The sequence below is a fragment of the Nilaparvata lugens genome, chromosome 7 (genome assembly GCF_014356525.2).
Source record: "Nilaparvata lugens isolate BPH chromosome 7, ASM1435652v1, whole genome shotgun sequence".
NCBI lineage: Eukaryota > Metazoa > Arthropoda > Insecta > Hemiptera > Delphacidae > Nilaparvata > Nilaparvata lugens.
The window spans coordinates 8655511-8799689 of record NC_052510.1 but is presented as its reverse complement, the minus strand read 5'-3'; the positions used below and the strand labels follow the sequence as shown (position 1 = coordinate 8799689).

General features: G+C 34.2%; 4 protein-coding genes across 6 annotated transcripts in view; 2 read left to right on the top strand and 2 right to left on the bottom strand.

Annotated features, from left to right (window-relative positions):
* The window catches only part of LOC111057644 (spectrin alpha chain, non-erythrocytic 1-like), a 404931-nt gene extending 382508 nt beyond the window's left edge, over nucleotides 1–22423 (top strand). Inside the window, 13 exon segments of the mRNA XM_039433618.1 lie at nucleotides 2684–3529; nucleotides 4522–4644; nucleotides 5183–5253; nucleotides 6557–6679; nucleotides 7439–7515; nucleotides 9201–9425; nucleotides 11946–12084; nucleotides 15446–15584; nucleotides 16387–16630; nucleotides 18003–18131; nucleotides 20225–20341; nucleotides 20930–20964; nucleotides 22110–22423. Of these exon segments, the coding sequence (XP_039289552.1) occupies nucleotides 2684–3529; nucleotides 4522–4644; nucleotides 5183–5253; nucleotides 6557–6679; nucleotides 7439–7515; nucleotides 9201–9425; nucleotides 11946–12084; nucleotides 15446–15584; nucleotides 16387–16630; nucleotides 18003–18131; nucleotides 20225–20341; nucleotides 20930–20964; nucleotides 22110–22373 (2532 nt within the window). The 3' untranslated portion in view covers nucleotides 22374–22423.
* Nucleotides 22424–72718: 50295 nt separating this feature from the next.
* Nucleotides 72719–116371, top strand: LOC111055014 (loricrin-like). 3 transcript variants are annotated; one of them, XM_039433615.1, is made up of 4 exons: nucleotides 72720–72923; nucleotides 87731–87803; nucleotides 112463–113887; nucleotides 116006–116371. In XM_039433615.1, exons 1-4 carry the CDS (start codon nucleotides 72888–72890, stop codon nucleotides 116014–116016), a joined length of 1545 nt encoding a protein of 514 aa, XP_039289549.1. In that variant the 5' UTR covers nucleotides 72720–72887; the 3' UTR covers nucleotides 116017–116371. The 3 variants fall into 3 exon arrangements, with proteins under 3 accessions (XP_022197848.2, XP_039289549.1, XP_039289550.1); XM_039433616.1 differs by lacking the exon at nucleotides 116006–116371 and having other exon boundaries at nucleotides 112463–112693; nucleotides 112724–114535; XM_022342156.2 differs by lacking the exon at nucleotides 116006–116371 and having other exon boundaries at nucleotides 72719–72923; nucleotides 112463–114535.
* LOC111055013 lies at nucleotides 116367–136455 on the bottom strand. Its single transcript, XM_039433617.1, has 6 exons — nucleotides 136125–136455; nucleotides 135302–135392; nucleotides 125065–125221; nucleotides 123214–123299; nucleotides 119201–119327; nucleotides 116367–117727 (listed from the first exon to the last, which is right to left on the bottom strand). The coding sequence occupies exons 2-6, from the start codon at nucleotides 135386–135388 to the stop codon at nucleotides 117630–117632; spliced, it is 555 nt and encodes a 184-aa protein (XP_039289551.1). The 5' UTR covers nucleotides 135389–135392; nucleotides 136125–136455; the 3' UTR covers nucleotides 116367–117629.
* Nucleotides 136456–142485: 6030 nt separating this feature from the next.
* Nucleotides 142486–144179, bottom strand: part of LOC111043275 (lisH domain-containing protein ARMC9-like) — a 20458-nt gene continuing 18764 nt past the window's right edge. The window contains exon 10 of the mRNA XM_039433614.1: nucleotides 142486–142989. Coding sequence (XP_039289548.1) covers nucleotides 142861–142989 — 129 coding nt within the window. The 3' untranslated portion in view covers nucleotides 142486–142860. The remainder of the gene's footprint in view (nucleotides 142990–144179) is intronic.

The following is a 144179-nucleotide window of genomic DNA, read 5'->3' as shown; positions in this document are numbered from 1 at the left end:
AGTGACTGCCAGTTTATCGACTACAGTCGTATCTTACACTTGAAACTCTACGTTAGTGGCCAGGGTTAATGAAGTTGAATACCATTCACATTATGTTTATTGAATAAAAGCTAGCAATTGCTACAGTAACTATATAAACCAGGTTATATAGCGAAGTTACTGTAGCAATTGCTAGTTCTTGGTGATTTCCAAGCTAATGCTAGAATTCGATTCAGCTATATCATCTTATTTCTATGGCTAGAACCAATGACAAGTTGTTAGTCACTAGATTCTAGTTTTCATTCAATCTACCCATAGAATCACACCAGATTCTATATTCACATCATGATATGATAACTAAAATATATAAACAAACATATAAATGATGCAAATTGTTATTTTAATTAGTGATAGTAGTTTAAACTACATTTTGATTTTGACTGTAGTGTAAATTTGAGTAGGTACAGTTTTGGGCAGAAGCCTGTTGTGCCTCCTCATATAACTGTAAAAATAATTGTTCATGACGGAATGAATAAATAAATAAATACTAGCCCTATTAGACCGAATAATGAAACCTTGTTTGCTGGAAAGCAAACTGAGCCCAGCAGTGCGAAAAAGCTTAACATCAATTTATTTTTATTTATTCATTCCATATTGTACAGTTGAAACTTTTGAAATGGTACAACAGGCTTATGTGACAAAACTGTTCCCTTTTCTATTTATACAACATGACAAATCTATGTTATGTACCATGTGTCACATTTTCAAAGAGTTGCAATAAATTAAGAATCAAAATTGATTTTGAATTATATTGTGAGATTGACGTTAAAATGTCGGCTTTCCTGATAAGTTATAAAAGATGCTTCACTTACATCCAACATTTTGAAGTAGATCTCACTAAAGCAGCTTTTCTTTTAGAAAACATGCTAGTTTGGAATTCTAATATATATACATTGATTATAGATTACTGAATGAAGAGTTTCGCAACAGAATCAATCATAACGATTGAGTATTTCAGAAAATAAATTTCACAGGAAAATCAACCATCTAGACACCCATCTGGTACCTGTATTGAGCAAATGGATGTAACAAAAGTTGGAAGTAAAAAATATAGGAATTTAATTTGTTGATTTCCTATGTTGAAATTCATTAAATGAAACTAGATGAATGATGAAATAATTTCAATGTTGGAATGACAAAATTGAACTCTGGATAAATATTGAAATAAACTGTTACAAGTGATGAACAAACTATGCCGGTTGAAAACATCACAGGTGGCAATCATATGATTCGCCACAAAAATAAACTGTTTCTACTTCCGTCTTCTCCTCCTTCTTCTTTTTCTTCTGCTTCTAGTTCTTTTTTTCCTTCTATTCTTATCTTCTCTCTTTTTTTCTACTCTCTTTCTTTTTCTTGTGCCTCTCTTCCTGTCTTCTCTCATTTTAGTCCTTTACTGAATCCTTCTCCTTAAAGTCAATGAAACATACTTATCTAATTTCACGTTTCTGTCTTTGATTGATTCAGCTTCCTAAGTGGCCTGAGCGGCAGCGAAGGTCGGGTGGCGTCGTGCCTGGAGAGTGGTCGCGCACTGGTGGCAGAGGGCAACCCGGACTCGCAACGCATCCAGGCCAAGCTCGACGAAACGCAGCAGCTCTGGGACGACCTTAAGGAGTTGGCGCATGCCAGGCAGGAGGTAACAACCCGAAACAATGCTCAATACTGTCCTAATTAAATTCATTACATAACACATTAATCAACTTATTACTTTCATTAGTTAAGAAACAACCAAGCGAGGTTTCGTCAAAAAATTATACTTATTCTCGAAAACTGATAATCAAGTTTCGATCACGGATAGTTCCGCTAAGTGATCTTAAACTAAGTGATTAAATTCGAGATCTGAATACACATTTTTCTTCCGATTTTCATTTTTTTACTAGCACAATTCCAAGATATGAGACAGTTTTGAATAATGTGTCAATATTATTGTTTATTTTGTTTTTTTAACATCTTGTTTGATTTGATTGTAAATAAATAATCACTTGAGGTTCCAATAGAGTTATTAGAACCGTATTAGGAACAATGCATTGCTTGGGTCAGTATTAGCTGAGATATAAACAGAGGCAACTATGAACTTGTAGATAAAATTGTTCTTATTCATTAAATTTAAAATTTGAATCACACTTCTTAAGGTGCGTACAGATTTACGCGCCGCGAACATGAGCAATTCACTTTTAATCAGCTGATGCCAAGCTTTTTATATCTGTATCTTTCCGTTTCTGTAAAAATACAGATATAGTCAGCTGATTAAAAGTGAATTGCTCATGTTCGCGGCGCGTATATCTGTACGCACCTTTATGAATTCTTGATTTTATTGTGATTCATTTATTGTCGTTGATATTCAATTTAAAAGTTGATAAACACTGACTGTATTGAATCGTCAAGACAAGAGTTCTTTTTTTAAATCATATAAAATGTATTTTCTTTCTAGAAAATAAAAATACAGAGTGATAAATGACTATTGAACCTGAAACAACTGTCGACATTACCAGTCAAACATTTGACGTTACCAGTCAAACCTTACTTGGAGTGTCAGTAAAAAAAAGTTATAATATTACATCTAATTGAAAATTATGTAGATTGTGAATGAATTTTGTACCTCCAATATTTTTTACATTATTCTCAAACAACATTTGACGTTTCCTAGGCTCTGACCGGTGCCAAACAAGTGCACGTATTCGACCGCACCGCCGACGAAACAATCAGCTGGATCCAGGAGAAAGACGCGACCATCTGCGCGGAGGGCTACGGTCAAGACCTGGAGACCATTCAGGCGTTGGTCAGGAAGCACCAGGGCTTCGAGACCGACCTGGCCGCCGTCAAGGAACAGGTGGAGTCGGTAGTCGAGGAAGCGGGGAGGTTGGCAGGACTGTTCCCCGATGCGCGGGAACACATCGAGGTCAAACACGAGGAGTGTCTCGACGCTTGGAGTCAGCTTCTCGAAAAATCGGAGCAAAGAAAGGATAAGCTGAAACAAGCGGAACAGTTGCAGACTTATTTCGACCAGTACCGGGATTTGATGGCTTGGGTAAACGAGATGATCGCGAAGGTTACCGCGCCGGAACTAGCCCACGACGTACCGGGTGCCGAGATGCTTCTCTCCCGCCACACCGAACACCGCGCGGAGATTAACAGTCGCGCAGACGCGTTTACCGCGTTCTACAAGACTGGCAACACCTTAATCTCTCAAGGTCACTTCCTAGCCAACGAGATCCAAGAGAAAATAGCCGTCCTAGAACAACGAGAACAACTCCTCAACGACACCTGGCAGATTCGTAAAACGATCTACGAACAAAACCTGGATACCCAGCTGTTTAAACGGGAGGCGGATATGTTGGAGCAGTGGATACAGTCTAGGGAGCCCATGCTACATGATGGGAAGCTGGGTGACTCGATACCACAAGTCGAGGATCTCATCAGGAAGCATGAGGACTTCGAGAAGACCATTCAGGCTCAAGAGGAGAAGTTCTCGGCGTTGAGAAGGATTACTCTTGTGAGTATTATTCATTCATACATTTCATACAATTAACTTTTACATTTTGTCGATTATTTGTGACATTTCACACAATATCATATCAGTTCGACCGGAAGAGAACAACAGGCTTTGCCCAAAACTGTTATTCTCTTGAGTATCTCTTAATTATACACCACTATCTTGACTTTCTGCATGTATTATGAGTGAAATGAGAATGATTTTCAATTCATTAATGGTACAAATAATCGTCGTTGATTTTGAAGATGTTCCAATATTGCAATTCAATGTTTCAATTATTGAAAGAATAAGACGTTGATGTTGTCAATACCACTATATAGTGAGAAATTCCACATTTCATACCATACAATCAAATTATTATTGTTTCAATTATTGTTCCAAAGGTTTATCTGTATATTAAATTCTATTACTCATATTTTCTACAACCATAATCCTTGTTGACCTGTGATTTTGTCCGACAGGCACAAGTCAGATTACATGTTCATATAAATATTATTAATAGGACTTAAGATTATGCTGTTAATTCTATTGCATATGATTCCATTAGAACTAGAGTAAAAATGATCGAGATTGGTGTTTTTAATGTGTATTAATGTATCTGTTCTTTCCTTTTTCATGTAGACCTAGCTTTATTTGTTTCATTAATAACAATTTATAAAATGTATAACTTGAAAACCTTTCCTTTGCAAATCATATGCAATAGAAAAAGAGTAAAAATATCAAGAAATACAGCTAGAGAATTGATGTTTTTAATGTATATGCTCTTTCCTTTTACATGTAGGCCTAGCTTTATTTGTTTTATCAATAACAATTTATAAAATGTATAACTTGGAAATCGTCAATTTTATCTTTGATAAAACATATTGATTTTCATTAGACACTTTCAACTCGCGTAGAATGTTGCCTGCATAATATACAAATTTCACAATACTGATCTCTATTTGAATATCATTATTTATATGTCAATTGATTGTTTCTTTAATAAATTTCAGTTGGAACAAGCATTCCAAGCACAGCAGCAAGCGGAAATGGCCGCTCGACAAGCAGAGAAAGAGAGAGTCGAGAGAGAAAGAATCGAAGCCAGGAAACGAAGAGAAGTGCAACGAATCACTGATGTAAGAATCTTTCATTTTTCCCGCTACATGTCCAAATTACATTTTTGTGCTACTCTATGTCAAATAAATTACATCTATTGCCAAATTACTTTTTTGCAATTTTCTATTACAAATAAATTACATCCTTGTGCAACTCCTCTCCTTTAGAGGTGTTTATGTAGATCTCTAGTTACACTGTAACATAACTGTTTTATTTTCTAAGTTACATAATAAGAGTTTTGTCAATTAAAGGTGATGGTTTATTGATCCATTCCGAGCTGCGATGTATTAACACACTTTTTCCTATGTATTTCACACGACATGCAGTCAAATATTTGAGTAAATAATCAAAATCTTTTACTCACTGTCTGTAGAACTTTCGATTGTCTCGCGATCATTTCCAACAGTCAATTTTTATCCATTCATTAATTTAATAAACTGGTTCAATTGATAAACTTCACAATATTATCAAGTATTGCGCATGTCTGTTGAAATAAGGCACCTTTACTTTTAAAACTTCTGATTGGTTCTGTATTTATGTATTTCATTTTTTTAATAGGAGAGGCGCAAAGAAGGTAGACCATCCAGAGGAGATGAGGTCAATGGAACTGTTGTTGAAGCAAATAATAGGTAAGACATTTTTCTTGTTTATTTGGCTTATTTCAATTGCACAATCACTTCCAGCAGGACGGAATAATTTGGATTCCTATTTCCCAAACTCGCATGTTTGCATATATCACTTGGAATGTTTTCTTTACATTCAAATTCAATTCTACTCATTTCTTACAGAATGTATACTGTATTTTCCTCTTATCTGAATATTTCCAGCTGTAGAATATAACTATTCTTCTTTCATCTGAAAATTTAACCAATTTATTCTTCTTTTATCTGAAAATTCAACTTCCAGACTTATGAATCCACTTTCAGATCAGAAGAAAACTACTTGAAGCATGACTTTCTTACTAAATCTTATCAATCTTCAATCCGCATTCATAATTAATTGATAGAGAGAGGCTGCATGGAAACAGAATTCTTTAAATGAATATCTTACTTTTAATATTTTTCCTCTGCTGCTTCAATAATCAAAACCAATTGCTCTTGACAATCTTTTTAAAAGATAATCTTGTCTAGGAAAAGAACATTCCATATTTCGACAACATTCTTTCTCCTTTTATTGTATTAAAAAGATATTTTATTGTATTATAAACATTTATTTTTATAACCTAGCTATCAATTCTTTGATAATGACTTATTGTTTATTGATTTTGCTTTGAATTACTTGCTTATCCATTATTTTTCGCATGAACATACTGAGTGAAATGTTCAGATTTAACTTTATTTGAAAACTGCATGACAATTCTATTGATTCTCGCTTATCAACATCTCCTTAATTTAAATAATTTTTTCAATCTAATAAATTTGTATAGCATGATTCTCTGACCTTGGCATAATTTGAAGAAAAAACAGGTAATGTTTTACTTTGACCTGATCTCTGCCAAGTTCTTTTGTTGTCAAAAATGAAGCTCATAACTTGTGAATATGCTTTCAATCAATCTTTTGAATTTATTCTTGTAAATTTCTTATGATACCGCATGATGCTGATTCATTGCTTGCAAACATCAATCATTAATATTGATGCAATCAATCTCTCAATTCATTTTGTAATAATGATTCAAAGAGGCCAATGAATACTAAAATTTTGTAAATATATAAACTAAATCTTAGGCCCAGTTGCACAAAATCTGGATAGATTTTAACCGTGATTAATTCCATGATTGATTTGGCGTGTTTGAAAAGACAGCTTCTCTGATTGGTTCTAGTGGAATTAATCACGGTTAAAATTTAACTGGATTTTGTACAACCGGCACTTAGAGTTTATTCTGTTAATTATTTGTTACGATATTGCATGATGATGATGTATTGCATGTTAAAGCATGATGGATGATGAACAGTTAATGCCTGTGGTTGAAGTGAATGAGTTGACCCCTCCGCCAACTCCTGACTATGCTTTGAGTCGTTCAAGGTCTGATGTTGTTGATTTCAGAAGTCCTTACAGGTAAACGATTCATTATTCACCAACATTTCTTTTTATAGTATGTCTGAATATTTCGTATGTAAATATTTTAAAAAAAGTACAACATACTCTTTATCTATAAATAAATTGTAAATTGAAAAGTTTTGTTGTACCTAAAACTATTAATAAAATAGTTTTTTCAATTGTCTTACTCATCGACGATATTAGATAGGGTATTATGATCAAATGTTAATGAAAAACCTTGCCGCATTATATTTTTATGGTCTGAGTCAGACCATAATATATGTTACTGCAAAATTAACGAAGAAATGGGAAGTATACTGTAATAAAATTCAGTTGATAATAGTTTGATAAAAAATAAATTTACTAGACAAGATTACTAACTTCTTATCAAAAATTTCTCTCTTTGATTCTTATATTGAGGTTAAAATGTATTAGTCGTTATTTCTTCGATTGTTTCAATTTTCAAATTGATGTTTTAAGAGTATTATGTCTCTTACATTCAACTCTTGTTCCAACTGCAGAATACACTAAATCGACGGGAATCAAGATATGTAGTACTTGGTACACGATAGCTGTGTAAGTTATTTATACTTTGAAATCTACCACTTACTAAATGAACGAGATTGTAATATTGTGTATCACATGCATAGTGAAATATTCGGGAATAATTCTTAGTAATGTTACAAATTGGTTATTGTATCCCAGCTTAGAATAATTTTTATTCCATTTTTGTGAACCAAAATCATGGCGAATAACTTGAATTAAATCGATTTACAGGCTTGAACCACCAGATTCCCCTGCTCTACAAAAGTCAAGCAGTATTTCATCTTTGTTTGGAGATCGTCTCAGAAAGGGTAAGTTCAATAGTCTATTTATATCGAAGTGGCAAAGAATGAATACATTTTAAAACGTTATTGTAATTCAAATGCTAAGACTTTACCAACCAATTTCAACTTCAGAATGTTCTTGAAATTCGTGGAAAAATTTAATTTGAATACAGTGGAATGATTGGAGCTTCATTCAACAACAGCGTTAGAGGGTAAACAGTGTGAATTTATAATTTTTATTCATGTTGTTTTTGTGCTGAGTGAATACTTCAAACACCCATTTATTAATAATTTAATTACTGGTTACGACCCTCTTGGATGACTTAATGTAAATTTTCTAGGATTATGTTGTTGGATTATTAGGATTATGTGCCTGTTGGTCCTTCCCCAACCATTTCAATGATTTGTGTTTTGTAATCATTGAATAAATAAATACATCATGATTATTCTATTTGATTCATTCTATAACCAACTTATATTCTATACTGTTATAGCTTATTTGACTTCAATCGATTTTAAAGTATCTCTATTCCCTGTTTGAAAAACATATTCCAGACCACTTCCTGGCTCTATTCTTACAACTACTAAATAAAGTCAATACTTCAATGAGATTGAATTGTAGCATTTTTCATCCTCATCTATACATTTTAGATTGTAGCTTATATTTTATATTTCTTCTTCATCTGTATATTATAGCCGGGCTGTAAAAAATCCTGTAAAATTAGAATCATGATTCAATGCCACGAGAACCAATCAGAGAAGCTTTTTGAATATAACAAGTATATATTGCTTGTGCCTGGATGATTATGGATAGTCCGTTGGCGATATATAATAATAGTATCGAATGACCTAATTAAGCGTTGGTGAATAAATGAGATGATCAAAGACTTATATTCAAAGACCTTATATATTCAAAGACTTCTTTGAATATAAGGCTCCTCTGATTGGTTCTCGTAGCATTTAATCACTGTTAAAATTAAACATGTTTTGTACGATCGAGCCTTAAGCGGGCCATTCACTATCCGATATGTTGTCTAACTTGAGGTCCATCAATTCGATGTCCGAACGTAAATGGGGTTGTTGTGGGCGGGGCAAATGCGGTCGGAAGTCTGATGAACTGTTCAACTGATTTGTCCGACCTCGCAAGGTCAGTCGCCTAGTCAGGTTTGATTTGGAACATGAGTAGGGATGTCCAACTAATCAGTCAGGCTTGAGTGTAATGTATGCAACGTTAGTAGACAGTCTACTAACTTTGTAATGTATGTATGATGTATGTATATGTTTACCTGATGACTTTGTCAATAACATGTATTTGTTCAGAGCAATAAAAACATTTTTAATTTGAGTGGTGAAAGATCCAAAGTGGCGGCCCAACGTAGTTGGACCAAATTGTCGGATAGTGATTAGCTCTAGTCTTACAATTACCATCATCTTATCATGTAATAAGTTGTATGGGTAGATAGAATTGGCTGGCCCACTCTAGTCTTACAATTACCATAATCTTATCATGTAATAAGTTGTATGGGTAGATAGAATTGGCTAACTCGGAATTCGACTGCCATATGAATCAAAACTGCTCTGATCATATGTTATTGATTCATATGGTGAGTCAGCTAATTCCGGGTTAGCCAATTCTATCAACCCAGTTATTGTATACTCTTGTAATTGATTCTTGTTTAGAAGACGTTTATAATACTGCTCTCCTTGTTCAGGTGATATCAAACGCGCTGAAAGCATGAAGGCCGACCTGAAGAAACCGCGACGAACGCCGAGCTTCACGACTCGCCGACGAACGCAGAGCTTCCGCAAACTGCAGAAACTGGAGCAGTTGGACCATCTGCCTCCTGTCGAGATCCAGGGCATGCTAGATCGCAAACATGAGCTGCAGAGTGGGGGCAAGAAGGCACCTGTCAGGTCGTGGAAAACACTCTACACAGGTTAGCTATTTATTTTATTCATCTGGTTATAGGATTCATCAATCATGACAATAATTGGGAGAGAAACAGAAGGCCTAATCAGAAACTGTCCCTCTCCTTACTAGAATAAAATTGGAAGACACTACACAGGTTGGTTATTCATTTTATGATGATGATGATCATCATCATCATTCATTCATTCATTTATTCGTGGATACAATTACAAATCATAAAAATATGATTAGGAAGGAACAACAGGCTTGGCCCAAAACTATTCCATTCCCAAATTTTGATAATTAATAGCATGTCCAAAAAATAGGTTATGTTTCTACTGTAAAACGTTCAAGTTCAATTTTCATCCAAAAATATGTAAGCTGAAAATTTTGAATTTGGAAAAATTAAAACACCAAACTAATTTTAAATATAACACTCAATTATCACTTCATATTGAATTAATCAAGTTATTTTATAAAATTTTGAACCAAAAAATACACACAACTTATCTCACCAAGCACAGCTGTTTTTAGCTGTGATGATCATCATCATCATCATCTTACGTTCATGGATTAGGCTATTGCCTGTTCCGACTTGCAAATAGCTTACAGTTATTTGAGTTCAAGTAAGTTTCATTACATTTTATTTATGTTGTTTTATTTATACGATTCATCAATCATGAGAATAATTGGGAGAGAAACAACAGGCTCAATCAGAAACTATTCTTCACCTGAAAATAATAAAACTGATTTATGTATTCTTTATTGTTGAGGATGATACCCACTTGAGCTCTAGGTTTGTGCGTGGGTAATGAGATGGATGATGATGAGAGATGAGTGGAACTACAGCCTTATACTATACTATTGCTACATTTATATTTTATAACGAAGTTATCTTACACTCAACCCTCATATTCGTATATGGATCAGATCGATGGCTATGGTGTGTGTAGACTGTAGAGCAATAGCATAGCCACCTCTAATACAAGGCCGCGGCCTACGATATTGCAACGTCGCAGTGTAGGCCTACAATCTAATACATGATTGGTGAAAAAGATTCAAAAAAATACCAGCTGATCTTTTATACCAATCATGTATTAGATTCTAGGCCTACACTGCGACGTTGCAATATCGTAGGCCGCGGCCTTGTATTAGAGGTGGCTATGGCAATAGTCTTGTACTTGAATTAACGGAACTTGCTTATTATAGTTCCTAGCAGCTTGAAGAGGATAAATTTGTGAAAGATAAATCATGAATTTGTGAAGAAATAATTGATTTGAATTTATTTCTCCATCAGATAAAAAGTATTTTAATTGCCGGTACACGATTCTCCATCCTAGAGGTGTTTCAATATTCTCTAACTCTTTTGGGATGGACGAAAATTCAATTCGAAATGAATGTAGATAATATACTGAGCTTGTAAATGAATGTAGATATATTGCGAATTGAAATTAATCTACTTGTAGTGCGTTTGGAAGGAAAATTATTAATGTTTTAAAATGATAGTATTAATGACATAATTCATTCCTCAACCATTTAATTACTAAATAACTTATTTTGTGCTCACATTCTCTGTGATTGCTGATAATATTTATCTGAATTCATTGTTTGTGCTATTCTATCTCCAGAGGAAATGGGAAGGTGATGATCATTCATTGATAAATAAGCATGCGCCAATTTTATTGACATTTACTTTTTCAATTAATCTCTTAATATTGCATGCTTAGAAAAACTTTCTATATTTTTCAATCATCACCACTTTGTGTTGAAACATTCATTTTATATGTTCAATTATGCTCATATTGCATTCATGTATGCAATTATGCTCAAAGTTTGATTCGTAAATTATCTTGAATCCAACAATTATTTATCTTTCATGTTTTTTTAAATTGACTTTTTCTAATATTCATTCCCGCTACTATGATGTCTTAGGTTGGGCTTACACCGGTTAGTCAAGTCAAGACTAGTCACGGTTAGTCACAATACTTCACATAGTTGCTTATGAAGACATGTCTAATTGCAATGACTTATCAGTGTGAGTTGTGTCACAAGCAGCTATGTGAAGTATTGTGACTAAACGTGTGCGCCTTAATTGATGTTGTATTATAGTCAAATCTTAGTGGATACATTGATTGTTATAAATTAATTTGATATTTTTTTCTGCTGAGGGTGATGCCCACATGAGCTCTTGGCTTGTGCGTGGGTGAAGAGGCAGAAGATAATGAGAGATGAGTGGACCTACAGTTTTTAGGTGGGTTCTGAACCACCGGGGAACGATTTTTCAACTCATGAATCATATTCAGAGAAGTTGGCTCAAAGTGGTCACCCCTCCAACGGGAGTAGGAATATATCTTCCTTGAATAGGCACTTTTATGTAAATACATCTTAACTGCATGACATTTATCGATTGCACAAGTATTCATTCTATTCTCCAATTACCGAACAGATTCGAATGAAATTACAAAGATATTATTTTTGTTCTAAAACGAAGTATTGTCTATGGATTTAATTTTTTACCTTAATTCTCAATTATATTTTTCATTTGCAGTACTTTGTGGACAGTTGCTGTGCTTCTTCAAGGATCAGGATGACTTTGCCGCCAGCCGAGCTGCCACTTCACCAATCATCATATTCAAAGCAAAGTGCGAGAAAGCTGCTGACTACACCAAGAGAAAATACGTTTTCAGGTAAAATTTCCATTCATACCAGATCACTTACAATTAATTAATTGGATTTGGAACTCCGTTTAATAATCTTTTCCTACAGATACCTTGAAAAGTGGCCATTCCTGCACTGATTACAGAACGCAAAGAATCACTTTTCCGCTCTAGTGTGGGAATAGTTATTTGTGCAACTAGTGCGCAAAGTGACAGTTTGCTGCATCGAAAGAAACGTTTACGCCCGAGCCGTAGGCGAGGGCGGAATGGTTTCTTGAGTGCAGCAAACGAACTTTGCGCACGTATTTCACATTAAATTTTTCCTACAGTTACCATTGAATATGAAAAGTGGGTAATTATGGGTAAAATTGCCTGAATAATGTAGTAGTGTTTGAATGGCGGGGGGCAGCTGTGTGGTGTGTGCTGTGGTGGCACTGTGCTGTCGTTGTCCTTGGTTATAATATCTACTTAATAATTAGCGCGTTGTGCTTCGTTGCACCTCTGCTCACTATAGCAGCCACAGCAGTCACTGTTACCAACTTAATTTCGATTTTGCTGCACTGGTGCTCCATATAACCTACTAACTATTTTGCGTTGTCATGCTGCAAATCTGGAGTACGCAAAGTACTCACTTTGCGCACTAGTGCGGAAAAGTGATTCTTTGCAGCCTGCAATCAGTGCACAAATGGCCACTTTTCAGGGTATCTGTAGGAAAAAAATTTTTCTGCACTCCAGATTTGCAACATGGCAACACAAAATAGTTGGTGGGTTATATGGAGGATTAGTGCATGAAAACAAAAATTAAGCTGGTAACAATGACTGTGGTTAGATTTAGATGAGAATCATTTCAATGGCTACCCTACATTTATGATAAAATCCCAATCTAGAAATCCAAAACAAGAATAATGTTTATCTAAATCATAATTAAATAATAACTTCTCATCATTTAATAATAAATAATGTTTATTTTCTATTGACAGTAATAATTATTTCAACTCCAAGCAATGAGAAATGTAGCAAACACACATTTTGAAATTCGTTTTTTCAGGTTAAATAATTACCGTTCGAAATCCATGTCGATAAAATCAATAAAATAACATTAGAATATACTACAATAAAATATTTTCTGTTGTCTATGTTATTTTATAAATATTTTTTAGTTTACTTATAGTATTTTTCGGTAATTCTAGTTGGTCATAATTATTCTGAATATCTGAATACTGTTTTTAGCTGGATGGAAGAACGGAGTTAGTTACGATTCTTCCCGCTAGGTCGCGCGCTTGTCGGTTCAGCCATTTTGCAGTCATTCAAACCAGCTTTTGTGTGAAACCAGCGTGAATTTTGAATGCGAATTTTTTGTTTTATCTGTATTTTCTCTGATTCTTGAATGAATAAAAATGAGAACTTTGGCTGAAAATTTTCAACTTCAATTGGATTATTAATTTTTAAATGAATTATGATTGTTATTAATTACAGCACAAACATTTGATGGATTTCAGCCATCATTTCATCCATAATTACTCACTTTTCATATTCAATGGTAACTGTAGGAAAAACTTAATGTGAAATACGTGCACAAAGTTCCTCTGCTGTACTCAAGAAGCCATTCCGCCCTCGCCTACGGCTCGGGCGTAAACGTTTCTTTCGGTGCAGCAAACTATCACTTTGCGCACTAGTTGCACAAATAACTATTTTCATAATTAATAAAAGTTGCAGACATGAGTGTTCCAGAAAACTTGACTTTTATACAACCGGAAAGTCATCAATAGCATCCACCTTTAATTATTATTTGGCAGTTACGATACAACAGGCATCATTACCCAAGTCTCAAATTTATCTGAATAGTCAAGAGAGTTACTTGTTGATAGTGGGGTTTCCTAATTAGGATTAAAATTATTTACAGCAATATCTTGAATTTGATATCTATATTATAAGTATCTTTATTTGTAAATAAATCTCCCTGGATGCATATCATCGGCATTCAGAATAGTTATTTGTGCAACTAGTGCGCAAAGTGACAGTTTGCTGCACCGAAAGAAACGTTTACGCCCGAGCCGTAGGCCGTATGGCTTCTTGAGTGCAGCAGAGGAACTTTGCTCACGTATTTCACATTAAACTTTTCCTACAGTTACCATTGAATATGAGAAGTGGTTGATTAAATGATTATGGGTAAAATGATGGCTGAAATCCATCAAATGTTTGTGTGTGTGATGATGTTATTAATAACAACCTTAATTCATTTAAAAATTAATAATCCAATTAAAGTTGAAAATTCTCAGCCAAAGTTCTCATTTTTATCTATTCAAGAATCAGAAAAAATACAGATAGAACAAAAAATTCGCATTCAAAATACACACCAACAAGATGGCTGAACCGACAAGCAACTGAAAAAGGATTCAGAAATTTAGACTTTTGCTCAAATTACCGAGAAAAATGCTCAAAGTAAACTGAAAAATATTTATAAGAATAACATAGACAACAGAGAATATTATTGTAGTAGCCTATTGTTATTTTTTATTAGGAATATCGAACGGTAATCATTTAACCTCAAAATTCGAATTTTATAATGTATATTTGCTACTTTTCTCATTTCTTGCAGTTGAAATAATAATTATCAATAGAAAATAACTATTATTTATTATTAAATGATGATTATTTAATTATGATTTAGATGAAGCCAATGTAGGGTAGCCATTGAAATGATTCTTATCTAAATCTAACCACAGTCATTGTTACCAACTTAATTTTATTTTCGTGCACTAATCCTCCATATAACCCACCAACTGTTTTGCGTTGCCATGTTGCAAATCTGGAGTGCAGAAAAAAATTTTCCCGCACTAGAGCGGAAAAGTGATTCTTTGCGTTCTGTAATCAGTGCAGGAATGGCCACTTTTCAACGTAACTGTAGGAAAAATTATTTTAGTTGATTCTTTAGTTAATCTGGTGCTCCTGCTATCAATGAGTTTGGAAGCTCTTATTTTGAGTATACTTTACTTACGTATACCTACTTCCAGTACTTTTTGGCTAATCCAGTAGATATTATCATAGCAAAATAATAGCAAGTAGATATCCCATGGTATAGGGCGTTTATGTCGCAACTTGTACTGTTATCCCAAGCCGATTACTGTCGATTATTGTTGATTTTTACTGTTTCGACCGGGTAAGAGTGTATGAACGGCACAATATGAGAGACTACCAGCGTCATAAAGCTTCACGGGAAAGAACTACGTGGGCTATCGGCTTGAGATAACAGTAAAAGTTGCGACATAAATGCCCTATGCCATGGGATATCTACTTATGCTATTGTTTCTCTATGATATTATTACATAACAAGTGCCTGATCAGAATCAATTACTGTACTCTAAACTAATGAATGGCTATTCTTGTTCAGGTTATGTTGCACTGATGGTTCGGAATTCCTTTTCCTCGCCAACAAGGAATCTGAAATGGAGGACTGGATCAACAAGATATCGTTCCACGCCCAGCTTCCTCCCAGCTTACAGTTGCTCAGCTATGATGACAACCATAAGGTATGTGAAAATTGGAAAGATCGCTCATCCATTATTGTGTACTCTGTATCATTTATTCTTCAGGTTTTGATAATTTTAATTTAAATTTTGGACAAGCAATTTACCAGTTGTCGGTGAGAGAGCGAACATTGTTTGTTCAAACATAATAAATTCGACCAAACTGGCTACAACAAGACGTTTGTCAATCGGTTTGCCAAGTGTTGACCTGTTGACCCACCTTGAAGTGAGAATTACCCTGATTTTGTTTTAAAATTAAAAAAGCGGCTTTGACTACACGTCACTTTGATTATGTACTTTCCTTGTCCAACCTACTACACTATAGGTAAGGAAAGTATCGCTTTCCAAAAAAATTAAGTTACACCAATTCCAAGTTTTCTATACATTTCAAGGTCTCCTGGTCATGATTTTTATACTCTTAAATGTCACTTCCCATTACGAATTGCTTGTCAATGATCACTTTCAATACTTTAGTTACGACATATCAGTCATTATTTTTAGTAGTTTTGATCTCTATGTCCTATTGTGTTTCAATATTCCCATCCAGAGCTCAAGCTTCAAGCTGTTCTGGAGGGGCCTGTATCATTATTTATTTATTCATTTATTTATTTATCTCATTCATTGACAATTATAATATATAATATGATTGGGAGAAGACAACAGGCATAGCCCAAAACTGTCTTCTCCAAATTTTTACAAATAAAAGTTTTAAAAAAGAATGAGGTTTGATCATTTTATTCATATATATTTATATTTGATTTCGATTATATTGATTTCTGACTAATTTTCCCGATTATTTTTGCAGAACTCGCCAGGCAACGATCGTTTGCCGCCTTTGAGCGGCGGCGACATCAGCTCGAGTTCAAGTCGCGGCTCGACGCCCGAACTGTCGAGGCGACGCAGCCTGAACACGGGGGGTGGCGGGGGTGCCGCCTACCGGCATGCCCCTACCGACAAGCCCCCTGTGCCCCCGAGGGGCGCGCCGCCCCCTGTCCCTGTCCGGACGCCGTCCAACGAAACCATTCCTGTGCAGATGAGGGCGCGTCAAGGTTTGTAGTCGACAAGATGAACTTTTATTTTCGACTGAGGTTATTCTAGTAAGCTTCAATAGTTTGTAACTTGCATTCTCAAACTGAGTAAGTATTCACATACCTACAGTGATAGTGAACCTGATTAACATGGGTTCGCTATCCTTGACAGACGTTAGACAAAGCAGATAGCTGTATGGCCTCTACCTTTTTCAGTAGCTAGCTTTAATAGCTTGTACCTTTCATTCTCTTAAACTTGGAGCCGTTAAACTTAAACTTAAAGTTAAACTTAGGGCCGTTTGCACAGTCAAAGCTTAAACTGAATTTAATCAGCTGTTGGCTTAAACTCAAAATGTAACAAATTATAACAAACGAGACTTGATACGGATTTAATCCAGTTTAAAATGAAATTTAGTTTAAATTGTCACTGTGCAAACGGTCCTTAGATTCACATACCTTTAGTGAGACTTACGTCCTAAAGTCAGCTCTTGATTGACATGGATTCGCTATCCTTATCAGTCATTAGATAAAGCAGATGGCTGTATCCTTTTCTAGCTCCGCAATGTTGATAAATCGTTTATAGCTATAAAGAAATATTGTAATGAACTGCCAGAATAGTTTATTTTAATTATGAAATTCCATTCTCAAATCATGAAAATATACATTTTTTGTCGAATAAAATATATTTGAGATAGAATTGTTATAATGTTAACAAGAATAAACAATTAATATTATATCAGATATATCTGGATGACTTGAATCACAAATATCTACTAAAGAAGACGGTGACAAAATTGGCAACCATGTAGCCCTATCATTTCCGCTGGCTTAATAACGTGAGTCCCAGTATAAGACCGTTTACATATTATACAAAGAGCAACCGGGTGATAACAAAGTGAGTAAAAATGGAGAAACTCCATAGTTTCAAAGTATTCAGCTATAGTGAGGTCCACGTTATAATGGCAGTGTTTATCTCTGTCATTCAACAAAGCGGATAGCGCTATCTCTTTCTCGCTTTGCTCTGTTGCCAGATCGGCTTTTAACAATGTAGAATTGATAATTAATTAACAAAATATTCCATCTTCATTATGAAATTATTGAAAAATATGATTCCTTGCTTAATAAAATATAATTGATTATTTTAAACGAGAATGAACAATTGATATTACATTAATAAACCTGTATCAGCTACCGTCAAGAAGGCATTGACAAGACAGTGAGGATCTGCAACGTTTTTCTTCTATCTTTCTCCACTGCTGTTATAACTTGGACCTCACTATAGTTGCTATCATCTCACTATGAACAATACTTTGTAGGTTGTAAAAGAGCTACTCCAGTTTCCAGTTATTTTTGTAATTTGTTATTTAGTAATTTGTTTCAATTTATGATGCAGGTGAAGAGATGATGAGGCCTCAGTCCTACCAACCTGGCGCTCGGCCCAACTCCCTGCATCAGAATGGAGACAGTGAATGGAGGCATCCGCCTCAGAGTCAGTCTGCTATGGATTTGGCTTCTCATCATGGTCAGCATTCATTTTATGAATATAATTTTGCATTTTTTCATTGCTGATGATGCCAACATTATATTTTTGCTTGTGCGTGGGTAATGGAAAGTGGTGAACTGATAAGGTCCATTATATAAAATAAAGTTATCATCGTTCAGATTCAGATTATTCTATAATCTCAATCAAATCTATATTATCTTTTCCAATTTTCTCAAAAATTATGCATTGTTGCCATGTTGCATCCATATCAATTTTAAAATCAAATGAGAGATGAAATAGTAGATGTCTAATAGATATATTGAGCGGAAAATGTCGATTTTATGTGGGTTTGTGTAAGATTTAAAATTCCAATGTTTCAATGAACTTAAGCCTATGCCATAGAGAAACAATAGCATAAGTAGATATCTCATGGTATAGGGCGTTTATGTCGCAACTTTTACTTTTATCTCAAGCCTATAGCTCATGTAATTCCTTCCCGTGAAGCTGTGTGACACTGGTAGTCTCTCATATTGTGCCGTTCATACACTCTCACCCTAACTAAACAGTAAAAGTTGCGACATAAACGCCCTATATCATGGGATATCTACTTACGCTATTGTTTCTCTATGCCTATGCTCACACCAGAGAACAAGATTTCACCTTCTGTTAGACCGATGATACCTACCTTCTGTGCCAGTATATATTTCCTACGTGTTTTGTTTCAAATGGTAAGATAGAATGTTGATATAGACCGTGATGTACAATAAATTTCATCCCATTTGATATAATTCATATCCTGCCATACCTTTCTAATCACACTAAACATAACAGAAAATCAAACTATTAGAGATTACATGTGTTTACTGTGAATGAAATTGATCATATCGTTATTGCCCGTTTTTAGGTTATTTCTAGCTACGGGCAAAAACGATATATCATTATATATATGCCGATAATATCATTAGGAACAACAATGATTAGTTCAAAGCTTGGGTTGACTCAAATTCCTTAGCTATCAAGAAAATTTATCATTATATTAACGTTTCAACCGATCAACTTGAAATATTAAGCAATACATTCTAGAAATTTCTGTCTATTGCTTTCTAGTATGGGAGCTATTACTTTGTACAGAATTACTTCTTGCTTGGGATGGGCATGCGCAGCAGAGCAGCCATGTTGCCGTTTTGAAGCGGCCAGTGTTCTCCAACTTCTAGTGACTGTTCATGCTACACATGCAAAGTTTCCTGTCTGAAAGCAGTCAGACGACTGGCAAATTGGCAACTGCGCTTCTACCTATGACTATTAAAAACTGTAATTGGCTGATCTCCCTCCATTTCTTTGCGTCGCATATTCCTCCAAGTTAGAAGTAATTTTGAACGGACTATAATATATTTTATTTTATAAGTATATTTTGATCGCTTTTAACAGTGAAAAATGTTGTAAATTACCTTAGACCAGTTATAGAATAGACACGCTGGGAAGTCTAGCCTCTGAAGCCAACATCTACTGCCAAATCCACCCATCTTGACGTCACAACAGTATGGAAAACTTTCAGATTGTGTCTATTTCAGATTCATGGTGTTTTTAGGTTATTTCTAGCTACGGGCAAAAACGATATCGGTTAAGTTATAATGTGTTATGTGATATCGGCTTCAAAGTTATAATGTGTTTTGAAAATAATAAGGTACGGTAGCCTACAAAACTAATTTATTGTCATGCTGCATAACCAAGGATAATATTACAGTTACAACTTACAATATTTATGTGTATAAATTTCAACTCACACATGAAAAGATATTCCAATTTTTTCCTAAAAAATTCAGTGCAATTATATGCTGCGCAGGAGATTATCATTTTCATAAATAATAATTACATAAATAAATAACAATCTGCTATGGAAAACAAGCTATGTTTAACAAAAATGTAAATTAAACACACTACAAACTCAAAAAAGTTTTCTATAATTTATATACGATGCGTGACATCACTGTTGTGACGTCAAGATGGGTGGATTTGGCAGTAGATGTTGGCTTCATCGACTTTCAGTATGAATATACAATGGGCCGTGTCTATTCTATAACTGGTCTAAGTAAATTACAGAGGATGTAAAAATGTTGTGATTTTTTTCGCAGAAATGCCTCCACCTTTACCAGCGACTGCTCCACCTAACCGACCTATTGTAAATAATAATAACACACCTCAGAGGGATCCCTGGCCTACTGATGCATTGTCTTACCGACATGGAACAGGTAACTGAACCTTCAACTCATTCAATTATTACTAAAAATAATCCCCTACCTACCAAGCAAAGAATACATTCACAAGATATTATTGCCTATTCATGAATCTCCATGTGCGGGTTAAGATATCAAGATGGGTAGTTATTTATCAAGATATATATTCAATTATATTATTTGACATTATAATTTTTTCAAGATTTTTTATTAATCAATAATTGATGATCAAGATTTTTCAAAGCCTTCCCATTTATTAACACATTAATTATTGTGAAAGTAATGAAGATTAAGCATGCTTTGTTTTATTCAAAACTCTCCCCAACTTATTGGATCGAATTATAATCTCGTATGAAAATTGCTTGTATGCGATTGCATTGCTTTGGATGAAATCTAAATCAATATCATTGAATGAAGTAAAAAATTTACTTCTTCTACTGATAGGACTCACTACATTATTGACACTAATTATGAATGAACACTAAAATTATTCCAACGGAATATGGTACCGTATTTTGCAATTTAATTTCATGGTAATATCAATTATGTTTTTCATCTTCCAATGAATGTATTTAACGAGATATGTTCATTTTCTTGTTTCAGTTTATGGAAACATCAATCCACTTCAGCGACAACCGGTAAGTTAGAAAATATTTCCATTAACTTATATTAGAAATTTATCTACTTCCTTCTATATTGCAGTTAATGAATAGGCTTCTGAATGTTCTGATTATAACTTTATTCACATTAAGTATAGAGAAAAAATGTTCAAGGAGAGTAATTTCTCAATCTATTATCAAAAGCGAACTAGCAGTGATTCATTTACCACACGATCTAAAAATCTACCCAAAACAAACATTGCAAATTTGGCAGCTCCCTACCAAACAATGTCAATATCCTGTTTTTAGGAATTTAAATCTTATTCAAAATGTTTTCCTTGGGTGATTGTTTTACTCTGTCATAACAAGACTAACTTATTCAATACAAGTCAAGTCTTACAGGATTTAATCCCAGATTCAAACAAATTAATAAATTCCTCATGAATGAAAATTTTTAGCACCGAAATTCGGGATTGGGACAGTTTTGGGCTTAGCATGTTGTCCTCTAATCATTGTATTGAAAGTATATGCTCCTATTTAAATTGAATAAATGAATCACAGACTAAAATCTAGCACATTCTATTTGATTTTCTTGAGCAGATTTCAGAAACTTTGATAATTCTATAATACCTACTTTGGGAGAGCACCATAAAGAATATACAAATCATTCTTTATTTTGACATATACAATCATTGTATATGAAATTATATATAATTCTATTTTAATTGAACAAATGAATCACAGATTAAAATCTAGCACATTCAAATTGATTTTCTAGAGCAGATCTCAGAAATTTTGATAATTCTATAATACCTACTTTGGGAGAGCAACATAAAGAATATACAAATCATTCATTATTTTGACATATAAAATCAATGTATATGAAAGTATATGCTTCTATTTGAATTGAGCAAATGAATCACAGATTAAAATCTAGCACATTCAAATTGATTTTCTAGAGCAGATCTCAGAAATTTTGATAATTCTATAATACCTACATTGGAAGAGCACGAAGAATCTATAAATTAGTAATTACTGTAGTTGAAAAACTCTTGAATAGTCTATTATTTTATAATATGAAACTATTCATGTTACATGAATCGTGTACATTTTATTGAAATCTTGAAAGGGAGGAGAATACAAACTATACAATACAAATAAAAATCTGTTTTTTTATTTTACAGTCAAACAGCAACTCCCTCTACGGTAGCTCAAACAACAACAGCAACAACAACAACAACTCTCGATCGGCCACTCTTCCGCCGTACGTAGCGCCCCCACCGGCCGGAGGCGGAAATGCCAACAGTGCATTTATTGCCAACGAACAGAGGCGGCCCAGTGAGAGCTCCAGTGAGAGCGAGCAACCCTCCAACAACTCCGCGCGTAAGGACAAACGGTCCAATGTGTTAACAAGTCTATTCCGCAAGAAGAAGGCTACCAATCTTTGAGATTAATTCGTAATGAAAAGTTGAAAATGTTTTCAAAAATTTAAAGATTTTGAAAATTAAAAAAAAATTGAAATTTTCAAAAATTGTCAATTTTTGTGATGAAAAGTTGAACATTTTCAAAAATGTTGAAGATTTTCAAAAATTGTCAATTTTCGTAATGAAAAGTTGAAAATTTTCAAAAATGTTGAAGAATTTTCAAAAATGTTGAAGATTTTCGAAAAATCAAAGATTCAAAAGTTTGATGAAGCACATCGACTAAGAACTCAATAAAAACAGAGACCTTATTAAAAGCTACCAACCTTTGTTATGAATGAGAGAACTTTCAGTAAAAGCTATCAACTTTTGAAAGTCATTTGAAAAGTGATCCGTGTAAAGAGCTACCAAAAAGCTGAGACTTCAGTAAAAGCTATCAACCTTTGTTATGAATGATCAAAGAACTTCCAGTAAAATATATCAACCTTTGAGAAACATTGGAAAAGTGTTCCCTGTGAAGAGCTACCAACCTTTGAAATTAATCCGAGAATAGTACGTACCTAGTGAAGATCTACCAACATTTGAAATTAATCCGAGAATAATACGTACCCAGTGAAGATCTACCAACATTTGAAATCCATTGGAAACGAGTTCCCAGTAAAGATCTACCAACATTTGAAATTCATTGGAAAAGAGTTCCCTGTAAAGAGCTACCAACCTTTGAAATGTACAGGAAAAGCGGTCCCAGTAAGGAGCTTCCAACCTTTGAAATTCATCGGGAAAGCGCTACCTTTAAAGAGTTGAAGTGTCAACTATCAAATGGATAATAGCTCCAATGAAAGAGCTATACAGTGTTTTCGTTGCAGGTTCGCATGTTTAGAGTTCTAGTACGGTAACTAGTAATTACAGGTTCGGAAAATGGTGTAGTCTCTTGCTAGCTTTTAAGTCTTATTTACCTGATTACCTGATCGTTTAATCCACTCCATTATCCTATTCCATCATATGTACAAAATTATCTTGTACTTCACCCATCTGTATAAATAGAAGACATTATTGGAAGTAGATATTTGAAAAATATCAATGTCTAAAAGTATTATTCAATGCTATTGGGTTGGTATAGTCTATTCAATGTGAATATTATTGGTAGCATTACTTCTTTATTTGTATCTGATAACCATAATACATTACGATTCATTTCATTACCATAGAGAATATGTAGTTATTTGACAATTATTTAATATATGTGAATGTCTTTGAATTTTGATGAAATGAAGGCGTATGATGGTTAAATGTGATTCGTTTATATTACACATTCAATTCCATTATAAAAGTATAAGTCTTCGTTGGCAGTTGGCTAAGGTATAAGGCAGTTCTTCTTAGAAGTAAAGTGTCGTATTTCTCACGATTATATGAGAAGGGTGGACAGTACTCTGATTGACATTAACCGTTTCATAAGCTGTCAAATCATTCATCCTCTCATTTCGTAAATGCAGTCGAAAATTTGTTATTTTCTAATATAGGTACCTACTTATTTGTATTTCCCAAGACTGATTTATATTGCAGTCCATCATTTTTCGTTGAAAGTTGATTGAATGTTTATAATCATTCCAGATTCCATCACCAAAAATTATTGTTGTAAGAAGTTGTCTCCCACTTTTATTCAAGTATTATTATGTACTCAAATTAATATTATTCGGGTATTGTAATGGTTTGTTATGTGGTGTTATCATTTAATTTTTTATATGAAAATCTTGCATTCCATTATTAGTATTTCAAGATTGAATGCCTATATTTTATTATATACTACTTTGTTCTATTCTGTAGAGATTAAAATTGTGTATAAGAGCTATACTGCTCTCAAATTTACTTGTTTGATATAATTTGAACAAACCTTATATATTTTTTCTCAATCAATAGTAACCTATTGAATCAGTGATACGATGTAATACAGTTATTGAATTTATTTTATATATTATTCAGGAAACACGATTAGGTGTTGAAAATTGATGTATCTATATTACGTCTGAACCGTTTCTTTGAAAATAAGACTCAAAAACGAATTGGAATATGTAATTGAATTGAGTATGTTCCATTGTGCCAGATTGGAAGGTTTTAAGTTTCTCTTTTGAGAAAACTTTCAGACACTTTTATGAATAGGAGTGATATTCAAAAATTTTCTATAGAATGATCGATCAAATTGTTTTATAATGTTATGATTATTTGCTTGAGGAATCGTAAGTATTATTTGCAGCTCTTGATTATTCTTAACAGAAGTAATCAACGTAATTCTCAACAAACAAGTATGTAAGATGGGTTACTTTGTTTGCTGTACAGCTACTGATTGTTATAAAAAAACTATCCATGTTGTAAAGTGTGTAAAGATGTAAATGTATTTGCCAAAGTTATGTTGTATGATTCAGTAATATCTATGTAGAGATATCATAATAATATTTCATTGTACATTGTATTATCTTGTACATTGTAATTTATGTTTTATTTTTATCAAGGGTTTCCTTGTTTTTCTGTGTTACAAGAATTGATTTTTATTATTCCAGAGAGCTATATTTGAGTTTGAAAGTAAGCCAGATTTGAAAAATATATTTAGTAATTCTTATTATAGGCCAATTATTATTATAGGTGTGTATTATGTGAAATGTATATATTTAATAATGAATAAACACACTTCTCATACATAAGCCTACTTATTGTCTGATTATTGGAATTGAATACCACGTTCACGTATCAATATTTGATTCATTAAGCTGCGTTTACACCGAAGTTATTAACAAAATATTTATTTTTCCCACCTTATAGATTCTATTAGATTAAACGGAGCTTGACAAACATATATGCACATCATATTTCATATTTATTCGGTTAAAAAGTTGTCTTAAGTATTGTTTTATTATTCTTATTAGCTCTTTTTTTAGTTTTGTACGCTGTACTGTTGTTGTAAATTGGTTGCGAAATAAAGAATCTTATCTTATCAAGTGTATGATAAGTTAATGTTCAATCTAATAGAATTTTTAAGGACGGAAAAATAAACATTTTGTTGATAACTTTGGTGTAAACGCAGCTCAAGTATTTGTTGCAAACAATCTGTCTAGAATCTGGATAAATATTACACTTCAATAAATTACTTCTCTAATTTGGAATTATATATGACTCCATTCTTCAAGCTTTTATTGAGAAAGAAATTTGAGTTTTCAAAACGAAATAAGGATGGCTCAGAACTATTCGTATAATCACAAGATTTCAGTAATAGTAATAAACAAGTTAAGTTATTCAAAACACCCTCAGAGAAAAATGTTTGAATATATATTAAAAACTAAGAAATAGTTCATGATTGTTCCCTAGCAGAAAATAAGTAATATGAATTAGTTCATCAACCTCGATCTGTTTCTACAACTGATCCTTATTTTTATATTTTCCAGAAATATTAAAGAGATTTATGAATTTTTTTCACCCTCAGTGAAAAATGTATATTAAAAACTAAGGAATAGTTCTGATCGTCCCCTAGCAGAAAATAAGTAATATGGATTAATTCATCAACTTCAATATATTATTACAACAGGTCCATTATTTTTATATTTTCCAGAAATATTAAAGAGATTTATGAATTTTAATAATTTGGAAAACAGTTCCAGAATAACCTTCAAGAATAAATTCCCCTGAAATGAATATGCAACTGAAAATTGCGAAAATCTGCATGAAACTGTGATCTGGTAAGTAGTGAAAATCTCAATCACTATGATGTAGAAAAAAATGTAAAACCCAATCTCTATTATAGCGTAGAACAGTAGTGTGAAATTATTAAAAAGTTCTCATCTATTTCATTATCCATGACGAACTGCAAATAATAATCCTTTTGTGAAATATTTTAACGACACTACAGTCGAATATCTTTAAATATTAGATATTAAAACTAGTACTCACTGTGTGAGTAGTAGCATAGAGAAACAATAGCGTAAGTAGATATCCCATGGTATAGGCATGGCGTTTATGTCGCAATTTTTTCTGTTATCTCAAGCCGATTCTTATAGATTACTGTTGATTTTTAATGTTTTGGCGGGGTGAGAGTGTATGAACTGCACAATATGAGAGACTACCAGCGTCACACAGCACCAAGGGAAAGAACTACGTTGACTATGGCCACAGAGGAAAGAAACACTACTTTATGCTTATTCCGTGACTATGGGCTTGAGATAACAGTAAAAGTTGCGACATAAACGCCCTATACCATGGGATATCTACTCACGCTATTGTTTATCTATGGTACTAGTCACTGTGATAACACAGTGAGTACTAGTTTTAATAACTAATATTCAAAGATATTAGACTGTAGTATCGTTAAAATAGTTCACAAAAGGATTAAAAAGTTGATGTGTGAGATTAACTAAATTATTCTATTCAGGAGCTACAGAAACTTAGCCTTCACTAACCTTATATTATCTTATACATGGGCTATAAGATAATATAAGGTTAGTGAAGGCTAAGTTTCTGTAGCTCCTGAATAGAATAATTTAGTTAATCTCACACATCAACTTTTTAATCCTTTTGTGTATTTTAACGATACTACAGTCTAATATCTTTGAATATTAGTTATTAAAACTAGTACTCACTGTGTTATCACAGTGACTAGTACCATAGATAAACAATAGCGTGAGTAGATATCCCATGGTATAGGGCGTTTATGTCGCAACTTTTACTGTTATCTCAAGCCCATAGTCACGGAATAAGCATAAAGTAGTGTTTCTTTCCTCTGTGGCCATAGTCAACGTAGTTCTTTCCCTTGGTGCTGTGTGACGCTGGTAGTCTCTCATATTGTGCAGTTCATACACTCTCACCCCGCCAAAACATTAAAAATCAACAGTAATCTATAAGAATCGGCTTGAGATAACAGAAAAAATTGCGACATAAACGCCATGCCTATACCATGGGATATCTACTTACGCTATTGTTTCTCTATGCTAGTACTCACACAGTGAGTACTAGTTTTAATATCTAATATTTAAAGATATTCGACTGTAGTGCCGTTAAAATATTTCACAAAAGGATTATTATTTTGCAGTTCGTCATGGATAATGAAATAGATGAGAACTTTTTAATAATTTCACACTACTGTTCTACGCTATAATAGAGATTGGGTTTTACATTTTTTTTCTACATCATAGTGATTGAGATTTTCACTACTTACCAGATCACAGTTTCATGCAGATTTTCGCAATTTTCAGTTGCATATTCATTTCAGGGGAATTTATTCTTGAAGGTTATTCTGGAACTGTTTTCCAAATTATTGAAATTCATAAATCTCTTTAATATTTCTGGAAAATATAAAAATAATGGACCTGTTGTAATAATATATTGAAGTTGATGAATTAATCCATATTACTTATTTTCTGCTAGGGGACGATCAGAACTATTTCTTAGTTTTTAATATATATTCAAACATTTTTCAAATTTCAATGAGGGTGTTTTGAATAACTTAACTTGTTTATTACTATTACTGAAATCTATTATTTAAACAATGAACAATATATATCTTCCTGACCAACCAAATACCATTTGTATTATTTTAAACAACAATAATCAGTTAATATTACTTCAGGATATACCGTAACTAGCAAGAAAGGCAGAGAATCGGCAACGCTGTCCTCTTATCTTTCCCCAAACGTGGACCTCATTATAAAGAAAATGTATGCTTCAATGTCTATGAAATTAGATGATGTTAACATGAATAAAAAGAGATCGAGATTGTGTTATTCATATTTTAAATTGATATAATTTTTTATTACCCGGTTGCGGTAACTGAATGTTTTGAATTGAACTTTCGCTAAAAAGCAACTAACTTTTACCTCAGTTCAAAACGCCTGTTATGAAAGATCTATTAGAACTAGTTGTAATAATACTTGTTACTCGATCCAGTGGCAATAATAAGTTTCACAGCTTAAGGACTTCTTTACAAATTGCTCGAAGATTGAATTCAACTCTTCCATCTTCAACCGTTGAATGCGATGTGAGATTCACTTAAAATGGTCAGTATTGATAGAATGGGAATAATAGATGTTATCGTAAAAGAATACTGACAGTTGAAGTGAATTTCACTAGAGTGCTTTCACCGATCGAGCAATCATCCTTTGAAAATGCTCAAATTACATGTAATAACGAACCATGAGTTTTTTATAACTTGGATGATTTTCAAATTAGATCATTTCTAATCGTATTTTTTATTAATAACTTCGCTGTTACCTTTCTTGCTGTAGCTCAGGTTTTCAAATAATGTATAAATTTATCACGATTCATATTACTTGGCAGAATGTAGAGGATGGGAAGTCGTTCTACAACGTACAGTTGTTTCCACATAGCATTTTAGTTTATAGAATACAAAATTATTTCTATAAATAAAAAATATAAATCCAAGTACCCTTTTACAATTGTTCAATCACAACTTGTTTCGGCTATATAATGTAATTTCAAGTCGAGTCATTTGTAAGAGTAGGTAGCCCTAAAGAAAAAAAAAACAAAATTATTCTTTTCTGCAGTTGGAATCATAACTATGTTACACCATATAGAGAAAACTTAGCATAAGTGCTATGGTTACACATTTGTTGAAACGTGGCTGTGAACAGTTTAAAGGAAGAATTAAAAATCGATTGTATTAGAATATTGAAATTTCATAGTTCGTTCAATAGTTCGATTCTCAACCTGCTCAAACATTTTTTTCCTGCACCGTTGATAGAAGAATTTAAGGAATGTTTAGTATATACTCATAGTACATTTTATATATTTTGAATAAACTTTCAAGCACTCCGTTTAAGCGTTTATAACTGACTTACATGATCAACTATATTACAGCAATCAAGATATTATAGCAATATTTTTAGTTCTTAAAAACGTTATCAAGCTATCATGTATTTTCCGGCTATAATCACTGTTGTAGAAAACTTCAACATTTGAAATTAGCACCCAAAATAGTTTACATAACTGATAAAAGCTCTAATTTGCTAATTTATTAAACTAATTTAAACACTAATTTAATTGTTTCACTAATTTAAGCTCATTTGTTCAGAATGGATCCCGAAAGACAAAAAAATTAAATATTTAAGAAAATATGTGGGAGATCCAAATTGAACTGGTTTATAGAGTCTGAGAAGGATATAACAGAGGCAGATTTACTAATCAGAGCAGAGCTACGGAATCAGCTTAAAGTTAATGTTTTCCCAGACGAACCCAGAATTGAAACTTGGTCGTTAGAAAGACGAATCGCTCAGAGTTCGAGGATGAAAGAGTATTGGAGGCGAAAGCGGGAGACCAACGTAAATTATAATAATAATAATAATAATATAATCCTTTCCTTTCCTTTTCCTTCGTCCTGGTACCCCCAGAAGAAGGGAGTTTATTATAAAAAATATAACAAACAAAAATGAAAAATACACTTATAAAAAGAAATCTTACAAACAAAACAAATGAAGAATAATAAAAAAAAGCAAGAATGACAAAAGATAAGAAGATTCCCTTCAGTAGAACATTTCAAATATTACAAACCAGACGAATTATAAATTCTCCAAAACCTTCTAAAGAAGGTTTGACTGGAGGAGTCAAGTTTTACATTATATTAAAAAAAACCATAGAAATAGTACATTGATACAATCAATCTTGATACAATCAAAATTAATTGATACATTGATAATAATTCATTATTGTATGTGTAGCAATAAAATAATAAAACAATGGGATTTCAGTTGTTGCTTATCACAAACAATAATACACAAGAAAAAATATATATAAAAAAGAAAGAATTTATGAACATCATGAAAATCTATTATTTAAACAATGAACAATATATATCTTCCTGACCAACCAAATACCATTTGTATTATTTTAAACAACAATAATCAGTTAATATTACTTCAGGATATACCGTAACTAGCAAGAAAGGCAGAGAATCGGCAACGCTGTCCTCTTATCTTTCCCCAAACGTGGACCTCATTATAAAGTAAATGTATGCTTCAATGTCTATGAAATTAGATGATGTTAACATGAATAAAAAGAGATCGAGATTGTGTTATTCATATTTTAAATTGATATAATTTTTATTACCCGGTTGCGGTAACTGAATGTTTGAATTGAACTTTCGCTAAAAAGCAACTAACTTTTACCTCAGTTCAAAACGCCTGTTATGAAAGATCTATTAGAACTAGTTGTAATAATACTTGTTACTCGATCCAGTGGCAATAATAAGTTTCACAGCTTAAGGACTTCTTTACAAATTGCTCGAAGATTGAATTCAACTCTTCCATCTTCAACCGTTGAAGACGATGTGAGATTCACTTCAATTGGTCAGTATTGATAGAATCTGAAACATAGATGTTATCGTATAAAGAATACTGACAGTTGAAGTGAATTTCACTAGAGTGCTTTCACCGATCGAGCAATCATCCTTTGAAAATGCTCAAATTACATGTAATAACGAACCATGAGTTTTTTATAACTTGGATGATTTTCAAATTAGATCATTTCTAATCATATTTTCTATTAACTCCGCTGTTACCTTATCTCGTTGTAGCCCAGGTTTTCAAATGTATAAATTTATCAAGATTCATATTACTTGGCAGAGTGTAGAGGATGGGCAGTCGTTCTACAACGTACAGTTGTTTCCACATAGCATTTTAGTTTATAGAATACAAAATTATTTCTATAAATAAAAAATATAAATCCAAGTACCCTTTTACAATTGTTCAATCACAACTTGTTTCGGCTATATAATGCAATTTCAAGTCGAGTCATTTGTAAGAGTAGCCCTAAAGAAAAAAAAACAAAATTATTCTTTTCTGCAGTTGGAATCATAACTATGTTACACCATATAGAGAAAACTTAGCATAAGTGCTATGGTTACACATTTGTTGAAACGTGGCTGTGAACAGTTTAAAGGAAGAATTAAAAATCGATTGTATTAGAATATTGAAATTTCATAGTTCGTTCAATAGTTCGATTCTCAACCTGCTCAAACATTTTTTCTAGCACCGTTAAAGAAGATATATGGAATGTTTAGTATGCCTATAGTACATTTTATATATTTGGAATAAACTTTCAAGCACTCCGTTTAAGCGTTTATAACTAATTACATGATCAACTATATTACAGCAATCAAGATATTATAGCAATATTTTTAGTTCTTAAAAACGTTATCAAGCTATCATGTATTTTCCGGCTATAATCACTGTTGTAGAAAACTTCAACATTTGAAATTAGCACCCAAAATAGTTTACATAACTGATAAAAGCTCTAATTTGCTAATTTATTAAACTAATTTAAGCACTAATTTAATTGTTTCACTAATTTAAGCTCATTTGTTCAGAATGGATCCCGAAAGACAAAAAAATTAAATATTTAAGAAAATATGTGGGAGATCCAAATTGAACTGGTTTATAGAGTCTGAGAAGGATATAACAGAGGCAGATTTACTAATCAGAGCAGAGCTACGGAATCAGCTTAAAGTTAATGTTTTCCCAGACGAACCCAGAATTGAAACTTGGTCGTTAGAAAGACGAATCGCTCAGAGTGCGAGGATGAAAGAGTATTGGAGGCGAAAGCGGGAGACCAACGTAAATAATAATAATAATGATGACGTTTCGGATAATGGTTAATGGTGAATTACTGTGGTCCTTAGTTGGCCTATACAAAATGAAAAAAAAACTCTAATAATGCGATTTTTCAGATGAAGTTTCCACATTTAGGACCACATCAAGGTTAAGGCGCTATATTAGAACAAACTGTTTGAATTACTTTCATTCATACTTTATAATTCGAATGTTGTTATCTTTGTAACTACCTATATTCTATATAGGCTGTGTATGAGTGTTTATTACTTGGATTAGTCGATTTATTTGTTATTTTCAACTTATTCATTATATATATTTTTCAGTGAATAACCTCCATACTATTTATTCCAAATTAAAGTTTAAAGCAGTTTTGGACGAATGCTTGTTGTTTTTACCTGCATTGTATTTGTATATGAATAAATAAACAACCAACCGAAAATATAATAATAAATATCGGGGACCGAGCTTCGCTCTGGAGTACAAAAGCAAAATAATTATCAGCTCAAAAACCAAGAAGATGGCGGAACTGCCGAAAGATCTCGTTGTCCAGTGAGTGATTTATTCATTTATTGTAAAATATCTGACTGCTAGTCGTTTTTTCTAAAAGCAAAAAGTGATTTAATAGTAAGCAGTTCGTGATGGAAAACAACATTGAAGAATTATCAGCTGTTTTTCCAAGGATGAATAATAATTATCCTTTTAATGTCCTTCAGCGAATTTTCCCAGGGATGAGACCTAGTGCAATCGAATCTTTATATTATAAACCTACTAAGTTCTTAATTTCGTGAGAATCGTTAGAGCCGTTTTCGAGATCCGGTGAAATACAAACATATAAACATTTGAACATCCAAACATATAAACATACAATCAGAAGTTGCTCGTTTAATAGTACCTATAGGATTAGTGGCCGTGAAATATATCTCTCTATGGTAACTACATACATAAATAAAGTTATATCTATCTGTAGACTCTGGTTTCAATTACAAGATTTGGTGGTTAAGTTAGTGTTGAAAAGGGATGTCAGCAAAAGCAACGGGTTCACGAATATGCCGGTTAGTTGAGGGGCGGGGGAGGAGTGGGGTAGGTCACGAGCTGAAGTTGTGAGGTCAAGGTCACCGGATCTAGGTCACAATAACTGACCTTTTGCTCTATTTGTAACTCTGTGCCGATCACATGTTTGACCACGCCCTGTTTTATCAACAACCATGGTTCCTGGTCAATCTCATCACGATTTAGTCAACTAGAATACTGCTGTTAATATGCTTCAATCATTCTTCAATCTATTGTTTTATTAGGCCTGCTTTTGATATACTTTCAATTTCCCATTATTTAATCTTATTCGTTTTACTTCTGAAATACTTGAAATTTATATTTTCTTCACTATTTACTCCCATCAGAGAGTATAAAATATTATAATGTTATAGATTACATTCTATTAGTGTTTGTTCCCCTGAAACATACAAAGAATTCTATTCTACTCTATAGAATACATTCTATAGGTACTCTCTGTTCACACCGTGTTGCTCTATCAAGATGTCGTAATTTTATGTTTTCAAGCAATTATATTATTTGGGCTCTATTGACATCTGACAATATTATCTTTCAATTTAATTCTTTTAGAAGTTGACTGTATTTTGTGCTGAGAAACTATGGATAATTAACTTTGAGTTTACTGCTGGTCTATTCATTATTCTATTAATTTCAATTGGAAGGAACCGTTTGCTATTTGGTTTATACTAAAGATATATTGGTGCCAGTACCTTTTTTTATACTGATGCTGAACAGTAGCCTGAATAATATTTCCGTAAAAAGTATCATTCATTATCAATAAATATCTGTACCATTTTTTGAACTTTAAATAGAATATAGATCCTAGAAGAATATTGATGCTCTCGATATTCTGGATCTACAAATTGGAACGAAAAGAGTACGATAATGGAATAGTTCACAGAACTATTATTTCATGAGCAATCATAATACCTACAGACAACACATTATTACTACATAATAGTGAGTAGGTTTTTGATTAATTTTGTATTCAATTTTTTAAACTAGTGCAATATTTCTAAAGTTTTTAATTTATTGTGATACATTCTGTAATTTATTTAGAGTATAAAATCAACCTTCAAAATTCAAAATTGTAATCATCATTATTGGACCGAAAATCAAGTGACGAAGCAGTGTGTGATTACATAACCTTATCTTTTGGACAACATTAACATTTTATCAAAATTTTTGGAGAGAAATAGTACAGGCTCAGCCCAGTTTTTCCTCCAATGTCATAATTGTATTATGATTACGGTATCTTATACAATAAATGAATAAATGAAATGAATGGATTACAGTACCGTAACAATATTATTTTGAACAAAAAATGATTGCTTTTCAATAAAATAAAGTAGGTAGGCCTTTTTGATACTTTTCAGCAAATACGTACCTATTTGTTCATACTTGGTAGGCCCATATTCGAGCTACGCATTTCAAGCTCACCAATAATACAGTATAGTACTTTTTGTACTATAGTACATGATGCGATTTGATAATTTATCTGATTAAATAAATAATTTTACTGTCGTAAACCAACATTGGCAATTGACAAAGTCATAGCAGTAAACAAAATACAGAAAAGAAAATCACCAAATTAATAAATAATTCATTCAAGTATCCTACTATGGATAAATTTGTTTAAACAATAGAATGGTCTTGCAACAAGCCACTTAAATAGTCATTTCTTGATTTGAATAATGTTAGTAAAACATTTGATCACAGAATTAATATAGCAATTATTATAGAAGATTTCTCTGATTTGATCTATGTAGGCAACTTATTATAGATTCTTAGTCCTATGCTGTTATAAATGCTTCATGCTTGGGGGGAAGACGTTGATCGCTTCATCTATCGGATGTTGAAAAGCCCAATTCTTGTCTGTTGTTGATAGATCAATCAATCAATGATTTTACTCAATTCAACACAATATACATCAAATAAATTAAAATACAAAAATCACAATCGAAAATAAATTTCTAATAAAATACAAAAAGAGGCTTGATGGTGGGGGTGATGAAAAGAAAGAAAGGAGAAAAAATACCTAGCCAACTATGGCTTCCCATAGTTTGTACTCTATTATTGGAGTTATTCGGATTACACTATGTTTGAGCCTCGAGTGGCTATTGTTGCTTCTGGCTATTGTGATTGTACTATTGTGGCTATTGTGATTCTACGAGTGTAGACAATCGACAATACACCGATAAATATTTTGTAGTATCAAACCCAAATACAGGAATCTCCTCATTGCCAATGTTGCAAGGAAGGCACTATACCAAAGACATTCCAATCATTTAGCACCAAAATTATATAATCTACTTCCTGCAAACCTGAAACAGATTAATCATCCTAGACAGTTCAAAACAATAGCACACAATTGGTTGATGAACAAAGGAATACAGTACATAGGAAACATTATTTCAAACAACAACTCATAATTTCAACTAAAAACCTAATGACTTACTAATAACTAATTACTAATTCGCACACAAACAAACAAACTAAACCTACTCTAGAACATGGTACACCACAGTGGAGTTGGTCAATTTCCATACAGAAAAACTAATCATGTAGAAAACACATTATAAGAAAATTTCTGAAACTAACTCATCATCATCATCATCTTCTTACAAGGATTAGGCTCTATTGGCCTGTACCGGCATCCATTTCTTCCTTGGTCTTCCTATGCCTCGCTTTCCTTCGGGTTTGTACTCCCATGCTAATATTGGGAGCCTATTGGATGGCATTCTGAATAATGAGTAGACCAATTTTCCCGATATTTCTTCAGAATATCCAATAGCGGTTCTACATTCAATTCAGCTCTTATGTTGTCATTCCTTATTTTATCCAGTCTACTACAACCTTTGACCGCTCGTAAAAATCTCATTTCAGCAGCTTGTATACGAGATTCAGTTTGTCTGTTTAAGATCCATGCCTCACTACCGTATGTTATTAACGGTATCGCCATTGTTTTGTAAAACTTCAGCTGGGTATTTTGTCTCGTTCGCCTTCCTATAGCTCGTCTTATAGTGCCACAGACCGCACTGAATCTCGCCACTTTTTCACCAACATCTTCATCCTTATCGAATGAAATGCGGCATCCCAAGTAGCTGAAGTCTCTCAAACTAACTATTGTATATAATTGTAAACTAATATTTTCTGTAATTGATGTAGTAGCTTTTCAGTTTTTTTGGAAAATAAACTTTTATTTATTTGAAAATTTAAGCTATTCTATTTCCCAACGGCAGTATCTTGAGCTTTTGCGAAAATAATACCTTCTTCTTGACTGGTTAGCTGAACTGGATGACTCATGGTACTCTTACCTAATAGTATATCCAAACTCCTTCCGATTAGCATTCTAAGAACTCTATATCTTCCCCCACCTCCCAATCCGTGGAACCAATTCGACTTGCAAGTTGATTCTTCAATGACTCTTTGTTCGAACTTTCCCTTTCAACTTTTGCATCCATGGGTGCCGCCTATTGGTAAAAAGTACAACTTTGACAGTTGGTAAGATGCATGTGGTAACAAGATTACGTCCAAGCAACAATTACAAATTTAAATCACTGGAGAAAAAACAATAACTCCCATTCAGGAAAAAAGATTGTTACGTTGTGTCTGGAGAAAGGCCATAAATCATGCTGGAGATGTCGTTTCTCCTATTGGGAGATTCAGTTTCAAATGTCAGCATTGGTCGCATGGGAAGCACTGATGTTATTTATGAGGTATGCTGGTATGCTCACAGTTTCAAGTGAATTTCACTGTAGAGAAGTCATAAATTGAAGTGTAATACCAGACTAGACAACTGGATTCATTTATGCTCCTTCGTGTTGGAGTCGGAGGTTTCACTCGGGGTGATAAACTATTCATTTTATGATAAGAATAATGAAATATACTGTAGTTTTGTAGGGGATTGAGATTGTGATATGATAAGTTCGTAAACTTAATTATGCTCTTCTCACTTCTAACTAATACAAACTGTATGTTTCTTGTCTTGGTCGACATATGAAATACAAATTTATTCATTTATTGGATAGAGCAAACAATACAATGGTCTTTTGTATAAATAGTCAAAACAATACAATTGAATTAGATTTCAGTTTATTATGTTTAGGCATTCTTATGTCATTTTTCTTGTTCTTGTCGCTCTATATTGATGAATTTCTTCCCTAAAGAATCGTATGTTTATTCACGAAGATACGGTATTCACAGTTTCTTTCTTATTATATTCAACAACCTTGAGAGGAATGAATGAATTTCACTCTGATTAAAGAAGGTACCTAGTACACGTTGTCTTTAAAGCGAGGTGCTTAAAATAAATATTAGAAGCTTTAATTTCAAATTTCAGTTTGTTCAGTATGTTCAGAATAGGTGGAAATAAAACAATTTTTATCTATCAATACAATTATTACTGGTACAATAATCCAAAATGATGGATAATAATATATGATATTATCTTGATCTGGAAGAGGAAAACTAAGCTTAGCTTGTAATATTCCCCTTTCAATTCTCAATGGTAATGAAGTCCTAATAAAGGACATGTGTATGTTACGAACTTCTCATTTCTGGTCCGAGAATTTTCCTTCAGATATTGACAAGTGATAGGTAACAATAATTTTGAATCAAGTAATGTTGTTGGAAAGCAAAAAAAAAAAAAACGCTTGAAAGCCTATAATATTCAATTGGAAAGAAAATTAAGAGCCGATAATTTACAAACACACAAGCTTCGCCTTAACAGAAAATATAGAATATGATAGATTTTTTATTGCTCAATTGTGGAAACTCTATGTTTCAATAAATTCCAATACATTTGATGTATATGGCGGAGTCGAACTTTAATTCCACATTTTTTATAATCTTACTTGTAAAATAGGTTGCAATTTTCCTTCATACTTTTTTCATTCGACCCGTTCAACACCTTGAATCAACGATCATTACAATTGAAATCTTGAATCTTAATAATATTGAAATTGGAAATCACTGTTACTGATTAGATTATAGAATTCTATCACAAAAAATGACCATTATTACATGTGAAGTTACCATCGTAATTGGTAGCAGATACTGCTACTGATACCAGAGGCGAACGAATATCAAAAATAATAATCATCGGAACGAATAATCAAAAAAAGTATTCTTTCCTCTATGCTAATATGTATTAGATTATTAAATCTTATTGGAAAGTAATCATCACGTTGATAATATACTTTCGCCTTTCTTTTATCCTAAAATTATGCTCCAAAATTCTTCTTTCAAATCGAGTTCCAGTTCCACCAAATTTCCATGTATGGCAATTTGATTCGAGAAAATCGGTATAATTCAGAATTTCTCATTTACAAAGTCAACTGAAAGTGAAGGTTGCAATCAGAGGATGGATGCCATCACGAGAGGAATCCTGTTCCTGTTTCACTCAGAAACAGAGATGGACGATGCAAGAAAAACAAGTGCAACGTATCACACGCAATGCAGTTTCATTGTGGGATTCACTTCAATCTGTCACCATTCCTAACTGAATATCATCAATGTTCCCTATTTGAACATTATTGACAGTTAGAAGGTGAATGTCACTAATGCCGGCAATTATAATTATATCAACCAACGCCAGACAGGCTCAAAGTCTGCAAAAGTGAGAAGGGCAACGTCATTCAATGATTTTATTCCGGTGATTTCAATGCACTGAGATGGAGATTGCATTGTGGAGTTCACTGTGTACTGGCAGAATTAGTTAAATGAGGAACTATGATTTAATTTATAATGAGTTCTGACAGTAGAGTGAATGCACTGAGATGGAAATCGTATTGAGAGATTCACTGTAATCTGGCAGAAGGGTTTAAATTGGGTACTTTGATGTAATTTATAATGAGTTCTGACAGTAGAGTGAATTCACTGAAATGGAAATTGTATTGAGAGATTCACTGTAAACTGGCAGCTCTGGTTAAATGGGGAGCATTGATGTAATTTGTAAGAAATTCTGTCAGTTTAGAGTGAATAGACTGCGAGCTGGACTGCATATATGTAAGAACGTATATATTATGAGTTCCTGATATAAAAATGATTATATTAGTATAAATGATTCCTGAGGATATGCAAGTACAACAAGCTGTTTCAACTGTTTCAACATGTTGTTGCTTCCTATTAACTTTCCATCTCCTCCTACTCCTCTTCGTCTTAAACGTCTTCTATTTCCCAGGCTTCCTAAGTTCTTTTAGGGCCGGTTTCCAAGCTCGGAATTTAGCTAAGTTCTAGACTTTAAACAGCTGGAGTCAGAAAATTGGCTTTCCAAAACGGGGCGTACTCGCAGACCACGTTTAAATTAAATTTAGATTAACTAGAAAATCAAACACAAAATGAAATAAAGAGAAAATAGTGTAAAGTTTCAGCTATTTTGAATTACTTAGGAATGTTTCTCTTCGTCAATGAAAAACTTTTCCAATTATTGAAATGAGAGAATAATAGTTATTTGTGCAACTAGTGCGCAAAGTGACAGTTTGCTGCACCGAAAGAAACGTTTATGCCCGAGCCGTTGGCGAGGGCTGAATGGTTTCTTGAGTGCAGCAAACGAACTTTGCGCACGTATTTCACATTAAATTTTTCCTACAGTTACCATTGAATATATGAAAAGTAATTATGGGTAAAATTCCCTGAAATCCACCAAATGTTTTTCTGTGTAATTTTATTAATAAAAACCTTAATTTATTTAAAATTGAATAATAATAATTGAATTATAATGATTAGTAATTCAATTGAAAATTATGTGACTGCTTGAAGGAGGTTTCTGTTATGTAAGCATTGAAATGACTATAATCAAGGCACATAATGGCAAGGCAATGCTGTTCTCCACTGCCATTATAACGTGGGCCTCACTTTGAGTGCTGTTACCAACTTAATTTTGATTTTGCTGCACTGGTGCTCCATTAACCTACTAACTATTTTGCGTTGTCATGCTGCAAATCTGGAGTATGCAAAGTACTCACTTTGCGCACTAGTGCGGAAAAGTGATACTTTGCGGCCTGCAATCAGTGCAGAAATGGTCACTTTTCAAGGTATCTGTAGGAAAAGCTTATTTTGCTGCGACTACGCCCCGTTTTGGAAAGCCAATTTTCTGACTCCAGCTATTCAAAGTCTAGAACTTGGCTAAATCCCGAGCTCGGAAACCGGCCCTTAGTCCCTTGACGACCTTATGCTTTTTTAGCCTAATCAATTCTCCGATTTTTGTCTCCCTGTACCTTTACTTTTCCTTTATCTGATTACTCCCTAATATTTTCATCTCATATTATGTAATGAATGCTCCTTATTTCTCTTTCCCTATTTTCACTTGATTGATAATTTGAAGTCTTGTGGGACAGGACTCTTTTCTTGATCGTTCCTGAGTTTGGTCTTGCTCCGCATTATTTCCTTCCTGTTTTATATTTTAATTTTCCTCCTCGTTGTATGTTATCATAAGTTTCTATTCATCTCCTAATCTACTTTGAATCTTATCACCATTTTTCCCTGATCGCTTTTCTTTTCTATTCTTTCAATCTTATTTTCACCCATCACCCTTATCTTCCCATCTTGAATTCATAATCTTCTTTTTTACTTTTCGCTTTCACCAAATCCCTTCTCCACGCTTTCAATTCCCTCAGTATCGTTCACAGTTACTACACAATATTTTCTCTTGGGTTTTCCATCCTTCAACTTCTTTTTTCAATGTTTTGCAGTTGAAATTGAAATTTATTTGCCAAATAACTTTACAGACATTTCTACAATCACAAAATAATAACAATAATAAATTTAACAAAAGTACAAAATTCTAGAAGTATACAGTACAATATAATTAACAAGATTATGTGATAATATTAAGTTGATATATTAGTTGTTTTCCGAATCTGTTTTCAGCCATCACCTATTTTCCACATATTACTAAAATTTTATTTTCCTTCATCTTTCATTTTGTTTCTCCGTTTGCTGTTCTCTTTTGTGCCTAGCTCTAATCAGGTGATCCTCCTCTTGTTTTATCCGTTATCATCTTTCTACATCCTACTTTTTCTTTTCCTTCATGTATTACTCGTTTTCTACTTCAAATGTCTTCCATGATATTTGTTATGATTCTGGTTAATTTTTTGTATAATCTTTCTACGACTTTGTCATCTCTCATCCATCACTATCGTTTTCTGTTCAATATCTTCTCTTGAAGCTTCCTTTGGATCTGGTAATGATAATCCTCTACGACATCTTTTTCCTACATGTTTCTCTCCTCTCATGTTTACTCATGTTTACTCTACTAAATCACATGTTTCTCAATCTCTCATCCTTCTTCTACTCTCTATTCTCATCCTTGTTCGTTGTCTTCTACTGCTACTTGATTTGTTCTGATTCTGGTAATCTTGATATAATCCTCTTCAATACCTTCTTCCTACTTATTTATCTTTTCTCATCCACTTTCATCTCTTATCCTTCTTCTACTCTCTATTATTCTCATTCTTTCACCTTTGTTAGTTGTCTTTTCTTGCTACTTGCTTTTCTCAGGCTCTTGTAATATCAACCTCTTCAACATCTCATCCTTTTCTACATGTTTCTCTTTTCTCATCTATTCTCATCTCCCATCCTTCTTCATCTTTCCCTCTATTATTTTTATCCTCGTTCGTTGCTTCTCCTGCTACATGCTTTCCTCTGGTTCTAGTAATAGTTTGGTATCGTCCTCTCCAACATCTATTACCTACATCTTTCTCTTCTCTCATCTACTTTCATCTACCATCCTGCTTCATCTTTCTATTATGATCATCCTTCACCTGCTACTTGCTTTATTCTGGCTCTGATGATTTTGTTATCATCTTCTTTTTCTACATGTTTTTTCATGTTCTCTCCACTCTCATCATCTTCCTTCTCTCCATTTCATCTCTCATCCTCTTTCATCTCTCCATTATTCCATCTCTCATCCTCTTTCATCTCTCCATTATTCCATCTCTCATCCTCTTTCATCTCTCCATTATTCCATCTTTCATCCTCTTTCATCTCTCCATTATTCCATCTCTCCATTATTCCATCTCTCATCCTCTTTCATCTCTCCATTATTCCATCTCTCATCCTCTTTCATCTCTCCATTATTCCATCTCTCATCCTCTTTCATCTCTCCATTATTCCATCTCTCATCCTCTCACATCTCTATCATTTTCATCCTCCGTTCGTTGTCTCCCCTGCTATTCGCTTTGTTCTGGTTCTGGTAATTTTGTAACTGGTTTCAGCCGAGCATTTGGCGCGCAGTGAGAAAGTTGCCTTGCCTTGCCTTGCCTCAACTCGGCACGTGAACGTGATTAGGCACAATATAGCACATGGTGTGATCTATTGAACACCAACCTCACATATATCCATATATTTACTGTAGCTAATAATGTTTTGATCGTGATCTTGCTGAATTGCCGATGCATCAAATATTAAATCACTCAGATATAGATTTTAAATTGTAAAAAATTTCCTCCGGGCCGGATAATATTATTATACATGTGTTGTCAGATACATCAACTGTATATAACATTTTTGTGCTATCCAATACATCAATTATTGGACATATTATACTGTAAAAAAAATTATATTGTATACTTGCAGATAACCCGTGCCCCACAAGGGTCTAAATAAAAACCTGACAAACTGAAAACTTGACGAACTGCAATCTTGAAGAGATTTAAAATAGACCTATAACCATCCTCGGTAAATTTATAGTCTATATGCAAGATTTCAAGTTTATTAGTTCACAAATCACATCGTGGTGATGCGCCATTCTTATATTTCCTATCCCGTACATGCCGATTCTTTCCTTCATAATATTATAGAATAGATAGATAATGAGTGCTGCATAGTTTGCATTAGGTCTACCTCTCTATAACTACAATAAATGAGGCAGAATATGTAAAGAATCGATATCGAGTTACGGCTTTTGTAAAGTGCTCAACATAATATAGGATTCGGATTCATTCCATGAAATATCAACTTGAACATCGAAATTGAACGTGGATTATCTGTTAATTTCATATATATTATATGGTTATCATCTATAGTCAGCATATATTTTATCAACGTAGAAATGAACCATGGTCATATACGTGCTTGACTGAGACCGTTATCATGCATCTCTTATGAACACAGTCCTGTATTTCCAAAAACTAATTTTGAAAAGTGTAATAACTCGAGTCGCCGTTTGCAAAACCAACACATTCATATATTAGCCTACCTAATAATAATTATTAATCAATGATAGGCTACCAAGTTTGAATAGGGATAGAAGAAAACAAACAGTTTGGTTTACAAACTTTTATCAGAGTAGATCTTTGATGACTAGGATATACTGGTTTAGAAATTTAATACATTTTTCTCTCGAATTACAATTTCCAACAAGATAGATGAGTTTCAATTTGCTTTAGATGCCATTATTAATAGCGTAAAATTGTGAAAACTGGTCATAGGTATATTTGTGAGATATTTTATTAATTTGAAGTTGAGGAATATGATATGGTCAAATAGATAGTGATAGCTTACGTACTGGAAAATAACTATGTAGGATATAATCTGAAAGAGACTTGACCCAACTGCCGCTATCTAGTTGCTGAATTCGAAAACAGACACTTTGAGCCGTCGACCAATCAGGAGAGAGTAGGGGAAGTTTGAGTCGAGTCGTAGTGTGCCAAACATGGGAACTTGCTTATGATTGGTCCATCACTTCTATTCATGAAATATGGCTGTTATAATGAACACAAAATTTGTGAGAATCCTATTCAAATAGATTTCTAGTAGCTCTCTCACTCAATAGCATTATTGACAAGTATTTTTTTCTGATAGTTAAATAACAATTAAGCAATATCTTCCAGTATTTGTAAAAAATCTAGTGTGGCGCACTCAAACAATTTTCCTTGCCGTTATGAAGATTGATCACCTGACGCTAGTGTTCCCGCACATCTCAAGTCTACTTATAAACAAAGATCTGAGTCAGCTGGTGACAGGACAATAACGCTGGAAACACACGAGGTCTGCTATCTCTTCATAGTGAATGATTTAATAGAATCAATAGTTGTCAACAGTTTGCAATTGAAATAATAACATTTTCTCGAATTTCGAGCTTATTTTCAATTTTAGGTGAAAATATTACTGAACATTAATTGTAGAGATTTTCATGCTCAATCTTTTCCACTTGAAATTTTTTGTTTAAATTGTATCTGAAGCCTGATAATTGGGAATCTAAAATCAAACTTTGCATAGATGGGGCGGAGCTCCTGAAACTTTTACAGATATGGGACTTATGGCAGTTGATAGAGCTTATCAATGACTAATTTAGGTATGAATTTGATCAAAGTCGTTGGAGCAGTTTTCGAGAAAATCGCGAAAAACCCTGTTTTTGACAACATTTTCGCCATTTTAGGTATGAATTTGATCAAAATCGTTGGAGCAGTTTTCGAGAAAATCGTGAAAAACCCTTTTTTTGACAACATTTTCGCCATTTTAGCCGCCATCTTTAATTGAATTTGATCGAAATTGTGCACACACACACACATACACACACACACACACACACACACACACACACACACAACACACACACACACACACAACACACACACACCACACACACACACACACACACACACACACACACACACACACACACACACACACACACACACACACACACACACACACACACACACATACAGACCAATACACAAAAACCACTTTTTTAAGTAAAAAGATACTTCAACTAATTGAAGAAAAGTAAAAATACTCAATGCATGCCCAATACTTTTGCCAAGTCTCTATGTCTGTCTCTTTTGTTTTTTTCTTATTCTATTGTTTATAATATTTCTCCCATGTTATTTTGAACTCTTCTTCTTTACTTGTCGTTTTACATCAGCTACTCCTTCAACTTCTGCAAGTTCACTCCCTGACCTCATCAGAGAGTATTCTCTATTCTGGATTTTAGAATTTACTTCGATTTTAAAATTCAACACTCCGTACTGAAGATCGCAGATAAAAAATCATGGAAGTCCTTATTGAATGCAGCACAGTTTTATGAATCTATTATCGTTTAATAATGTTGAATAGAAAATCAATCACTTGTCCTTGGATACAAGTTTAAATTGCAACACGGTTCTAGAAAAATCATACATAGTAGAATATAATTCACATAAGTAAAGCGATGAAAAGCTGTTCAAACGCTTGTCACCCATCAATGATGGAAGATACAACAACATACAGTTCTACCAATCAAGGTTCGTGATTGCAAAAAAAACCATCTCCTAGTCTCAGATAACAAAAATTTGAAGGTCAAAATACGGATCCAAAAATCATACTTCGTAGAATATGAGCCAAAAATATACCAAGCATTAAAAATCTGGTGTGGCGCACTCACACAACTTTCCTTGCCGTTATGAAAATTGATCACCTGACGCTAGTGTTCTCGCGAAACTCAAGTCTACTATTCAAAGATATGAGACAGCTGGTGACAGGACAATAAGGCTGGAGATACACGAAGTTTGCTATCTCTATATAGTGGATGACTTAATAGAATCAACAGTTGCCAACAGTTTCTAATTGAAATAATAACATTTTCTCGAATTTCGAGCTTATTTTCAATTTTAGGTGAAAATGTTACTGAACATTGATTGAAGAGATTTTCATGCTCAATCTTTTCCACTTGAAATGTTTTGTTTAAATTGTATCTAAAGCCTAATTGGGAATCTTAAATCAAACTTTGCATAGATGGGGCGGAGCTCCTGGAATTTCTACAGATATGGGACTTGTGGCAGTTGATAGGGCTTATCAATGACTATTTTAGGTATAAATTTGATCAAAATCGTTGAAGCCGTTTTCGAGAAAATCGCGAAAAACCCTGTTTTTGACAACATTTTCACCATTTTATCCGCCATCTTGAATTGTATCAGATCGAAATTGTTCGTGTCGGATCCTTATATTGTAAGGACCTTAAGTTCCAAATTTCAAGTCATTCCGTTGATTGGGAGATGAGATATCGTGTACACAGACGCACATACACTCATACACACACACACACACACACACACATACAGACCAATACCCAAAAACCACTTTTTTGAACTCAGGGGACCTTGAAACGTATAGAAATTTGGGTACCTTAATTTTTTTCGGAAAGCAATACTTTCCTTACCTATGATAATAGGGCAAGGAAAGTAAAAAATATGGAAGCCCTTATTGAATACAGCACAGTTTTATGAATCTATGCTCGTTTATAATAATGATGAATAGAAAATCAATCACTTGTCCTTGGATACAAGTTTAAATGGCAACACGGTTCCAGAAAAATCATACTTACTAGAATCAATTACACCAATCAAGGTTCGTGATTGCAAAAAAAACATCTCCTAGCCTCAGATAACAATAATTTAGAGGTCAAAATACGGATCCAAAAATCATACTTCGTAGAATATGAGCCAAATATACCAAGCAATAAAAAGCGACAGCATCAAATTTCAATTACACCACCTATTAATTTCAGGCGCTGCCAAATTATTGGCCGCAGATTTGATTGGTGCTGGGCCATCGCATTCAATTCAAACTGTCAGCATTCCTCATAGCTAACATCAATGTTTCCAATTCAACCAATGCTGACAGTTTAAAGTGGATCTCACTTTAGCTAGACACTGTAGATTCATTTGAAACTGGCAGAATTTCTTATAAGTAACAACAGTGCTTTCCATTTAACCGATACTGAAACTGACTGTGAGAGACGGATAGCAATTTACTTTCTACATCTGCGATCTGAGCGCATTTCCATTGAATACTGCGAAAACTGCTCCAATCTAGAGCTCAAGGAATGTCATTAACCTACTTGCTGGCTGTCTTTCATCTCTCATATCACCCTGTTTACTGCAAAATACAACTCGAGTACTGCAGTACAGGTCTTCAGTCACATTTATAAGTTTTGAATTACACGTCATTTCTTCCTTCTCCTCAATTGCACACGTAGTATGTCCATCAAGGCTTATGGGTGTCAGAGGTTCAATTGATATTGGCTGTAGTATCTGCATCAACGGAGGACGCGAAACGAAATTCGTTCTCAACTTTGAAGTGAAAGCAATAATTTTCATGATTGAAACGGAAAGCATAAGTGCATGTGAGACTAGGCACCTGCTTGCTTATTCCAGAGTGAAGTTAGTTCTTCCTTTATCACTGCTTATCATCATACATATTGAAAAACGTTTACTCTTCGTTCAACATATTAAGCCCAGGTCTTTCCGATCACACTCCGATCCGATCACTATGGTGACAACGGCCTAGTATGGTGCATGCCTCACATTTCCGTCATGTGATCTGTCCCACAACCACACAGAAATATCTGACATGAGTAGGATCGGAATGCTGCATGATAAGTGAGACCCGGGCTTTACTCTGCTTCATTCTATAACAGAATTGAGAATATTGATATTCATGGACCCCCTATTAAAAATAATAATTTCTCTGATTGACAATGAATTTCATCCAGAGGAATTTATTGACAAAACATAATTATTATAATATACATACAAAAGTTGCTAATAATAAACTTAGTCCTAATTATGATACCCCACTATAATAATATGTGTCGGAATGATCATAATATTCAACACCACCTATTTCTACATAATATTGTCCACGACATATTTGTATAAAATTTTGATCTAGCTAGGAGTACAAAATTAGGAGATATTCTCGTGTATTTCCTTTGTCAATATGTATTGAGAATAATGTTGATAATTATTATTAAAATAAAATCCAATTTAAATAATTCTGTGAACCACCCCAGGATACATGCAATTTATCATCAATTTCCATCAATAAAGTAGGTTTGATTTGAGTAGCAATCAAAATCATATCATGAGAAAACGAAAAGTTGAAAGTATAGTTTGTTTGAAATTAGTTTACTTTGGGAGAATATCCGTGTTGCCAAATTGTACGAAGTTCAATTTTTGTCTTGCAATATTTGTTTGAAATATTGATACTTGGAAATATTGATACAAGTTGCCACTTGAAAATGAGAATCAGTAAGTGATGCACCAGAGTATCTAACCTGTTGCTAAAACCTCCTATACATTTTAACATCTACTAAAATTTAATTTCGCCCACCTCTCACTGTCCACACATATTAAACGAGTTCGAGTGCCGGAAATTCGAACTAATAATTTCTCGACAATAATAATATTCCATGCCACTTTGCGGAAACAAAAAGTGAAATCGTTTCAGTTTAGCATCGGTCAGCCCATCAAGCAAAACAACCGGTCCACTCGGCTTAGAGCTACCAGTTCTTTTTAATTTCCGTTTATTAAGACCACTGTCGTCCCACAGCTTCTCAGATCGCCTCGGGTCCACGTCAAGGAAAGTGATTCTAATGCGATCACGAAAGTGAGCGCTAAACAGACATCAACACCCGACAAACCTGATCACCTCTCGGAAGTTCATTTCAGAGAATAAGTTGTGGGCCGATTGAAGAACGATTTTTTTGTAAGAATGAACTTAGAGAGCCCCGTCACCCAGACGTAATATAATATGTAGTATCAAGTTTTGACACTAGAACGGTTTGTAAGAATGAACTTGGGGCTCCGTCATCCAGACATAATATATATGTAGTATCATATCAAGTTTTGAGAATGAACTTGGGGCCCCGTCATATACCCAGACATACATAATGTAGTATCAAGTCTTGACACTAAAATGACGACTCGTAGACTATGTTAAATGTGAAGAATATGGAATACTAGCGGGTAACCAGTGCTCCGCAAAGGTCTATTTTAAAACTTGACAAACTGAAAACGATTTTTTTGTAAGAATAAACTTAGAGAGCCCCTTCACCCAGACATAATATATGTAGTATCGTATCAAGTTTTAACACTAGAACGGTTTTTAAGAATGAAATTGGGGCTCCGTCATCCAGACATAATATATATGTAGTGTCATATCAAGTTTTGAGAATGAACTTGGGGCTCCGTCATATACCCAGACATACTTAATGTAGTATCAAATCTTGACACTAAAATTACGACTTGTAGACTATATTAATTGTGAAGAATATGGAATACAAGCGGGTAACCAGTGCTCCGCAAGGGTCCAAATTCAAACTTGACAAACTGAAAACTTGACATAGTGGAATCTTGAAGAGTTTGAAATAGACCTAGAAATATCCTTGGTTAATTGAGAATCTATATGAAAAATTTCAAGTTATCAGTCCAGTATTTCATACGTGATGATGCGTCAAACATAATTTTCCTATTCCGTACGTGTATGAGCCAGCTCTTTCCTTTATTATAGTATAGATAAGTTCTTTTCTTCTACAATATCTGCTGAAATTACACCGCTTTGAAATGGACCCTTGATTGATTGGGACCTGAGTGGATTCGTTGATTCAAATTCACACTAATGCATTCTCTATATGCATTAAAAATTATGTGCATTCAAAATTATTCGCATTCAAATCTAGAATACTGGATAGTTGATCGTAATCATATTTGGTTGAAGGTGTGCTAGTCAAGAATGTTGTGTACCTAGTCATGTTGAAGTAAAGTCTAGTCTAGTTGAAGTGAAGAATTCGTGGTTGTAATCATGATTTGAGTCTAAGTTTGGGTAGAGGCTATCTATTTGAAGTTGCTTAGGATGAATAAGAAAGTTATGGAACAAAATAAAACTTGTAGCACTCTTTATTTATTAAAAAACTTAAAAAAAAAAAATATATACATATTTTTTTAAGTTTTTTAATAAATAAAGGGTGCTACAAGTTTTATTTTGTTTTATTAATTTAAAAGCAGCCCATTTCAATAAGTGTTTTATAAGAAAGTTATGGCTATGAAATTGAATTGAATTCACTTATAAATTAGGATTGTTTCGAAGGTTCATCACTGAAATACATCTAATTGAATTATGTAGCCTACTTGAGCTTTTCTTAAAGATAACTCTTACTCTAGAAATAGGATTGTTTCGAAGGTTCATAATTAATATACTTGAAGTTGAATTGAGAAGCCTTCTCAACTTTTTCTTCGAGATGAGTAACTTATCAACTTATCTTAGTTACTTATCTGAGAAAACTGTTGTCTCATACTCTATATGACGATGTAAAACCAGTCCAATGATAATAAATAGTATCATATATATTATATATATATATATATATATATATATATATATATATATATATATATATATCGTCGCTATTTAGTATCAGATCTTGATCGAAGAGGTAGAATACTAGGTAGCATATCGTACTATATATGAGTGTGTATGACTCAAGAACGATTGGTTGTCCAGCACTAAAAATATGATTAAATGAGAATGATTCCAGTGCTTGGTTAGGAAAGTGATCGATTTTGTCATATTGCATTTTATTTATTTACACAAACACAAAAATATGGTGTGGCGCACTCACACAACTTTCCTTGCCGTTATGAAAATTTATCACCTGACGCTAGTGTTCCCGCGCATCTCCAGTCTACTATTCAAAGATCTAAGCCAGCTGGTGACTGGACTATAACGCCGGAGACACACGAGGTCTGCTATCTCTTCATAGTGAATGATTTAATAGAATGAACAGTTGCCAACAGTTTGCAATTGAAATAATAACATTTTCTCGAATTTCGAGCTTATTTGTAATTTTAGGTGAAAATGTTACTGAACATTAATTGTAGAGATTCTCATGCTCGATCTTTTCGACTCGGAATTTATTGTTTAAATTGTATCTGAAGCCTGATAATTGGGAATCTAAAATCAAACCTTGCATAGATGGGGCAGAGTTCCTGAAATTTTTACAGATATGGGACTTGTGGCAGTTGATAGAGCTTAACAATGGCTATTCTAGGTATGAATTTCATCAGAATTGTTGGAGCCATTTTCGAGAAAATTGCGAAAAACCCTGTTTTTGACAACATTTTCGCCATTTTTGCCGCCATCTTGAATTGCATTTGATCGAAATTGTTCGTGTCGGATCCTTATAAGGGAAGGACCTTAAGTTCCAAATTTCAAGTCATTCCGTCAATTGGGGATGAGATATCGTGTACACAGACGCACATACACTCATACACACACACACACACACACACACACACACACACACACACACACACACACACACACACAACACACACACACACACACACACAAACACACATACACACACATACACACTCATACCTACCAATACCCAAAAACCATTTTTTTGGACTCAGGGGACCTTGAAACGTATAGAAATTTAGAAATTGGGGTACCTTATTTTTTTCGGAAAGCAATACTTTCCTTACCTATGGTAATAGGGCAAGGAAAGTAAAATCAGTTGATCAGTTCAAACTGGAAGATAATTCAAATATGATTAAACCCAAAACTGTGTCTCAAGTTCATTCTCCAGAATCCTCAACAAATAATACGGTCATTTTTCTGTTTACTCCATTACTCAAGATACTGTTTGTCAGCATTGATTGAATGAAAAATTTTGGATTGTCTGTCAGAATTGGTTGAATGGGAACTCTTGATGTTATAACTAAGGAATGCTGACATATTGAAGTGAATCTCTCTACAGGTGAGCTAAGCACTCTAATAGATTACTAAATATGACCAGTGTGTATAGAATGCTTTCTATATATACTCACTGTAATTCTTTACATCTCTATAATAATTCTAAAAATAATCTCTATAATTCTATACTCACTGTATATGACTGAAAATGATGTCATGTGAAGAATATATGACATGGTGAAAATGAGTTGCATTGTCCTCGATCAGCCAACTTGAATGAAGTTTAGTATGCAAGTTCTTTGTTGAGTGCATTTCATGTGTGAAGCTTTCTGGTCTTTGATACGCCGCTCCCACACTTTCAAACTTAGTAGATCCTACTTAGCAAGTGTTACATGGTTATTGAAAACAGTGCAACCATTCAGAAATCCATTCTTGTTTCATATCCAGTACAAAGGAGAAGTACTACCAGACTGGTACTAGAATCTGTAAAAACTGACAGAAAGGAAGAAATGAGGAAGAAAGAAAGTAAAAGAGAAAAAATAGAAAAAAATAAATAGGAAATGGAGAAAGAATAGAAAAGAGTAAGCAATAAAGAATGGAGGAAAGAAAGGAAGACTGAAAATAAGAGTAGGAGAATGAAAGAAAGATTGAAAAAAGTCTAGGAAAAAGAAAGAAAAACTTGATTGAATTGAAAGACTGTTGTCTTTCCAAATAATTCTGGCAGTAATAATTTTAATCATGGACATTATTCATACAGGGATTGATTCTTCAGTGGAAAATAGTACTGTATTTTACAGGAATGCACACATCCAAATAAGACAAAACGAGATTATTTAAATTTCCAAACATGAATTGGAGTTTGAATTGAACCCCTGACTACGTTGTAACTTCCTTGATTAGAAATATAATAGGAGAGATTTTACAAGTAGAATGTGAAACTTTTCACATGATTAAATTTTATTCCTGTTCATAAAATAATCTTCCAATCTGTTCAATCAAGGAATACAAACAAACTGTACGTCCGGGATCAAAAATTTGAATAGAATGAAGAGTAGCGAATGAAGGCTAATAGAATCCTACCATACTAGATAGGATCAGCTTTTACTTCTCAAAAGAACGCGACCACCAACAATACTAGGTTATTAGATAATAATCAATTCCACCATCTATATTGAAAGTTAGTAAGGAAATTTTAGTCAATCAAAACATCTCAAGTTCAATCAAGGAATACAATCGAAAATCCAGGATCAGGAATTTGAATGTGTTATAAACACAGAATACAATCTTATAACAATACAATAATCTTATATACAATATTATATTATAGGAGTTTTCTCTGGTTATAAAGTATAGCTAAGGTAGGCTAAGAGAATTTCTCTATATTCTTTCTTGGATTAAATATTGTTCTCATAAAGATTGAAATCTCTTTCAATGAGATTTGAGTTTAATTCTTGAGGCTATTTCAGTGACTTTGAATGCTTTGAGTTGTTATGTTTGTGAGTGGGTGGGCTGTAAAACTAGCAGACACTGTATAGTAAAATGGAGAAAATATTGGTACTTTTTCTATGATAGTACCTTGAACAGCTTTATGAATTTGCAGTATCATAGAGGAAAGATAGCATAAGATATGATATTATCACAGAGAAGAGATAGCAGAAGAAGATCTCATGGTATAAGCAGGACTTCCTTTATACCGGACCTGCGCCTACAAAAAAAATGGCCGCCGTATGTAGTGGCCGGCAATGATATTTTAAACGGGAACTGGACGAACTGAAATTTGGACAAACTGAGACGCTCTCCAACAACTGATTTTTTCTCAGTAGGAATTTCTATAAGAGCACCACATACGGCGGCCATTTTTTTCTAAGCTCAGGTCCGGTAGTATATAGGAGGTCCTCTGGTATAAGGCGTTCATGTTGCAAATTCCACTCAAATAATGTTTTCGAACAACTACTAACCCAATTTAATTAAAAATAATTATCAAAATAATCATAAGTTTCAGAGAAACTTAAAAACTGAAACTAAGTTAATAACTGAATTAAATTTATTCAAATAAGATTAATCCTAAATAGACTGCCGATAGTCCTAGTAGTTCTTTTTCATGAAGCTATGTGACGCTGGTATTCTCTCATACTGTGCCGTTCTTATTACATTCTCACCCGGCCAAAACAATAATAATTGATAGTATTTGACAGTAATTGGCTTGAAATTCGGAATATAAACAACCTGTATCATGAGATAAATTCTTACGCTATCTTTCATCTATGATATTACAGACCGTCCTAGAATACCTTTCTGGTATAGGGTTTGAAGTGCAGCACTATACATATTTGGATTAAAGCTTTTCATTTCTGGTTCAAGATACTATATGGAGCGAATTTAATTTTCGTAGCACTTGACCACTGGAACACTGGACCATTCCAGTCCATATTACATTTTTGTTCATCTATTTATTTATACTTTCATAGATACACTATCATTCTTAACTCATAAGACGATTTCGAATTGAATAGATTATCCAATGTTTCACCATAAATTTGGATCAAATCTTCTTTATTGCAACATTATTAACATAAGCGGAATCCGGATGGTATAAAAACACTTTCTGTTTGTTCAATGCATCACGTATGTGCGGTTTTCTGTAGTAGGAGTCACGTAGACCATTTTTGATCAGCGTCCAATGTTAGGCTTGCGGCAAGCATAACAGTGATATCATCGCAGTTAGATCATGTCACTGCGTGGTTAGCGACTCACTACTTTCTATATAGTGACATTCACTTAAAACTGTCACAATTCCTTGTGAATGATATCAATCCTTCCCATTTGACAGTTTGAAGTCACTATACTAGTTTATCGCTGCAGAGAATGGACCAACATTCAATAGAAACAATTATAGAAATCAAAGAGACCACATGACTCTACACTAGGAAACCGTCTTTGGTTAGAGGTTCCAACAATGACAGAAAATTGAATTGTATATTGTCATATCAAGCGGTCTACAGTAGGAAACGATCAGTGGTTAGACGTTTCAACAATGAAAAAATAGAAATGAATATTGTCAAATGAAAACTAGACTATGATGTAATGAGTGGACGTTTATTTTTTGATACAAAAGAGTTGTTTCATTAGAAAAATATATAGGTTGATCATTTTTGTACAATACAATAGATTGAAGACCACATATTTACGGCCACATATGAAGCAATCTCATGCTGGAAAGATTGTGATATAGTGAAGTGTAATAGATTGTATATAAAAATAAAAATGAATATTACCAAATAAAAACTAGACGATGATGTAATGAGTGGACGTTTATTTTTGAATATCAGTTGGTTATTTCATTCATGAAGTAAAAGAGTTGATTATTCTTGTACAATACAATAGATTGAAGACCACACATTTAAGGCTATATGAAGCAATCTCATGTTGGAAAGATTGTGATAGTATTAGTCTGGATTCTGGAGACATAGCTATAGTAATAATAATATGGATTCACCTGGGTTTGGTGTCAGAGTTTTCAGGTCGCAACTGATCAATTCAGAGCCTGTGACATGACCTAACGACTGCTTTTTAGGCAGCAGGGACCGACGGTGAAACGTGTCCATCCGAAACACAATAATGATATAATAAATAATAGAAGTTCTGTGAACAGTAGACCTCACGCAGTACTCTAATCCACAAGTGCCTGATCGAAACTATAGACCTTATGGAAATACAGCAATAGACTGGCTTCTCTACACATCTGTGTAATCACTTGTCAGCTGATTTATGATGAATAATATTCTATAGTCTGATTTCTACTCTAATATTGGCGTATGAAGGAGGCTCCTTTTTCCTTTTATATTATCCTTGAAATGCCAAATTTCCAAAAACCTTGTATATACGTCGACGCGCAATTTAAAAAGGAACATACCTGTCAAATTTCATGAAAATCTATTACTGCATTTCGCCGTAAATGCGCAACATAAAAACATAATAAACATTTAAACATTCAAACATTTAAACATTAAGAGAAATGCCAAACAGTCGACTTGAATCTTAGACCTCACTTCGCTCGGTCAATTAATAACTATAGTGAGGTCCATGTTATAATGGCAACGGAGAATGATAGGAGAACAGCGTTATCGATTCTTTGTCTTGTCACAGCCTTCTATAGAGGATACCGGTATATCCGTTCAACTGTTCATTGCTGTTCAAAATATTCAATAAATATTTCATTCGTCAAGAGAATATATTCTTCAATGATATAGAGGATAGTTGATACCGGTATATCCATCAGTTCATTCTTGTTAAAAATAATCAATTACGTTTTCTTCGTCAAGAAAAATATGTTTCAATGATATAAATGTGTTTCCATAATTGAGATTGAATATTTTGCTAATTTATTATATTTCTAGATTTTTAAAAACCGATCTGGCAACGCTGCTGAGCTAGAAAAGGATAGTGCTATCTGCTTTGTCGAATGATAAACAAGGATAGCAACACCAATGTTAATCAAATACTGCCATTATAAAGTGGACCAATCAATCAAACTCTTTATTCAACACATGCATTAATTATGTACATGAATGCGTCATTGAAAATAAAAAATATATAATACAATCATCGCCCAGCATCATGAAATTCATCATAATTATAACAAACTAATTCTATCAAGTACTTCTTAAGTCCTTATTATAGATGTGTAGACGTGTCTATGCAGAACTAAGTCAGTTTTCATTGTCTCTTTTCTGTCTAGGGCTACTTGTAATATAAATAGAAATACAAATCTCAGAACCCTTTTTTTGAATTATTTTATCACAACATTTTTTACTTCAAATCACTTGAATGTTGAAAACATGTGGTAAAATAATTCAAAAATCTGGTGTGGCGCACTCACACAACTTTCCTTGTCGCTATCAAAGACCTTAAAGATGCATAGACTCACATGCAGCGCTAGTGTCGTACTTGGAATTGAAATCCGCCATTGAGGGGGCAACCCATAATATTATTACATACCAATGCCACCAATGCCTTTGTGATCTATAGTATTACAAATAAATGATATATAATATCTCGTGCTAAAATACCCCAATGGCGGCCTTCAATTTCAAGTAAGAGCTATCATTGGGAAGGCATAGGCATTGAGGGTCTATATCTCTTTAAGGTCTTTGGTCGCTATGAAAATTGATCACCTGACGCTAGTGTTCACGCGCATCTCAAGTCTACTTATAAACAAAGATCTGAGCCAGCTGGTGTCAGGACAATAACGCTGGATGCGCACGAGATCTGCTATCTCTTCATAGTGAATGATTTAATAGAATCAACCGTTGCCAACAGTTTGCAATTGAATAATCACTTTTTCTCAAATTTCAAACTTATTTTCAATTTTTGGTGGAAATGTTACTGGACATTAATTGAGATTTTCATGCTCAATCTTTTCCACTCGAAATTTTTTGTTTAAATTGTATCTAAAGCCTGATAATTGAGAATCTAGAATCAAACTTTGCATAGATGGGGCGGAGGTCCTGAAATTTTTACAGATACGGGACTTGTGGCAGTTTATATAGCTTATCGATGACTATTCCAGGTATAACTTCAATCAAAATCGTTGGAGCTGTTTTCGAGAAAATCGCGAAAAACCCTGTTTTTGACAACATCTTCGCCATTTTAGCTGCCATCTTGAATCGCACTTGATTGAAATTGTTCGTGTCGGATCCTTATATTGTAAGGACCTCACGTTCCAAATTTCAAGACATTCCGTTAATTGGGAGATGAGATATCGTGTACACAGACGCACATACACTCATACACACACACACATACAGACCAATACCCAAAAACCACTTTTTTGGACTCAGGGGACCTTGAAACGTATAGAAATTTAGAAATTTGGGTACCTTAATTTTTTTCGGAAAGCAATACTTTCCTTACCTATGGTAATAGGGCAAGCAAAGTAAAAAAGGGTACTGAGATTTATATTTCTATTTATAGTTTTCATTATTATGTTCTAAAAGTGTTTGATGTTGTAGTTTCATAACACTGAAAAGAATAATGCTAGAATACCAAGCGAAAATAAACTCATTACTGATAGAATTCTCTTGAAAATCTTTTAGATGGTCAGTCTAAAAACAAAGACCATCATTTTGGTCTAAATTGAAATAGATTTAACCCTGGAGAGAAGCATGTTCAGCTTATTTTTGTAATTTTCGGCTAGGGCCAACTGGAGAAATTTGGTATGTAGAATGGAGGAAAACACGTGACAGCTTTCGCTGCATAATAATTAACCCGCATTGTCATTTCTAATTTGTCATATGTGTTCACAGGAGAGCGAAAGGATGGTAGATGATCCTGTTGGCAGATTAAAATTACCAACTCCTTTTTCATCGAAAGTTACTGGTTCTCTGATATCAATGTCAATGTTTGTTCCATGCAATTCCAACCTTCTAGGAATTGGAGAATCTCTCAGTATCACCTGAATGAATCATTTGTTTTTCTAGAAGAGACCGGTCTTGGAGCTATGCATTTACTAGTTTTTGAAAACAATTCCTTTCTTATCATCAATGATTTCATCTATACTGTTGTGATATTTACAACGGTCAGCATTGTTTGAAAGGCAAGAATTGATGTTGCTTATGAGGAAGGCTAAGTGGTTTGTAGGAGATATCAATGTAGATATATGGGAATATTACAAGATAAATGATGAATAATTTGGTCTCATTCTCAACATTTTTTGGTGTTGTCACGTCCTCAAGTTTTATTGATCAAATTATAAGATACTGGTTTCGCTAGTTACAACATTATCGGTGTAACTAGTTTAGTTGACTAGAACTAAAGAGAAGAACAGCAGTGTTTGTCAGAAATGAGGGAGTGAGCGATATGATTGGTAGATCGCCTATCACGGTGAACGTCTCCCATTGGCCTAGATAAGCCACTCCCACAATAGACGGTTCACACAGACGTCACAGCAATGGCAGTTCATACACCAATCAGGTGTAGTCTCCCAAGTCTCGTTCTACATGGAAAATGCAATCCGATGTCTATTTTTTCTACACCTTTTATTCTAGGATGTGTTTTATGGAAGATACATTGTAACTCATGAACAGTCAATCGTTTTGAGGCAGAATAAGCCTATACGTCAATTGTTGATGTTTACGTACTTTAAGCCAAGTCTGACTTGACTGGCTGTGTCAGAGATTTATTACAATTAACATTTGTCTTATGTATCTTGTATTTTGGCGAAATAAATATTCTATTCTATTCTATTTGCGTAGGTTTCAAACCAACTTTGAAACGAAGTTTACAACTTACATCAATGTATGATTGTAAACGTGCGTGAGAATAGGCCTATAACAGAGTATAATACTCGAATATATCGATAATAATCGATTGATAATTTGACATCTTGTGGGATCGGACTCCTCAAAACATAAGAGAACATATTATACATCACAGATGGAATTAAATAGAGAATGCATTAATTCAAATGCTAATTAATATATAATTAGCTATATTAATTATATATATATATATATATATATATATATATATATATATATATATATATATAAATAGTTGGCCGCTATGGCTTCGTATAAAATGAGAGCTGCTATCCAGAGATTGTCAGTTTGGTGTAAGGGTAAGCATTCCTCACTAGCAATTGGGAGGTAACGGGTTCGATTCCCGGGCTGGCAAATAATTTTTGGATAGTAGTTCTCATCGAATTTCCATCTAGCTGTTAACCCTGTTGTCAATGTCTGCAGTAGCAGAAGTCTTCGGGGTGATTTACAGCATTTATTTAGGATTTTCGTTAAATAATAATTATATTATTTATAAAAGGAAGTAATTATACTAATACTGTACTTGGATAAAACTATGTTTATTAAAGAAAACTATGCATAGAGATTGGTTGGAAAATACTAAGGAACCACATAGAAAGAAAATGTAACTAGAATTTTACTGAGAATGTTCTCAAAAACCTCACTCTCGATATAGGAATTGTGGTAACATTCCAGATACAAACGTATGAGTCATACAAAACGCGTTTTTCTTGTCATGTCTGCGTACAGTCTACGGTGAAACTCATCTCAAACTGTCAGCATCGATGTTATTCATGAGGCACATAAAGCACAAAACAAAATTTGCAAAACAACAGATGACACGATTAGCATCAGGAAAGGGCAGAGTTCTGAGTGACAGACAAAACGGCAAACGGCAAAACGGCCGCAATTTTATGGAAATTGTTGTCCTTATTCGCACGCGCGAATTTCGATCGTAATCGAAAACAAAAGAGACGCGTCCGTCTCTCCGTCGAGAAAGCGAAATCGCGGAAAGCAAACAGTTCTCATCATAGTTGAGCTTTTTTTGGCCTGAATCGGTGCGCGCGCAGTTCACTTGAACTTGATACTCATTCGTTCTAACCATCCGAAAACCGGCAAAAACTGTGCCGAATTCTCTACACCTGTATTAGTAGTAATAGCCTCGAAAATATCAGCCTCCACTGTATAAGATTTTGTTCGCAATTTCTGTGATCTGGTGGAAATCGGTTCATCCAGAAATGGATTTTACGGGGAAAATGATCAGAAAATGAAAAGTAGATCAATACAGCAGTAACAAATCATGAAAGGATAGAACAATTTATTTGAAAATGATAACGAAAACTGGATGGATAAATAAAATGAATTCATTCCACATAACATTTCCAAAATGATCTGAAAATGGAAAGTAGATGAATTCAAAGTAGGTGGAATTCCGCGATTCGGAAAATGATCTATTTCCAGATGAAGAAGCAACTACTAGAATAATGTTCTGAACTGAAAATGATGACGAAAACAGGATGGATAGATAAAATAAATTCATTCCACATAACATCTCCAAAATGATCTGAAAATGAAAAGTAGATGAATTCAAAGTAGGTGGATTCATTCCACGATTTGAAAAATGATCTTTTTCCAGATGAAGAAGCAACTAGAATGATGTTCTTAACAACTTTTTTAATGTACACATAGAAAATACTACTTTATTTGTGTATTGCAGGAGTTGAGACGTTGAAATGCTTCTGAACAAAGTTTATAATATCCTGTATTATCCTATTGAATGTTATTTTCCACAAGATTGAGTTGTTGGGACTTGGGAATGGAGGTCAAGTTCGAGTTTGATTTGAGGTTTAAGACTCGAATTGTAAGTTCAAGTTGTAATGAATTTCAAGTGATTATTTATTTATTAATTTGATCATGCAGAATTACATAACTTTCAGAAGAGTACCAGAGGCTTACGCCCAAAACGGTTCCAATTCTAAAGGTGCGTACAGATATACGCACCTCCAACACGCTCCGCACTCGCTCCACAATAGCTCCACGCACGCTCCGCACTTACTCCGCAATCGCTCCGATCATGAACGTTATGGGAGATGTTAGCTCTTCTCGCGTTGTTCCACTCTTGCTCCCTGGTCGATCATCAATCGATCTGCTCGAGTGACGTTCGATTGCGGAGTAGAGCGAAAGTCTGTACGCACCTTTATTGATACATCGGTTCAAATGTAGCTAAATGTAGTTGGCTAAATTTATTCCCAGTATTCTCCTTCAAGAATTAGTCAGTCAAACTTCACACGAATGTTTTTATTGGAATGGCAAATAGTAGGTACAAAATAAAGGTAAACAAAGCAATACATACCTCTGTCGATATCCAACTGATTGCTCCCTTCTTCTATTATTTTGGAAAAGGCTGGTGTATATTGTATCAAAATCAACTTTATGAGAATAACATATAAGCTCATAATATAAATATTGAACTATGTTTAGGAGACTGAAAACTTCACTATTATCACCATTACCATGTATCAGTTTACGAAGCTCGTTTCTGAATACGAGTTATGTTCAGTATTTAGCAACATAAATAAATAGTTAATAACTTTTACTCTGATGAAATATTACTTAGCAAATTTGAATATCAGGAATGATACTTCCGCAGTATTAAATCACAAAGTTGATTTATATTATTATTGAGGTTGTTGACCCACTCGGGGGTACGAATTACATTAACCGTGAAGTTTATTACATTACCGAAGTACTAGAATCTGAGTAGAATTAAGGATAATATTTAAAATATTACTGGTAATAAGTAAGCCACCCACTGACCTTCCTTCAATAACCTTTTTATCAATAATATTCATTGCTTGTTATAACTCAGAAGGGATTAGGATTAAGGTCTGTTGAACTGTAATCATGAGGTATTCATTATTATTATTTTGACTGTATTATAATTTGTGACTTGTAGAAGGATGATATCATTTCAAGATCTTGAGAGCGAGTTAAGATTTTCAAAATACTCCAAAATGTAGTTTCAGTAGTTAGAATCAATTGAATATAAATAAGAACGAAAACATAAGAATTGGAGATAGACTGGTCAACACTCATATACTTCATGGTGTAGATGGTATAGTGAGAAAGGTGATGGTAGAGATTTAAAGTGAATATCTATACATATAGATAACTAGCCGTCAGGCTCGCTTCACTCGCCATATCCGTCTAGCCAGGGGGCTCCGCCCCCTGGACCCCCGACTGGGTCGTCCAAGAATAAGATCAGCAGGCTCGCTTCGCTCGCCTGCATTTTTCATTTGGGCATTTTTATCATATGTTAGGACAATCCAGTCGGGGGTCCAGACTAAACGGATATGGCGAGCGAAGCGAGCCTGACTGTTAGTAATATAATATTCCCAGGATTGAAGTAGCAGTGCCCAATCAATTTTTCCGCGATAAATGCATTTAAATCTTCAACTTGGTGCCACCTAACAAAGTCAACTCAACTTAATGCCAACCTGACAAAATTATAATTTAGTTTCCAGTTAACAACTGTTTCGAAGAGGTACTCTATCTAGATTATAGTTCTATAGTAACATATGATATGGAAATTTCAATTATAATTAAGAGATTGGGAGAAGAAGAATATACATGCTAAAAGACGAACTTGAAACCCTTAAAAACAACCCTTAGAGTTAAAATATTGCCAAAAGATTTCTTAGTGCGCCTCTAAAGGGCCAACTGAACATACCTACCAAATTTGAACGTTTTTGGTCCGGTAGATTTTTAGTTATGCGAGTGAGTGAGTGAGTGAGTGAGTCAGTCAGTCAGTCAGTCAGTGAGTGCCATTTCACTTTTATATATATAGATATCCGCTAAGCTGGGAGAGGTAGGTTTCAATTCTCTCAGATAATAAAATATATTTTTGACTGTAACAAGTTTTTTAGATAATACTTGTCTCCTTCGCAATTCGTACTCAAATGAAATATTCTGTGAATCTAAAGGTGCGTACAGATATACGCGCCGCGAACATGAGCAATTCACTTTTAATCAGCTGACTATATCTGTATTTTTACAGAAACGGTGAGATACAGATATAAGAAGCTTTGCATCAGCTGATTAAAAGTGAATTGCTCATGTTCGCGGCGCGTAAATCTGTACGCACCTTTGGAGCTCTATAAGCTTGTCGTAATATTTAATCTCTCCTACCTCTGATTTAGTTGATTATTAGATAGGTGATTAAGTGCTAACTCGTATTCTTGTGTTGAAGTGCTCATTGAAGCAAAAGCACTACATAATGAATTGAAATCTGTGATAATGAGTTTTCCTCGTACAATACTGTCGCCATTGCAACAAAATTGCTACTGTCTTATTGGATAGCTTGTGATTGGTTCAATTCCCTCCTACTCAACTCCCATTGGCTGTCGTCATAACCACTCTCTCTAGTTAGCTTGTGATTCGTTCAAGTCTCTTTTACTTGAACCACTGTTTTCATAACAGCAAAATTGCTAATTTATCATTGGTTAGTTATTGGTTCGGTTCCCTCTTACCAAAGCGTATGAGAAGTAAAATATAAGAAATCTAGTTGAACTTCTTATCCTACTCGCTCTTACTACACTTTTTTTAATTTGATTTCTGATGTCTATTGTCATGACAAATTACTATAAAGTAGTAACTCTAATGGCCGGTATATCTGTTATTTAAGCCTAACCCTCGTATCAAGTAAACTCAATATACAAAACACTGGTACTATACCTCTAATATTATAATTATAACACTGGTAACACTCTAATATTATTATAACACTGGTACTATACCTCTAATATTATAATTATAACACTGGTAACACTCTAATATTATTATAACACTGGTACTATACCTCTAATATTATAATTATAACACTGGTAACACTGGTACTTTACCTCTAATATTATAATTAAAACACTGGTAACACTCTAATATTATTATAACAGTGGTACTATACCTCTAAGGCCAGTTTCACACGGCAGAGACCTCGCTCCTGGAATATCATATTACGGAAGATCATATTTCATATTTTGCAGCTCTCCTGTACTTTCACATGGAGATCTTACGAATAAGCCGACAGATCCAACAACTATGCCGACGTTTGCTCAAACCTATGACTCATCACTTTTTCTCAAGTCTAACTTCCTTAAAAATATAGATAGAAGATTTCTGATTTCGGATTTGGATTCAGCGACCTCAAATTCTTTAAAGCGTAAGTCCCATTTTCAAAAATACCGAAAACAAGGGAGTTATAGCTGTTTTTAATATAGCTTTCCATTATCATATGATTATATAGTACATACTAAGATAATAATACTCCTGCCTCACAAAGGGACAGGCAAAGGTTTTAAGAAGTTTTTGAACACCTGAGAAGTTTATACATAAACATTTTTAATTTTAAAAATTCTAGTTTTCCAAAAAAATATTGAACTATGAAAAGATGAATCCAAATATGAAATCATAAATCATCTCCACTCATCACCCTATAAAATAGGAGGAAAAGGAATGTTGTACAGTAAAATTCACTGAATTTCAATTGTCATTCAACAATCCAATTTATCAGGTTCAAATCGTTGAATATCACTTTAAATTCCCAGCAATTATTGACTATTTCTTTTTACAATCAGAAAAATCTATTATGAACATACAGTATAAACATTGTGCTGATCTGAATCGATCTATGGTAATAATAGGAATTGAGAGAATAGAAAATGTCATGGCATTCCAAGTAGTGATGTCTGTGTATTAGAACTGCTGAGTTGATAATGCATACTGAAAAAAAGTCATGAATAGCTCAGACCAGCCTGGCGACTTTGATGCTTTTGAAACCAGAATCTTGTTTTATTTTTATTAAGAATGATACGGAATGAAAACCATGTATCATAGTACAAAGCTTTGTATCATGAGTAAGATTGACAATCATGGCTTGTCGATTTTAGTTGCTGACCTAAATCCTCATTCCTCAGTCGTAGAACTATGGACCAAGCGCGAGCATTTGCCTTTTATGTCATATACCGTCGACACAAACTTATGAAATTTATGAAAAGCTTGATAGCTTGAATAGTGATCTGATATTTGTTACACGTTTTTATTCTAAGACATAATATGTCTTAGACTAATTTTTAATGTTTCTTCAATCGGCAGGAAAACTTTGGTTTTTCAAAGTTATCTTACTCCCTTATTTTGGGGTATTTTCAGAAATCAAGATAAATAACCTACCAAATTTCCTACACGAATACAGTGTAAGTTGTATTATAATAGCTAGAGTACTTACGTACTGTATAGTACAGTACCTGTTCGTTTTTACCGTATAATTATATGATAATAGAAAGCTTTATTAAAAACAGCCATAACTTCCTTGTTTTCGGATATTTTCGAAAACGGGACTTACGCTTTAAAGAATTTGGGGTCGCTGAATCCAAATCCGAAATCAGAAATCTTCTATCTATATTTTTAAGGAAGTTAGACTTTGAGAAAAAAGTGATGAGTCATACTTTGTGGAAACGTCGGCACAGTTGTTAGATCTTGCCTCTGCTTGCCTCGAGGGGAAAAGACGTGACAAAACGAGGTTCCTGGATAGGAGTCACCATGTGAAAGACACGATTTGACTCAATGTACTTCGACAAAAAAACGAGAACACTGTTCAGTGTTCAAGTTGCACGTCTCCTATCGTGTGAAAGAGGCCTAATATTATATTACTGGTATTATACCTCTAATTATAGTAAGCAGCAATGAAGTTCTGTAAATCTACATTATTCTACTGCATGATTATTCACAAAAATCCTTATTCACCTGTTTTGACTATCAAATAGTACAATTTCTCTAAAATGTCTGCTATCAACTGAATGACTAAATCTATTTGAAGAACAAAATTATCACTGATAACATCAAAAGAAATACATTACAGGACGACAATATTTTTCTTGCCAAGAAGGAAATAGCTTGAGCCAAGTCACGCAAATTGTACGGACGATTTGAATTCATCTGATGCTTTTTGGCTGTTGTGAATTTTAAGTTGGTAGTCCTCTTACTTATAATACACAGAGTCCTTTGCGTATGTTGGAATAGAAAGAGAATGAATGAGAAACAATGTTTTTCGAATGATAGAAGAATCTTTAACAACACTTGTTGGATTTTCTTCTCTTAAATATAATTATTATTTAACGAAAATCCTAAATAAATGCTGCAAATCAGCCCGAAGACTTCTGCTACTGCAGACATTGACAACAGGGTTAACAGCTAGATGGAAATTCGATGAGAACAACTATCCAAAAATTAGTTGCCAGCCCGGGAATCGAACCCGGTACCTCCCAATTGCCAGTCAGGAATTCCATCTGTTCTCTTAAATAATTTGCAATACAACTGGTTTTCCAATGATAACTGCATTTGTTTGATTTGAAGCATGAGTCTTAATACTGTTTCGGCTGAGTTGAATTTGGTAGGCTAATACATAAATATTTCACATTAATTAGTTATGGATTTGTCTTCTAACTGAATGAATCTTCTCCCGTAAATACTACACTACATTACAATTTTCAAAGTTTGGAGTTCAGTTAACTCCAAGACAGTTTAGTAAACCATCCAGTTCAACTTTTTGCTCATTCATTTGAAACGGTTTCAACTTCAACACAGAGATCTTTTCAGCTATTTTTATGAGCCACTGAGGCTTCCTGATTCTAGATTGTTTTTTCTTCAATCATTTTCTAAAGCAGGCTCCTACAGATGATTGGAAACCAGTTCGTTGTTTTCACAGATCATAAATTTTTTGCATGCAACTTTTTCAAAAGTTTTAAATAAGGACAAGGTCAGAAGTTATTCAGGAAAAGTAGCACTGAGTATCTTTTATAATTATTCTAAGATTTCCTGATGAGCAAGAGTGGGTTATTGAGTAGACTCAAGTTTATCAATCAGCAAGGGAAAAAATTTCGGTTCTGCAACGTAGCTTGTATTGTGTGTACCAGTTTACTTCGGTATTTGAATGCTATATAAACAGTAGTTTATTTGCTCAAAGCTTATTATAGTTTCAAGACAATAATTTGTCGTTTCTCTGATTGATCTGAAATTTATTGTGAAAATTTGAAGCCTTTCTTTCAATAACCTTGAACCTTATCATAGCTTCAAGACAATAATTTGTCGTTTCTCAGATTGATCTGAAATTGTGAAAATTTGAAGCCTTTTTCTCAATAACTAATTGGTTTTCTCATTTTATCTTCATTGTGGGTGGAAATCCCTATTTTTCACCACCGTTCTACTAGAATACCACAAAAAATAATTGTTTTCAATGTACTTTAATACTTTGTACTTAGACTCAGTTCATTACCTTGAGTCCATTTAGAATGTTTATTCATATTCAGTTGAAAGAAGTCTCCATACATATTCGTGCAATTGAAATTTTTCTATGAAGGGAAAAATGCTGATGATCATAAACGATTTAATTAAGATGAACATCTTCAAGAGGACTACATAGAATACGATTCCATTGTCATCAATGACATAAATAAATAAATGAAAGTCAATGTAATTAATGGTTGCAGGAATGTAGCTTTATATATTCATGGATATTGCATTATGTATTCATTCCTGTATCGAGCTTACAGAACAACAGTGGAGAATCTTGATCATATTCATGTAGTATAGTGTATAATATCATCTTCCTTTATTCTTTATTGATTCATACAATAAGTACATCTTAAAAATGATAGGGAGAGAAAAAAGAAACCTTGTGCCTCTTCTCTCCCAAATGTAGATACGGTTACACAGAGTCCGAAATAGGTTAGGTCTTAGAGTTGTTCACTTCACAAAATTTTCAACCCTTAATAATTATTTTCACAAAGTAGATCTTCATCTTCATATAGAGTATTATCTTCATCACACACAGGCACAGGGAATCCTATCACTCCCTACAATATCTTTATCTCATTTCTCTCTTATTACATACAGATATTAATTCCTTATATTTATTCCTTACTCAACTGTAAATTTTCTTCGAAATGACATGACTGGAATTTGTATTATATGGCAAAGTCAAAAAATGAAAGAAACTTCGTACTCAGCTCAATGTTCATGCAGTACAATCCCAAGAGCCTATCACATAACCTGACTGCTTCAAATCGTTTGAAAGTGAATGCAAATTTTATTTGAAATGGAATGACCGCCGCATAAAAATCCACAATACATTTCTCGGAACTAATACACTTAACAGCAGCCAATGAGAAAGCAGATAACAACACGTCATCTATCCTTTATTTTCTTCTGGTTATGTAATCAGTGTTTCAACCTTGTGTATGTTTCATGACTTCTCCAAAGTGAGATGCCCTAATTGTGCGTTTAAAAATGCATTACTAGTGGGCATAATTTATTCTCGTTGTTTAATGACACTTTTATGTGTTCTTGGGCCAGCAGCAAGTACTTCCTTCATTTGGCCGTAACTGGCAATTCAGTGTTGAAAAGTCACCTCTCGGCTTCCAGTTCAACTTCCTGGTGTAATAGTACTAGTGAAACATACCCGAACCGATTTATGATGGTCATTTGTTGTTTTGGAAATGTTTTTTCAGCTAATGTGAGAATTTCACGAAACTATATCGTCAAAACAACACAGTCATAAAACAAAACAAAGGCTCAGAATATTTGTGTTTGTCGACTTTAGACCATAGACTAGTTTCAATGTATCACATCATCTTCAGGTTTTTGAAATAAAATTCAAATAAATGTGATACATCAAAAATAGTTGTTTCAATTTGTGTTTTTAATCTGTTATTTTATATTAAAAACTTATCAAAAAAAGGTAGTATGATACTATTTTATGAATACTAGTAGATCTGTGAACAGTAGACCTAGCGCAGTTATAAACAAGAGCCTACATCAGAGTAAATCCTGTCTAAATATAAATAAAATAGAAATCTCAGTACCCTTTTTTAAAATATTTTATCACCTTCTTTTTCTACTTCTTCTTCGTCTTCTTCATAACCACCATCGTTTGATTTTGTCTACCATTCATTTACTTCAAACTCTATATAATATAATTGGTGATAAAATATTTTAAAAAAAGGTACTGAGATTTCTATTTTCTTTATATTTATATTACAAGTAGCCCTATACAGGAAAGAGATAAATCCTCTCTGTATGTCGTGTCGGCGAGATATTGATGTGAAAACGGCTAATGGCTGTTGGGGTTGGAGTATCAACTAGTAGTTCTATGAACAGTAGACCTCACGCAGTATTCTCATCCACAAGTAGAATAGAATAAGTTTTAATGTAACCGCTTCTGAGGTCTTCAGAAGCATTACCTCCGTCACAATGTACAGCAAATGTCACACATACAATACAATAATTGGAAATATACTATTATAAAAGAACTACAATATCATGATATATTAATATCATGTCCAAACAAAGAAAGATATTAATATATATATATATATATATATTATATATATATATATATATATATATATATTCAAATATAAGATATTCTGATCTTGAAATATAATGCAGTCACACAAATAAAAACGAACAAACAGATATGAAAAGTAGCAGTAGCTGATACAGTATTTACTTAATGTAGGTACCTCAACATAATATTAATAATTTTACAAAGTCCTAGCCAGTTCATAGAACTCCTGGAAAGTGTAATGGGGTTACTGTAGGAATATCTTCAGCCTCTGCTTGAAAACTAGATTTGGCAAACCTCTAAATTGTTCAGAGAGCATATTAAAAAGCTTCACACCAATGAATAGAAATGTTTTTTGCGTGCTAGAATACTCGTAGCGGCTGGTGATCAAATTATTCCTGCCTCTAGTCTGATGCTCATGGGATACTCCCTGCTCAACAAAACCATTCAAATTCTCCTTCACATAGGTCAGACACTGAAGAACAAAAATAGAGGGAAATGTCAGTATTTCTAATTCTTTGAAGCTCTCTTTGTACCTGATTGAAACTATAGACCTTACTTGTTATGGAAATACAGCAATAGACTGGCTTCTCCACACATCCATGTAATCACTTTTCAGCTGATTTATGATGTATAATTCTATAGTCCGATTTTTACTCTAATATTGGCGTATGAAGGAGGCTCCTTTTTCCTTTTATATTATCCTTGAAATGCAAAATTTCCAAAAACCTTGTATATACGTCGAAGCGCAATTAAAAAAGGAACATACCTGTCAAATTTCATGAAAATCTATTACCGCGTTTCGCCGTAAATGCGCAACATATACACATATAAACATATAAACATTAAAACATTCAAACATTTAAACATTAAGAGAAATGTCAAACCGTCGACTTGAATCTTAGACCTCACTTCGTTCGGTCAACTAGGCTCGGTTGCACAAAAACATGTCAAATTTTAATCATAATTTAACTTCAAGGAACCCAATCAGAGAAGGGTTTTTTGAGAAAAAAGGTTTCTCCAATTAATAATAAGACACTAGAATATTGTCTGTAAATATCACGAACTTATTAAACATTAAAAAACATGTTTCAACACCTATGACGTCATCTTCAGTGTGACAAATCCCTGATTGGCTCACGTGATATTTAATCGTGATTGAATGTTAACAAACTGTGGAGACATATATTTCAAAAAGATGGGAAATGTTGATGTTGTCATAGCATTTTATATATTTTTCAAGTTACTTCCCTAATCATCAGGAATTTCAGTTCATGACAGACTAGTTTGAATACATGATAGACTTTAGCTCCTGTCTGAATGAATTTGGCACAGACCTGATAAATCTGACAAGGCAGCAGAACGGCGAAACTTAATTCCGAGCTTCTTAGCAGCAATTGACAGCTACACAAATTCTCAGAACAGTCCAAATGAATTGGTACTGGTCACCATACGATACTCACCGGTCAGTTGTTCCTGTTTTAGCCTATAAAGGTGCGTACAGACTTTCGTTCCGCTCCAAGACCGAACGTCACTCCAGCAGAGCGATTGATGATCGACCGGCGAGCAACAATGGTTCGACCGGGGAACGCGAGAAGATCTACCATCTTCCGTAACGTTCATGATCGGTGCGAGTAGAGAGCGGAGGCGGAGCGATTGCTGTGCGATGGTGGTACGTGGGCGGTACGAGGGAGGAGCGTGCTCGGTGCGGGTTGGAAGCACGAGTATGTGTACGCAGCTTAAGAATAAGAAGAATTAAAATTAGAAGAAGAAGGAGGTGGAGGTGGAGGAGAAGTAGAAGAAGAAGTAGAAGAAGAAGGAGAAGAAGAAGAGGAGAAGAAGAAGAAGAAGAAGAAGAATTGAGGAGGAGATTAGATTGTGCAGGAGTGGAGAGCTTACACATTTTTGTTACAGAGTTCTCTCCTCTGTTGAAAATCTAGGAAGAAGAAGAAGAGGAAGAAGAAGAGGAAGAAGAAGAGGAAGAAGAAGAGGAAGAAGAAGAAGAAGAAGAAGAAGAAGAAGAAGAAGAAGAAGGAGAAGAAGAAGGAGAAGAAGAAGGAGAAGAAGAAGAAGAAGAAGAAGAAGAAGAGTGGAAGAAGAAGAGGAAGAAGAAGAAGAGGAGAAGAAGAAGAAGAAGAAGAAGAAGAAGAAGAAGAAGAAGTAGAAAAAAGAAGAAGTGATGAGAAGATAGATGGAGAGTCTGTGCGTGAGTGGAGAGCTTCCAAATTTTTGTTACAAAGTTCTCTCTTCTGTTGAAAATCTAGGAAGAAGAAGAAAAAGAAGAAGAAAAGAAGAAGAAGAAGAAGAAGAAGAAGAAGAAGAGGAAGAAGGAGAATTGAGGAGGAGATTAGATTGTGCAGGAGTGGAGAGCTTACACATTTTTGTTACAGAGTTCTCTCCTCTGTTGAAAATGTAGGAAGAAGAGGAAGAAAAGAAGAAGAAGAAGAAGAAGAAGAAGAAGAGAAGACGAAGAAGAAGAAGAAGAAGAAGAGAAGAGGAAGAAGGAGAATTGAGGAGGAGACAGATGGAGAATCTGTGCGTGAGTGGAGATCTTCCAAAATTTGTTACTGAGCTCCATCTTGTCGAAAAATGTAGGCAAATCGAAGACTTGAAGTGCATCTTCTGTCTTCATTCTGTCTTTCTGTTGCGTTAATGAGTTGGCTGCTTAATAGGAAGTTAATTACAGTGTTGTGAGATTCAATAAAACGTCAGCATTCCTTACAAGTTGCTCCAACGCTTCCCATGTTGGCAAGAGGGCGAGGTTAGGGCGCAGCCGGCCCTCTTTCACACTGAACCCTCCAAGATGATGATTGAGGAGGAGGAGGAAGAAGAGGAGGAGGAGGAGGAGGAGGAGGAGGAGGAGGAGAAGGAGAAGAAGAAGGAGGAGGAGAAGGAGGAGAAGGAGGAGAAGGAGGAGAAGGAGAAGGAGAAGAAGAAGAAGGAGAAGGAGAAGAAGAAGGAGCTGGAGGAAGAGGAGAAGGTGGAGGAGGAGGAGGAGGGGTAGAAGAAAAAGAAGAAAAGAAGAAGAAGAAGAAGAAGAAGAAGAAGAAGAAGAAGAAGAAGAAGAAGAGAGGAAGAAGAAGGAGAAGAGTGAAAAAAGAGGAAGAAGGAGAAGAACAAGGAGAGGAAGAAGAAGAAGAAGAGTGAAAAAAGAGGAAGAAGAAGAAGAGTGAAAAAATAGGAAGAAGAAGAAGTGTGAAAAAAGAGGAAGAAGAAGAAGAGGAAGAAGAAGAAGAAGAAGAAGAAGACGACGCGAAGAAGAAGAGGAAGAAGAAGAAGCAGAAGAAGAAGAAGAAGAAGAAGAAGAAGAAGAAGAAGAAGAAGAAGAAGAAGAAGAAGAGAAGAAGAAGAAGAAGAAGAAGAAGAAGAAGAAGAAGAAGAAGAAGTGTGTAGACGAATGTCTAACGTGAAAAAACGTGCTCTCTCGACTGAATCTCTTCCCTTTCATTTTATCACTTTCTTTTCGGCTGAGAGCAAGTTTAACTGAGCGAGAGGGGCAGGAGTGAGAGAGAGCGAGAGGGGTGAGAGTGCACGAAGGTCGTCCTATAAAAGGAGAGCGTCCCCACGCGGCTTGCAGTCTTCTTTCACCGTCAGTGCTATCCACACCTTTCTCCGTAATTATTGCTCTCTCTGTTCAAGTTTTTGTTGTCACTCTCTTTCGCCCGAAAGTAAATCAGTGTGAGGAACTCGGTCTCGCTGGATGCTGTGCTTGTTCTGATTAACCGACAAAATGACCAGGACCAATCGTATTAAGATCAAAACTCAGGTAATTTTTCCACTATATTTCATTGTGATTCACTGGAAATTGTATTGCATTATTACTGTCCATAATAATAAAATTAGTATATTTCGCACCTAGAGCAGAAAATGAGATTTTTCTGGCCCGAAATCGGTTTTCAAGTCCGAGGCCGTAGGCCGAGGACTAGAAAAGATTGAGAGCCGGAAAAACATTTTTGCCCGTGGTGCGAACCACTATTTTCGCCACACACAAAAATAAACAATATAATATAATATATATATATATATAATCTAATCATATATATATATATCAGAATAGTTGTTTACTTAGCATTCCGAAAGCAGAAGTGGAAGGTGATAGCTCTAGCAATCTAAGGTAATCTGAATATCAGGAATTGTCCAAGTATTTATTTTTTATTCTGATTTGTCTAAATAACCTAAAAGATTATGTTCAATTATGTGGGAGGTTGAGTTTATACTTTTTTATTCTTTCAAATGACAATAAGATGATATTATTATAAATGTTTAAAATTATTGAATAATGAACACAAATAATGAAAAGTTTTTTGATCACCTTTCTTAGTTCCATGTTAGTGGCTGGAAAGGGTACTCTTGTTTGCTAGAGTATCCGGCTAGGGTATTTGCTAGAGTATTCGGCCTAGGCCGGAAAGAAACCTTTTCTGACGTCAGACGAGAGTCGTCTGCAAACAATGTCTTTCAGATCTACGTAGGGACTGGAAAACAGCTGCTTTCTGTGCAGTGTGGCGAAAAAATATTTATTTCCCAAAGAAAACTAAAACTACTACATCAATTACAGAAAATATCAGATAGTTTACAATTACATACAATAGTTGGTTTCAGAAATTTCTTATTATAATAATAATACTATCGTGTGATATTACTGACACATGTCACTATTTTTCACTGAAATATTATTTATTGCCTTTATTGTCTTCAATAATAATACTATCGTGTGACCTAACTGGCTCAGGTCTGATGTCAGAGCTTTTAGTTTACACCTGATTAATATTTCAGGGCCTCTAAAATGACCTGATGACCTGTTTTCGTGCAATTGGTACCTACATGCCCATAATAGTCTCCTTATCAACTTATTCAAAATCCTTAGCTCCTTAACGAATATATCAAATGGGTCTTTTTGTTTGAGTTATGGAATTGATGTTACTCATTTATTTATTCTTCAATGACATAAACACCAATCATAGATTGGTTGAGAACGAAAAAACAGGCTTGGGCACTTACTATTCCATTTTCAAATTTTGATTGTAAATTATTTCAAGGAAATTACATTAACATAAGGGAATTTTCATCAGATAAATCAAATTAAACTTTATGAAAAATGTTGGGGCTCATTTGAGTCAAATAATATTTTCCCTTTTATTAATCGAAAAAGATGAACAGTTCGTTGAGAAAGTCACATGATATGAAGATCAGGAACATGTGTGAGGAGCAGACGTCAGGAGATGAAGATGAAGAAGAAGAAGAAGAAGAGAAGAGAAGAAGAAGAAGAAGAAGAAGAAGAAGAAGAAGGAGAAGAAGTAAATAATATTTTCCCAACAATGAATTCCATGACTAAAGTGAAGTTTGTTTCAAATCTATAGAACTATGTTAGCCTACTGTTTGCTTATTTATTAGAGAATCTCGCAAATTCGGGTAATGTATTCAATGGAATGATATGATGTTACAAATTTAAATTTAAAATATCATGCTCTATACTTTTCCTCATAAGTGTATATTCCCTATGTCAATCTTGTTCAATCTTGTAACTCATATAGTAATCAATCACTAGCATGTTTGAATCTGATTTACCTATATTGTGTCCTCACAGATAATGTTTCCTGTGTTCTCCGGTAGTAAAATATTATCATAGTTTCGCAATATCCAAAATATTTCAATTTTTCAAAACCATTCACTCTATTCTTGTCTTCATATTTCCAGATAATATTTCCTTCATATATCTTGCCTACATGATCCAGCTATGATAAGATTTGTGCTGTCAAATAAAAAGCATTTATCAGTTTAATATCAAGAAATTAGTTTTTGTTGTAATTTTAATGGAGCATATTAATTTCCTCATATTAACCTTGATACTCCTATCATTTGAGTATATATTTCATTATTGTCTTTCATATATATTTCATTGTCTTCATATTTCCAGAAAATATTTCCTTCATATTTCTTGCCTACATGATCCAGCTATGATAAGATTTGTGCTGTCAAATAAAAAGCATTTATCAGTTTAATATCAAGAAATTAGTTTCTTGTTATAATTTTTATGGAGCATATTAATTTCCTCTTATTAACCTTGATACTCCCATCATTTGAGGCCGTCATGGAAATTCTCAATATGAATTCTATTCACATCATGTTTACTCCACTAATTATTCAAATTTTCACTTATCAAGCCTATCTGATATTATATGGTAAAACTAGTTCAATTCTGTATTCAATTTCATTCTCTCTTGAATAAAATCTCCGAAGTGATACCTTGATTTGAAAATTATTTTTATTGATTTCAACTCCCATTTCATTAAGTGAAACTCTTGGTCATCTAGTCTCAAAAGTGGACAATAAAATTATTTCAATATTCATCAATGTGTTAATTAATGTAATAAACTCAACAAGAGCATAATTCCATCATTGCTGGACTCTTGGGGTATTTAATGGCATTTATGAGGTCACTATAATAGCCTTTTTCATTTAATTTCCAAAATACCATCATAGACTAAATAACCATAATTGAATCTCTCTTGGATCCTGATTCAGTCTTGAATCTGTGATATCACTTTTCCGAGTGTACTATACCTCTTCGTCTTAAACAATCAAATTGGGATGATATGCAAAAATAAATTTATTCACATTCAGTACAAGATAAATGTTCCTCAATAAATGTGTAATATAACGAATAAAATATTCTCCAATAACAAGGACTATTTTTATTCACCGGTGGATTATTGATTATTGTAGTCTAGTTTGGTGTATATAGAACAAACAAAGGTGGATAAAGGTAACTATCTATAGATATAAGAGAACTAGTGACCTGGGCGTCTTCCTGCTCCCTTCTTCTCTTTTTGTTCTCTGTGGCCTACTTCTCCTTCTCCTTCTTCTTCTTTTTCTTCTTCTTCTTTCCTCCTTCTTCTTCTTCTTATCTTCTTCTTCTGCGTTTTCTTCTTCTCCGTCTCTTTCTTCTCCCATTTCTTCTCCTTCCTCCTCGACATTTCACCTCTCACTTAATCGGTTTTATTGACTCAAATCTAGGCTCGCCTTGTCTCCACTTTCAGCTTCAACAGTCGTAAGTCAGCTCGGCTATCTATAACTATGTATACTGGTATATATTATATATAGTGCCCGTGATTTATATTGCCTGGTAGAATAATAATCCACGGAGAGAAGCTGAAAAAGGGTTTGGCCATTTGCATATTATACGCTGCTCGAGCCCAGCCATGCATGATTGGCTGTTGTGCATATAGGAGGATGGTAATGCATTTCAGGAGACATGAGGTGATACACATTATACCGGCTCAAAGTCAGCCAATAGAGTGCCTGGGTATTGTTCTAGAAACCTTTGAAACCGGAACAGGAACAAAGAGGTTGTTGAAATTTATTATTTGCTGAAGAAGAATATTATTAACCATTATTCAATGAAGTGTAGCCCTCATAACTTACTCATGTTTCAGTAATGCTAAAATTAAATTAGATACTTTTCATTAGACTACAACTCATTTTATCTATTTTCTACCTCTCTGCAACTGAAAATATAACATTTTTGGTAGAGACAAAGCTCCCAAACCTAAATTTTATTGTCTATTTTCTTCTTATTCGTCATATTCATCTAGGCTACTTATTGTATATTCCTCCTATCATCTTCTTACTTATCTTCTCATTTGATTTCTTCATTACTTCCTATTTCGAACTATAATGTTCAAGAAAATCTTCCAAATTAATTCTCAATTGTTTTTAAATCATTTCATCCATTAGTAATCAGTTTATCATTCACCAATTGACTTACTCTATATCTTGAGCTTCGCAGATTCTATTCATATATTCTCCACTCCAATTCCGAAAAGATTTTGTATCAATTGAAAAACCCCACTTGGAACCACTTATACAACTTTTTTGAGAGAGTATTTCAGTTTATTAACATTATCAATCCTATATACTATTAAACGAGCAAATTCTGTTTATATGTTTAGATGTTTGGATGTTTGTATTTCACTGGATCTCGAAAACGGCTCTAACGATTCTCACGAAATTCAGAACATAATAGGTTTATAATATAAAGATTCGATTGCACTAGGTCTCATCTCTGGGAAACTTGCTGAAGGACATTAAAAGGATAATCATTGTTCATCCTGGGAAACAGCTGATAATAATTATTTCGTCATCTGTTGGTGATGGAAGTGAGTGAGCGAGTTCATGTGCGTGGGACTGTGTCAAAATTATGACTCAGCTGTTGAACTTTTGTAATCATCCAATCAGGTACTTAGTGCCGGTTGCAAAAAAGCCGGGGTATTTTCAATCCTGATCAATTCCAGTAGATCCATCTTTTTGAAATGGTCTTCTATGATTTGGTTCACGTGAAGTTAATCAGGATTGAAATTTAACCGGATTCTGTGCAACTGGGCCTTTGTGAGGGAAATTTTTGCATTCCTCTGGGAATCAATCTCAATTTACTGTGATTTGATAGAACATTTCTGTATGAATGTTATTATAATTTCTTCTCTCGTAATAAATTTTTCATGCTTTTGTACTCCAGAGCGAAGCTCGGTCCCCGATATTCTCTAGTAAACTGAGAGCTTGAAAATGAAGCAGCAGAATACAGTGTGAATGGAGCCTCATGATTGGCCGTTAGTTGACCAATGAAGGCTGAACTCTGCTATAGCAGGCCGAGGCAAGACACGCCCACAATGGGAGGAGCATTCAAATTACAGACTTGACACTAAAATATTGAAATTCTAAGTAAATAACAATACCAATTATTACTATTAGAAATGGAGAGTGAGAATAGAAAATGTACAACTATGTGATACAGCAATCATGAGAATACAAAAGATAACTACTAGGTAGTAAAGGTAGGAACCAACTACTAAAACAAACTGTAAACTACTAAAACAAAGGTGGAAATTGGTGTCAAGGAAGAAATAAAGGTTAATTTCGAAAGTACAAATTTTTACTTTCCTTGTATAATTTATCAATTATTGATTCACCGTGTAAATCAAAGTATCTCAGTGCAATGAAGATTTGATAAATCAACACGTAACAATACAATATCAGCAACAATTGAATGAGATGATCAAGTTATCAAGTCCAATAATTTTTCGGTGAGATAATCAGTACTTACTTACTTACTTGATACTTGAATTCTTCGTCCTTGACCGGGAGAACCGGATAGACTGTGTCAGGGAGTTCAGGGGGTCACCCCTCAGACTCTGGGATGGCGGCTCTTTGTGTTTGAGTATAGGGGCTCATCCACTAGTTCTGCCAATGAGTATAATGGCCGTTGTATTAGGCGTTCTTTCAATATTTGCTTAATAGAATACAATAATAGCATAATAGAAATACTCGGCGGAAATAGCCTACACTTGAAATTAGCTCTAATGAGTCGAAACATGTTGTGAATTAATAAAATACGAAAAGGATGCCGGTACTTGATTTTTATTCAATTTTCAATATTATTGTTGTAGGCATATTAAGGAGATTGAAGACTCTGCTGAGTTTTAGTATACTTGAGTTGGGATTATCTTGATTGAACGATGGGACTATTTTTAAAGCCCTGATACGTGGAACTCTCTTTGATGTCGTTCATATTATATATGCTTGAGAGAGCTTGACATTTTCCCTCGAAGAACGCTTCGACTGTAAAATAATCTCAGGTTCATTGAATCAATACATTCATCGACATCAACCACAAGTTTCCAGACTCGTTCAGCACAATACAGTATTCTTCAAAACTTTCATTTCATTCTTCTAAAGCTTCCCAGGTTTGTTTTACTTTTCAGCTTCATGTCATTCACTGTAAATCAAGTTTCACCCCCTTAGTGAAGCAAATTAATTTTTGTCGGCCAGATCTATTTGATACAAGTTATACCACAGATACAAACCTTGTATAAAATCTTGATAAAACTTACTCCATAAATATAAACCTTGCATCAACTCTCGATACAAGATATACCTTGATACAAAACCTTGATACATACCTCGATACAAACTTTGTATCAAATCTTGATCCAAGTTATACAACAGAACATGCATTGCATAAAATTCTCAAATTCTTTATTCAAAAAAAATAATTATACAATCAAATGCATTCCAAAAATCAAATACAATATTGTTTCCTAATTTCTAATATGTGTTCCCTATAGGCTACCCTGTGTGGGGACACTTGAATATATATAATAAAATATTTATATACAAATTTAAATATATATCATGAAGAACATAATAATTGAATATGGTATTATATTGAAATAAATCAATATGTCATATTTATAATCATTCTTGTACACATTCATACGCACACACATTCACATATGCGCACACATTCATACGCACACACATTCACACATGCGCACAAACACACACACCACACACACACACACAAACACAACACACACACACACACACACCACACACACACACACACACACACCACACACACACACACACACACACACAACACACACACACACACACACCACACACACACACACACACACACACACACAACACACACACACACACACACACACACACACACACACACACACACACACAACACACACACAACACACACACACACACACACACACACACCACACACACACTTACACAAAACTTAAAACTATGTACGGAGTGGTTGCTGTTTTTTTATTTTTTTATATTTTCATATATTAATATTTTTATATATTTCATATTTAGTTCAATTTTATTCATAGTTAACGTTTCGTTTTTTTTCAAAGTGCTGATGTAATTATACCTTAAATGAATGCGTTTTGAAGAAAGATACAGTGATTGAAATTTGATACTGTCTTACTGTTTACGCATACCGGACGGGATTTGTGAGTTCAATGATCTTTGATTGTTGCAGTGTTCATGTCGTGTAATGTGTAAATTATACTAAATTTAGACCTATATTAATTTAGTAAAAAAATCATTCGGTTGTCTAGTTGTAAAATGAATTCTTGATTTCTTTTCTAAATAACTGACGTGACGTTATTTTCCTTGTTGTTACTGGAAGTGAATTGAATATTTTTATAGCTATGTATTTGAAGTGTCGTCTGGAATGTTCTAATCTTGGTTTTAGGAGGTTAATGTCCTGTGAATTCCTGAGGTTTATTCTTTCTCTCATCTGTTGAATATCGAAATTATTTTCAGCTAAATCCAGCAATGCTTTGAATAGAAAATAATGTCTCACTGATAATATTGACAGTTCTCTGAAGAGCATCATTGAACTATATTGTTTAGGTTTATTACAAATTATTTTTAATATATGTTTCTGACCAGTAATCACAGGTTTAATATGAACATTGTATGCACTCCCATAGCATATTATTCCATAATTTATTCTAGAACCAATAATTGCATGGTATATTGTAACAATACTTCTTTTGGACATAACTGTCTGAGGTAATAGAACTTCCTTATTATACAAATAACTCATTTTTTATCTTCTGTACATGATCTGACCAGTGAGCCTACTATCCAATATGAGGCCCAGATATTTAACTGTACGTGCTTGTTTTATAGTTTCACAGTTACACAATATATTATTCACCTGTTGCGCACATCTAATTTATGGAAGTAAATACTAGTTAACTCCTGATCCGTGTTTGAAGATTAATTGTATTATATTAGATTTGTCTGTGTTGATAGTTAATTTATTTTCGCAAAACCACCACCTAAGGTGCTTAAGATCCATTTCTAATTTATTTTTAAGTTCTTGATTTGTTTTGGCCGAATAAAATATAACTGTATCGTCTGCAAAGATGTAATCCTTCCTGTAATCACCATCCGTCAAATCGTTAATAAAGACCAGGAATAAAGTACTTGATAACACTGATCCTTGAGGAATACCTATGGTAATGTCCCCGGGTTCACTCAACGTATCGTTAATTCTGACCCTTTGACTCCTATTAGATAGGTAGCATCTTAACCAATCATTGGCAATTCCTCTTACTCCTGATAAATCAAGTTTTTTTAGAAGCATGTTTTTATCAATTGCATCATATGCTTCAGATATATCAAGAAACAGAGCTGCACACTTATTATTAACACTAAAACTGTCATTTATTTTTGAAATAAGATTTTTAATTGCTGCTTCTGTACTTCTTCCTTCACGGAAACCATATTGGTTATCACTAAAAAAGTTATTATTTTTATAAAAGTTTTCAAGTCTAATCTTGAATATTTTCTCTAAAATCTTGGAAAAAAAATTTTGATACTTTTGAAAAATTTTGAAAATTTTGAAAAAAAAAAATAAATCTTGATACAGGTTAAACCACAAATACAAATCTTGATACAAGAAATACCACAGATACAAACCCTGAATTAGATCTTGATACAAACATTCTTGTCTGTGTTTATACGAGTACCCTACATTACATATTCTCCTCTCCTTCTGTTTCTGAATGTACTGTACTATCAAGGCGACTCATCTGATCAAGCTACTTTCAAAGTTTTCCACAAGACACGTTTGAATGGAAACAACCACCAAGGAAAGTCATGAAGACTGATACGTTGTTTCACCATTGTCATTTCAGGCAGTCGGGCAATTTTCCACTTTGCCGAATACCGGAAAACTCAAGGGATCGATTAGCTAAGTGAAAATGGAGAAGAAAAATTGTCACTGTTGCTTTTATCACAGTGTCGACGGACGTCTGCGGGATGTCTTCGGCATCTCTTCACGCTTTAAAACTCGCTTTGTACGACAAGCGCCATTACGTTTCATTATTTGGTGCGATATATTTTCCAGAGACGCTTGTCGGAAGGAGACAGTGTCGCTTGGCATTTCTCTTCCCGCTTTAATGTGGCTAATCGGCTAATGGTCATCAATATTGCTCCAGTGAGACTCTCACTTCAAATTGTCAGCGTTTGTTAAATGAGAAGCATTTCTGTTGTACTTATAAGGAGCTCTGACAGTTCAAATTGTATTTTACTGTAGTGAGGTTCACTTGAAACTGTCAGTATTGGTTGAATTAGAAGCATCGATGTTTTCTATAAGGGTTTCTGACAGTTCAAAGGGTATTTCACTGTAGTGAGGTTCACTTCAAACTGTCAGCATTATTTGAATGATAAGCATTGATATTAACTTATAAGGAGCTCTGACAGTTTGATAGTGTTTTCCACTATAGTGAAACTCGATCCAAACTGTCAGCATTGGATAAATGGGAAACATTGATGTTAACTATAAGGATTACTGCCAGTTTAAAGAGGTTTCCACCACAGCAAAACTCAATTCAAACTGACAGCATTAGTTGAATGGAAGGCATATAAATTATTAATGAGGAATACTGACAGTTTGAAGTAAATCTCACTATCTCAGCCTCCTCAACTCAATTTCTGTCCAGATTCCTCCTTTCTATCTTCATGCTGACAACAGAAGCTGATGTTATGCAAACTTTGGTTTTCACCGTTCAGCACACACAATTATTATAGTATTGTTGTGGCCGGCAATTGAGTGGCCATTGTTGGTTGAGGGTGCTTGGTGTAGGCCTACCTACTGACCACACATACATTCGTACTCAATTGAGCATGAAACTCGTTCGGCAATGATTGTTTCCGTGTGGTTATGTGTGTGATCATGCGTCATATGAAGGAGCAATCGTTGCTTGAAAGTAAGCGTAATAAAGTATAGCACAATAAAGTAAGCACAATGTGAGCTTGAAAGTTACCATTTAATAGAAAACATAGCGGTCATGAGCTCATAAAAAACCGATGCATCTGTCATGCTGTCTGTCATGAGAGGCTATATTTATAATAATGAAATCAATATTATTTGGTTGTTATCTAGTTATAATTTGATTGATTGTTAAGTTTATTATCTACTTATGTTTCCGGGTTCGATTGATATTGTTTTCCATGAATAAACACTTGATAATACTAGTTACTCTGTGGAAGGTCCTCCTCAGGAGTGAAATGCGTTCCTTACTTGACATTTCTTTAAAAAAAAAGTTTTTTTTTTTGAAATTCACTTTAAAACACTAGTTGTACCTAAATCCAGAGTACAGCTGCATACTCTGGCCTATTGCATGAGCAAATAATACAAACTGAAAATATTAATAGTCAGATAGTTATTAGAATAGGAAATTAATGAAATTAAATAGAAAGACTAAGAAATTGTCAAAAAACATAGATTTTATTGAAAGTGAGAAAGAACAGTTTCTATTAAACTCTGAGTTTATCAGAGATTGACAATGGTGTAACAACCGAAACCGGTCTTTCAAACTATCAATAAAATCTGTGGTTTTTGACAATTTCTTAGTCTTTTTATTCAATATGAATAATTACAACTATATAAACTTCTCAACTACACAAAAGTGAATTACTAAACTATCATATTATTTTGTATTCTCCCATACAACAGGGCCCTGCAAGGGTTGACGTGTCACAGATTTATTTATATATTTTTTAGATTGTTCCTCCTCAATATATTTTCCATTATCGTCCATGAAACTCACTGAGTACAGTTACAGCAACAGTTTAGTAACTGTATCATAACTGTAATGCTCCATGTATCACAACATTAATGTATCATACTTGAAAGTTTATCCTGATAAATGTTTGCATCGCGTGTTGTAACAGTGGTGGTCTGTGTCGAAGTACAGTATTTATTTTCAAATTATCGACGTCATGAGTAAATGCAGCGATTAATCGACTCAACCCCCTGCTGACTAAATTGAACGGCGAGGATAGTAATTACCGTTCGGGAGCAACCGTGTTGCTAACAGTGAAGTAAGTCCGTAATCCTTTGGGAAACCGGTTGTCAACTTATCAAGTCTCGTAGTTTTGATGCTTTAGTGAGTGCTTGAAAAATTTTATTTATCAAGGTACCTTGAGCTAAAACTGATATCGATTCATCAAATGGTGTTGTTTTGGTATAGGATTTTCAATGTTCTCATATGTATGGAGAAATAAAGCCCGTAGTTCTAAGGGAGACTGGTTGTGAGCTTATTTTTAGTCTTGCAGTCTGGGTGCTATGCTACCGTATGTGCTTTACAAACTTCATCCACCAATGCACCACGAGATATCGATTCATCAAATGGTGGAGTTTTGATATAGAATTAAAATGTTCTTAATTCTTTTATCATGAAACTGAGCCCGTAATTAGGAAACCAGTTGTAAGCTTGGTCTTGTACTTGTAGTTTGGATGCTATGATATTTATGTTCTTTACAAACTTAATTCACCCAGTCACAATAATCAGGCACTGATATCAATTCATCAATAATGATGGAGTTTGGGTCTATAATTTGAATACTTTCTTACGGTCTAATTAGGCTCACCATTATTATCATCTAGTGTTGAAAATCACCTTATATTTCAAATTTTCATAGGTTACATAGGTGTCTTACAGCTCTCGCAAACATGATCCAATTTCATTAAAACTGTGTTTTAGGAGAAGCTTCAACCACAGTTTGTTTTAACAAAGTGCATGTTAACGTTCAACAACGTGAAATCGGATTCTAATCCAATTCAGTCGATACTCATCCAGTTCAATCGATTCTTTGCATAGATCACATAATGTGATATTATTTTAATGTATGTCATATTATTTTCCTGCATCACAATACATAGAAACAAGACCTCCCATACCCTACGAAAACCATAAGCAATTTCGATGGAAGCATTTGACAAGTGTTGATACTAGTGTTTTAAGATATTGTTGATACTTGGAGATGGGTTTATTGCTGCGATCAATGAAAATGTTGTGAGAAGTACATCATTTGTTAAGTTAATTTCAAATGTGGGATGGAAAAGAATGCTTTGTGACAAACAGTCACATCCTGCAATAGTTCATTACCTTCGATATGTACACGCAAACGATAACAATAAGACATATTATGGTAATTTGCCTCAGAATCATCTTTTCGGTTACGTCGCCGCTGAACTGGAACAACGGTGATCAATCCACTCAAGTACTGATTTTGTTCATTATAGTCACCAAGTTTATTAAAATTGCGTATAATAAGCTGCTGTTCTTCAGGTGGAATTACATCGAAGCACTTGTAACGTGTACACCTACAATTCTCTCCTGTTTCATTAGTTGAGGCTCGCAGTTTTTTCATGACATCCTTGATTCTCCCTGTTCGTTTCCTTTTTTCCACATTACTCTGTACACTGTCCTCTGTACATTACTCTGTCCGTTTCACTGAAATCACTCATCATTTTCTACAATGTCCACGCTATTCAGGTTGAAAACCAACACAAACTATACTCATTACTCAATTATACTCAGATAATCAACAACGCATTTATAGGTTAGGTCAAAACAGCTGTTGTAGTTGCGTGTTTACTTGAAACATCTGATGTGAGTGTAGCAGTATCAGTGACAGAATTGGACCTTGATCACTATTGCCTGACGACGCATGGACTATGATCGTTCTTGCCCGTTGGCATATATCTTCAACCTGTTATAACTCAGTGACTATGATCTTTCTTGCCCGAATGATATTACCACTGGAAACTAACCGTTATAAGCTACCGGTTTTGATGAAAAAATGAATTTGTGAAAAAAATGGACTATGATCGTTTTTCCCCGTGGCCCTTCAAATGAATACCAGAAATCAAGTGATAGTTGTTAGAGGTTCATTTATGTTAAATCTATAGAGGAGAAATTCTTCCAATTTCGACTATGTTTTTCATAATAAACTATTATATTTTCACCATACTATATACCACAAGTTTCATCGCTCCCATTGTTAAGACTCTCTGCAGACTCTCTGCAGACTATCAACAGACTCTCTGCAGACTATCAACAGACTCTCTGCAGACTATCAACATACTCTCTGCAGACTATCAACAGACTCTCTGCAGACTATCAACAGACTCTCTGCAGACTATCAACATACTCTCTGCAGACTATCAACAGACTCTCTGCAGACTATCAACAGACTCTCTGCAGACTATCAACATACTCTCTGCAGACTATCAACAGACTCTCTGCAGACTCTCTGCAGACGTGCTTTGTTGAAGACAGTTTCCATTAAGATCGAAAGTATGAAGAAACGTCTTCCGCGACGTGCTTGATCTTCATTCTCTCTCTCTCTCTCACTCACTCACTCTATTACTTACTCACTAACTCTCACTCTTTCTGTCTCTCTCGATCTCAATGTCATTACAGAGGCGTCCATAATGGCTACACATCGTGGGAAATGGATGAAAGGACTTTCCTGTCCATTATCGTTATACCTGTATCATGTACCTAGTTGTGCTTATGAAAGTATCGAGATGTTAACGACCGCGAAGCAATGACTGAAGCGAACGATTTCGATTATTATATCGATGGCTTTCAATTTCTTTTCTGCTCGACAAATTTTGGTGGACAAAGTGACTTTCAGAGACTATAAATGCGGGATGTTATGATTTCTCGTTGAAATGGAATGGAATGACAGTGACAGTGACAATATGATTGATTCAGGCAATTTGAGCCGTCCATTATGATTGGTCAGTTTGAACATAAAGAGAATAACAAACAATAGGTAATGCATTTTTGTGTTGGAGATTGAGGTGCAATTTCCGAAAGCAAACTTGATGATAATGTTATTTGCTCTCCAATAAGGAAGTGAGTTAGTTCTGATTAAGGTATTAATGGTTTATTTTTCTTGAGATTACACTAGAAAGTATTCACTCTAGATCAATAGAGTAACCAGACCAATAACACTATAATCGTGGAGCTGATTCTTTGTCTTCTCTATTTAGTTGTGAGGTATGGGATATATGAGATAGGTTATATTGGGTTATGTAGGTTATATTAAGTTATTATAGGCTTATCTATATGAGATAGGAGATGAGGTTATGAGATATATCATCAGGTTGAGCTCACAAAATCAGTCTTCAGTTTTCGGTTAAGGTAATATCTGATTTGATAGCTACACTGGAAAATCAGTATTGAACAGATTTGTTTATTGATAGTTTTTTTTCAAATTAGTATCATTTGAAGAACTACCCCTCTATGAAATTCATCTCGTATTGTCTATGATCAAATACAAATTTAAATCTCCTGTCTCTACTATTATTGGACATTGATAACTCTGCGTGATTATTTGCTATTATAATCACCCAAGGCTATCAATGTCCAATAATTGAAGAGGCATTATTTGAAATCCCTCCATGATTAGCTAATTCATAGATCTTATGACTTCAGATACTGTGAAAATATGAGATGCTGTGAGAACTCACCGAATTCGTATCTTAGATTCTTATCTTACCGGATTTCGGATTAATGCTCAGTTACCACTATAATTCCTGTGAACCTCAAATCTCATGCAATCATTATTAGGAATAAGAGTAATTAGTCCTCCAATTGCTCGTCTCTCATAATCATCCAAATTCTGATTCTACAAAATTCAATATTCAATAAGAAATTGTACATTATCAACAATAATATACACTAGTATTTATACAGCTATGCCAAACCTTTTAAAGTCCAAGACAAGAAACCATTTCTAGCAGTGGGGCTGTTCTTGATCTTGATATTTATGTCCTCATATTTTGTTATAATTATCATGCCAATTTTTCGATTTCATCACATAATTTATACGTCATTGAAATACGTTCTCTATCTTTCTATCAAACAATAATACATTGTTCATTTTTTTCAGACGGTTGTCCTGACGATACCATGCGTTCTGGCGTTATTATTACAAGCAGTCTTTGCTGAACCTCCGGCACCAAGTGAGTATACAACTCAAAAATTTGGATTACAAAAATTATTACTTCTGGTAAAATATAATTCTCTCAAGTAATTTGAGAAATTTGATTGTATGGTAAGAGTTGGTAAGGTGGTATTTCTCCATAATTGAAATAATAAGACGTTGATATTGTCAATAACACTATATTTGTTCAAAATCAAACTAAAGTAGTTCAAGAACTATCAGTAGAGTCCAAAATAATTCAGGAACATTTTCAGATGAGGTAAACTTTAATCCTCTGTCGCCTAGGTATTTTTTATTGGTGAGCCTATCTTCATTTGTAGCATTTTACAAGTATAAATTTCTTACTTATTCCTTCAGAGCTCTTATTAGCATTCATTGTTTTCCATGGCCAAAGTCATTGTCTTTATACTTATCCACGTGTGGAGCATCAACCAAACAATCGTAACTTAAATATTATTATCTCACATTCTCCAGAATTTACTGCTGTTCTACACTCGCATATTGATAAAACAGTTGGAATTTGTTTGTATTTATGACCAAGAGAATGGAGACAAGGCCTCCAAAGTACTTACTGTTCACTCGAACCTTATTTAACTGGGTATGAAGCAAATATTATCTAGTGGAATTACCAAAGTGTAAATTACAACTAATCAACGCTATTTTCTAAATATTTAACTATTTTCTCGTAACTTCATGAAAGGTTTTAGATTAGGTGGTGTCCTGGATGTTCTAAATAGATAACACTTATCTAATCTAATAAGTTAGTTCAAGCCTAAAAGGAACTGGTAGAACAGACCAACTCCATTCCAGACTACACTGTAGGGGTTTTATCTTAGAATGATAGGATTCAACCAATTCATTCATGTATTACTAATCATCTATGCTTCAATGCTGGAGCATACTAGATCAGTAGATCAATCAAACCGAAATAGATAGTCATTTGAATAAGATTAAACTTTTTCAAATACATAAATATACAATCCAATCTCTTTGCATTTGGGGTAATGGCTTACATTAATTAATTCTAGTCATAAAATTAAATGGAAAACCTGTCAATTAAAAAAAAAACTTGAATACTTGAGAAAAAGTACTATCAATATAAACTCACTACTCGCTATAGTATATTGGTTTTTCACGCATCTGTACTAAAAGCAGTGATCCTTACAGTGAAAATTTATTCAGCATGAGTTTCCATGGGATTAAACCCCTGTGAGCCCTTTGAAGCGAGTATGAATAGTCAGGTTAGAGCTCATGTGAATGATATTCTTATTGTACAGGACACATTCACTGAAACAGATATGTGGGGATCTGCTTTTAAAGTGACCTCAGTAATATTCTTTTTAGTTCGTTGAACCTCTATAGATTCCTGTCAGCAATACTGATATTTTGATATTTTGAATAGTATAAGGGGTTGAAAGATAATAATATTAAGCTTTTATTGGTGGGGAGACCCCGATGAAAGATCCACCTCGCCTGAGTACTCTCAAGATACTCATATGGGGGAATGCGGCTTTGAAGTGATCTCAGTACCCAATATTTTTACTAGGTTGTTGAACCTCTATAGATTTCTGTCAGCTATACTGATATTGTGATAATAGTATTAGGGGTTAAATATTAATATTGAAGGATAATAATATTGAGCTTTTATTGGTGGGGAGTCCCTGACGGAAGTTCCACCTCGTCTGAGTACCCTCAAGATACTCATATGGGGGAATGGGCCTTTCGAGTGATCTCAGTACCCAATATTCTTACTAGTTTGTTGAACCTCTATAGATTTCTCCCAGCTACAATGTTGCAAGTTGATAACATTCCAGATTCGTACCTAATAAGAAATCACATTAATGCTCATATCGCCGGTGAACGGTAATAAACATTACCATCCAAAGACACCTAGAAGCAAATCATGATTTCTAAACGAGATGCTGCAACTAGTTTTCACTGATGAAGCTCCACTTAGAACCCGGCCAGTCGTGATCATGACTGCTTTATCAATAAATCCGATACGTGATCGTTCTTTATCGGCTTCGAAACAAGTCTTTTCCCTCATGAAGCGAGAAAGTAACGACTTATTACTTTCACACGCACTGGGAAATTTGGTACATACGCGGAGCGGACTCGATCATCTCGGTGTTTTTTTTTATTTCTAGCGGTAGGATCGACGCCATTATCAGGAGCTTGACTTTCTCCCAGTGTCCAGAGGGACATCAGTAAATCTTTGTAACGGTATCTGCAGGGCTACAGAGCAGCGACATTTAACAGCCTGCTTGTGTCATAATAAAAATGGAACCGGAACAGTCGGGTGTATAATTTTCATCCATTAAAAAACTGGCAACTTCTAGACTTCACCCACACAACGTAATAATCGAAAAGTCATTGAGATTATGGAGGAAAAGTGTATGACTCTCATGTACAAACTGAAAGAAAGTTGTTGTTCTGTGCAAATGTTGTTGACCAGGTCTTCTCCGCTGTGAAACTGGCGTGTTGTCAGTTTGACAAGAAGCTAAACCAGCAAAAAAGTACTAAAAATAACAAGATATTATTGAAGCGGTTGAGATACTACCAGAGACAAGAAATATAGTATTATTATAATATATAGTATAGTATATACAGAGTGGGTAAAAAGTCCGAGAATAGCTTAATATCTCATACACAAAGGTCATTTGACAGTGGGTATGATTAGGGATCCTGCTCAAATTGAAGATACTACTTTATTATGACTTCAAAAATCTGGTCCGCCATCTTGGAACCGTCATATTGAATACAACTTTATTTTATTAAATAGGAAGGTGGTCATGCGATACATGATTTCGATACGAAATTTCAAGAAAAAATGAATGGCGAAAACCGTATATCGATATCTCAAACCGTTCAGAAGATATTCGTATTATTAATCAATATCAGGCATATCAGATATGAAATACATAAGTGGTATTGATTAATAATGTGAATATCTTCTGAACGGTTCGAGATATCGATTTGCGGTTTTCACCATTCATTTTTTATTGAAATTTTGTATCGAAATCATGTATCGCATAACAACCTTCTCATTTAAAAACATAAAGTTGCATTCAATATTGCGGATCCAAGATGGCGGACCAGATTTTTGAAATCATAGTAAAGTAGTATTTTCAATTTGAGAGAAATCACAAATCACACCCACCTAGGAATCACAATCTTTTCTGAGATACTAAGCCGTTCTCATACTTTTTTCTCTCCTTTCTGCTTTGAATAGTATTGATTAATAATATGAATATCTTCTGAACGGTTTGAGATATCGATTTGCGGTTTTCACCATTCATTTTTTCTTGAAATTTTGTATCGAAATCATGTATCGCATAACAACCTTCCCATTTAAAAAAATAAAGTTGCATTCAATATTGCGGATCCAAGAAGGCGGACCAGATTTTTGAAGTTATAGTGAAGTAGTATTTTCAATTTGAGAGGGATCACAAATCACACCCACCATCAAATTACCTTTGTGTATGAGATATTAAGCCGTTCTCGGACTTTTCACCCACTCTGTATAAGTTACTATATTGAATATAGTATATTTGGAGGGCAACTCTTATGCTTATCCCTTATCTATGATACTACTGAGCTTTACTTTAATCAAATTCATTCCAAACTGTCACCAATCCTTTCAAATAACACTAATGCTCCCGTTCCAACCAATGCTGACATTAATTGAAGTGAACGTCACTATAAATATAGTAGGCCTACACTTCCTCTTGAGATTCACTCCAAACTGACACCAACTCCTATGTATAACAACAATGCTCCCCGTTCCAACCAATGCTGAACGTTTCAAGTGGATCTTGCTACACTAGGCACACTTCCTCTGTACTGGGTCTCACTTTACACTGACAACATTGGTTGGATGGGTAGCGGTGATGTTAAGCTATAAGGGGTGCTGACAGTAGAAAGTGAATTGATTGAGGAACTTGGTACACACCAGCGTAACCTGTTTACGTATTTAATTGCAGCACATCTCAAGGACAATAATAATTTCTCTTGAGACAAGAATTGTTGGGATGCCATTTCTCTAAACTGATTAGTAAGGTCGGTCGTGTTGTGTGAAGTGTACCATGATCAAGTCATAGTGATGGGAACAAGCTGATCACCAAATGCAGTTTACATGAGGCTAACCTTGTCCAACCCGTCTTGCCAAGTTTCTCAAGGTCTTCTTCGTCTCAACCTTTGAACTTTCCTCTGGAAAACTTTTTCTTTCCTTGACCGTGGCCGTTGTAGACTCAAAGGTCAACACATGAAAACAGAAACTTTCTATTTTAATTCGGTGCAAAAAGCGATGGAATCGAAGCGGGTGCCGGTGCGGTGCATATGTAATTAGTTTGACTGACATGGAACCGGTTCCACATGTTATCTCAACGTTTCTTTGTCGAGTTTCTCGACAGAATGATAATCGTGGAAATAAATTGGTGGTGTACGTGTAGTTTGAAGGAAAGGTGTTCAAATTGGCGAAATTATGGTGAAAGTGATTGAAAAAGTTGGGCTGATTATTCATTGTGAGAATGTTAACCATTGAAAAAATCTGTGAAAACGTTGTTTTCTGGACAGGAGACTGGTTATAATTCCTACCCTCGTTGATGATAATGCATATATGAGGTTCATTACTACTTACTCTACTATGTAACCTGTTGAAAATATGCTTATCCTTATCTGGTTATAAACCATTGCCGTCTCTATGTCCAGGGTTGAAACTAATGGAACAAAAATTGTTACTCCAAGACAAATTCTACGGAGAAAATCAAAGAGACCACTGAAACAACAGAAGCCTTTTAAAATTCCTCTGTAATTGATTCAGTAAATCAAGGGGCGGAAAAGATACTGCTTTCAATTAAAAAGGTAGCCGACAAAAATGGGGTGAATTTTGATAAGAGGTTTTGGGTTGGGCAATGTATAGAGATGGCAATGTATGAACCCAACCCTCGTTGATGATAATATGAGATATATTACTACCCACTCTACTATGTATCCTGTTGAAGAATCTGCTTATCCTTCTCTTCTATAATTCCATATTATTATTTTGTCCCCAATACATTTTAACATCAATTTGATAAAAATAAGAACCTGATAAACAATGTTCAAGGGTTGTAATTTCACTGAATTGGAGAATATTGAGAGACATATAAAAATAAGCATTATGTACACTTTAACATCAACCTGATAAACAATGTTCAAGGGTTGTAATTTCACTGAATTGGAGAATATTGAGAGACATATAGTTGAGAGTATCATGTGAGAATCGAGTTATAAACAATATTTAATAGAGGGTTTGAATGGATTGAAATATACAATGATTAGGTCTGTATGTTTCAATGAATAAAATAAGTATTATAAAACTCTAGTATTCAGATAAATGAATGAATACTGAAGTAGCATAGCAAACTTACTACCAGAGAAAACTACTATAATACTGCTGTATTCCAGTGAAATTGGAGATTTTCAATTCAATTCAATTCAATTTTTATTTCACCAAAAAACACAAAAAACAATAGAAAGTTGTGACAGTTAAAATAAAAACAATAATTTAGTATTCTAAATAAATATTTCAACTACCTGTAGAATACGGCCGGAGGTGAAGAACTACTGGCATAAGTGAAACACTTGTTCGCCAGTAGGAGTAGAGACTTAACTATTTCTAAATCTTAAGCTAATAATTTAAAATGGAATTTTTAGGTAGGAGATGATTTTTTTGAAAATTTCTTAGTCTTTTTCATTCAATAAGAGATAAATCACTTACTAGCTTATTATGATAATGGAACGAAGATACTATACATTCAAAATTGCCTAGCCTTTTCAGACTCAATCCCTTGCCTTTTGGAACATAATTAGAACGTTAAGTTTATTCAATTCTCATTATCGTCATCATCATGCCACCCCATATTATCATCATCATACCACCACTTATTATCATCATCATCATCATCATAATGCCACCCCTTATTATCTTCATCATTATCATCATCATCATCATCATCATCATCATCATCATCATCATCATCATCATCATCATCATCATCATTCAATTCTATATCATCATGATCATCATTCCATATCATCATCATTATCCATAGGCCTACGTGGTTGCTCAACGAAAGTTAGTAGGTTTCTGATTGTTTGGATTAAGACAAGAAGAAACTAGTGAGAGTCATCTTTAGTCATCTTTAGTGTGATACTTTCATTATTGAATTAGGTTGGATTAAAACTGAAACTAGCTACAGCACTTGTACCGGTTCTAGGTTGCGGAATGTTTTCAACTCGTTAATAGTGAGTTTTAGTTGCTGAAACGATTTCCTTGACAGAAAGAAATCAGTGAGATCAAAAGTGAAATATTGGGGTACCGTACTTGACACGAGGAAAAAGATTCAAGTTTCTAATGCAACATAACTTGTTTACCAATCAATGAATTTTGGGCACACTTTATAACTTATATCTCTCAAAGCTAAGTATTATTATTAGTCTAGTTAAGCCCTGCACACACACATCAATTTTTGTTCGTACGATATTTTGCCGTCCTTATGAATTCTGTCAGATTAAACGGAACTTGACAAACATAATCTGTTTAATCTAATAGAATTTATAAGGACGGTAAAAAATCGTACGTCTAAAAATCGTACGTCTAAAAATCGTACGTCTAAAAATCGTACGTCTAAAAATCGATGTGTGTGTACACATATAAATACCTTAAATACCTTAAGCCCCACATACACACATAGATTTTTGTTGGTACGATATTTTGCCGTCCTTATGAATACTGTCAGATTAAACGGAACTTGAGGAGCATCATCTGTTTAAAATTATCTGTTTAACCTGATAGAATTCATAAGGACGGCAAAATGTCGTACGAACAAAAATCGATATTTGTGTGTACGGGGCTTTACAAACACATTGCATTTTGAACGTACGATTTTCTGTCGTCCTTATAAATTCTACAAGATTGAATGCAGCTTGGTAACACTTGTGCCTGCACTTTTTAAAAGATAATAGATAAGATAATTTTGAATAAAATTTAGAATTTAGAAATAGGCCGGCACATCTAGAAAATACCTGAGTCTATACCTAATTCATGCAGGTGAACGGGCTAGAGTCAAGAAAACTTCAATTAATCTTGCCATGCCTGATTTAATAGGTTTATACTATAGAATAACACTACAATTTGAAATAATAGAAAAATACAAACAGTTTCAATAAACATTGGCAGCTAAAATCGAACAACAGAAACAACAATATCATGTTACTTTGTTGACATTCTTCATCTGATTCGGGGGCGCATTACTATCCCCGTTTAGATAGCAATACGTCACAAAACCAAACAATATCAGTCATCAAATAACAAATAATTAACTTCAACATAAAATTACTCTAGAAAGAAAAAAACCCGTTGAACCCAAATTTCGTCGATAGTAACCCATATAACCCATTTCATAATAATTTTGAATCCCCACTTTTGATTGATATTCTCGAATGAACCTTTGTTTCACTACACTGCACTTTCGTGGTTTGTACGTTGCTTTATCGTCGGGGTTACAGTACCTTGTTTTGGCGGTGAGCTTTTACCGGTGAATTTGGCTTGACGGCGACGTCCTCTTACGTCCCTAGACCTGTCGTCTGAACGGGTGTCTTGAAGCGGTTTTACATAAAGTTGCGGAACCAAAGGGGTGGTAGTACAAGAAGTTGGTTTGGGGACACACATGAACCGCTGTAAATAAATGTATTACAGCATTAATTTCTAACTCTTCCTACAATTCATCAAAAGCTAAAACAGGAGTTTATTCTGTTATTTAATTTAGATTTTATCTTGACGTTCTGATTTCATTCTCAAAATTTAACAGATTTAAAACAAATTTACTTGCCAGAGTGTCATTGAAATACAATGTAACCTTATGAAAACATCCGTAATAATTAATATAATGCGTTTAGAAAATGAATACTTCATTAATTATGATGTTAACTTATATGATATTTTTCGTTTGGATTGCGAAATCAAATACAATTTTTCATATAGTAGCTCGGCTAGTATTGTTGGAAACTTGTGCGCTAGCCAACATTTATTTTATTTATTATTTATGAACTTTAGGACGCAATCCAAGTGTAAATAACGGGCATTCGCCCAAAATGCTCAGAACCTTAATTAAAAAGGAACATTCATTAACATTAATTTCCTGGAAAAGAAAACTTTCTTCTTCGTCTATTAAGATTTCTATCATAAAAAATTACTAAATCATTCGAAAGCCTTAAGACATAAGAAAACAGAGTCTGAAAAATATAAATTATAAAATGTCATAAACTCAATATGAACAATTCTTAAAAGTTTCATTTCAATTTAAAGGCTATCTTCCTGACTTTCAGCAATACTCTACGATAATATATCTCCAGGAACAATAACTCAAATGTAACGTAACTGAAAACTTTCTATACTTCTGTAGAAAAAAATTATAAGTATCTTCCATCACTAATAAAATCAAAAGGATTATTCTCAATCAATATTATTAACTTGAAAAATAACAGGCTTAATTAATTCAATACTCTTATGGAAGTTTCAATCAATTAAATTATTTTAACCTTATTTTACGTACCTTAGCGGTTATTTGAAGAAACAATTATTCGTACATGATGAAGAAACACAATTAAACCTTTCAGGACATGGCACTACCAGAAAATTTAAACTTTAATAAAAAATAAAACTAGCTCCTACATTAACTTATTATAGACTTGTAAACCTGCCCAAAAAAGGGCGAAACATAGTGACTACATCTTTACTCTCGTAGTGCTCCTAGCAAAGTGTCCTCCGAAACGTAATCTGGTCTGTCGGCTGGGGAATCTCCACTACTGTATTTAGAAACAGGTCTCCTATTGGGCGAATGGAATCAAATTTGACCAATCGTCGCGTGGCTTCTACAGCCTTTGGACCAAATAGTAACTGCAAAATCGGTAGTTTGTTATAATTTCAATGCTTGCTGTTTTCCAACTTATCGCATTTTATGTCGCGACAAGAAGGCTAAGTTTTAGAGATAATTCCATAATCTACATTCCTCGACGACTCGGAGCCACAATTTTAAATATCTATCATGGGAAACTCGAAGTCATGGCCGTTTAATAGAGAGAGAAAATAATTTATTTCGCTAACTCACTTACAATAATGGCTCTAGTCTATTGCGTATTAAATTTACTATTATAACTTGGGAAAAGGCCTGAATTAAAGAGAGTGCCCGGCACACACTTGATACACATCATATGTTTGTCAAGTTATGTTTAATTTGATAGGATTTATAAGGACGAAAAAGAATCGTTTAAACATAGATGTTTGCGTAACTAGATTACCGTATGCTGTTCTAATATCAAAGATTCATTTACTTGAGTGTAACCACTGCCTTCGTAAACAAAGCCATAGTGCATGACAGGTGGTTGATGGTAACGTCAGCACAGGTAGGGCTCCTACACCAATAAAAACACTAGCTGATATAGATCAGCTGAAATCAACAAATTTTTATTGGTGTATGAGCCCTACCTGTGCTGACGTCACCAGAATTCACTATGCCTTTGTTTACGGAGGTAGTGGTGTAACACACACTATGATTGTAAAATACACATTTCATGAACTGTAATCTGTAATATAATAAAGAAAAGAACTGGCTTTTTCTCGTACTGGATGGGAAATTCACGAATGACGCATCTTCACGTCTGAACAACTATACTGAACTGAATAACTTGAAATTTTGCATATATATTCTTAATCAACCGAGGATTATTATATGCCTAATTTAAATTCTTTAAGAATTCTGTACGTCAAGTTTTCAGTTTGTGAATCTTTTTTATTAGAGCCTTGTGGAACACGGGCTACCTGCTAGATTATTATGAAGAGTGTTGAGGGATGCCTAACCTACCCCTGAAATCATTGCGTTTCTTTTGCCACTGCGAACAGTTTATTCTACTATAACATATTCCAACTCTCTTCTATAGTCTGTGATTTTGGGTGTAGACGGAACCAGGCTTATTCTAGGAGTGGAATATAATAATTAAATTTTAATATAACTATACTCCCAGCTCTCTTCTATAGTTATCAACTATCTTTTTTTTAGTTATCAAAATTGAGTGACTGTCTCGTTCATATTATTATGTACAATAGTGTAGAGCTTCAACCACAACTGTTAAGCCACTGAAGTTCTTTTTTCCATCATGATACTGTTTCTATATAATAATTGCATTGAAAAAATATTTGTAAAACATGTCAATGTTGTGGATAAATTTAAATTTCAAAAAATAGTCTGCGCTTTCGCGTATAGACTGAACTAGGCTTTTTCTAAAAGTGAAATATGTTTATCCCTTGCATTTTCCAGGTGAAATGAAAGAGATTTTCTCAGTTTCACATAATTTCATGGAAACATTATATGTGGAACCGACATGATCTCTTTTATTCCACCTTATCTATACTATAATAAAGGAAAGAACTGGCTTATACACGTACAGGATAGTAAAATTATGTTTGACGCATCACTTCTGAACTCCTGGACTGATTAACTTGGAATTTTGCTTATCGATTCTTAATTAACCAAGGATGGTTATAGGCCTATTTTTAATTCTTTGAAATTTAAGTACGTCAAGTTTTCATTTTGTCAAGTTTTAAAATAGTCCCTGGCGGAGCTCGGGTTATCTGCTGGTCATAGATAAATCCCATAACATCTCAGTCCATAGTGTGAACTTTGCATTTCTTCTATCTCTGTTGTTCCACAATCTAGAATACAACTTGAAATTTAATTACGTTTGTAGCATGAATATCAATGTTGTGGAAGTTTTCCATGATTGGAGAGACTTGAAATGTTGTCAAAAATCCACTTTATTCAAATAAAAAAAAAATATTTTACAGGAGCATGCTTTCGTGTGTGCTCGATTAAAATAAAGCGGATTTTTGACAACATTTCAAGTCTCTTCAACTTGAAATTTGATATGAATGGAATATTTAGCTTGATCCAACTTTCCGTTTCACATTCAAATATATTCCTTCGCTCACACAATCTAGCTATCTCTGTCACACAATACTCATCTACTACTTTCAGTTTTCTTGAGTAATGATTACTGAAATTGATGTCAGTATCATCCTCAGACTCTCATTACTAGAGTTGTAGATCACTCGAAGATTAGCGACATTCTCCAAACGCAATAGAAGAAAGTTATTGTCATTCATATCTTGCAGTTTCTCTATTGTTTGGTCCCACTGTCATGGAGCACTCAGCAATTAATAATGCCTTTTATTACTTTGAAGATGACATACCTGTGAATCATGTGGTTATAAGGTTGCGAATATTACCCAGGGTGCGAAGCACTTAATGGCAGTGAAGAAACATAGCAGAACAACGTTGCCGATCCACTGTCTTGTCAATGCCTTCTATAGACGGAAGCTGATACAGGTTTATTGATGTAATATTAACTGGTCATTCTCTTTTAAAATAATCAATTTTAGTTTATTAAACAAGAAATTATATCTTTCAATAATTACATAATGATTTTTCAAGATTAAGATGGAATAATTTTGTTTATTTATTATAAAATCTACATTGTTAAAAGACGATCTGGCAACAAAGCAAATCGAGAAAGAGATAGCGCTATCTGCTTTGTTGAATGATAGATAAGGATAACAACCCCATTAACTTAAGATAGATAAAATAATAAATATCCACAACTAAGTTTACTTGAAATATTATGTTTATGATAATTATCAGTCTATTCTGATAGATAATACTGTATTGATCAAACAAATATTCAATCATAAAATTCAACACTTGATAACTTGAAATGAGCAAAAACATCCACTGTTTTGTCAGCTGTGCTGAATAATAAGTTCTATTTTTCTGGCTCTAAATTTTGTAAAATTACGTGAAAATGTTTCAATTAGTGATTTGAGTCTATATATATAAAAGCGAAATGGCACTCACTCACTGACTGACTGACTGACTGACTCACTCACTCACTCACTCACTCGCATAACTAAAAATCTACCGGACCAAAAACGTTCAAATTTGGTAGGTATGTTCAGTTGGCCCTTTAGAGGCGCACTAAGAAATCTTTCGGCAATATTTTAACTCTAAGGGTTGTTTTTAAGGGTTTCAAGTTCGTCTTTTAGCATGTATATTCTTCTTCTCCCAATCTCTTAATTATAATTGAAATTTCCATATCATTTGTTACTATAGAACTATAATCTAGATAGAGTACCTCTTCGAAACAGTTGTTAACTGGCAACTAAATTAATAATTTTGTCAGGTTGGCATTAAGTTGAGTTGACTTTGTTAGGTTGGCACCAAGTTGAAGATTTAAATGCATTTATCGCGGAAAAATTGATTGGGCACTGCTACTTCAATCCTGGGAAAATTATATTACTAGCGGTCAGGCTCGCTTCGCTCGCCATATCCGTTTAGCCAGCCGTTTAGTCTGGACCCCCGACTGGATTGCCCTAGCATTATGATATAAATGTCCAAATGAAAAATGCAGGCGAGCGAAGCGAGCCTGCTGATCTCATTCTTGGACGATCCAGTCGGGGGTCCAGGGGGCGGAGCCCCCTGGCTAGACTGATATGGCGAGCGAAGCGAGCCTGACGGCTAGTGTAATATATTTTTGTTTTCTATCCAGTTTCTCAACCTTCAAAATTCAAAGTTTCTGTTGTTTTTGAGTGAAAAAGCATTAAATTTCAAAAAAGTGGAATCATAACCTCATTTCGGTTTTTTAAAATAATATTATAAAAATTTGGGAGAGAAATAGTACAAGGAGTATGCTTAGTTTTTCTCTCCCATTCAGTGCTTTCTTGTAAAAATTAGAATAATAAATAAATACCATTGCTAATCAAACACTGCCACTATAACGTGGACTTCACTATAGAACATTCCTTGATAATTTAATTGTAATTAGCAATTTCACTCATGTGGTTATTGCGAATTATTATTGTGGCTGCGAATACCATTGTCCAGGGTGCAAAGCACTAAAACATTCCTGAATAATTACTAGTAATTAGCAATTACACTCATGAACTCCTATTAAACCAGACAGGAACGAGAGAAAACTTCATTATTCACATGTTGTACAGTGTGCTTTTACTTTTCTTGAGAATGTTAGTGCATACTAGACATAATTTTATTTCTGTGAATGACATGAACGGCTATCTGCCCTACTGCGTGAGGCATAGTGAATGTGCATGTTCACTTTCGCTACTGTGCAGGTAAACAACCGATATGACATGACCATGTAACCTACTAAAATGTTATGGACTTTCATTTACCTCATAAGTGCAAAATGAAAAGTATTCCATCAACATAATATTGTAACAATGTAGTCTTTCTCTAGTCAGTGGTTTTTCATGTTTGTGGAAACATTTGTGAACTATTCATGATAAGAATCAGAAATGATATTCCGCGTTGAAGTCTTTATTGATGACTAGCAGGTAACCCGTGCTCCGCAATGGTCTAATTAAAAACTACAAACTGAAAACTCGAAGAATTTAGAATAGGCCTATAATCATCCTCGGTAAATTGAGAATCTATATCTGAAATTTTAAGTTAATCTGGCTAGTAGTTTAGACGTGATGATGTGTCATTCGAGAATTCACTGTCCCGTACGTGATTAAGCCGATTATTTCCTTCATTATTATTATACAAAGATAGATTTGTTTCAACTGTAGTAGAGAAAAATATTTTACTATGAAGAGAGGATGTTTGCAGATACAGTATAACTCTTCATGGAGTTTGAAACTCACCCACTTTTCTGTTCAAATAATAATTGTTGGGCAATATTTTATCAGAATTTTATTCTTATTTAACTATCCTGAATACAATCTAGTACGTTGATTTATCGACAGAGTTGGTGAAAATTATGAAGACGGCTTAATATTTCTTTTCCAAGGATAATAAATAAATACCTTATGCAGACCTTATAATTTGAGAATATGTTTGATATTAAATAAAAATATAATTGAAATAGCTACTTTTCTGTGCCTTCAAAATGTTGGCCCACCATTTTAAATCCAATTTTCTTTTAATGGGAAGGATGTCATGTTATACATCATTCGGATACAGAATTTCAAGAGAGAATGAATCCGATGGAAATTAGCACAGATGAGTGCAACGTTGTCAAATAAGAGTAGATCAACGTTGTTCACAGCAAATTGTAGATGAGAATTTATAAAATTGATATTTTTATAATACACCTGAAAAATTGACAAAATATTTTTTCCAATAAAGATAGATTTGTTTCAACAGCTGTAGTGGAGAAAAATATAGAATTGAAAAAAGTTAACAAGCACTCAAGAGTTGACTGGTTAAGGGTACTCAACTTTCAACTGTTCCAATTTCCATCGGAATATTTTCGTGCGGTTGACTATATAGTAGGTAGGGATCTTGATTCAGTTTCAAGAAATAGGAACAAACAATAAATTATTTGTGATTAGTTGAAGTGACTAGTTTTAATAAGAGTTTTAATAAAAATCTACAATAAAAACGTCCTACTTCCTAATCATCATTTCACTTTCCTCCTCTTCTTCTCTTCTTCTTCTTCTTCTTCTTCTTCTTCTTCATAACCGTAAATCCATCTTCAACAGCTCATCTATCATCACTACAGCCTGCAGAGAATGCAATGCTCTTCCAACTCACATGGTCTTTTCTACGTCTCTTTCCCTCTTCAAAATAGATTACATGCACACTTGCTTGGGGTTGATGAGTGATCAGTGCTTATCGCCTAATTCTAATCAATCAGAATTATTTTCTTTCCATTGTGTATTTCAATTGAATAGTGAAGTCCTAATTAAGTCTCCAGTCCATTATTATTTTGTACTTTTCTTACACATATATAGTTATTGCATTATTTATATTCTATTTAGTCAATATTATTCTAAGTCATATCTTTATATTTGGCGTGAATTATATTATATTTATAATTTCTGTATTATTATACAGAATATCATTATATTCTGTATTATTATTATTTTTGTTATGCTACTTATAATTTCTGATTTAAAATATTTTGATGTGCAATGGGTCTGTACTCTGTCTAAACCTAGCACAAAAAAAACTCCTTCATCTCCTTTTCCCTCTTACTTTCTTCACCCGGTGCTCTTATTCTGGTACCGATTGTGGTGGCACTGTGGTTAAGCCACGACCTTGGCCTCACAAAGCCAATGATGGCGCGACTTCTCTTTCTCTTTCTTTCTTTATTTCCTCCTCCTCCTCCTCCTCCTCCTCCTCCTCCTCCTCCTCCTCCTCCTCACCCTCCTCCTCTTCCTGCTCCAGCATCCTTCGCTGTCCTCAGACTCCCTATACAGCTTTCTCCGGTCAGCACAGTTTCGTGTGTAAATTGTGCGCCCTTCCTTTCACCGAGTAAACATCGCTGACAATATATCCTCCAGTCTTCCTTCTCTTTCTTTCACTATCCTCCTTAATTTTTCTGTCTCTCACACTCTCTCACTCTCCTCCTCCAATCTCCTTCTTTTCTTGTCACTGGTAAACATCAGCATCACACGCCCACGGCTCAACCACCCCCTTCCTCCCCACAAATAACCTACTGCAGCAGCAGCCTTCTTTTGTTACGCCTGTGTAACCTCGTTTTCGTTTGGGAAGAAGAAGATAAAGAAAAACAGATACGGAAAAAGGCTCTTCTGCTGCCGGCCGGCTTTTGATTCGACGCCAATAATGTAACAACTATTTAATAATATAATTATTATTATAAAAATGTTTGTATGAATTCATTATTTAGAAAAATAACTATTAGCTGGGAGAATACCATAAAAAATCTATAATATTATCAGCCAGTAGGCAGGAAAGATGTTAGCAGGCCACGAAAGTGGTACCAATAATAGGACATTTTTCTGGTTTATTTGAATAATTACCTAGATGTGAGTTGGAACAGCCCCTATAGCCCCTATAGACTAATCCTTGTTCGTAAGAAATTGAAGAAGACTTATTTTGAGTAGCCAGAGGAAAATGTATCACTTTGCAGTCGACCGCACGAAAATAGTCTTCAAAGGTCTTAATCTGAAGAAAATTGGAAGAAGCTGATTCGCTCCTCAAACCCCCCCCCCCTCCAGCACACATAGTCGTTGCCAATTCGTAAGGTGTATTATAAAAATATCAATTAACTCTTATTTACAATGAGCTGCATGAGGAATACGTTGATTATCTCTAATTTAGCAACATTGCATGTACTCTCACTGGACTATTTTCGCGCGGTTGAATATAATACAATAATTCCCTCAGTGTAGCATTTTGTATACGCAACAATTTCCTAAACACGCAATAGGAAATTGTTGCGTATACAAAATGCTACACTGAGGGAATTATTGTATTATATTCAACCGCGCGAAAATAGTCCAGTGAGAGTACATGCAATGTTGCTAAATTAGAGATAATAGAGATATGCTCAGTCAGCTGTTGATGCATTTTGAAGAATTTCGATGAGAATCAGATTAGTTCCTTGGAGAAATTAGGGCTTCTTAATACTGTATAATTCCAAACTATAGCTTCTTATCCCATCTCCAATTGAGGCTTCTTCTATCTCCCAACAAGGATCCATATTTTATCTGTAGTGTTATCAAGTTGATGTGTTATCTTACGTTGATGGAACGTGGTTGGTGGGTCATACAGAGTTAGTTAGAATTATCGAGACGGTCATAAGGATTGTGATATTCAGGTCACAAGCATAATTTGACAGTAGGCTACCCTTTAGAATTACAGTGCATCCTTCGATAACCCGAGTAAACCTTAGAGTAGTAGCCAAGTAGTACACATTTTATATTCTACAGACACAATCACAAATCAATTTAAAGTTTTCTTAAAATGTTATAGTCTTCCATCTTCCATGTTTTTCTTAAATGTTTTCAATTTCTTGTTATAGTCTGTGCAAACCCTTATTGCAGTATAATTATTATTTCTGCTACTGCAGACATTGACAAGTGGGTTAACAGCTAGATGGAAATTCGATGAGAACTACTATCCAAAAATTAGTTGCCAGGCAGGGGAATCGAACCCGGAACCTCCCAATTGCCAGTCAGGAATGCTTACCCTTACACCAAACTGACAATCTCTGGATAGCTGCGCTCATTTTATACTTCGTATACTACGTACTTTTATACTTCATATCCAGAGATTGTCAGTTTGGTGTAAGGGTAAGCATTCCTGACTGGCAATTGGGAGGTTCCGGGTTCGATTCCCTGCCTGGCAACTAATTTTTGGATAGTAGTTCTCATCGAATTTCCATCTAGCTGTTAACCCTGTTATCAATGTCTGCAGTAGCAGAAGTCTTCGGGGTGATTCACAGCATTTATTTAAGATTTTCGTTGAATAATAATTATATATTAATTAGCATTTGAATAAATGCATTCTCTATTTAATTCCATCTGTAACCTTATTGCAGTATTGCTCTTATGGAGTACAGTTCTGCAAGATTTCATAGAATCCAGAGAGCCTGTGAGCTAATTGTGTGAGAGAAAGAGTAAAAAAGGGAGCAAAAGCCATTTTTATAGACCCAGAATAAAAACGGCAACAGTGTGATCCTTTTGTTGTATCGGAGTAACATGAGCCATGAAGTTCCGTATTGAAAACTGTGGTTTGCTCGAAGTTTAGTTGATAATTCAAAAGTGTAAGTTCCCTTCATCCTCTAGGTAAGGTGAGAAGTACTTGGTTGATTATTTGAAATTGGAGAAACAATAAAAGCGCTACAGTACAAAAGGGAGAAGGAATCAAGAGAAACGAGAAGTTGAAAATAAGGAAGAGAGAGAAGAAGGAGAAATTGTTGTTATCGGGAAGGAAATTGGATGTAGAGAATGGAGGAAGGAAAGCGAGAGAAAGAATAGAGAAGTGAAGGAGTTGATATTAAGGTCTGTATTTCTCCTTAAACTATTTCTCCAGCTCCAATAGATAAGTTGGAAACAAAGAAGACAAAGAAAAATTGAAAAATTGTTGTTATAGGGAATGAAATGAGATGAGTAGAGAATGGAGGAAGGAAAGAGCAAAAATAAAGGAGTCGAGTTTAAGGCACTGTAGCTCTTTCTCCAGCTTTAACTACAGTCGGGCGACAGCGAAATTTCGCGATACGAAAACCAAACAAGAATCTGTACAGAGTGAACACGACTAGGTCATCCTATAGCTGCAGTCATCTCGATTTCGTCTGTTCTTCCACCCACTCTTCTTCCTTTGCCGCTAACAAGAAGAACAACAACAAGAAGAAGAAGAAGAAGAAGAGAAGAAGAAGAAGAAGAAGAAGAGAAGAAGAAGAAGAAGAAGAAGAAGAAGAAGAAGAAGAAGAAGAAGAAGAAGAAGAAGAAAGCGAAAGAGACCAACAAGGAAAGAATCTGTAACTGACTGAGGAGGCATCGTCTGTGATCTAGTTGGTAGTTAGTATCGGCCCATATTTAGTGAGTTACACGGGTGCTCCAATAGTTATAATCTCTTCAAACTATCAGCATCGGTTGAATGAGTAGCATTGGTGCAACTGATACGAAATGCCGCCAGTTTAAAGTGAATCACACCGGAGCAGGCTTGCCTTTGTTGATGCTCTACTAGACTCTGAACTTTACCCGATCATTGCTATGCGGCAAAAGTGGTACATTTAGAATGCTAAGATGAATTCTTCAGTAGTGACTCTCCATTCCGTAGAAAGCACTAGTGTTTTTTTTAGTATTACCATGGAGAAAATATAGCGAAAGTAGATATCCCATGTCTTTTATGTTCCAAATTTCAAGCCGATTTTCTGTTAACTCAAGTCGATTACTGTCGACTACTGACTTCTATTTCTGTTCTGTTCTTCTGTTTTTTTTAGTATTACCATGGAGAAAATTTAGCGAAAGTAGGTATCTCATGGTGTAGGTCGTATATGTTCCAAATTTCAAGCCGATTTTCTCTTAACTCAAGCCGATTACTGTCGACTACTGACTTCTATTTCTGTTCTGTTCTTCTGTTGATTTTTAGTATTACCATGGAGAAAATATAGCGAAAGTAGATATCCCATGTGTAGGTCTTTTATGTTCCAAATTTCAAGCCGATTTTCTGTTAACTCAAGCCGATTACTGTCGACTACTGACTTCTATTTCTGTTCTGTTCTTCTGTTTTTTTTAGTATTACCATGGAGAAAATATAGCAAAAGTAGATATCTCATGGTGTAGGTCTTTTATGTTCCAAATTTCAAGCCGATTTTCTGTTAACTCAAGCCGATTACTGTCGACTACTGACTATTATTTCTGTTCTGTTTGGGTGAGAGTGTAAGAACGGCACAGTATCAGTGACTACCAGCGTCACATAGCTTCACGAAAAAACATCTACTTTAGTGAGGTCCACGTTATAATGGCAGTGGAGAAAGATAGGAGAGAGAACTATTCATTCTAAATTCAAAATTCCTAGCTCATATATATTTTTGGACAGAACTTTGAACTTTAACTTTCCTCAGTAAGAACATAACCTATTTTTTCGGACATTTTATTATTTATCAAAATTTGGGAACAGAATAGTTTTGGGCTATGCCTGTTGTTCTATCCCGATCATATTCATATGATTTGTAATGATATCAACAAATAAATAAATAAATAAAACGTTGCCGATCCAATGTCTTCTCAAAGACGGTAGCTGATACAGGTTTATTGATGTAATATTAACGGTTCATTCTCGTTTAAAATAATCAATTCTATTTTATTAAGCAAGAAATTATATTTTTCAATAATTTCATAATGAATTTCCATAATGAAGATGAAATATTTTCTTAATTGATTATTAATTTTACATTGTTAAAAGACGATTTGGTAACAGAGCAAAGCGAGAAAGAGATAGAGCTACCCGCTTTGTTGAATGATAGTCAAGGATAGCAATACCATTGCTAATCAAACACTGCCATCATAACGTGGACCTCACTATAGGACTTTCAGCTTGAGTTAACAGTGAAATTTGGAACATAAACGCTCTGTACCTTGGATTATATTTTTACGCTATCATTTCTCTATGGTGAAACTCCAAACTGTTACCAACTCTCTTATAAACAACACACCAATGCTTCCCATTTCACCAATATTGATAGTTTGCAGTCAATCCCACTATATCTAATTATTATTAAACGAAAATCCCAATTAAATGCTGTAAATCACCCCGGAGACTTCTGTTACTGCAAATTTTGACAACTAACAGGGTCAACTATATTTGATGCATTCTTAAAACTGTCAGAAATCCTCATAAATAACATCAGAAGCTTTCCATTCAACTAATGCTGCCAGTTTGAAGTAGATCTCACCACAGTTCACTCCCTCTTGAGATTTACTTTAAACTGTCAGCATTGGTTAAATGAGAAGCATTGATGTTATTCATAAGGAATGCTGACAGATTAAAGTGGACCTCACTATACTATAGTGAGGTCCACGTTATAATGACAGTATTTGATCAACTTTGGTTTTGCTATCCTTGTCTATCATTCGACAAAGACGGTGGTACTATCCTTTTCTGGGTCCACAACGATGAAAATTATGTTTTTGACAGTGTAGAAATATAATTAGTTGATGCAGAGAATCGGCAGCTATTCTTCTATTTTTTGTTTAGTTGAGAAGTTGATATTGTGGTAATTATTCATGACATTTCTTAGTCTTTTTCATTCAATCACTATTCTTCTATCTTTATTCACTGCCATTATAACGTGGACCACACTATAGACACTTCCTTAGGCTTATTTATAAACTTGGCCATTGCTTATCGTAGTAGAAAAGTGGTGGAATCTATTCTAGTACCTGATTTACATACTACATGCATAGATTTCATGGTAGATGTAGCGTGAAATGAGGTTTAAGCTGGATTAAAACATGGAGAACTCTACAATAATCGGTGTAAGAGATTTAATCCGGTATATGTGGATCTGGGTCGTGGAGGAAGATGTAATTTAATTACAAGTTGTTGCTGTGTACAAGGATCAAGGTTGAAGGGAAAATTACTTGATTCTAGAATGAAATTTGAAGAAAGTAGATGATTTTGATCACTATAAAATAATGTAACTTGTGATGATGGGTAGAGGATAAAGGAAAAATTGAAAGTTAATTCTGTTTACTTGGAATATAAATGTGGTAGGCCTATAGACTATGGTATACAGTAAGCGAAGAGTTGGTATGCAACTGAAGAGAGGTTAGAAGAACGAAATACATTCCCATGAAAACTGGAATTGGTGTAACATGAAAGACTAAGGCCCGGTTTCACAAAAGCCGGTTAAATTTTAATTGTGATTAATTTCCATAGAACCAATCAGAGAAGACGTTTTTGAAAAGACTGCTTCTCGTGAAATTGATAAGCATTGAAATTTAATCGGCTTTTGTGCAACCGGCACTAATTAAATTGAAGAACGCACCTCATCTCATTCCAATGGAAAATGTAGAGATGAATGACACTGAAAGTAAAACGCAATGATAAGGAATTGGAGAGAGCATGCTGTAAAATTCATTGCATAAATGAGGAAAGAGCGAATATCAAAGAGGAACAAGAAATTAATATTACTATTATGAAGGAATGGAAACAATGGAAAATCGTTATAGTGTTATTATGTTAATAAATGACCAAGTACTCACATGGTGGTGGAAAAAATTATTTTTGACAGGAGCTATGAGTAAAAATTTCGAGATAAAATACGGTATTTTCAATGAGTGGAGAGAGCTAGTCAAAATCTTAGTGCACTGCTACTGCACTGCTACTGCACTGTATAATATTTTCCTCATGAATAAGAAAATTATTACTGCTTTAAAAACAGTTATTATTATTGACTTGTTGGCAATTGTTTTTGATTTCTTTAGGAATCTGGAACCAAAAAGTTCAAATCATCCAGATAATTGACAGAAATATGTATCATACCAGACAAAATTTGAATGTCATGATCACTACTTTCCTTAACAATGGAGCAGCCGAATTTGGCAGCACTAATAATACTGTACATTGTCTTCCTATAGCCGGTCAAACTGCCAAAAGAAATAGGACAAGAACGAATGCTCTCTTTTTGCACTTTCTCTCTCTCACTCCCCCCGTCTATCTCTCCTCTACTATCTCTTTCTTTGAAAATTTCCCAGTGAATCTGCCTTGTGTGCCGAAAACGATAAACGCTTTTTTCGTTGTCCTGAAAATGAAAAATTAGAATTTTTGACAAGACGCTGTGACATACTTTCACAGCTCCACGTGGGAGTAAAACTCTCTTTCTGTTCCATTGTTAGCAGCTGATACAATATTTCTTGGGGTCATAAAACAATATGATATTTTTTATTATCAGCCTTGGCTTCAATCTCCAAAACTCATTCTTCTAGTGTGCGAAAAAAAATGGAATAAACTCAGTTTCAATCATGAACTTCATAGAGACTCATCCTCAACAGTTGAAACGCTGAACTCGATTCACATCGCACCTACAACGAAAAACTTGGTATGAATATAGTCATAGATTGCCTCTATCCAATACTTGGTGGGGTTTGGAGAGTAATCAACCAAGAAAAGAGGATGGATTGAATGATACTGGAAATATTATACACTTTTCTGACGAAATAAGTACATTCAGAGGATGGATTGAATCATACTGGAGAGATACAATTTCCTGATGGAATACATTCAAAGACAATGTGTTAATTTCAAATTTCGGTATATTGAATGTCGACTACTCGATTAATTTTCAATACTCCCGTGAAGTTTGAGATTAAATACGAGCAAGTCCAATCCATGATCCAATCATGCAATCTTTCTCCAATTGTGGATAAGATAGAAGACGATTGAAGGAATATACACAAACACATATCCAACCCACTTTACCTGTAGAAGTGTCTGATCCTTTGGCTGTGAGGCATTGAATTCCTCAAGGCTCTGTTTTGGGACCTCTTGTAATAAACTGAAGCATATTGAATCTTTGTTTCTCAATAATAATTTAGCATAAACTCATTATGATAATGAGTTTGAATCTAAATTCAGACTCTCTTGAAAGAGTCTTTCTATCTTCAAAATTGAAATAGAGCCTTTCGACAAATCAGCATCATTCTTTCTTTATCCATCTCCAGTTGAATAAATGAATCTTCTCTCACTCCAGCTGTTTCATTTTTATGTTTCAATATTTACTCCCATCCTTGACCGCTGGCGCCAAGATCGAGTTTCTTACTTTTTTATTTTCTCTCTCTCTATCTCTCTTTAGGTCCGGCGTCCTAATTTCATTGTAGTCCATCATTCTCACTTCCCAACAAAGAAAGGAAAGCTGTAATGTTGTGTTGCTGCTTCACATTTTCGTAGTACAGTTAATAAATTTTGAACTTTTTTCAAATCTTACCTTGAATAATTTTTCGAACTTCTACCAATCCTCATAGCGGAAGAAAAGAAATTGGGCATTCATTGATGTATTATAAGATATCAATTCTCCACATTTAGATGACGGTTTTGTTGAGGCTTGACCTTTTCAAATATCTCAATTTCTATTGAGATATTGTATTCTCAATTGTATTCTAATATTGTATTTCTATCCTATTGGATAGAAAAGTATTGAATGACACACTAGTACATGATACTACCGAATCAATCATGGAAAATATCAAGGTGACTTCATCATTATTGAAAGAAAATAAACATTCCTTCATATAGGTACCTCCGCTACTAAACTCGTGACGACAGAGAAAACATTTAGAAGGAAATCTGATGGAATCTAATCTTAAAAAATCGCAAACTTCACAAGAATTATTCTCTTCTTTATCTGTAATAATATTAAGTTTCTATCATCTGGAGGATAATATACCAGTATTACAACATAATCTCAAAATCATTCTGAAGGATAGAAGTCATTTTCATGTGATTTCAATGATTTGCAATCGTGTTGCTAGTTTATTATCTTGCTGAGGAAATTACTACCTGAAAATTCAGAATTAATAATAATGATTAGTAGCCCACTTAGTAGTAGTGCTCAATCTATGCAAATGCGTTGTATTGTTCATAGATTTCTTCCATGTAGTGGTTTATTATTGTAGTTTTTATTTATTGTTTAATAGTTTTGTATTCGTATTTTTTTTCCAACTACCTGTTCATCATTCTCCAATTATTAGTAATAACTTACTCTTTTGAGATACGAATATCAATAACAAACCTGTTAATCATTCTTCTATCATATCATTCACAATACCTTACAACTCTTTTGAGATCAAATCAAATCAAAGTTTATTGATCAAAAACAATTACAATACAAATTTGAATACTATAACATTTAATACAAGTAAAACAAAGAAGTTTCATGCAATGAATAATTTCTTAAAAGGCATAGATAATTAAATTATAATAAATACATTTATTTCCCTTAAAAAATACAATCAAGCAATTAAAACATAAAAAGTACAAAATATCTTCAATAGACTTATGAAAAAATATGGAATTTAATTCTATTGGAAATTAACCTACTCAACTATAGGAAACCCATGTACTAGAGTAGTAGTCCAGTCAATATAGACATAAAAAAGGGGATGTGCTTGCAATTTACACTGCAGCTCCGATCCTCCAATATACTATTTGGGCACACAATTCAATGAATACACCCCTCTATAAATGATATGTGTTGAGGTATAAGCTATTAGTTGCTTGTTGCGTGTTATAATTACTATTTTAAAACTATTTAGATACGAATATATTTCTTGATAACGAATAAACTAATTGACTTCCGTTTTTTCAGCATACGGTGTACCAGAGAGCGGAGGCTATGAGGACTACAGCGGGGACTTTGAGTACAGCGGATCAGCTGGTGCCGGTGGGGGAGGGGGTCACTCAGCAGGGGGCGGGGGAGGAAAGGGCTACTCCAGCTATGCGTCGCCAACCGGCTCCTACAAGACCATAGGAACAGCTGCTCACGGCGGAGCTGGATATAATTCCTACAGTTCTGGGGGCTCCGGTGGAACTGGAGGACATTACAGCGGAAGTGGAAGTTCCGGCGGACATTACAGCGGAAGTTACAGCAGTGTTCCCGCCTACAGCAGTGGTGGACATGATGACAGCTACAGCGGCGGAGCCGGCGGTTACGCGGGAGGCTACAGCGGCGGAAGTAGCGGAAGTGTGGGCTTCAGTGCACCCAGCTCCTACAAGGGATCCGGCTCCTACAGTGTGGGATCCAGCTACAGCAGCGATGCCCACGGAGGGTACAGTGTACCAGGAGGAGACTACGGGTCTAGCAGCAGCAGTGGTAGCTACAGTGGAGGGGACAGTTTGAGCCACGGGAAACCATCCTACTCATCCGGGGGAGGATATCATGGTTACTCCGGTGGTGGAGGTTACTCAGGAGCAGGGGGATACTCGGGAGGATCCAGCTATGAAGGCAGCGACTTCAGTGGAGGTCATGGAGACTATGCTCCGGGGTACAGTGGGGAAAGTCACGGAAGTGGAGGGTACTCAGGAGCAAGTGGAGGGTACTCAGGAGCTAGTGGAGGCTACTCAGGTGGTGGCTACAGTGGTGGAGCACCCTACGCTTCAGGACATGGGCATGGCAGTCATTCATACTCCGGTGGTGGACCTTCATACTCCGCTGGACCTTCATATGCTGGTGGACATTCATACTCTGCTGGACCATCATACTCCGGTGGTGGACCTTCATACTCCGCTGGACCTTCATACGGAGGGCACTCGTATTCAAGTGGTGGACCTTCATACTCTGCAGGTCCTTCATACTCGTCCTACTCCTCAGGACCAACCTACAGCAAAGGCCCCTCCCCCTACGTCTCAGGCCACTCCTACCATGGCGGACCATCCCCTTCATACATCAGCAGCCACAAACCAAGCTTCATCAGCAGCAGCAAACCCTCGTTCTTCTCCGGAGGCGGATACAGCAGCGGAGGCCCGCCCCCACATTTCTTCAGCGGAGGTCACGGAGGCGGCGGTTCATACTTGAACTCAGTCTCCAGTCACGGCGGTTACTTGAGCTCGCCACCCCACCACGGCTTCAGCTCGGGTCACGGTTACTTCTCCAGCAGTCACGGCTATCCCAAGGGTTACAGTGGAGGTGGACTCTATTCGGGACTGGGCAGTCTCAAGGGGCACAGCTTCCTTGGAGGTGGTTACGCCAGCTCGTTTAAGGGATTCAGCGGACTGAAGGGAGCAAGTCTACATGGTAAGCATGCTGCTAGTAAATAGACCCAGACTTGAGACTACAATTTGTAATGTACATTTTGACCAATGTTCCTAGATTAACATCAACTGTATCAATCCTTATTAATAAATTGCGAAGACATTACTCAATGATAACTTCTTGAAGTAATTACTCATTACTCAATGACTTGACTGAGAATTTGTTGACAATGAATCTATTTCATGCTCTCAGGGGTCACAGCTTCCTTGGAAGCTGACTTTGCCAGCTCGTTCTTCTCCCATCTTAATCAATCTGTCTTATGCCTTTTTGAAGACTAGTATAATAATTGCCAACAATATTTCAAAGTCTGGCTGATTTTTGTAACCGCTCCAATTATTTGAAAATAATCTCCAATTGCATATTCACTGCAATGATATCTTCAAATTTGATGAGAATCCAATTATAACTTAATAATTTGATACGGTATTTCAAATTATTACTTCTCAGTTGTTTATACCAGTTTATACTACTGTACTCTTAGATCTACTCTTGAGTAGTTACAGTCATCATTGTTCAAATAGCATTTTGTTAAATCATAGGCATAGTGCGATGAAAACTGTCGTTGACTGAGAAAACGTTCTCATTGATAAATGCAATAATGTTTTCCTATTGGTAAATTATTACGGTATATCTTATCTAATATTATTATTGTTTATAGAATTATATATTATAGAAGTTTTCTCTGATTTCTAGTTAGTCTTTTATTTTCATTAAGTTAGGTACTTTTCTCATTATCATTCTAGTTTATTATACTACTTGATTTGAAATATTTAGTTTGTGAATACTTGAAAAATCATTGGAAAGTAGAAGGAAATCGCTCTACTGTACTTCTTTGAGTTAAAATACTGTATAAGAATATTCTAGATTCTGTCATGGTTTCTGTTACCAGTAATGTGAATGACTAAATCTTGATGAAATAGGATGTTCTCAATAAAAGTTACAAAAACATCGTACTTATATATTTATTACAAACATATTAACAACATAATATCAACAACATTTTACAAGTATTTACAACAAGAGCAGAGCAAATGGGCTTTGCTGCTCCATTGAGTTTGTCAATAATTTATTATAAATTAATAACATTTTGTGACTGTACGTCAAATAATACTGATCTAACACTCAATCTGCAAAGCTAACTCACAATTAATGAGTAATCACATACGGTAGGCTAATACCAAACTGATATCATGCTTTTTGCAGAAAACATAGAAGTTCTTTGGGTTTTCATCACTTGAGAAGTGTTTAACGCATTTGATAGCCAATAAATCCATTTTGAGCTCCTCTTCATTGATATTTCTTTCAGTAATAACCTGAAAAATACAATTTAAATGTGAAGAGTACTGCGGACTCAATTCTCGTTAGTTTGTCAGATTGTTAAAGATTAGTTCAGATTGTTACCTTGTTAATGTTCTTTTATAGTACAATACAAATTTCTCACAAAGTTTTGTTATCACCCTTATACTAGAACACATTCAGCGTAATTTATCAATTTTTACGGAATAAAATATATTTAAAACAGAATAATCTTTCCAGTTTCTAGTAATAATTTTCTATTAGTTAGCAAACTTCTAGGATTAATTACTATAATTTAGATTATCAGTACATGTTGTTACATATAGAGCTTCATCCATGGTTAATATTTTAATAATAATTACAAGTTGTTACAGAGCTTAATCTCTAGTTAGTAATTTGAACAATCTTCATGAAGATTGTTCAAATTACTAACTAGAGATTAAGCTCTGTAACAACTTGTAATTATTATTAAAAATATTAACCATGGATGAAGCTCTATATGTAACAACATGTACTGATAATCTAAATTATAGTAATTAATCCTAGAAGTTTGCTAACTAATAGAAAATTATTACTAGAAACTGGAACGATTTTTCTGTTTTAAAATATATTTTATTCCGTAAAAAATTGATAAATTACGCTGAATGTGTTCTAGTAAGGGTGATAACTAAACTTTGTGAGAAATTTGTATTGTACTATAAAATAACATTAACAAGGTAACAATCTGAACTAATCTTTAACAATTTGACAAACTAACGAGAATTGAGTCCGCAGTACTCTTCACATTTAAATTGTCTTTTTCAGGTTATTACTGAAAGAAATATCAATGAAGAGGAGCTCAAAAATGGATTTATTGGCTATCAAATGCGTTAAACACTTCTCAAGTGATGAAAACCCAAAGAACTTCTATGTTTTCTGCAAAAAGCATGATATCAGTTTGGTATTAGCCTACCGTATGTGATTACTCATTAATTGTGAGTTAGCTTTGCAGATTGAGTGTTAGATCAGTATTATTTGACGTACAGTCACAAAATGTTATTAATTTATAATAAATTATTGACAAACTCAATGGAGCAGCAAAGCCCATTTGCTCTGCTCTTGTTGTAAATACTTGTAAAATGTTGTTGATATTATGTTGTTAATATGTTTGTAATAAATATATAAGTACGATGTTTTTGTAACTTTTATTGAGAACATCCTATTTCATCAAGATTTAGTCTTTCACATTAACAGAAACCATGACAGAATCTAGAATATTCTTATACAATATTTTAACTCAAAGAAGTACAGTAGAGCGATTTCCTTCTACTTTCCAATGATTTTTCAAGTACCTACAAACTAAATATTTCAAAATCAAGTAGTATAATAAACTAGAATGATAATGAGAAAAGTACCTAACTTAATGAAAATAAAAGACTAACTGGAAATCAGAGAAAACTTCTATAATATATAATTCTATAAACAATAATAATATTAGATAAGATATACCGTACAGGAAAAAATTGAATCAGCTATCCAGGATTCTACTATAGAAGGCGGTGGTAACAGAAAATTGGCAACTATGTCGTCCTATATAATTTCAATGACTTTATAACGTGAATCTGACGTCTATATAATATCAGAGAAAACTTCTATAATTTCTATAGAACAATATATATCAGTTTCATTTCATAAAACTTCTGCTGTATTCTGTGTTAATATGTATTCCATGTTAACACGTTGATGTAAAGGCTAACTTGGTTGACTACTCTGTTATAGATCTTGAAACATAAATATCAAACTTGTAAAAATTATAAGGCAAAATTATATAGAACCGCGAAAATGATTCAGAAACGTAAAAATTATTAGGCGATATGCAATAGCCTCAAAAAGCTACAGATACATACTATATCAAGATATTACTATATAATTACCGTATTTGATATATTAACTGTACACCAGGGTAGCTTCACTAATTGTCTTTTTTCTTTAGGGCTAATTTTAATATAAATAAAAATATTAATCTGAGTACCCTTATAAATTATTTTGTCACGACATGTTTTGGCTAATTGGCTACTAGTTTGTTATAACTTATATCAGAGAAAACTTTTATAATGCTGTATTCTGTGCTTACTTACATGAAATAAATATGAAAACTTGTATGAAATAAAAATACGCATATCTTTATTGGCTGAGCATAAAACGTTCGACAAATAATTTATAAGTGTACTCAGATAATTATTTTTATTTATAGCTTCATAGTGAAACTATCCATTTGAACTATTTGCTAGTGCACTATATAGAACAAATTAGTACTGTAATGAAATAGTAAAATAGTAAATAATAAAAGAAGCAGTATGCGTCACACAATTAACTTGGAATCTGAGATTTGTGAGAAAATTAATTAAAATTAACTTGGAATTGATTTTTCGAGTCAATTTTGTTTTTTTCAGTTGTCATAAGCAGGCAGTGGAGCGGCAATGATACGTCCTTGCTTCATTGTCTGATGATAGCTGTTCACAAGAAGCAGGCAATAGACGTTGATGTCTGAAATGATCATGACAAAGTTTTGAATAATGATGAAATCCGAATTAATCAAAGTTGATAAAAATCAATACAATTATAAAAAATATATATATTGAATAAAAACAGTACGGTATCAATAGAAATAAGCAATATTCACTTTTCTTTAGAAATTGTGCTTAAAAGCGTAAATGGCTTTTTGAAGAGTTGAATCTAGTTGCGTTATCTTTAATTTACTATGTAAATGCGTTATGTATAAGAAAAAGAAAATGAGCAAATTTTCAAATGGCCATAGCTCCTGAATGGTACCATACCAAATATCGCAAATCTGATTCCATATAAGGTCACGAAGCTTGAGCAATTTTTATTTTTCAGAAAAAATAAGAAAACCATGGATTAACAACTATCATGCGTTTTGAAACAGTAAAAAAAAGTATCTCAGGTTTAGCTGAAATTTGCTCCATAGATAAAGATTGACCTGAGAAATATCGGAGCCAAATTTGGCACCCCCAGCTACTATACAAAGTTAGTTATGATGCAGCAGTGAAGGAAGAATTTGCTAATTTTCAAATGGCCATATCTCCTGAAAGGTACCGAATTTTGCAAATTTGATTCCAGATTCGTGTTTCCCGCATCAGAGAGCATAAGGTCACGAAGTTTGAGCGATTTTTATTTTTCACAAAAAAATGAGAAAGCCATGGACTAATAATGCTTTAATACTAATGTAATAATGTTTTGAAACAGTAAAAAGAGTATCTCAGATACAAATAACCAAATTTATTTTGTTTGTTCACATTCCTTTTTTAAATAAATTTTATTTGTATCTCTTCAAAAATAGCTTGATTCTCCTAGGAACAGGAAATTGGAGCTTGATTCAACAGTATCAACCAACATCATTATTCTACTAACTTAATTAAATTAGTTAAGCCCACATAATCAATTGATCCTTGGAAACTTGATCAGTAAGTATTTGTAGTAAATTTTATTAAATAAATTTCTCATTCATTTGATTGTACAATAATAATGGAAATGAGAAGGCCATGGCAACTTTAAAACTCCTTTAACAATTGTTAATATTTGGTGCAATGATACTTCAATATAATGCTCTAATCTATTTATTTATCAGCCTACATCAATAGCAAAAATTACAACATATTATGAAGGCACTTTTTCTATGTATTTCACACGACATGCAGTCAAATATATGTTTTATATTTGACTGCATGTCGTGTGAAATACATAGAAAAAAGTTGTTAATACATCGCAGCTCGGAATGGATCAAGAAACCATATCACCTATTATAATAAAAGCTTACAGCTTCATGTAAAAACAAGCCTCATTGATTGGTTACACATACAGAACTGAATTAATTATAAGAAAAGAATAACAATAAAATAGTCAGGAACAAATATTATAAATGAAAAATAAAACAAGACAAGATAAAATAAAATAGAATGGATGAAAAATAAGAAGAAAGTAGGAGTCAAGTCAACTCACTTAGAATTCCCAGTCTTAAGACGGGATTGTATGGCTCTGCAATGACCGACGAAAGTAGAGTGATCAGATCAACGGCAATTACAACCATTAAGGCAACAATCCAAGCATTTATGAATTTGGGACGATTCTGAAAAAAACATAAATTTTGAAATAAATCAAATTGAATTGATGGTATAATATTTCCCATAAAAAGATACACTTTGAATTATAACGCTTTAAATTTATTTTTCTATTTATTTATATATAAAAATACGCTTTAAATAAATTTTGCTACCTATATTTGGGAAAATACATTCTGTGCGTGGAATACTGCAGCTGTTTGTTATATTCCTGTTTAATTGCGTTCAAATTGTCAAATTGCTAGCAATTTTGAAATGCTCTCATAAATTTAGACATTATAAGGGGTGATTATGTAATTTGAACAAATAAGCTACCTACTTATCTAATTTACTCCTTCCAAATCACTTAACCGGTATTATAGTATATAAAATAACCTGTAGGCTATAGTATACAATGATTATGGTATATAACTGATATTATACAGATGGAATTGATAGAGAATGCATTTATTCAAATGCTAAATAATATATAATTATTATTTAACGAAAATCCTAAAAAAATGCTGTTAATAACCCCGAAGACTTCTTCTACTGCAGACATTGACAACAGGGTTAACAGCTAGATGGAAATTCGATGAGAACTATTATCCAAAAATTATTGCCAGCCAAGGAATCGAACCCGGTACCTCCCAATTGCTAGTCAGGAATGCTTACCCTTTCACCAAACTGACAATCTCTGGATAGTCATTTTTATACGAAGCCATAGCGGCCAACCAGTTACAGATGGAATTAATAGAGAATGCATTTATTCAAATGCTAAATAATATATAATTATTATTTAACGAAAATCCTAAATAAATGCTGTGAATCACCCCGAAGACTTCTGCTACTGCAGACATGACAACAGGGTTAACAGCTAGATGGAAATTCGATGAGAACTATTATCCAAAAATTAATTCCATCTGTAACTGGTTGGCCGCTATAGCTTCGTATAAAATGAGCGCTGCTATCCAGAGATTGTCAGTTTGGTGTAAGGGTAAGCATTCCTGACTAGCAATTGGGAGGTACCGGGTTCGATTCCCGGGCTGGCAACTAATTTTTGGATAATAGCTCTCATCGAATTTCCATCTAGCTGTTAACCCTGTTGTCAATGTCCGCAGTAGCAGAAGTCTTCGGGGTGATTCACAGCATTTATTTAGGATTTTTGTTAAATAATAATTATACTGATATTATAGTACATATAGTTATTGTAGTTATTATAGTTATTATAGTTATTATAGTTATTCACAGATTTTTTTAGAATTTCAGACATACTTGGACATAAATTACCTTCATAACACGAAGCATAGAAAAAAGATAGCTTGAGAAGATATCCAATGGTATAGGTGGTTTATGTTCCAATTTTCAAGCTGATTTTTGTTAATTGGAGCCGATTACTGTCGACTTCTGTCTATTATTACTGCTTTGGACGGGTGAGAATGTAAGAACGGCACAGCACACAGTATGAGAGACTACCAGCGTCACATAGCTTCATGAAAATGAACCACCTAGGACTATCGACTTGAGTTAACATTGAAATTTGAAACATATTGCCCTATACCATGAGATATCTTCTTATGCTATATTTTTTCTATGCATGAAGTAAGCTTACTTGGTCCATGAAAGGATCTCTTGCAATAGAAATTCTGTCAGCCCAATGAATATAAATGGTAAAAGTTTTTGTTTAGGCCTAGTTGAGAAGTTGATATTGTGGTAATTATTCATATTAAATAAAAGACTGAGAAATTGTCAAAAACCACAGATTTTATTGATAGTTAGAAAAACTGGTTTCGGTTGTTACACTATTGTCAATCTCTGATAAACTATCAATAAATCTGTGGTTTTTGACAATTTCTTAGTCTTTTTATTTAATATGGTAACAAAAATTGTGAAAAACGTTCTAACTCTCAATAAAATCTGTGGTTCTTGACAATTTCTCAGTCTTTTTATTTAAGGCTGTACAAAGGCTAAAAATAAAGTTTTTTGATTTGTATATCATCAAGCTATCAAAATGAAAAAGTTTTTTCAGGAAAACATTTTTTTCTGATCATTACTTTTTGAGATATGAGCGCCTAAAGTTAGACAGTGGGACAGAACATTTCAAATTGGGTAAGAGATAAATCCATGAGATTTAGAGGATAGATTCTTCATGGTATTGTTGATCTAGTAAAACAAAAATTTTCTGAAAATAGCATTTTTTAAGATAGATATTCAATTTACTAAAAACAACCAAAAATAACTCTTAGTTGAGTTATTTTTGGTAAATTTAATAACTTATCCAAAAATTGATATTAAAAAAAATTGTATAATAGATCAACAATACCATGAAGAATCCATCCTCTAAATCTCATGGATTTATATCGTACCGAATTTGAAATGCTCTGTCCCAAAAATTCAAACTTCAGTCGCTCATATCTCAAAAAGTAATGATCGGAAAAAAATGTATTCCTGATGAGGAAACTTTTTCATTTTGATAGCTCGATGATATATACAAATCGAAAAACTTTGAAAAATATCACTAGTGGAAAGTTTATTTTTAGCCTTTGCACAGCCTTAATATGACTACATTGTAAAAACGTGATAGGCTATACCGGTTTATTAATAATACACAGAGTTTTATTGTTAGAGGGAGTTCCTTACGAAAAGGTATCAACTATAGTGAGGTCCACGTTTTAATATCAGTGAAGAAAGAAAGGAGAACAGCGCTGCCGATTCTCTGCCTTGCTACTGCCTTCTATAGAGGATAGCTGATTCCACTGTGGTATATCTAATGAAATATCAACTCGTTGTTGGTTATCCATCTTGTTTTCACTATTATTATTGAATGAATGAAGTTTTATTCTAGTTTAATAAGCTTAATACAAGAAATATGTGAAATACTTGCATATCAAAAACAAATAAACAAGTTTATAAAATACAGAATTTAAGAATATACAGATTATTACTATCCTATTTCATGAAAATTGAAAATGGAAAAACACTCACATTCTTTGGTGTGGCGACGACCGTTTCGTGCTGGTGTTGCACATTCTCAAGCCAAACAGAAACTGAAGTATTTAAGGTTATGAGGGTGAGATTTGGTCCCCACCCTTATAACCTTAAATACTTTAGTTTCTGTTTGGCTTGAAAATGTGCAACACCAGCACGAAACGGTCGTCGCCACACCAAAATATGTGAGTGTTTTTTTCATTTTCAAGTTTCTTGAAATAGGGTAGAATATTAACTGTTCATTCTAGTTAATAATAATCAATTATATTTTATTCGACAAGAAAATATATTTGTCAATTATCAGCAAGTAATACATTTTTATATATTCTGTTGAATAATTATATCTCCACATTGTTAAAAACCGATCAGGCAACGTTGCAGAGCTAGAAGAGGATTGCGCACTATTTGCTATGTTGAATGATAAACAAGGATAGCACACCAATGCTAATCAAATACTGATATTATAACGTGGACCGCTTACTATCACTACCTCCGTAAACAAAGCCATAGTGCATTCGTGTGACGTCAGAACAGGTAGGGCTCCTAGACCAATAGAAACTATAGCTGATATAGATCAGCTGAAATCAAAGAATTTTTATTGATGTAGGAGCCCTACCTGTGCTGACGTCACACGAATGCACTACGGCTTTATTTACGGAGGTGGTGTTACTATAGGTATAGACTAATATATATTTCAGCTGTCAATGTCCCTCACAACTGTCGTACTTCATCCAGGACCACAAACTAACGTGTCCAATTTATAACACAAGGGTGACATGGCTAAACAGTTTTAGGCATATGTGTGGAAGCAATCTTGGGACGTCTAGAGGGTTTGCTTTATTTGGCAAATTTATAACAAATTATAAAATGTATAAAACTTTATTAGACTGCTAGGTGAGAAAAATTATATTGTCTAAATAAACTCACATTGTAAACTCCAACCAGCAAGAGAGAATTGAGTATACTTGAAATCATCAGGGAGGTGGCGATGAAAAGTGTTAGAGGCTTCACAACTGAAAATAAATTAAAACTTAAAAGCATTTATCAAGAACAAGAAATAATAAAAAATACACATAAGATAATGATGTATGATAGATTATGTCGAGACTGCCATTGAGTTCATTACCTATATATGTGAAATAAGGACAAATAATTGAAAAATAAAAAATACCAACTATGAATATTAATAAAACAATATTGAAACTTGAATTACCCTTTATTTAAAATATTACAACGATATGGAGATTTCAAGCTCCAATATTGTTTTATTAATTTATAAAAGTAGCCCATCCAAGTGAAGTGTTTTTACCAACTATGAATATGAAATATATAAAAAATATTAACAACTACCATAATTATACTATTTAGGCTACTAACAAAATGTTTCATACAGGTACCTAAAGTAGGCTACTTTAAATAGGTACCTTCAAAATTGACTTCACCTTACAACGTTCTATAACTACCTATCTGTTAATCAAAGTTGATAGAAGTTTTTCTAAATATTGCTATTCTTTTCTTGCTCGTTTCGATTAATGAACTAGTAGGATATATTAGTACATGGAAAAGTAATCTCATATTATACTTTTTATATGCCTACTATATTTTTTCAATGGGGAAACTTGATAGATTCTTAATTGAACTAGCCCAACTAATACTTTTCTCTGATTTTCAATTTTTGATTGATTTAAACACTTAAAATTATCTTCGAGTCTATAGTGTGGTCCACGTTAAAATGGCAGTGGAAAATGATAGGATACGTTGCCGTTTCTCGGCCTTGTAACTGCCTTCTATAGAGGATAGCTGATACCAGGATATCTTATTCACATGTTCATAATTGATTAAAATAGTCAATACAATTTAATTTGTCAAGAATTTTTTTTTTAATCATCTAATAATAGATTTCCATGAATGAGATAAAAATTTTATTTTATTTAATACTTTTTTGGATTTATTCTATTTTTACATTGTTGAAAAACGATCTGGAAACGTTGTAGAGGTAGAAGAGGATAGATTATCTGTTTTGTCAAAAGATAGATAAGGATAACAACACAATGCTAAGTAAATAGGCCTACTGCCATTATAACGTGGACCTCACTTATAGTCGTGTCATACAGAACAGAAAAGGGTAGGATAGGGAAGCTACCTACTCTAGTTAGTTAAATCAATTGAATGATTCCAGAATAGTAATATTTAATATAGGCTATTTATATAATAATAATAAAATAGTTTAATAATATAGCTCTCTGTAAAAAAACAACTCAATTTTGCATTGCAGTAAAAGAACATTACATTACAGAAAAATATACCTATATAATATATATTATATATATACTATATAAAATATAACTATAACTACTGTAATCCAATGAAATATCCAAAAATAAATTTTGATCGAAAAAATAATCAACTTTTACAAAGGTACCGGTAGTAAGTAGTAAGTAGGCCTATAGTAATATTTTACAGTTATAAGTGCATAGTAAGTGCAATAAATATTGTGTTAGACTATTTAATTTTGATATTAATCCATATTTGCACTGGTTTTGAACACAATAAATCTACAATAAAGTGAAAAAAGCTACTCATTGAGTAGTATACCTTTATAAATATATATGAATCAATAATTGGGGAGGAAAAGTAGTTTTTGGCTGTGCTTTTTGGTCCTCCCCTAAATCAATAAATTCATTTATTTTACAAACGAACATGATACAAAATAATTTCAATGAATTGTGAGTTATTGAACCAATAAATGAAGTTTTGATAAATAAATATTTAACTTACAAGAGGGAGCAACAGTCCTTGTTTCAGTATAACATTGATCTCTCCCATAACATCGGGTTTCCTCGATCAAATCAATTCCAAAAATTACGCTGATTAAAATTGTATTGTTATCCAGGATCATGATGATAAGAATCCAAAGAATAAAAATACTGAGAACCTGCAATTGAATAATATTTTTCTGATTAATTCTCTAAAAACATAGACAAGATATATGCACTCAGTTATATTATAGATATTTAATAGTCATGTACGAGGATCATTTTCTAACCTCCGATCTTTCATAAATAAAATAATAATTCCTTCACTAGAAGTTACTTACACTTATGATTAATCTTCAACATGATAATGTTGATGGTCGAAGCATTTTTCATACCAGTGGACCAGACTGCCAATATCCTCTTCATAAAATGCTGTCGCCAAATGAGTTTTCATGACGTTGTTTTGGAGCTCATCGTTAGTTTGGAAGCACACATCCCTCAAAGTCATGTCTTGAGTTCTGGGAGAAGGTATAATAAGCTACTAGTGACCATGTTTGATTTTTTTGTTAATTGATTTATTGATTTATCAATGTCAATTTGAAAGATACATCAATATCGATCAGTTATGCCAGAGAATATTGTCTGAACAAAACAAGTTGAGACTATATCGGCCACTCGTTGAAATAAAGGCGTTGTCAGATTGTATAAAACTGCAATTTCTTCAGATTCCCAATCGGACCACATATTTGTATGACAAATATGGTTTATTGTAAAGTGTAAAGTTTTTAGCTCAAAAATTTCTAGATTCATTCAAAATTTAGACTTTTTGAATAATTATTAAGTTACTGTTCTAGATTTTTTGATTCTAGACTCTAATAGTATCTATTTGACTCAAAATTTGCTCGTTTATCTGAGTATTGAAGAGCGTAAATAAATTGTATTTTGAAAAGTGAAAGTGACATAACCAACATTTTGATTTGGACAGTGTAGTATAAATATTGTAAATGGGACAGTTTTGGGCATGAGCCTGTTGTGCCTTTCCTCATGTTAAGTATTTGTACACAATGTGATAAATAAATAAAATAAATAAATAATCCCCAATAATAAATATTCCTCAATATTTTATAGTGTTGAAAGAATGTTGCAGAGCTAGAAGAACCCCATTTACCCGTTAACAGAAACTCAAATGTGTTGATATAATTGAAAATGTAACCTAATTTTCTTTTAACATTTATTTTATCTTCAAAAGTGAAAGTGTTTCTCTGAATAAAATATTTATTTATACATTGATACATTGCTACAATATCATTCTCAACTATTGACAGATAATTCAATGAGCAAAGTACTAGATCAATCTGATTCCCTCATATCAGTGAACAAGTCCGGTACAGTGATAATATTATTCCCATAAGTTATAATGAGACTATTCAAGCTCACTAGGCTAGGCTGAGTGTGAATCGTCCCATTAGAACTTATTAGCATTATATTTTCACTTTGCCGGTCACGTTTACTGACACTGATATGTGAGAATCCACATATTCAACATTCTCTGCTGTACTTGAACTTACATTATATTTTAACATGCATTGAGAGTCGTGTCAGAGAAAATATACTAGTATATTAACCAAGAAGCGGTAGCGTCATTATTAGAATACCGTATAGTGATAAATTTACATATTAAAAGCTATAAATTATCCCTTACGAAACAAATAGAAATCAGTTTTCATGTATAATTACACGAACTTATTAGGCATATAATAATAGAGCATTATCATAATTGATTTGAGTATCAATAATTGAATCAATCTGTATATATATATATATATAATATATATATATATTATATATATATATATATATATATATATATATATAAAAGCGAAATGGCACTCACTCACTGACTGACTCACTCACTCGCAGAACTAAAAATCTACCGGACCAAAAACGTTCAAATTTGGTAGGTATGTTCAGTTGGCCCTTTGGAGGCGCACTAAATAAGAACGGATTTGGAAAAATGTCCAATGATACGCCCAAAATCTGCATTCTTCCAGCGTTTTTAGCGTTTTCTCAGTTTTATCGAGAACAAATGAACAGAAAATGTTCAAATTTAGTACAGAAGCTCCGCTAGGGTGTAATAATGTTGTGTTAGAAGGAATTTGCAATAACGTCCAAAATACGCCCAAAGTCTGCGTTTTTTGCGCTTTCTCAGCTTTATCGAGAACAAATGAACAGAGAATGTTCAAATTTTCTACAGAAGCTCAGCTGGGGTGTAATAATATTGTGTTAGAAGGAAATTGAAATAACGCCAAAGATACGCGAAAATTAGCGGTTTTTTGTGTTTTCTCAGTTCTTTCATCAAGTAGACAGAAAATGTTCTAATTTTGTACAGAGGTTTAGCTAGGGTCTAAAAATTTTGTGATGAGGTGACTTTAATATTTCATCAAAGATACGCCCAAAATCAGCGTCTTTCCAAAGTTTTTCTCAGCTTTTCTGCGTTTTCTCAGTACTTTGACTTTCTGATGGAATGAAGCATGCTCAAATGAAAAATGCAGGCGAGCGAAGCGAGCCCGCTGATCTGATTTTTGGACGATCCAGTCGGGGGTCCAGGCGGATATGGCGAGCGAAGCGAGCCTTACGGCTAGTATCTTTATACGATATGTAGGCCTATTTACAAAAGAATGATCGAAGTAGCGTCAGAAACGAAGATTCGCATAAGAAGATATCGCATGGTATAGGAGGGCGTTTATGTCACAAATTTCAATGTTAAGTAAAGCCGATAATACTAGATATTTTTCCATCCGTATAGCTATATGTGACGCTGATGGTCTCTCATACTGTGCCGTTCTCACACTCTCATCCGGCAAAAAAAGTGATGATGGATAGTAGTTGACAGTAATCAACTTGTTCTGAGCAAAGCTCAGGCTAGAGCTACCAGAGGACTGTAATTTACTATTTAAATAATCAAATACAAACAAGGGACAAAATTTAATCTTCAATTTGAGCCAGGTTATTTGTACAGTTAAACTCTGCATTAATGAACAATAAAAAAGAGCAAAAACTCACCAAATTTATTCCAATCTTGACTACTTGCCCTTCAAAGCCTTTATTAGGTGTTTTGGTCAGGTTCAGGGTGGGATGAAATCTGGGAAGATAGGTTCTTGCTTCCGGGCTGCCTTTTCGCATTCAACTTGCAGGCTATGCACTGTGTTTTTGAACAAAGCTCGAACTGGATTCTTTATAAATTCAAATCCGATTCAAATTAATTCAATTCAGTACTATTTACACTGTTATATTCATAATTCACACACATGACACTCAAACAATTATTTACAAGAAATTTCTGATCAAAATTACATGACAAACACAAATTCGGTCTTGCACAACAACAGGGCGACGAGACAAGACAGACAAAACTAGGATGACAAGGCCAAAGCAGCAGGACGGTCTGCGCTGGCGCAAACACAAGCCTACTATTGGCAGAACTGCAGTCTGGCATTCTGGTGCTATAATTCGAATTCAGGCCAGACCATACCCCCGCCTCTGAAAACTATTTTTCAGCCAAGTTACAAAACTGAAAAAACCAAGGAAGGGAAAAATCCAGACATGACAAAAAGAACAAAACACCAACACCAAAAAACAACACAAAAGAAAAAATGCAACAATCACGACAACTATTGAGTTAGGAGTGGATATAATTTTGTTACTGGTCTTTTATAAATACCAGTTTTTAGGCAAACACTCGCCACTCGAACCTCACTGTCACTTCCCGGAAACACTTGTTCAATGACACCCAGTGGCCACTGCAATGGAGGTGTGTTTGATTGCTCAACTACCACAACCGTTCCCACACTGATAGAAGTGGGTGATTTCAACCATTTTTTATGACTTTGAAGTTCGTGCAGGTACTCTCTTCTCCATCGGTTCCAGAACGATTGAATAAGTTGACTGATCAATTCATACCTGGTGAGACGATTCACAGGGACACTGTCCACGTCCCGCATGGGAAACGATTTCAATGGTGTTAGAGTCAAAAAGTGCGCTGGTGTTAAAGCCAGCGGTTCACGCGGATCCTCAATCAGTACACACAGCGGGCGGGAATTCAGGACACCTTCAATCTGCACCAATACAGTGTTCAGTTCCTCATAGGTGAGAAGTTGATTGCCAATTACTTGGAACAGATGCAACTTTACAGATTTGACATTTGCCTCCCACAGACCTCCAAAATGCGGCGAACCAGGGGGAATGAATTTCCAATCAATTCTGTGTTTGGCGAGTTGACTAGTCAATGTGGTTTGAAACTCGGACAAGTTTAAAAGTTGAGATATTTTTCGCAACTGTTCCTTGGCACCTACAAAATTAGTACCACAATCGGAATACATCACATGACAGGGTCCACGACGTGACAAAAAACGATGAAATGCAGCTAAAAACATGGGCGTTGATAGATCCAATACCAACTCAATATGTACCGCCTTTGTTGCCATACACACAAACAGACAAATGTAGGCTTTCAAAACACAAGGATTACGACGTCTCATCATAGTAATATGCAGAGGACCAGCATAATCCACACCACAATTTTCAAATGGTTTGCATTTTGACACTCGACAAGCAGGCAGGTCACCCATTTTCGGAATAATTGCATTATTACTAGGTCGAACACGGAAACAACGATTACACTTAAAGACACAAATATGAATAATAGAGCGAGCAGACAGTATCCAGAATTTCTGTCTGATCAAGGACAACAATAACGAAGGTACAGCATGACAATTATTCTTGTGATGATAATCAATTAACATCGATACGAAAGCATCAGATTTTGGTAAGATCATCTGATGACAAGTCTCAAATTCAAGTCCAGCATGAGACAAACGACCGCCGACGCGAATCACACCTCTATCAATGAATGGAGACAGGCGACGTAGGCGCATAGAACAATCTTCTCCCTTCTCTAATTGCACAAATTCAGATGAAAAATGTATCTTCTGTACCACTTTACATAGATACCTCTCAGCAACATCGAAATCTGATTCTTCTGATTGGGGTAAGATTCGTAAGAATTTGAGAACAAGAATTACAATTCTCAAAAGACGACCATAATCCGAACAACGACCAATCAATGAATGTACTGCATTGCTGTTACAATCAGGAGATTTTGTGACTGTCAACACTGATGGTTTTTTCGCCTCCGGTGGATCCACGATCTCTTCCATTTGAGTTCGGACGGGCCAATCACATTTGTCCTCTGCTATCCATGATGGACCTGAGAGCCACAACGGAAAGTTCACAAGCTCAACTGGTGATAAACCTCTAGACAAACAGTCAGCGGGATTTTCAATTCCGGCAACATGCATCCACTCCTGTATACAAGAATCCTGTATTTTTGTGACACGATTACCAACAAAAGTTTGCCATTTCGTGGATGGAGCATTAATCCAACACAAGGTGACTGTAGAATCAGAGAGTTTGACAATACGAGACACATGACAACGTTCACTAATAATAGTGACAACTGAATTCATGAGTTCTGCCAACAAGAGTGCCGCACACAACTCCAAACGAGGTATTGAAACAACTTTAGATGGTGCTACCTTGGACTTTGAACACAATAATACAACTCTTGGCTCCTCGCTCTCCTTCTGCGACTTCACATAGATAACTGCACCATAACCAGACAATGATGTGTCACAAAGACCAATCAAACTGATGTGAGAATCCTGAAACAAAGCAACGTGACGCGGAACTGCAAATTTCAACCATAGAGGCAACTCTTTTTGACAATTCTCCCAAAGAGTACATATAGACTCAGGCGGCTTCTCGTCCCAATCCACTCCTAATTTCCACAGTTTCTGGACAAGACACTTTAGAAATAATGTAAACGGTGACAAGAGACCAAGTGGATCATAGATACAAGCCATCACTGACAGAATAGAACGCTTAGTAGCGACGACCTCACCACTCTTGACTGAAAACTGAAACAGATCAGTACTAGGTTGCCAATTCAATCCCAAGATAGCCAAGGAGTTGTCTGCTTTGAAATCCTTGTACGAAAACGATTTCTCTTCCTCCGAGAATTTCTCCAACATTGATGGTGAATTTGAAGTCCACTTTGTGAGCGAGAAACCTCCTCCCTCAAACAGCTGCTTGGACTGACGATACAGCTCCGCGGCCTCTGACTCTGTGGCGACAGATGTGACTAAGTCGTCCATGAACATGTCTCTTGGTATTCTCGCCTTGGCTGCTGGATAACGATTTCCATCCTCCTCTACAAGCTGGTGGACGGTGCGAAGCGCCAAATATGGAGAGCTTGAAACACCAAAAACAACACAATTGAGCTGATAAATTTCGATTGGATCCTCTGGCGAAAATCTCCACAATACACGCTGATAACAACGGCAGGAATCCTCCACTAATATCTGTTGATACATTTGTTTAATGTCAGCAGTTAGTGTGATTGAGAACAAACAAAAATTAACTAACAAAACAAAAATGTCAGTCTGCAATTTGGGACCAGCATGAAGAACCTGGTTCAATGACAAACCAGATGATGCTCTGGAACCAGCATCAGATACAATTCGGATGGGCGTGGTAGTGCTGCTTGCTTTCACGATGGCATGATGCGGTATGTAGTAACCACCTCAGTCTGTATGATCTGCTACAAACGACATGTGACCCTGATGTAGGTAATCGATCAATATTTCATGATATGAAATACGAGTATTGCTGTGAAGCTCTAGTCGTCTCTCCAAAGTCAGCAGTCTGTGTTCAGCAACAGCATACGAATCTCCCAAGCTGCTGGGCGGTTCCGCAAATGACAAGGCAACAACAAAACGACCAGAATTCACACGATGTACAGACTTCCGAAAATTTACCTCACACTCCAACTCTTCCGGTTTCAGTTGACAGCTTGGTGCAGGGCACGATTCCAACTCCCAAAAACGTTCCACAAAACTATCCAACGATGGACTACTAACGAATGGACTACAGATGGCTGTAAAACAATTCGACACATTCATTGTTGAAGTGAGAATCGGCGCTCTCCCCATCAGAATGTGACCAAAGACACTATTAACAGTCATCAATTCATGCGATTCACCTGTACTAGGACTCCCACGTAGCAAGTGAGGAACTAACTCCGCACCAATGATGCCATCTATTCTACTAGGAAGGTAGAATTTGTCGTCAGCCAGTGTGAGATTTTCAAGATGATGAAGTTTGGATCTGTCGATTTCACAAGAAGGCAACTTGTCGATGACTTTATCTACCACTGTGGCATCCATCGAAATCTTGATGGTAGGATCCAACTTCAACTGAATCGACACTCAAGTACGACCTCGAACTTCACTAGTACCACCACCGAATCCACGAACAACGGTTTTCATGGGCTGGAATGGTAGTCTCAAACGCCGACACAGTTTGGCTGTAACAAAATGACACTGACTCCCGGTGTCAACCAAGAAACAAACATCACAAAGCTGATCATTACAATCTCGAACATGTGCAGTGACGGTCGACAACACAACGGACGAATTTTCTACATCATTGGATGTAGAACAACAACTAATAGGTGATGTGCCACCTGCCTTGGAGTTCGACGAGGATGCAACACCTTCATTGGAACTTGATCTGGAAAAGTGCAATAAAGAATGATGAGATTCTTGACATTGAGCACACTGAGTTTTACTACGACAATTTCTACTCAAATGATCCACATCAAGACAACGAAAACAACAAAACTTTCCTTTAATCAAACAATAATGATCCCAAGGAGTCATTTTCAAGAAACTTGCACAATCTACTAACCGATGACCCAGTTTTGAGCACTTCAGACAATTGGGATTTTTACTAGATGCATCTTTAGATGAATCATTAGATTGAACCACAAACACCTTTGATTTATTATCCTTTTTGTGCTTCATATTAAACGATTCAGTCTGTTTCTCATCAGAAGGAAGAGTCTTAATTTGCTTTTCAATGAACTTGACATAATCGGTATAAGTTGGCATAGCCTTGTCACGGACGGCCGATTCAAAATTTCTACAAGAACTTGGATCCAGCAATCTCAAGCCATGATAGAGGAATATCGAGTCTGACAAATCAATGAGTCGCAATCTCTTCAATGCATTGATTGAACTGCAAAACCCATCCAAAATCGCAATACAACCTGCCTTTGATTCTGATTTTATTGGACGAAATTCATAAAATTTGTTTGAAATAGGCATCGACTTGTGCCCGTGGATCGTTATAGCAGGCCAATAATGCCTGCCAAATTATTTAATAATTGTTAGCCAATGGTGGTAAATGACGACAAATATTTGCTGCTTGTCCAGTAAGTCTACTTTCAAGATATTGGACCTTCTGCTGATCGTTCAAATTCTTGTTGTCATGTACCAATGCCTTAAATAGTTCATAAAACACCGACCATTGAGTCTGGTTCCCATCAAATTTCGGAAGGTCGATTTTAGGCAGTACCATACCGACTCGGACACGACCGGCTGTGAACTAGCTGCTGTAGCTGCCGAAGATTGAGCAATAGCAACAGTCGCCTCTTTCTGTTTGAGAGTGTTAGCCGCTACTTCAATATACTGAAACAGATCTAGGTGTGAGTCATTGAATGCTACAACATGATCTTTATTCAACTCAAGTTCCAACTCATTAACCACTAATTCTGTCTTTTCATAATCCAAAATGGTCTGAGACACCCGAGGATACAAGATTGAAAATTGCTCAGCAACTTTTGGATTAGAGACATTTTTAGACAGGTCATAAATTCTTTGCAATCTGGCATACAATTGTTCCAGTTTAGCGCGATGCACCCTGATTTGTTTCTGTAATTTTTCCTCCATCTTGAACTCATACACAAAACAATTCAGCCCCGACAATACAAAACAACAGACAATAAAACAAGAATGAGTTCAAAAACTAGATGAAAGGAAGAATCACGACTAGTAAGTTATCAAAGTTAAACTTTGATTATCAATTCACAAGATAAGTTATTGCTGAGAACAAAACTATATGATTAGATAATGTTCTTCCAACAACTCACAAACAAACGATAACTTGTTGAAATGAACAAACAAAATCATGCTGGTGATTAACCTTCACTAACATGTATAAAAAATGGACAATACAAATTCCAACAAACAAACAAATTCCTGAAAAAAAGAGCACAATGAGCCCAGTTTTAGGAAATTATAATTTTAACTGAAATAAATTTAATTTCAGTCAAATACAAATTGACAAGAAACCTTGCTCTTAGAACAAGGCTACAACAAACTTAAGTTGAGCATGGATCAGACCATTCTCAACATGCCAACATTGGACAAATACGAAACTGCTTAAATCCAATGTGTGTGAATTAATCAACAAATTACAAATTTAAATTCATCCCGGCTCAGCAGGAACATAAAATGTTCTGAACAAAGCTCAGGCTAGAGCTACCAGAGGACCGTAATTTACTATTTAAATAATCAAATACAAACAAGGGGCAAAATTTAATCTTCAATTTGAGGCAGGTTATTTGTACAGTTCAACTTGCAGGCTATGCACTGTGTTTTGAACAAAGCTCAAACTGGATTCTTTATAAATTCAAATCCGATTCAAATTAATTCAATTCAGTACTATTTACGCTGTTATAATTATTCATAATTCACACACACGACACTCAAACAATTATTTACAAGAAATTTCTGATCGAAATTACATGACAAACACAAATTCGGTCTTGCACAACAATGGGGCGACGAGACAAGACAGACAAAACTAGGACGACAAGGCCAAAGCAGCAGGATGGTCTGCGCTGGCGCAAACACAAGCCTACTATTGGCAGAACTGCAGTCTGGCATTCTGGCGCTACAATTCGAATTCAGGCCAGACCACAACTTTTTAGTTAAAAAAAATCGACTTGGAACATAAAAGACCTGTACCATGGGATGTCTTCTCATACTAACTTTTCTCTATGATGGTGTACCGTACAATACCTCTACTATATTATTAAAAGGAAATTCACCATTTCTTTTTACACTTTTTTTATGTATTTGAACACGACATGCAGTCGATTATTAAGTAATTATTAAAAACTTTTACTTACTGACTGGAGTACTTTCAATCGGCTAGCGATCATTTTCAACAGTCATGTCGTGTTCAAATACATAAAACAGTGTGTTTATACAAAGCAGCTCAGAATGGATCAAGAAACCATCACCTTCATTTCTTTTTTAATAAAAGAATTGTAGAATAAAATCTTGAAAACTTACTAGTAAAATCCATCCAATAAGTTTAGTTGCACTCTTCAATGTGCATCCACAGAGGCTCTCTCCAAATTGAGGCAAACGTAGAGTCATTTTGCTAGAAAATTAAAAAATAAAATTGAAATCAATATCTGGAATAATATATTGTAAAAATCAATATAGATTGAGTGGAATATAACAATTCAAGATTAATGAGAATTTGAACTCTGGTCAATCACAATTTGAGAATGGAGAGAAACTAAAATTCAGTAGGCCTACTCTTATGAAAGAACAAGAATGTATTTTCCACTAGAAAAAATCAACTAATTTGAATGCTTGATTTAATTCCTCTATTTATTTCCTCTACAAATACAGAAATTTTGTGGTTCTTTTTAATCCTCAATATGATTGGAAATTCCTCTTGTAGTATAAATTAGAATCGATCAATTTTAAGAACGATAAATCAATGAAACAGTTATATATGAATTTTGCTTGTGAAACTCTATGGCTGTTTCTAAATTAATCGAATTGAAAAATATTCTTCTTGTAGTATAAATTAGAATGGATCAATTTTAATAACGATAAATCAATGAAACAGGTAGTATATGAATTTTGTTTGTGAAACTCTATGGCTGTTTTTAAATTAATCGAATATCAAATATTTTCTTAGTTTGTTAGAGTTCTAGGTACATTGGTTTGCACCATTACCACAAGCATGCCAAACTAATTTATTTTAATATATTCATCTCTATTACACCCATGAAATAAATACATAATCTGGAATTAATACATCATCTATGAAATACATAGGCCTACATTAAGCTTCAGAAAAATGACGGGTGGTACTTACAATCTTGATGCTAGAATCCAGTGGATAATATATTCCGCCTTGATAAATATTCAAATAAATAGCAATTCCAAACTGAGGCTATTCTGTAGGCCAATAATGCAGCACTCTCCACTTTACAACGCAAATAGGCAAGAAAACTTCATGGAAATAGTTCAAAGACCCACCGTTCCAGTAGGCCTATGAGAAAACCATTACATTTCAGCTCCCAATGCTGAGAGAGCTCCTATCTGATCACTCCGTTGCTTATTGGTATTCTTGCGTTGCATATGGGATTACTAGCAATCTATAATCTATTCTATAACTATAATAATAAAGGAGAGAATATTGGCTTTTACACTTAAGCCCCGCACTCACACATCGATTTTTGTTCGTACGATATTTTGCCGTCTTTATAAATTCTATTGGATTAAATAGATTATTTCAAACAGATGATGTTTGTCAAGTTTCGTTCAATCTAATAGAATTCATAAGGACGACAAAAATCGTACGACCAAATATCGGTGTGTGTGTAAGTAGCCGTACGGGATAGGAAATTCATAAATAGATGTCGCATCATCATGTCTGAGCTACTGAACTGATAGACTTAGGACATTTTGCTAGAAGATTCTTAATTTACCGAAGATGGTTGAAGGCTTATTTTAAATTTTTCAAGATTTCAATATGTCAAGCTTTTAATTAGATTCTTGCGGAGCAAGGGTTCTGCTAGTTATTTCATAAAATAGGCTTGACAAAAATAATATATTTCCAGATGATATTTCAACATGGGAAACCATAGTTGGCTAGGTATCTTCCTCTCTTTTTTTCTCTTCTTCAACACACTCAACTACAAAGCCCATGGCTTTTTACTTTCCTTGCCCTACTACCATAGGTAAGGAAAGTATTGCTTTCCAAAAAAATTAAGGTACCCTAATTTCAAGTTTTCTATACGTTTCAAGGTCCCCTGAGTCCAAAAACATGATTTTTGGGTGTGTGTGTGTGTGTGTGTGTGTGTGTGTGTGTGTGTATGTGTGTATGTCTGTGAACACGATAACTCCATTCCTAATCAACCGATTGACTTGAAATTTTAAACTTAAGGTCCTTATACCATGAGGATCCGACAATATGAAATTCAATAAAATTGAATTCAAAATGGCGGATAATTACTAAAAAACCATGTTATTCACGATTTTCTCGAAAACGGCTCTAACGATTTTCTTCAAATTTATACCATGGATAGCTATTTATAAGCCCTATCAACTGACATGAGTCTCATTTCTGGGAAAATTGCAGGAGCTCCGTTATATTCTTGAGAAAAATGGCGGATAATTACTAAAAAACCATGTTTTACACGATTTTCTCAAAAATAACTTGACCGATTTTTTTCAAATTCATACCCTGTAGCCTATAGTTATTTATCAGCTCTATCAACTGGCATGAGTCTCCGTTCTGGGAAACTGATGGGGGGTCCACCCCATCCTTGAGAAATGGACTTAGTAACCTCCTTCTCGTGCATGAGGTAGGTAGGTAGCGCAGTTCATAAAAAGAACAGATAGTCGAGATATTTCATCTGTAGAACAGCTTTTTTGACGACTTTAAAAAAATTACGACTAAAAAAAATAATCGAATTTCACAATTTAAACAAAGGAAAAAGTACTCTGAAAACAATTATATATACACATATACAGAAGTCTGATCGTAGTTTCAAATATGAGCAAGGAAAGTTGTGTGAGTGTACCACACCAGATTTTTATATTTGTAACATTTTATTGTATTTTATTTGTTTTGTAATTCTTTGTTATTTTATTTCGTCTTGTTTTGTGTGTTTTAATAAATTGAAAAAATTGAAAGATGAACAACTCTTTGAGATGCTCAGTTTGATTATAATCATAATCTATATTACAATAATAAAGGCACTGATAATGCTTTATCAAAAAACTTGTTAAAACTAACAATAATCAGTGTATTATCATCAGATATTATTGAGAAAAAAATTAGAAGTGAGTTTTCTAGTACAGGCTACGCTTCTCAAGACTAGTTTATATAGTGTGGTCCGCGTTATAAAGGCAGGGGAGAAAGATAGGAAGACAGCGTTGCCGATTATCTGGCTTGTCACTGCCTTCTATAGAGGATAGCTGATATACCGGTTTATCTAAAGTTATATCAACTGTTAATTAGGCCTATTGTTTAAAATAGTCAATCATATTTTATTTGTCAAGAAAATATATTTTGATTAATTAAATAATAATTTTTCCAATTGAGATAAAATATTTTGTTACGGTAATTAAATTTCTATATTTGTGAAAATTCATAATGAAAATGAAAATGATGGGTAACATGAATGAATCAAATCTGCAGAATTTACAGGGAAGTGGAAAATATGAGAGGTACAAGTGGGAGGATATTACGGCTAGCTGAGGGGTAATGATGTAGAATATAGAGGATTATGGATTAAAGGAACCCGGATTTTCGGTGGGGTTCTACCACTCTAGCACCTTGTGTTGTTGGGACGCTAGGACTGGTATTCTAGACCGGCAGCACGTCGGTCAAACTAGTAATTAAATGAGATTGATGAAATAAAGATTGGAGAAAATACAGCAAATAAAATAAATTAAAATGAGAATATCAATTTAACCTTCCGGTAGTCGCGCCCTACTAGAGGTGGCTATGGCCCTACTCAATCACACGAGCAGTCGCGTGTTGTATTTTTACAACATCCAATTTTCCAAGTGTTATGTACTCTGTTTACTGTCAAAACATGTTAATTAATTGTATAATTAATTTTCCGTCTACTTGGATTATTTTACGCCTATGAACATTTGGAAGAATACCATTTCATAGCACAATAAGGTACATCAAGCAAAGCCATCAATTCTGTGCTATTGGTTCGTTTACAGTCCCCGTATACAGTGTTTCCCTATCTTATGCACAGTGCGACTAAATGGCACCTGAAGACTGAACCAGATTGCTCGGTTGATACTGCAACTCAGTGGAGTGATGGGGGAAAGTTTTAGAATCCATAGATGACTCATTCACCGACACCACCCCATTCAATAGTTTTGTGCAGCAAAAAAACTGACACTGTTGTATTTTTCACAACAGCGCGACTGCCGGAAGGTTAAGTGAATAATAATGAATATGAAGAAGAGCATAGTCTTGGTTTGTTATTTATTTTGAAGATAATAAATATCTAGGGGTTCGCAGGACTCCTAACGATACCATGGAGTATAACACAAGTCAGCTCCATTATGGTCACATAATGAATGAGATGTTATAGGGATAAAGGAATTCATAAATGGTATATTTGGGATATTAGTTGTGGAATTTTGTTGTGATATGATTTGAGATTGAGATAATATACTCATTTTAGTAACCTGCTACTGTAAGATTGTGAAATGTTGAAATATATTTTTTCTGTATTTTTTATTCTAGTTTGTTTTAATTTTTAATATTAAGTTCTTAATTCTAAAACATTTGTAGGCCTATCATACTTTCGATGTGTAAATGAGTTTTGTTTTAGCGTTAATCTGTGAACCTCTCTGACTTGAATCATTATTTTATTAGTTTAATCATTTGTATCATACTTTCGATGTGTAAATGACCTTTGTTTTAGCGTTAACCTGTAAACCTCTCTGAGATGAATCGTTATTTGAATCATCTTGAGTTGAATCATTATTTTGATTCATTGTTTGAATCATGTGATGTATTCTAAATAAATGAATGAATAAATAATTAATAAGAAATTCATTATTCGGCTCATCCAGTTCCAGTATAGATCTCCAGCATTATAAATTTACACTCCAGCGTATCATTTATGGTCTTGCAACGTAAAGCGGCTTATTTTATACAGAGCAGTGCTGTCAACAGCTATTGATGTTGAACTGGTTTCAAGATTGAAAAATCTGCCACCAGCCATGAGAAAACTTGAGAAAATCGAGGAAATATCAATGACACGGCAAATTCAACAAAATAGGCATACAAACACTTCTCTTGTTTCTCTTACCAACGGCTTTTGCGCTGAATATAGAAGTTCTATAATCACTGGAATGTTATAGTTGATTTCACTTGTGACTGTCAGCATTGGTTAAATTGGAAGCAATGGTGTTATTTATATGGGGGAAGCTGACAATTTCATTTGATTTTCATTAGACATTGTTCAAGCAATAGTCATAACATGGTTGCACTTTATTGTTATTTTATTTATGATAGGCCCAACTTGTAGCCCATGGTGATTCATTATTATTATAGCAATAATGTCATCATAATATTATTGCAGTAATATCATTACAGTATCATAGTTACGCTCTTATCGTTGTCACTTGAACATGAGAGAATTTGATAAATTCATGGATTCCATGAAAAATGCAAATCTTCCATGTTTACAAAAATCCATGTTGTTTGATTCAAGGATTTCATGATAAATGCAAGTCTTCCATTTTTGCAGAAATCCATGATGTTCGATACATATAGATTTCAGGAAGAATGAAGATCTTCCATTTTTGCCAAAATTCATGATGTTTAATCCATGGATTTCATGAACATGTTGATTTAAACACGAATTCCTTACAATCACGATTAATAGAAAGAAAACTTAAAAAAATCATCACTAACAAAACTATAGACAAGATAGACTAATACTGAGATCTATATAGACTAAGACTGGTTACAGAAGGCAACCAGCAGTGAAGGATTGCCAACATGACGAAACTAAATTGAAAATTTTTACTGATATTCTTTGAATATTTGAAGTTGAAAATTCAATTTTGTATTCCATAAAATAGATGAATTTACAACTAAACCTCACTTTATCGATATTATTCTCATAATGGTAGTAAATTAACTTCAACTAGCATGAACGGGAATAAAGATGTCAGTTTGGCAGTGGCATTGTATGTTGTTAAAAATTAAAACATCGCATGTTTACGTCACGACGTCAAAGGGAGAAACCATGAAAAACCCTGAATTCTCATAAAACCAGAAAAATCTTGATGAATCTCACAAAATACAAAACTTTATCTCTGAAACTTACAACTAAAATCCCTATAAGCTCGGTAACCCGAAATGATAAAAGATGATACTTGGTCTTGATTTGAAGAAAAGAATCTCCTCTTTCATGTGAGGTAAATGAATTTCCTCAAGGAATTTCCTCATTTTCACAGTCTTGACAGTTTTTCGATAATAAACAGTAATGCAAGATGGATTTAAGGCAACTCAGCTTATAGAGCATGAAATTCTCTTTCATTTGAGATCAATCGCAAGATCATGTATTGAGCTCGTTTTAGACTCTTGAATAACAGTAAAATTGCTAAAAAATTATCATTTTTTTAAATTGGCTGTAACTTTTGAACGGTATTGAAATTAGAAGTACGATTCATGGGAGTGAAAAGAGGAGAAGATTCTCTACAACCTTGACTACTTTTTGGATCTTTTATCTGATTTGGTTCACAAGATACGCAACTTTGAATATGCGAGAAATTTGATATTTTCCTCATTTACACAGTCTTGCATATCCAAAGTTGCGTATCTTGTGAAACACTACAGATAAAAAATCCAAAAAGTAGTCAAGGTTGTAGAGAATCTCCTACTATTTTCACTCCCATGAATCATACTTCTGGGAGCTCATCACTTGACAATTTTTACAGAAATCTATCGCATAGCCGGTAAACCAATTACATCACAAATAAATACATGATAAGGGTTTCATGATTTGCATACACATAAATAATTAACTGAAATGCTAATATAATTATGAAAAGTAGTTGCTACTTCTTAACACGAGCTAAGAACCAGAGCAACCATTAACTATCATCTTTGTTGGTTATCCATCTTGTTTTCACTATTATCATTATTACAAGTAGTAATTATTTATTAAGTCTGGAACTTGACTGAGCAGCAAACAGTCTTACCTGCCTGGTCTCCTTAGAGAACCAATCACAGCGCTCGACACAAAGAGAACTAACTTTTCAGCTAATGGCCGGTCTCAACCCAAAATTCATGACTGAACAAAGGAATCGAAGGTTGTAGAAGCTTTCAAAGTTGATTGATAATATTATTTGTTAAATTTCCGGAAAATGAGAATATGCTACTTGAAAAAAACCGATTTGACTTGGTGAATACGTTTTCGAAATGAATGTAGATGGGAGTTACTTACCTTATACCTTATACGCGGGTTTTTACAGCCTTCCCGGCCGTTTCCCGCACTCAACACGCCATCTGCCTGGGATGTCAGGATGGCACTCAACACGCCATCTCCCATCAAATGGGAGTTACTGACATTTAAAAAAAAATTGAAATAAAATATTAGGAAGATAGATTAATTTTTTAGATTAATATGAACCAAAAAATCGACCATCAAAACGGCAGCCATAATACATGGGGAATTAAATTTAAATATTATTTATTACAAGAACGCACAAATCAATAATGTATTTTTTATGATGGAAAAATAATATGCTATTTCCGGCTCTACTATTTCATGAAAATTATAGTTATTTTTAGCAGAAGTTATTCAAAATATGTACTGTATTACAATCACTGTTTCTAAAATAACACCATAATTTAGACAAATCAATATTAATCTATATATCAACAGGTGGTGACTTTTTAAGGTAAGCTATATTGAAAAGAGACTAAATTGCATTTTTGTACAAGTATATAATTTCCTTGAATAACAGATGAAATTACGTTTCAACAGACATTGATATTTATCTATTCGTGAAACAGAACAAAATTTAATAATTAAATAATTTCATTAAATTATTTAATGACACATATCACTACTTGGACACGAATAAAGAGTGTTCAGCAAGTCATCACCGGACAAATCACCCGGCATCGCTCTCACTGGATCGTCAAAGTCCAATTCTCTCTCAAGCTCATCAGGGTCTTCCTGCAATTCCAAGAGAAACAGCTGTTATAATTATTGAAACTGAATATTTTGAATTGATTATATTTCTACATTGTTGAAGACTATCAACTTTCAACTGTCAAAGTCCAATTCTCTATCAAGTTCACCAGGGTCTTCCTTCAATTTCAAGAGAAACAGCTCTTATGAACAATAGAATGATGTTTACTATTATAGACCTCACTATATAGTGAGGTCCACGTTATAATGACAGTATTTGATTTACATTATTGTTGCTATCCTTGTCTATCAATCGACAAAGCAGGTAGCGCTATCCTTTTCTAGCTTTGCAACGTCTTCAGATAGTTTTTTAACAATGTTGATATGTAATTGATTATGGTGAGGTCCACATTATAATGACAGTGGAGAAAGATAGAACAGAGATGCCGATTCTCTGCCTTGCCACTGTCTCCTAAAGAAGGACTGGTGTATATCTGATGTAATACCAACCGTTCATTCTTGTTAAAAATGATAAATATTATACTCTATTTGCCAAGAAATTATACTTTTTAATTATTAAATAATAAATGATCATAATTTAAATTGAATTAATTATATTTCTACATTGTTAAAAACGATCTGACAACATTCGGAGCAAGAAAAAGATAGCCCTATCTGCTTCGCTTATTGAATGATAGATACGGATAGCAACACCAATGCTGATAAAATACTGCCATTATAACGCAGACCTCTCTATTACAAAATATTTTAACTCAATAATGTAAATTTAATCATTGAAAAATACATTTCCTTGACGAATAATATAACTGATTATTCAAAGAAAAAATGAACCATGCTCCTGTGAAATAAATTTTCTTATTAAAATAAAGTGGATTTTTTGTCAACATGTCAAGTCTCTTCAAAAATGAACAGTTAATATTACATCAGATATACCGGTAACAGCTATCTTCCATAGAAAGCAATGGCAAGGCAGAGAATCGACAACACTGTTCTCCTATCTTTCTCCACTACCATTGTAACGTGGACCTCACTACAGAAATCAAGTTTTCTAGAGTATATCAATTTCAGTGACATATCATTCATTGAGAATCAACCGAGAAAGTTGAGTAAGAAAGTTTCTTTGAGAAGATTCAACCAACTTGAAAATACGCCCATTTTTTCATTATATAAGTTAAGGATGAGATATATTATTATGACAGGATTAGTAGGTCTGA

Excerpts from the sequence above, each read along its gene's own strand:
- LOC111055013 (XM_039433617.1), bottom strand. The coding sequence starts at position 135,388 with ATGACTCTACGTTTGCCTCAATTTGGAGAGAGCCTCTGTGGATGCACA. Across the intron at positions 125,222-135,301 it reads TTATTGGATGGATTTTACTA|GTTCTCAGTATTTTTATTCT; the intron begins GTAAGTTTTCAA and ends ATTCAATTGCAG. Across the intron at positions 117,728-119,200 it reads CTTAAGACTGGGAATTCTAA|ACATCAACGTCTATTGCCTG; the intron begins GTGAGTTGACTT and ends TGATCATTTCAG.
- LOC111055014 (XM_022342156.2), top strand. The coding sequence starts at position 72,888 with ATGACCAGGACCAATCGTATTAAGATCAAAACTCAG. Across the intron at positions 72,924-87,730 it reads GTATTAAGATCAAAACTCAG|ACGGTTGTCCTGACGATACC; the intron begins GTAATTTTTCCA and ends CATTTTTTTCAG. Across the intron at positions 87,804-112,462 it reads TGCTGAACCTCCGGCACCAA|CATACGGTGTACCAGAGAGC; the intron begins GTGAGTATACAA and ends CCGTTTTTTCAG.